The following is a 142,921-nucleotide window of genomic DNA, read 5'->3' as shown; positions in this document are numbered from 1 at the left end:
ACACAAGAAGGGTCAGAAAGGTCAAGTGACCTGCCCAGACCCACCGAGGTGAAGTGCCTCAGAATGAGGACTGGAATCTCAGCCAGGCTCTGTTGTCATTGGAAACCCGCCGTTCAGATACCATTACCCTAAAGCCACTCTGAGGTAACTGGTTCTCTCTTCCTTCCCTCTGGTCTCCCCATTGTGCAACTTCTCTGAGGACATTTGAAAATTGAACAGGACCTCAGAGTCAGCATCCCAGGTCTCTGCTATCACGGCTTTGGGAGGAATAGAGACCAGTTGATTACAGGGTTTGGAGTATCTTTTTCCAAAGCTTGCTCTCTCTGGGATCCTGGATTCCCGCAACTGGCTGTTGGAAAGAAGAAGATATTTATTCCCATTTTGTGGATGAAGAGCAAGAGCTAGGGAGTGTGGAGCCACCCAGTGAAAAAGGACAGAGAAGGACCAGAAACACCCCACCCTTGGCCCTCTGCTTCCCTGGGACCACTCCCTTACCTCCTGCTCGTGTGCAGTTGTCTGGAATTGCACTCAGTTGTGTGGAATTCTACACACAAAAAAGTGTGTGTGGAATTGGGCCTCAGAGTCCAAGAGAAAGCTCAGTCCCTAGGCTCCGGGGCAGCTTGCAAGACCTATCAGCAGGAGTCCAGGCAGATGAGGGAAAATGGAATAAGCATGTAAAACTCTCTCCCTCCACCCCACAACTTCAGGTTGGCTGCTCCAGCTCACAGCCATTTGGGCCTTTGCAACCTTCAGGTCTCTCCTGGCAGAAAGGGAGCTGAGCCCAAGCCAGACTATACTAGAAAGAAAGCGAGCAGGAGACAAATGCCTGTCTTCTTAGACAGATGTGGGTTGGAGAGGATACATTCCAAGAACAGTGGAATTCAAAGTTGCAAATGACATGTGGGGTGTAAGGGGGTGAGTGTGTGATGTGTATGTCTGGTGTGTGTGTTGGTATGGGTGCTTTGGGGGTGAGTGTGGTGTGTGTGTGTGGTGGTATGGGTGCTTTGGGGGGTGAGTGTGTGTGTGTGGTGGTATGGGTGCTTTGTGTGTGGGGGCATGTGAGTGTGTGTGAGTATATGTGAGTGGAAATGTGTGTGTATTGAGAGTGTGTAAAAAAGTGTGTGTGAGAGTGTGTGTCTGTGAGCATGTGTGTGTGAGTGTGCATGAGTGTGAGTGTGTGCATGAATGTGTGTTCGTGTGTGTTATTTACATATGTGCTTGCCCAGATGTGTGTGTATGGAGGCCAGAGGTTGACAACGGGATGACTTCCAATGTTACCATCTGCTTTGTTTTTTGAGGAACAGAAGTGATAGAAGGAAGTGTGTGTGTGTGTGTGTGTGTGTGTGTGTGTGTGTGTGTGTAAGGGAAATTCATTACAGAGGTTTATAGACTGTTGTGGTGGCTATTTTTGGTTGTCAACTTAACATCTGGAATTATCCAAAACCCAGAAGTGAAGGGGCACACCTGTGAGGGATTTCTGCTTACTTTGAAGTGGAAAGATCCAATTCTAATCCAGATGTTGAGGTATGAAGACATGCCTTTAATCCAGATGTTTTTAATGAGGAATCCCCAGTTCTAATCTGGGTCGTGCCTCCTGAAAGCCTATATAGGGATGTGGAAGAAAAAGGCTTTTGCTCTTTGCCTGCTTGCTCTTGCCCACGCTAGTAAGTCCATTCCTCCAATAGCATTAGAGCTATTATACTTTTTAGGGACTCCGGTGTATCCTGAAGACCAACTGAGACATCCAGCCTCATGAACTGAATGACTGCTAAATTCTTGGACCTTTGGTTCATAGGCAACCACCGTTGGACAGCCTGCATATCATTCTAAGAAATCTCCTATCTATATATAAAGAGATTCTTTCTATAAGTTGTGTTGCTCTTGAGAACCCTGACTAACACAGCTGTTTTCTGGTCCATCCAACAATCACTGCCTCCCAACAGAAAGGTCAAGAATCTAGTAGTTGTTCAGTCCATGAGGCTGGATATCTTGGGTGGTCTATGTATATGGAGAAGTAGGTCCTAACACCAGCGAAGGAATGCTCAGCAGCAGGGTAGATGACCTTGCCAGCGAGAGTGAGGGAAAACAGGCAAGAGGCAAAAAGCTTTCTTCCATGTCTTTTTTTTTTAAAGGTGCCATCTAAATGGAGGGGGGGTGCACATTTAGGGCAAGCCTTCTGGCCTCAGATGACCCAATCAAGTCCCTCAGAGCTGTACCCAGTTGTTTGGGTTTTAATCGATTCCAGATGTAGTCAAGTTGACTAACAAGATTAGCCATCACACTCACCTAACCAATAACTTGCTATTTCAGCCCCCAGTATCATAGGCAAAGGTCATGTTCCCAAGTGGAAGTGGTCTTCATATGTGTGTAGCATGCACTTTACTCACCGAGCTGCTCCCTAGCCCCTGTTGTGACTTCTCACGGTGAGTGAGGCTGTGTGGAGTCCACGTCATACTTAGACTGTTTCAGTAACTCACCCATCACTGGGTGACACCTGAACTACAGTGATAGACCCAGGAAGAAACAAATAAACAAGACCGACAGATCCATTCCAGACAAGAGAGGTGAGCAAAAGAACACAGAAACAATATTTCAGTTGCTAAGTCGCTAACGCCCTGTAAACCTGGGAGGGGGGATTTTTATCCTGCTGGTCCTCCACCACCAAATGCTACTGTAAAATCCCCTGCGTGTATCCCATTAAACCTACTCCATGGCAGACTCTGTGCTCCAGGAAAGGGGAGGCAGCAGGATGTTCTCTGTCCCACATCCTGGGAGAGCCGCTGCACTTAGGTGCCGGGTACCCAGGACTTACCAGCCGGCACAGAACTCAGCACCATTATTATCAACGCAGAGACACTGGCGACTCGATGCTCTACAGAAACCTCCTCCTGAGGCTTTCTGCAGGCCACCACTTCCTTTAATCTTCAACAGCAAAGGATGGAGCCGCTGGAGCCCCCTCTGGTCCAGCATAAACTTTTATTATTTTATTTTTGATTTAGAGAAAGAGCCTCATGTAGCCCAGTCTGGACGTGTAGCCCAGGATGGCCTTGAACTCTCTGGGCAGCTCAGCAGGAGGTGATTTCTCCACCTCTACCTCCTGAGTGCTGGGATTATAAGCACACACTGCACCAGTTTCCGTTAAGCTGGGGACAGAATGAAGGACTCTGTGCACTCCAACGACAGCCCCCGCCCAAAGCAGGAGTGTGTCAGCAAGGGGCGTGGTACAACCAATGCTCTATTAAAATGGGGGCTTCAACTTATGTGAACTCACCCGCTCACGCCCCTGTGGGTGGATGAATGGGGAGGAGGGTCGAGTTTCAGAAAAGTTAAATCTCGTCCACAAGACTACACAGCTGTGAGGGACAGAGCAGCATTTAATCCCAAGGTGACTCCTGCCTTAACTCTGCCAGTGTCGGAGAGGGACCTGGAGGTAACAAAAGGAGAGTGACTGCTAGGGGCACTTTGAGAACTTGGCCTCTGGCCTGGAATCCGGCCTCCAGACATTTTCCTGGCCTGAGCCCAGCAGGCTGCCCTCCGGCCCTCTCATAGCCCTGCCCTAGTGAATGGCACAGCCTGCTCTCTAAGTTTCCGCTCCAGAAGAGCCCCTCCCCGCTGTCTTCAGAGATGTCCTGATAATAAGGCTGTCCAGCCTGATACTGATGTCCCCACACAGGACCGTGGGGTACCCCAGCTGCTCCAGAAAGCTCAGCGCTGGCCTTCTGCTAAAGGGGAGGCCAAGCTCTGTGTCCTAGCCAGCCTGAGGTCACCTGCCACACCCGAACTGTGTGACTACTCTGTCACCGCTGCTTCTCCACCTTCCCAGTAGTCTTGGTTTTCCTCCCTGAGAGATGGGCAGGAAGCTGGGAGGTTAGGAGCCTCAGGGATTCCAAGAATGTAGAGAATGGGCATCTCCGCAGCCTGACTGAAGTGATCCTAGCTTTGAGAGACACCTTTGTGCTTGCAAGAATGAGTCAGGAAATAATGGGGAGCCCTGGCCCTAAGAACCTCCTAGGCCCTGGTTTCTCAAATCAGCTCTAGCAGGGAGGACTCAGAGCTCTCTCTCTGAAGCCCATTGGAGCCTGGTACCCATTTCATGCTGTGGGAACAATCCAAGGAAGAAAGTGGGGGCCGTTGTGTTTCATGCTGGGACTCTGCACTTGGGTAGGGACACTGGAGCCCCCAGAGGGAGCCCTACCCATACTCAGGAGCCTGCGTCACTCAAGGCTCCCTCCCACTCAGGCAGGATTCACTCTGGAAAGCTAGGTGGGGTCCAAGGCAAAGCCTGCATCTGATTTCTTCATTTCTCCAGGGACCGAGGTGACCTAGGTTCGCTGGCTCCCTGGCTCCCTCCTGGTGCCCAGGCAGGGTCTAGCATAGGCAGATAGATATGGAAAAAAAAAAGAAAGCATAGTTACAATTACAAACTGACTGGCTGGCTGTCACCAGATAGAGACAGGGCTGTGGACAAGTCATTTAAACTTTCTGTTCATTTCCTTGTGCATAAAAGTCTCCATCCAAGAGATTCGCTGTAAATGCCAGTGTTCAGAATGGCACCTACATGTGCAGGCTGTCTGTCAACTTTGCTTTGTTGTTAGAATTGTGTTTGATTCTTTATCCAACATCTTCCTAGGGTCTGGGCTGGAGTCTGCAGAGGGTTTAGTCTTTGCACTGTTTCCGCAAATGTGGCCAGTGAGCCTCCTTGTGGCAGCATTGTGGGGTATGGAACATAAGAGGAGCCCATTCTACTGTCCCTTCTAGTCCCGGCAGTGTGGTCAGGAGGCCAGGTCACAGCTACCCCTGACCTAGAGTGAAAAGGACCTGACCCCCTGGACCTCAGCTGTGTGTCTTATATAAAGGAGCTGGACCCCACTCCACAGCGAGTTCACCACCCAGATAGCCTCCAGCAAATAAGAGACTCGGAACCTCCAGTGACATGAGAGGATGAGGGAACTCAGAAAGGCAAGAAGTGAGGTTTTAGGAAGGGGCCCTGAGTTAGTGGGGAAACGGGGTCACTGAGAGTCTGGGGGTAACTGCACAGATAAGATGAAATTATCTGATGGGGAAGGGCAAGGGCACAGACTTGCCTAGAGTCCCAGCAAAAAAGTCAGGTCAGTATCACCAAGTGGTATCACGCGACTGGCTAAGCCATCCAGAACCTACCCTTGAGCCCCCACCAGTGTCCCTGGGTGTAACCGTCACTCAATGGGGTAGGGCACAATGACCATTCCTTCATGATGTTCACCTGTGGAAGATGATGGCCTCTGCAACCAGCATGGCATACTGCGGGGAGGCCACAGCTGGACTCCATGAGAGAGGAAGAACATGTGAGACACTGGTCCAGTGTCCGTGAGAAGTGAGGAGGCCGCTTCCCTCAAACTCCTTTGGCACCTGACTGTGTGTCTTCCCATCTCGGCACACACACCACACCTCTCTGAGGCAACCCGTCCACTTGGCTTAGATTGGGGTCTTGTACACTAGTTCCTACCTATAACATTGACAGATGCCACATCACAAAACACAAGAAAAAAAACAGGAAAGAAGGAAGAGGAGGAGGAAGACGAGAGCTTCAGAACAGACTCTTCTAGCTACGGTCTTATGTTCTCTGGCCCACATCATCTGCGTCCACATAGCAGATAGAGCTCCTACCTTCCACACTTGCTGGGCATGTCGTCTTGGTCCTTGGTCATGAAGCTTTTGGGACTGCCCGTGCCTGACAAAGACACATGATCCATCCACTTTTCTTCAAGCCAACTTCCCCAGCGTCCACACCATAGATCTGCCCTCACCCCCATCTCACAAGTCAGAACCCGGAAGTCAGGGCTCATCAACAAGAAGTGGCAGGGACAAAGCTGTACTGAGATCCTCCCCAGCAGGATGCGTCACCCAGGCCAGACACAATGCATTCCCACCTGAGGTCCTCCCTAGCACCTGCCCCCAGCGCAGAAGAGGAAACAGATCTAGCCTTGGGAGCTGACCTTCCTTGGAAATCAGGGGATATGGGGTCGAACACGCTCACAGGCTGGCTGAACTTAGACCTCAGCTTCCTTTCGTGTAAAGCAGAGATAAAAATACACATTTGGTATCGTCACATGTGAAAACCAGTATCGTGGATGCATTCCTCCCCTTTGGGTCTCGGTTCTCCATCTGGGAACTGGAAAGGGCAAGTGGGTTCACTCCCACGGCCCCCAACCCTGGTAGAAATGACAAACTCCAAGTACCCTGGAGGAGTGATGGGTACCTTTCTGGACCTTTCAGCTGGAGGCCACCAAGGACGGTCAGGATGTAAGCCTCTTGTTCAAAACTGACCAGAAATCTCAGACAGCAGTGGATAAGTCACATGGCCCCCACCCTGCCAAGTGGAAGAGCCCCTGCAACTGCCAGGGCCCATGCCCAGAAAGAAAGTTGATTTAATGCCAGCCAAAGAGACATTCATGTGTGGGAATCATACCCCCAGGCTAGCAAGTGACCATGACCCTGCAGACTCTGAACTTTGCCATTCATCCCAGCTCCTTCTGCTCAGTCTCTGGATCTGGCAGTCCCTAGATGTTTGTGTCCATGGTCTGAGCACATGGCTTCACGGTGAACAATCTGCCCACATTAAGTTTCAGCATGACCCTGGGCTGCAACTCCAGGAAAACAGATCAGAAATGATGGGGACGAAGGAGAACAGCTCCTGGCAGTCACTGAAAGAGTCATTTGAAAGCAGATGGTGACCTTAGGAAACAGGAAAACTGCACAGTTTTGTTGTCAAGCTTTCTCAGAGAGGTTTTTCTTCTCTTCTGTCCCTGGCCTTCTTCAAGCTGGGTTCAGAAGTTGAATGTCCAGGCCTGCTCCAAGCAGAAGTACAGGCTGGGCAGTGCACAAAGGCATCCAGTTGATGGATCGTGTACTGGTGGTGGGAATCCAGCTGCTCCCAGAGGCTTGTGCTCAGGTGATGGCTTTGGCTCCTGGAGGAAAGAATGCTGCCTTGTAATTCCTCAGTGCTGTCACACACAGCTTTGTGATGACCTCTTGAGACCAAAATTTCTGCTGGCTAGCCTTATGGATGACCCCAGTCCCAGTAAAAATGATTTTTTAAAGGGGGAGAAAAAAACTGAAGGAGGTAAAATGTTGCCCCTTCAGCTGACTGTTCCCCAGGAAGCCCCCTCTAGATGTCTCTAGTGTGTCTGCACAGGGAGAGGGGCATCCGCTAGGAAAGCAGACATTTGTGCTAAAATGATATGTGCAGAGCCCGTCCTGATGTGGGATCAGCCTGGAAGGGACCCACCCCACAGCAACTACCACTCTCCTGACTGCTAAAATTTTATAAAGAGACAGAATTGTCTCAATATATCCAATTATATCCAAACTACATTTTTTTATAATCTATTTATTATGTATACAACATTCCTTCCATGTATACCTGTATGCCAGAAAAGGGCACCAGATCTCACTACAGATGCCTGTGAGCCACCATGTGGTTGCTGGGAATTGAACTCAGGACCTCTGGAAGAGCAGTCAGTGCTCTTAACCTCTGAGCCATCTCTCTAGCCCTGGATAGGTATTCTTTAAGCTTTTCAAAGACTAATAGAATATGGCATTTAAAATGTTTTAAAAATTAAGACCTTTTCATGACAATGATACTCATCTATTCCTGGCAGCACTAACCTACTTCAAGAGGATGATGGGCATCAAAGAGACTCAACCCTTATGGAGTTGGTTAGCCATTTGGGCAAGAAACTGCCCTTGCCTGGACTGCTTGACGTTATGTTGTATAAACTGGATGAACATGCAGGACCTGCAGAGAAATGACTGCTGAACTTGCCTAAAGGTGAGATGGTCCTTTGGGGTTCCTGCTTCATGAAAGAATCTGCCAGACATTCTGCTGGACACACAAGAAAATGACTGACAAACTGCCAATATAGGTGGAACTGTCGCTGAAATTTCCTGCTCTATGGAAAAGTTTATCAGATACTATGGGACTGTAGGCTGAAAATGGATGCTCCAATGTTACAGAAGAACTTTGGGTGACTGTCCAGGTAGTGAGATGTCTCTGTCAATACTAGAGTTTTGGAACTGAGGGACAGAGAGAGGGAAGCTGAGAGGACTAGTTTCCCGTGACAGAACTCAAGAAGGGCAGGTTGACAGTCAAGTTCACAGACGATCCAGATTGAAGTCCAGGTTCCAGACTATATTGGTTACTGTGACAAAACCACTGACAAACAGCTTCAGGAGGAAAGTGTTTATTCTGGTGCATAATTGAGCATCCAGGTCCCTCGTGGTGGGGAAGTCCCAGCAGCAGGTACACGAGGCAGCCGGTCACATTGCACCTACAGTCAGGAAGCAGAGAGGGAAAGATGGATGCTGCTACTCCACTCCATTTCTCCTTTTTCCTTCATTCTGGGCCCCCATGCCACGGAATGACCTTCATTTAAGGTCAGACCTCTCACCTCAGTTAATCCCATATAGAAACTCCCTCTTGCCCAGAGATTTGACTCTTGGATGATTCTAAATCCTGTCACCTACTGAGTCCAGAGTACCACACCCTGGAGATAAGTCGCTGGGAAGAACCGAGTATAGAGCCCAGGAGGAGAGGAATCAACCCCAAAAACATCCTGATAGATCCTGGAGTGTAACATAGAAGACTGGGCATTGCTGGGCCCCAGAAGGAACAGGAACGAGACCCTGGTACCCTGGTATGTAGGTGTCAAAGACTGCCCAGTCAGGGGAGGAATCAGATTTCCAGATACCCAGCCTATAGTATGAGATCCTGCACCCTGACCCAGGAGTCAAAGAGCTTCTGGGTTCCCAGTTTCTCTTCAAGAGCCTGGTGGGCTCTTGTGGCCCAGCTTAGCTTCCTATCCCCATTCCTGATCAATTCAATTCTTTTTTTTTAACTTGGGTTAACTTTATCCCACCCCCTATAATAGCCACACATTGCCCACCTCTGAGTATGACCTAAGGTCCTGTAGTAGGGTGAAATTCTTTTTGGAATGTATAAGCAGACCCCTAGCCTCCACCAACCCAAAGATCTTGAGAATGTCAACAGATATGATCCAAAGCCTATAGTAGAGGATTCCCTGCTTGGGCTGTTACTCTTCTGCCTGATATTTCCAGTAATGTATCCAAAAATTTAAATGCCCTGATTTATGATTTTCTTTCTTCTGATGCTATATAAGTCCTTCATAAAACTGTTAGCACATTCAACCAACCCCACATTGGACAGAGATCTCCAAAATAAACAAAGAACTCAAGAAATTGGTCAGCAAAAAAACAAATACTACAATAAAAAGGTGGGATACAGACCTGAACAGAGAACTCTCAACAGATGAATCTACAATGCTGAAAGACACTTAAGGAAATGCTCAATATTCTTAGCCATCAGAGACATGCAAATCAAAACAACTCTGAGATTCCATCTTACACCTGTAAGAATGGCTAAGAACAAAAATACTAATGACAACTTATGCTGGAGAGGATGTGGGGTAAAGGGAACACTCCTCCATTACTGGTAGGAATGCAAACTGTTACAGCTGCTTTGGATATCAGTATGATGATTTCTCAGAAACAACCTGCCTCAAAACGCAGCAATACAACTTTTGGATATATACCCAAAGGATGCTCAATTGTACCACAAGGACATGTGCTCAACTATGTTCGTAGCAGCAATTTTTGTCATAGCCAGAACATGGGAACAACCTTGACCAAAAAGTGGATAAGGAAAATGTGGTACATTTACAGAGCAGAAAAAAAAAATGACATCTTGAAATTTGCAGGCAAATGGATGGAACTAGAAAACATCATATTGAATGAGGCAACCAGACCCAGAAAGACAAATATCATATGTACTCACACATAAGTGGCTAATAGAAATAGAGCAAAGAAAAACCAGCCTATAATTCACAATCCCAGAGAACCTAGGCAACAATGAGGACCCTAAGAGAGACATACATGGATCTAACCTACATGGGAAGTAGAAAAAGACAAGATCTCCTGAGTAAATTGGGAGCATGGGGACCATGGGAGAGGGTAGAGGGGTGGGAGAGAAAGGGAAGGGAGAAGACAAAAATATATAGCTCAATAAAAACAATTTTTAATAAGCTGTTAGCACATTCAAATGTGGTATTTAGGGTGACGTGAATCTGCACTCCCATGGCATGGTCACTCACGTTTAGCTATAGAATAAACCACATCGTACTTCCTTAGAGATAAGAGCTGTGTTTCTACACAATCCTGGGCAAGCACTCTATCAACTGAGCTACATCTCCAGCCCTTTTATGTGTGTGGTATTTTTGTTTGGTTTGGTCTATTAACTAAGACAGAGCTGAGAGAGAAAGATAAAAAAAATTAGAAATGAAAGATTACGAATGGAAATTCCTAGCCTAGACCAGTGAATGGCCTCTGAGTGAGTCCACCTGGGCCTCTTCTCTTTCCCTGAGTTTCCTTACCTCAGAGAGGAAGTGGGTAAAAGAGACCAATACGGCTGCTCAAGCTGTGGGTAAATCACACTTCCTCCATGGAAAATTTGTCTTAATTATTTTCCCTTGATTCATTTACCTTTTCTTCATCCCAAGCGCTCTACCCCATACCATGAAAAATATTTTCACCTATGATAAGTTACCCTGGGCAAGACAGTATCTCTCTTTGGGTTCCCCATCCCTCCTAGCTGCGGCTAGACAGTGGGTTAGAGCTTGTGGTGATTTGAATAGAAATGGTCCCCATAGGCTCATAGATTTGAATACTTGGTCATTAGGAAATGGCACTATTAGGAGGTATGTCCCTGTTTGGGTAGATGTGGCCTTGTTGGAGGAAGAGTGCCACATTAGGGTTTCAGAAGCTCAAGCCAAGCCCAGTGTCTCTCTCTCTCCCTTGCTGACTGCTGATGGAGGCATACAATTCTCAGCTCCTTCACCACCATATCTGCCTACACACCACCATGTTTCCTGCCAGGAGCGTAATGGACCAAACCTCTGAACTATAAGTGAGCCCCAATTAAATGTGTTCCTTTATATAAGCATTGCTATGGTCATGGTGTCTCTTCACAGCAAGAGAACATTGACTAAGACAGAGGAGAAGATAGGAGGATGGAAACAAACATTTCCTTAAGAACTAATCCTACCCAAGGTGCACAGAACATTCAACAGCCCCGTCCCCAGCAGGGGACTCCGATTCCTCCCACAGGCACGGAAGTCCAGGCCTCCCAGAAATGTGCACAGCCCAGCCAGGCTGTCCCTGCACTCTGACTCTGGGGTTTGCCCTTCTCATCCATAATACAAATATTTCAAAAAGACAAAATAAGAGAGCCTAGGGCTAGAGAGAGGCTTCAGTTAGTAAAGTGAGGGCCTGAGTTTTTGCCCCAGAATCCACATGAAAAGGCGGGACATGGGGTGTGCTTTGCTTTTTGTTTTTTGGGGTTTTTTTTGTTTGTTTTTTGTTTTGTTTTGTTTTTTTGATTTTTCGAGACAGGGTTTCTCTGTGGTTTTGGAGCCTGTCCTGGAACTAGCTCTTGTAGACCAGGCTGGTCTCGAACTCACAGAGATCCGCCTGCCTCTGCCTCCCAAGTGCTGGGGTGTGCTTTGCAACCCCAGTTGGGGACAGATTGCTCCCTGGGGCTTGCTGGCCAGCCAACCTAGCCAGTGAAAACCGCTCTCTCAAAAAATAAAGAAGAATGAACACCTGAGGTTGGCCTCTGACCTACACACACACACACACACACACACACATACACACTACACATATTTTTCTACTGTGCAAACATGTGTGTGCACGCGCATGCGCATACACACACACACACTCACACAGCGGGCGGGACTGTAATGCAAGAATGCCTTCTAATTACTGGACTAGTACAAAACCGTTCTGCATAACAAAGGAACCCAAGCTTCAGCAAACCCGAAGAACAGGCTCCGAGGAATTAAATTTACTGTTCAGAATCACACCACCAGTTCAGGACTGAAAGACTGAAACCTGGATGCAGGGGACCCCATAGCCCACATTTCCAATTTCCCAAGCATCAGGACTGAAGCTGTTCTAGGGCCAAAATAAGCCTTCACTTTGCCAGGGAAAGTAACAGCACCCCTGGGAGCCGCGGTGAATAGGGTCCTAAAGTTCAGAAGTATCACATTTCTTTCTGGGAAGTGGAACAGGAGGGGCCAACCCAAAGGGTAGCCTTCCCGCAGGCTGCGACCCAAATCACAGCTCCCTGGCTGGGCCAGGACCCGCTCTCAGGTGACAGGGAGTCTACTATACCGCCTGAATAAGTGGCCGCTTTGTTCAGGAAGAAATCAGATCGTAGAGCCTGGGGCCCAGGCAAGAACCAGGCCAGGAGCTTTCTCTTGCCATCTAATATCTTAGTGGATGACAGCGGCAGCCTGGGCAGTGGGATAAGCTTTGCTTGATCATCATGTTATCTTACTCCTAGGTAAGATAGGAAGAGGGCCTGAGGTGTATCAAGCGAATAGCACACCAGAACCTGCAAGGGCTGGGCCAGAATCGGAGCTGGCGTGGTGTCTATCATTCTGAAGCACACAGAAAGGTTTTCTCTATCTGCCAAGCCACTTAGAAATGCCTTGGATTTGCCGTGCAGTGGTGGCCCATGCCCTTAATCCCAGCACTTGGGAGGCAGAGGCAGGCAGACCTCTGTGAGTTCGAGGTCAGCCTGGTCTACAAGAGCTGGTAGGACAGGCTCCAAAGCTACAGAGAAACCCTGTCTCAAAAAAAAAAAAATGTGCCGGGCGGTGGTGGCACATGCCTTTAATCCCAGCACTAGGGAGGCAGAGGCAGGCGGATTTCTGGGAGTTCGAGGCCAGCCTGGTCTACAAGAGCTAGTTCCGGGGCAGGCACCAAAGCTATAGAGAAACCCTGTCTCGAAAAATCAAAAAAAAAAAAAAGGTGTATCAAACAAATGTCTTGGATTGTTTTGGGGTGCATGATGTGACACATATTGGTGGAGGTCCCTGTGGGCCTTCAAGCAACCAGCTCCTACAATGACCTGGTGGTGATGCTGTAATCCCAGTAGGCACGGGGTAGTGACACAATTATTCTCTCAGGCTGCAACCTCAGGTTCCAGATGCCACCAACATCTAGAAACAACAGCAGGACTTTTCTCTCCAGTTGTAGAGCAGAAGTCTAAGTATTGATTGTCAGGTCACCTCTCCAGAAGGCTGTAGGTATCGGTTCTACGCCTTCCCTGCCTCTTCTACATCCAGTTATAGAGTTCCTCAGCCAGTACGGGTGCAGCTCCACTCAGTCTCTGACCCCAGCTTTCCCCATCCGCAGGAGACGTGGGAGATGGTCCAACGAGCAAGGTGTCTGCCAAGCACGCTAGACCTAAGTCTGAATCCCAAATGCCCACATAGAATCCGGAGTCAGGACCACATATCTGTAACCCCAATGATGGGAGAGGCAAAGCAGAGATCCCTGGAGTCATTGACCAGCCAGCCAGCCAATCCACGAGCTTTAGCATCAGCGAGACACCTTGTCTCGAAACATAAACTAGAAAGAGGAAGACACTTGACAGGGACTTTTGTGATTTGTGTCACTGTTCTTCACAAGCACTGCGTACACACATATATCACAGATACAGATATATCACACACACACACACACACACACACACACACACACACGTGTCAGGCCAAGACCCACTCTGAAGATCAGACAGTAGACTTGAATGAATGGTGCAACTGTGGCTACCATAGAGGGAGCTCACCCATTCATTCTGAAAATACTTCCGAGGCATGAAGAAGACCCCAGCTCAGCCTCAGTGCCCCCTGGTGGTCATGATCTGCTCAAGACGACCCACAGTATAAGGATACAAGCATGCTTCCGCCTCAGCCTTCCCTGACGTTGCAGAACATCATAAATTCAAACTCTACCTGTTACCATGACAGTTGTTGGATGCCAGCATGGGCATGCCTCAAAGGACCAGCTGCCCCTTCTGGATGTCCGAGCTCAGTCTCCAGGCCCTCCACCCTCAATAACCATGGGGCAAAGGAGACAAAAAAAGATCTCATAGTGGTAGGGATGGGGGTCTCTGATACTTTCTGAAGATTTTAGTTGGAATTTAGGTTCTATGAGAAAGGAGATCAAGAAGAAACTGCAGACATTTCAGGGAGGCGTGTTCCAGGAGCTCACCCCTCTAGACTTATGTCACTAAACGGAGAAAATCTGGTCCATCGCTGGTTCCTTGGGTCCCAGAGTGAGCATGTCCCTCACCCTACCTTTAGAAGTCTTATTTTGAATTACTCATTGATCATCCTGAGGCCAAGGAAAGATTCCCTAAAAGCCCCAACTGCAGCTCTTCCTCTAGGAGATCAGTCATTTTCTTTTTGCTCAGAGCCCCATGTGAGGCCTTTACAGTAACTAGACACAAGTCTTCAGGGCTGACCAGAGGATGGGCAACACCCTGGTCCTTTAGATCTGTGTCTTTCTTCCTCAAAGATTATTTGTACTGAAGTAAAGTCTAAAATGTTTGATTATAACTGTGAAATTTTAAAATTGTTCCAATAATTAAGACGCTACAAAAGACTGGGAAAAGGCTATTTTCTGCACACAAAGTGCAGCAAAACATGAATCCAACCACCTGCTAAAGCACACAGCTGACTGTGGCCCGAAAAGATGCCTGTGCCCTGATGGCCTTTCCTCCCCATCCCTGCCAGGTATCATCAATCCCCTGGACATTGCCACGGGACCCCAGAGTTCTCATCTCTTACCAGTCCAGCTTAACCTGAATGTAACCAGTGCTGCTGCTTCCCACAAGGTGCTGTTCTTCACTTAACGTCATATTCCTGAGATTTTCAGTGTTGCACTGTGTGTCTGGGACAGATCTTCAAGTACTGCACTGGGTCACCTGCCTATACCATGGTCATCTGATATCTGGGTGTTCCCAGAATGTAAGGTGTCAACTTTCTTGCACGTGTTTGTGAGTCTCTTGTGTGAGAATCTAGAAGCCGGAGGGCACATTCTTTCTCACATGAAACCAAACTTGTTTTGACACATCCAAACCCACCATCCATAACCACATCCCCGGCAGCCCGTATCCTAACTCACTTAACTTCACGATCATAAAATAACTCTGGTATCAAAGCTCAACGAGGAAAAGGAGAACACAATGGGCCAATCATTCTTGAAGGTAAATTTAAAGGGAATAAACAGGCTGGGGAGGTAACCTAGTCAGTAAAAGCTTGCTTGCCTGGGCATGAGGACCTGAATCTGAGTTCTAGTTCACATGTAAAAAGTCAGACGTGTGTGCCTGTCAAAGCAGCACCAAAGACATAGAGACAGGAGTCTTCACTGGTCAGCCAGCCCAGGCAAATGTGCAGTGAGAGGCTCTGGAGAGAGAGAGAAAGAGAGAGAGAGAGAGAGAGAGAGAGAGAGAGAGAGAGAGAGAGAGAGAGAGAGAGAGAGAGAAAAGTGAATGGCCTCTAAGGATGACACCTGCAGTTGGCTTCTGGCCTAAACACACACACACACACACACACACACACACACACCAAAAAAAAAAAAACCACAATCAGTTTTCCCAAATTCCACTAAGAGCTAGTGGTACTATAATTGCTTCTAACCTAGGTACCTGTCTATAACACAGTTTCTCTGTCTGTACCAGTCAGCAAGCTCAGCATTGAAGTTCAGGGGTCTATGTGTCCAAAAGTCAGTGGTACTCTTTCCAGGGATGCCCTTTGGAGAGGGAAGAGAGAGGAAGGGAAGGGAGCAGAGAAAAATATATAGCTCAATAAAATCAATAAATTTTTAAAAAGAGAAAGGGTTTTCTGTGAGTTTAAATTTTTTTTTTCTTTCTCAGAAGACATGAATGCTCAGGGGAGTTGAACCACAACTGGGAAAACAGCCTTAACTCTAGCACCTGATCCTGTTGTTCTCTTGTAGGGTGAAGCCATGACTCCCCTTTCTGGAGGACCAAGCCCTGAAGGCGTACTCACTCTAACTTGACATCGGTGCCAGCTGCTCAGAGAACTCAGAGGCACGGGTCCCTGAAGATCTTGGGAATGCAGCCAGTGGAAAGAGGAGGTGCAGGCAACACCAGCCCTGTGCCAATGCCACAAACTCACTGCTTATTCATTAATAAAAGAATGCCCGGGCTATTTGGGGCACCTGTAATTTTCTACTTGCGTAGCCAGGGAAGTGGCTGTCTGCCCGCTCCTCCGCCTGCTCGTGGCGCCAGAATGGAGGAAACAGGATCTCGACTGATGTAACAGAATCTGAACAGAGCTTCGCGGATGATTTCCCTGCCTTTGCCCAGTTCTAGAGGTCCCATTGTCCCCCATATGCCCTCTGAGGGAGCTTTGAGTGATGGAGAAGCAGCCAAGTTTGTATGCTGAAGAAGAGACGGCTTCTTCCAGGCGCAGGAAACAAGTGCAGCTTGGCCATTTGCCAACTGTGAGCCTTTGGCAGGTAGCAGTCTCTGAGCCACAGGCTCTCCCTCTGGAAAACAAGAATTATCACTCCCCGAGGCAGGTTTGAATGCCAAGAGGTACCTGGTGCTTAGGATCACTAGCCTGTTGCTACTCCTCCTCATTTCAAGGATCAGAAAGGGGTCATTCTGGAACATTTAAGGCTAGTAGAGGTCATGTGACCCCAGTAAGACCTTGTAGCTGATAAATGGGGCAGAAAACAAACACAGGAGCAGGAGCTGGAGCTGGGAAGATGGCTCAGTTGCTAAATGCCTGCTCTGTTATCAGTTAAATCTCCAGACCAATGTTTTTTAAAGTAAAAAAAAATTGGCATGGAGGTATACATTTGAAATCCCAGAAGATGAAGACAGATGGATTCCTGGGGCTCACTGGCCAACAAGCCTTGCCTGCTTACTTGGTGAGCTCCAGGCCATGTCTCAAAAAATAACAAAAAGTAAATGGTGCCTGTGGAATGACACCTGAAGTAGTCCTCTGACCTTCACACCACACACACACACTCGCACACACACACACACACACACACACACACACACACGCACGCACATTAGTTACACAGACACAAAAGCAGGTGGTCCAAAGAATCTAGAGGGGACCCACAGGACCCACAGAGACTTGCCTAGGGCCCAAGTGAGCCCGACTGACTGAGATTCACCAGAGATAAGCAGTTCTGAGGGTGAAGGTGGCCTGAGATACTCAAAGTCGGGCAGGGGAGGCAGACTCGAGGACAGTTCTCACAGGCACCAAGTTGAGCCACCAGGAACAAGGGCATGCTGTAGTGAAAGACCAAATCAACACCAAATCCCTCAGGATCCTCAGAAGAGAAGGCTCACTGGGGAACCAGCCAAGTCTGAAAACTTGAGAAATAGCCAGTGCTTTGCAGAATCATTCCCTGAACAAAGGGCTGAAGCAGCTAGAGTCCCCCACGGATGAGTGGGAAAGCAGCCCGTGAAAGTCCAGAGGTATTGCCTAGAGATTTTACTGCCTGCTAAGACAATATTTAATTAACACTTTTCTCAGGACGATAACAGAATCCAGAATATAAACAATGTCCAGTATACCATCAGCCTTTCCTAGAAACAGAGAAGCTGAATGATATAAACTTTCATGAAGGAAAAAAAAAAAAAACATTAGGCACTGATGTCCAAATGACCCTAAGGCCAGTTTGCCTATGAAGATCCTACAGATATGACCCAGGGACTGTCTCAGCCATCAAAGGCCAGGCTCACAAACAAAAGACTCATCGCAGATTCCCAATAGATGTCCGCTGCTCATTTCCACACAGAGTAATTGTCTGTTCCTCTAACCACTTTGAAATACTTCACATACTAAGTTCCTGCTGGCTGTACAACAAAGCCACCGGGAGCCATCATGAGCAGTGATGAGAGAGACCGCCAGCCTCACGAGTCCCTCTGTCGTGCCTTGCTTTCCTCTTTTATGAAGTGGGACTCTATGGAGGAGTCTGAGTGTGTTAGCATATCCCAAGATAAACTCTGGGCTAGGAGCAGAAAGAATCTGTTAGAGAAGGGATTGGATCTGCTGCCAGTACCTTGTGGGGAACCTGTAATGGGATGTTCTCCTCTGGGTACAACAATGCTGAGCTATGGGTGGAGCCTCAGCTCCTTTTCCAAAGGAAACTTTCTGAGGAAATGTCTCCTAGCAACCAGATCCTTCAAGGAAGCTACTTGCAAGGACCTTACAGTAGCACAAAAGCCCTTCCTCCAAAGCCCTCCTGGCAACCTCTTATCAATGAGGTGCTGGTGCGAATACAGGACCAGTATAAGCACACTTGGTAGGGTGCAAACACGGGATGGAGGTGGGGGCAGGGGCGGGAGGATCCACCCATACCTGCCACCTCTTTTCCTTCCGTGAAATAATAAGAAATATAGCCTCGGGGAGGATAGCATGGCTTCAGATCTGAATTCAAAATTAGCTGGGTGACTTTGGGCAAGTTACTTCAATTTCTGTGGGCTATAAACTGAGCGGTCTCCCAGCCCCATTGTTCCTAAGCACAATGCTAGCTGGTGAACATCTTTGACCGTGTGTCTCTGCCCATAGCTCAGCTCTTTAAATCAGATTCTTAGAACTACAACAGCACAGGTATTGGGGTGCTGACTCGTGGGGCTTTCACCCCATTTCCAGCAGGGTGGTCACATGTCTGCCATTGCCTCCTGGAGAGGAGCAGGATGTCCACTCTGCATACCAACACCGGAAGTCGGTATGGTTTCACATTCGCCAGTCTGAGTGAGAGGAGGGAAAAAAATGTACTATTGTTGCTAGAGTGTGTATTTTCCCTTGGTTTCTGAGGAGGTCAAGCATCTCTTCTTACTTCTGTGGCCTGTTTTGGGTTTTGCCTGCTGAGAACTGCCCTTGTACTGCATTAACAAGGTCCCTCTGGGTATCTCCTCCCTTCCCTCCTCCCAGTCTATAGCAATGGGTTCAATAGCTCCCTGGGGTATTGTTTCATAACCCTGCAAAGCTCTGCTTCCTGCTGGATAGGTGCCCAAGGAGGCGGTTTTCACCTTAGCTCAGAGGCCCTCCCAAGCTAGGATTAGTGGGGATTCAATTGCTTGGCCTCCAAGCTCCTCCCACCAAGCACCGCACCCCATCCACATGCCTACGCCATAGGGATGGCAGAAACCAGACCTGTTAAAAGAAGAAAAACAATCTGTTTTCTCCCAAATTCCAAATCCACCCAACAAATACATTCCAGGAGTGATTATTATCATGACTTGAGGAAACTTTTCAGAACTTATCAGAACATTGCTTTTAAGTCTAGTGCTCCTAAGAGGTTTAAAATAAGCCTAGACTGAGGTCAAAATCTATCACAGTTGGAAAAAAAAAAACAAACCTGCAGCCATTGGCCCAGGAATTCCACTGGGTAACAGTCTTCCTCTGAGTGAGTACAATTGCCCATATGCAGAGAGGCATGTGTCAGGTTTATGACTAAAATATAAGCAAAAGGTCAGCCTCTTCTTCCCACTGAGTCAGATGGGGTGGGGCTATGAGCCCAGTCTCACCTGAGGGAGCTAGAGCCTGCCAGGGCAAACTTGGGATGCTGAAAGTCTGTCTACACAGGTGCAGCTTTAGTTCTCAGCAATATATGACCCTGCCTAGCAGTGAAATGAACCGACCTAACTCCAGGCCCATTCTAAGGCAGCTGGCGGGTCACTGGGCACAAGTCGGGCACAGGAGTCTGAATCAAGTGTTCCCTTATAGTGGGATCACTCCGTCAAATAGCTGCTTCTGGTAGCTTTTCAAAATCATTAAAAGAATTGCTGAGATCCGCAAAGTATTGGCCAGAAGTGGGGGGAGGGGTAGGAAACCTTGAAAGAACAAAAGCGTGTGACTGTTCTGCTTTTCCACTGTTAACTCTGTGCTTAAGAGACTAACACAGCACAGCAGGCAGCTCCATTGCAGCTCAAGAAGGGAAGTGGGGGGGGGGGAGGTGGTGGAAGAGGAGGAGGTGGGGGAGGAGGAGATGGAAGAGGAGAAGGTGCAGGAGGAAGTGGAAAAGGCGGAGGTGGAGAAGGAAGTGAAAGAGGAGGAGGAGAAAGTGGAGGAGGAAGAGGAGGAGGAAGAGGAAGAGAAGGAGAAGACAGGCAACATCTCCAAATGAAAAAGTGAACACAGCCGGGGGAAAAGTGTAAAGTGAGTTTCTCCACACCATCCAGAGGAGAGATTTCAACACTACTCTTTCATTCTGCCTGGAGTCACAGTTGAACCGGAAGGAAGGACAAGAGGGAGGGAAGGAGGGATCTAAATTCCATCAGAAAGGATCCACAAAGCAAATCACGAATGACTCTCCCCTCCACATGTGACATAAACTGTGAGCAGCGTGGGCTGAACTCTGTCCCATGCGCTAACTGCTCTGTCATCTGTCCTCTGGCCTTCAGCTTTTCTCCTGTGGTCTCACAACTCCCCAGAGCTGCACAGTCCAGTGTGATCCACTTTAATTAAAATGAATTCAAAGCAAGGTTGCCGCCCCTCTATTGCACTGGCCATGCTGTGAAAGATGGATAGAATCCTGTGGCCGGCAGTGTCATCCAGACAGCACTGAGGACCATGTGTGTAGGAAGGGGCACCTCTCGCAAGCAGACCACTTAATGAATTTGGGGAATCTGATGTCATATTAGGAAGCAGGAAATCACCAGCATCCTAGGAGCCTCCCTTGCACTACTGTGCCCCCCCCCAAGAAAAACTTTTACCCCAACTTCTAATGCCCCGAAGCCATAGAAGACAAATGATTGTGGGTATAACTCATGCTCCAGCCATTCTGGAGGGTAATTTGGTGACATCTGCTAAAATTTTAGATATTTCTTGGCTTACCATTTCCACTTTGTAGTATCTACCCTAGAGAAGCCAGCATGTGAGCAGAGAGGCAAGCGCGGGACACACGGAGCAAAATTATTTGAAATAGCCAAACACTGAAACAAACTAGATGTCCAACTAAAGGGAATTGTTTTTAAAAATCAAAAAGGCACAAAAGTCTAGGGCATCACATTGCATTGCACACAGCAGCGTGTCAAGGGAATAAATGGAACATAGACTGACATGGAAATATCCCCCAAGAAGGCAGCTGGGTTCGCAAAGTGTTCAGCCTGCAAGCATCAGGATCCGAGTGCCACCCCAGGACCTGTTTCTCAAAGCCAGGTGTAGTGGTGCACACTTGTGGGTCCCATTGCTGAGGAGGCAGAGGCTGGTGGATCCTTGTTCAGTCTGGCTGAATCAACAATAGTCCCCAGGCCAGTGAGAGACTATCAAAAAGCAAGGTGGACAACCTGAGAAACACCACCAAACGTGGTTCTACAGTCTTTACACAAGCATGGATACAAACACACAGAGAGACAGACAGACAGACAGATTCATAATGAGAATTAAGAAAGGAAGGAAGGAAAGAAGAAAGAAAGAGGAGGGAGGAAGGAAAGGAGGGAAGGAGGGAGGGATCTGTAGCGTACATTTTATGCCACAGGATCTTCCTCCCTCCCTCTTTCCCTCCCTCTCTCCTTCCCTCCTCTGCTGTGCACCTAGGCTATGAACCCAAAAGCAGCCCGATAAATCCCTGCATGGGAAGCGGCCCCAGAGCCAGGCCTTTAGTGGGGCTGCTGGGTTTAATTTCCTCATACTGGGAAGAGGCGCAAAAGACTGGCAGATGTCCTCAACAATAGGGCAGCTCCATGAAGGCAAGATGCTGAGGCAGAAGGCACAGGTGGATCCGGCAACTCACAGTGGCTCTGGCCTCAGTGAGTGGGTGGTTAGTGAAGTGGAACTCAGGGCTCTTGAGTTAAAAAAAACATTCAATCTTCAAGATTAGTATAGTGGGAAGAATGGCTCTATGGACCTTGTAGGAAAGGGTCCTTAATCTCTCCATGTCTCCGTTTTCTCCTCTGGAAAATGAAGTGAGAGCTAAGCATGAGGAGGAGTTCCTGTACTCCTGGTACCCAGGAAACTGAGGCAGTAAGATAGGGAGCGCCAGTCCAACATGAGAGTCTGTCCCCAGGTGGAGCTGATGAGATGGCCCGGTGGGTAAACGTGTTTGCCTCCTGAGCCTGGTAACTTGCGTGGTGGACACATGCTCAAGCGTAAAAACCGAAGACACAAACATTTATCTAGTGAGGATGCCAAAGCATGGTCCATAAAAGGCTACAGCTGCCCTTGGCAGTGTCTCACCTCCCTTAGAGGCCAGCAGCTCCACAGTCAGGCGTCTGCCTGACCAACCTGAGCACTCAGTTACCCACCATGGAAGGACAGCCACAAAGCAGGTACCAAATAAACCAGAAGCCACTCAGATTAATGTGACCATACCCACCTTTAATCTCAGAAGCAGAGGCCAGTGGAGCTCTGTGAGGTTCCAGCCAAGCCAGGGATAGTGAGGCCATGTTTCAAAAGAAACAAGACAAGACAAAGAATAAACTAAGAGATCCCTAAGTGTCAGTCTATGGAGACGTATTTCTGGTGTCTGTCTGATGTCTTTGACATTGTCATACTGAGACATTAACCTCTAGGTAAACACAATGTAGCAGAGTGGAAAAGGAGAGGCTTCGGTGGAAAGGACCATTAAGGTTACCAGCCACCAGCCCATAGAGATTTCCAGCAATCATGGCACAAGAAGCAAGCAGATGGTGGCCTCATAAGGTACAGGAGGCGTGCAAACATTCTTCTCCAGCCAAGACATAGCTGTGGTGAGCAGTGTTTGGATATTTTGCATGCCAGGCAAAAGCGCTGCCTCTGCCCCTCATAGACAGAACTGACACCCGCCAGTCTGGCAATGGTTAACAACCCAGTGAAGGAAAGTCAGCTGCATCAATCGGCACAGTCCTGGTAGAAGGCAATGAGTCACCCTGACTGCCTCAGCAAAGACCCAGGTGGCATTTCTGAGCCACCTCGTTTTATCGGTGCCTATGAGTGCAGAGCCCACTCAGTAAAGGGGCACCCCCAACTCTGGCAACATTGCCCCATGAGGCACAGGTTAGCCCCCATTTGAAAAGTTCGGCAGGTATGCCAAGGGCATTTTTTAAAACTCAAGTCTGGAAGTTGCATTGTCTTTGTAATGTTAAGGCTTTGTGTGAACCCCAGCCTACTTCCCTGCTCTGTGTGGGGAGACACTGGAGAAGGGCTTGGGTGTCCTCCCAACTCTCTGGAGTAGGTCCTTTTTCTATGTCCCAGAATCTCTTTCCACAAATGACGTCACTTGTGCCCTCAATCCTTTTGAGGAGGACAAAAAAGCAGCCTGACCATTCCCTAAACACTGCTCCCCTTCTCTGTCCTCTTTGGTGGCAATGCTCAAAATTGGAGGCCTCTGGGGACCCCAGTCCCTCCTATTTACCTGAGCAATGCCACACAAGGAGCAGGTGAGCCTCTCTTGATGTGTCTGCGGAATTACACAGCGTGTCATCACAGGAGAACACGGGTCTCCAGCAACTTTCCAAACTGTGAAGGCCACAGCCAAGGGGCATCTAGGAGACAAAACACAACAGGCTATGTGGTATCCTGGAGAGAATCCTGGGACTGAGAAGGGCATTCACTAAAAACTACAGAACAATGAATCAACTTCAGTCAGCAAATGTGTATCAAATCTGTTCATTCGTTTCAAGAAACCTACTATGGCACATGCACTCATCTAAACATGTCTGATTACACTTATTCACTTACTTATTCATCTGTGGAAGGGTATGAATACCATAGCAAGTTTGTAAGGATCAGATGGCAACCAGGATGACCCAGGTGGGCCCCAGGGATTGAACTCAGATCCTCAAGCTGAGCCTCAAGGCCTCAAGTGCCATTGCCTGCTGAGTCATCTCGTCTGTCCTAATATCCATTGTGATGTTAAGAATGGAAGATAGACGGTGTGAAACACGAAAAACTCTTTGTATTGTCTTCGTAACTTTCTTTTAAACCTAAGACTATTCTTTAAAAAAGAAAGAAGAAGCCGGGCGGTGGTGGCGCACGCCTTTAATCCCAGCACTCGGGAGGCAGAGGCAGGTGGATCGCTGTGAGTTCGAGGCCAGCCTGGTCTACAAGAGCTAGTTCCAGGACAGGAACCCAAAGCTACGGAGAAACCCTGTCTCAAAAAACAAAAAAAAAAAGAAAAAGAAAAAGAAGGAAGAAAAGAAAGGAAAAGGAAAGGAAAGGAAGGGGAGGGGAGGGGAAGAGAGGAGAGGAGAGGAGAGGAGAGGAGAGGAGAGGAGAGGAGAGGAGAGGAGAGGAGAGGAGAGGAGAGGAGAGGAGAGGGAAATTGTTCTGATTTGTATATGAAGCATCCCCTTGCACCTCTGCTAAAGCTCTGCAGCAGAAGCTTGATCACAATGGCAGCAGCATTCAGAGATAAAGCTTTGTGGAAGCGATTAAGCCATGAGGACTAGGCTTCAGGGGTGGGTTAATCTATTGGTAGATCCATAATTTGGTGACATTATTGGAAAGTGGAAGATGGACAGATTTGGAGGAAGTGGTTCATTGGGGGTGTACCCTTGGGTGTTATTACTCATCACTAGACTCTATTTTTTTTTACTTCCTGATGGCCATGAGGCCAAGCTTTGTTATGACACCTACATCCCCCTGAGATACTCCACCTGACCAAGCAAGAGAGCACCAAAGGACTATAGATTGTGCCTCTGTAATTGGGAGCCAAAATCAGTCCTCCCTCCATTAAATGGCTTGCCCTGGGTGCTTTGTCACAGAACGAAAAAGCTAATACATTTTTTAAGGAGCTTAGGGAGATAACTTGGGTCAAGAATACTTGTTGTTTGGCAGAGGACCAGTTTTCAGTTCCCATCACTCACACAGGATGGCTCACACTGACCTATAACTTCAGGGGATCTGACACCCTCTTCTGGCCAGATCCCATGGTGAAAATTGATACATATAAACTAAATGGACAAGATGAGTTAGACCTCCCTGCAATTTACCAGGGCTTACCCAAAGACACCTTTCCACGTATACACCAAGTACACATCCCTCAGCTACTCTTTTCCTCAGTCCCTCTCTGCTCAGGAGGGGGCTGGCTCTGTCCATGACAGCAAATTATAGGGCCATCTAGGTTCGGATCCCAGTCCTGCTACTAACCAGTGAAGTGACCAAAGGCAAGTCCATTGAACCTACGTTCCTGGTCCCCCAGAGGGACAGAAGCTTGATCAGAGAGCCACTGAGTGAGTCCAATGAGATGCACTGTAAGACGGCTGTCCTTCCATGCTCTGAAGGAAGGATGTGACAGGAAACATCCTGCGTGGTGCTGACAGCTAGTTGTTGGTGACAATCATGCTCAGCCAGGTCAATCAGTGAGGCTCCTGAAGGTCAGGGTCACCTTGAGATCCTTCAGGGTGTTTGGGGTGTGTCACGTGTACTCAGGGACACCGGATGGTGCAGAAAGAGCTGAGCACCAAGGACTTCTGGTACAAAAGCTGGGCCCAGGCAGTGATTGGGGGCTCACCAAAGACCAAGAAAACAGGATGGCAGGAAGCATGCGGAGGTGATGGGGGTTATGGTGGTGGGACCAAGGCCTTAACAGCTAGCTCATCATTTCTTGCCCCACCCAGGTACTGCCTTGGACCATCCAGTGCCCTAGACAGCTCCCATGTTTTCAGACACAAATTTCACGGATTCAGAACTGGCTGGATCTTAAGTGTGTAAGTATGGCCAAGTCACTTCACCTGCTGAGTCTCAGTGACTTCATCTCTATGCTGGAGGCAAGACTCACCTTAGGACTGCTCTGAAGAGAGACTTGTATAATAGAAGCAGTGGTCGGGTCAGACCATCAGAATTTGTGTCCTGGCTCCATGATGAGTGACCTCGGAGCAGTAGATTAGCCTCTCTGAGCTTTTGTTCCTCTCCTTTGTAAAATGAGAATGCTAAGAGGCCCGATTTAGAAGGATTATAAAGGTTAAAGGAACTAGACCACAAATAGTGCACACTTTATATTCTCTTGTTTTATTTAGATGCAGTGTAGCCCAGTGCAGGCAAAGCGGAACATTTTACATATTCCACCTCTGCCCAGTGAATGTTGTTCCATGAGTCTCCAGACTCTTCCGTTGGTCTTCTCTCCTGGCTGTTTACAGAACACCACAAAGCCAGAGAAATCAGTCATAAGGCATTCTACCGACTTCCCCCTTCAGCTTCCCCCTACCCCAGCAAAGACCCTACCTCTCAGTACCACTTAAATCTTTGGGGAATGTTCGTTTTCTTGCTTGTTTGTTGAAACACCTTTCACATAGCCCAGTCTGGTTTCAAACTAGCTACTGAGGGTGATCTTGAACTCCTGATCCTCCTATCTCCGCTTCTAAAACTCCAGGATTACAGGTGTGCACTACGATCCCCGGTTTTAAGCCGTGCTGGATCTCGAATCCAGGGCTTCGTTCAAGCAAGCACTCTGCGAACTCAGCAATATTCTCAGAGTCCAAAGTATTGGTGCATAGTGTTTGCTCTGAACCCAGCGGGTTCTAAACACTTCACCTATCCGCCTGCCAAGCCTCACCTTATAACCCTGTGGGCCAAGAGCTATGTATGGCTCTCCACGCATCTCAGATGAGGGTCCTGGTCTTTTTCTCTTCACCAGCCCACTGGAAACAAATGCCAGGAATGGCGCTTCCGAATCCCATTCCTGCTCACAGCCTTCATAGGGGCCAGAGACCAAGAACGGGGCGAAGTGGGCAAGAAGCCAGGCTGGAAGGAGGCCGGCCGCGCTCCATGTGATGCTGCAAAGGTGTCCAGAGACGCCCGCTGTGCCTTAGCTGCTCCGTGCAGAGACTCCCTGTGGCCCCGGCCCTCTAACACCACCGCAGTGTCTCAGGAGCCTACAGTAACCAGATCCCTGGGCGGGCGGGTGGAGCAGCCAGGCGCGTCACTATCACTGAGCCGCTGCTCAGGCCCTCAGTCCAGGCTCAGCGGTGGGGACACTCAGCTCGGGGCATGGCGCAGAAGCTGGGCGAGTGGTCCAAGGCGCCCGCCGAGGCTACCGGGCTGTACCGGGCGATGCTGCTCAGGTCGGGTAAGTGGGAACCAGCAGGACCGCCCCCTGCAGACTTCAGCGCCCCTAGTCCTTCCTTCCCTTGGTGCCCAGGTTTCTTCCTTCCCATCATCTCAGTTTTGACATTTCTCCATCACTCCTTTTCTTCTCTCTCGTTTTTTCTCCCATCGATTGCCTTCTTCTTGGGTGTGGAAACAGATGAGCGTACACAAAAGCAGACTCTTGCTTAGACACCAAGTCCTCCCTGCCGAGGTTCTGCTAGATCCCTGTCGGGATTCGTATCTGGCAGTGTCCTCAAGAGCATGCAGAGAACAGCCCAGAGCAAAGCGGGAATTCCGCGGAGGAAGAAAGCCCTGAGTATTGGCCCTGATATCCCTTAGGTGGTTGCCCATGACGAGGGGACAGCATGGTCCAGGCAGCTCAGAAAGCATTTGCTAAAGGTGGGCGCGCATAAATTGGGAAGGAGACATGAGGCGGCTTTTGAATTTTGAGGATGTTGTTGGATGACTTGTGTTCATCTCTAAATTTTTGGTTGGCTTATGTGCGGATAAGCACTGTACTTTCTGCCCGGGACACTTTAAACGCCTTTTATTCAAATAATAAAATAAATGACTATATGGTCAGCATAAAAAAATAATTTGGAAAAGGGTCGAGATATAGAAAAAAAAGGAGAAAATGCCCTTAGTGAGGACTTAGATGCTTCCGTCTGGAACTGAACTCTGGGAAAGAGTTTGGAGAAAGGTAAAAATTAGAAACCACTGGGACCCCTGCCCTCTTAAGGAAGTGATTCGAAAGTGTCAAAGGACTTGTCTTCCTGGCCAGTTGCCTTCTGCCCGGGGAAGGAGCGGGTCTCAGTCAGTGGCGGACTACGCCACCAGAAGTGCTAAGGCGGCGGATAGGTCAGAGCATTTCGCTGTAGTGGCGCCACCTGCGTCCGCCTAGAGCTCTGGGGGATCCGTGTTGCTGCGCCCCACCCCTACCGTCGCCCAGATATCGCCGCCCAGCTACCCGTTGTGAACTTTTGAACAAGGGTTCCCTTAAGCCCCCAGACAATAACTGGCCAAAGTTTCAGGACCAACAGCGCCTTCCTGGCGGAGGGTCTGAACCCCACCCGCGTAAAGCCAGCAACTCCCAATCAAAGAATCAGATTTCAAACCTCAAAGCTCGCCGTTGGGGCGTCAGTTTTCCTAAAGCTGGCGGCAAGATTCCCTAATCCGTAGACCTTGCGCTTTCTCTAGCTGGAAGAGCTGCTGTGAACTGCCGCTCTCAACTTTCAGCTCAGCACGGACAAGTCAGAGCTTCAGGGTCACAGGCTGGTCCCCTAACTATATCACCCAAGCCAGGACAGAGACAGAGGCCTCCCTGAGGACTGGGTGCTTACTAATTGAGCACTCACTAGAAACGTCAAGTGTTGTCTAGTTTCACTTTCTTGGTTCTGCCAGGACCCACTGATTATCCTCTCCATTTAGTGAGTAAGTAGACGGTTCCAGGGAGCAGCAACAGCAGCCCTTAGTCCACTACGGAATCTCCCACCTACCTCAGAGGCAGAAAACAGTTTCAAACTCAGGGCTACCTTTTCAAAGTTCCAAAGACCCTTTCACAGGAGTCGCATACAAGATATCTGGCATATCAGATATTTCCATTACGATTTATAACAGTAGCGAAATTACCGTTGTGAAGTACCAATGACTTAATTTTATGGTTGGGGGTCACCACAGCATGAGGAATTGTATTAAAGGGTCCCAGCATTAGGAAGGTTGAGAATCACTGATTTATACAAAGAGAGGACAATTGTTCCCATCTCTGCAACCTAGTGATGAATACATCTATGGATATTTGGATGAGAAACGAAAGGGCAGAGCTTACCCCATAATCCTCCTAACTACAAACAGCCTCTAGTCTATCCTATGCCTAGTTTACCTGTACATCTGTTTCCTAACGTATCCCCAGTGTTTTCACTTGAATGGGAACGTTAGTGCTGTTACATGAGGTGTTACGATAATAGTGTCACTTAGGCAGGTGATCCAACTCTGGGGCTGAGGTTTCCCTGTTCATCAGAACAACTGTCCAGTTTCAGAGATGAGGAAGGCATGTTCAAGGCCCTCTAGTGGTACAGCAGTGGATCCAAGGTTGGTGTCTGGGCTGACACATATACTCATAGCCCCCTGTCTGGAAGAACTCACTCTGTGATAGAACTCACACTCAGTCATACCTGGAAAGGTATTGTCCCTCCTTAAAGTCTACCTGGCATGTTTTACTTCCACCCTAGGGAGGAAGGCTTCTGTGTGGAGCCTGGATAGCAGGGTACCTCTTCAGGTGTCTGTACTCCTTGTTAGCCACCAGGGGGCGGAAAAGCCTCCATTCCACTATTACTCCCAGGGGACACTGCATGAAAGAGTTGAATCTTGGTACAATTTGAACCTCACATAAACAACGAAGAATAGTTTATTCCAAGTAGCTCCAAAGATAAAATGGATGTGCTTGTAAAACCCATTGCTTATCTGAATTAACTTCTTCCAGGAGCGCTGCTCTCCCCCACCGCCAGCTCCCAGGCATGCAACCATGAATTTCTGAAATTTTATGGTTTACTATGATCTGCCCATCACACAGACATACACATGGGGTGAGGGGAAACGTGAGAATATATCCTGATTTGTCTCCCTGCAAGGCAAATAAAATAGGATAAGGTCGCTCTTAGAGTCCAAATTCACTATGCCAAAGGCAGCGGGTTCAGAGCCAGCTTTCGGAAAAAGAACTCTTGGTTCTTGCGGCCCTGTCCCACTTCCCGTCTTCACGCTTGAAATCCCTTCCCCGGGGTAAATGTCTTCCAGTTCAAACTTGGAAAGGCGACTCTTCCCCAATTCACAATCACCCGCAAGCTTCTTCCCCTGCCCCCCGGGGATCCTTTCATTAGAATATGTTTGGAGTGGCCAGAGAGGTGGCCAGTTTGATCCTAGGACTACTTTGTGGGCTTCTTTGGAAATGGAGGCTCTAAAACACAGGGTCAAGGAAGAATATTCAAGTTGCTATGGAAACTTCTCTGATGTTTGTGGGCCCATCTGAATTGCCTTTGGAGCTGAAGAAAACTAAGCTGAAATAAAAGGAAAGCGTTTGGGGAGGTTTTTCCTGCACTACAGCAAGAACCGCCCCAGCTAGCTGCCTTCCCTGGGCTCAGGACCCTTCCCTCTCATACTTTGAGGAGATGGAGTGAACGCAGCAAAGCCTGACAGTATCCTTCAGTCTTCCCACTGTGGGGCTGCCCACGGACTTCTAAAGCCCTTTGTTTCAGAAGAGAGAAAAAGCAGGGGACAGAAAAGCAGTGACTCCACCTTGAACCCTGAAGATTTCTGGAACAATCTCCCTGCTAGATTCATTTGCTTAAGGGCCCCTGCTCTCCTATTCTCAAGTCAAACAAACATGACCCATACAGGATTCCAAACCGACTCTCAGGACAACTGCTTGGAAGAGGCGGCTTTCCCCCACACTTTTGCGTCCGTACTGTTTTTCTCTGACAAAAGCAATGTGTGGATGGGTTTGCTTGGTTTTTAAGCCACAAACATTACAGAACAGTAACAAAAGACAAGGGCTTACAAATGCATCATATCAAATAGTAGTTTTCAAACTTTAAAATACCAAAGATTCCCCTAGGGGAATATGCTAACTGGACCCGGTAAGAACCTCAGTGATAGATCACATATCTAGCATGCCCAAAGTCCTGCTGTTGAGCCACAGAACCCACACACATACACAAACTTCCTTATCTAGGTCCCATCAAAGGTTCTGATATAGCACTCTATGAGCATGTCCCAGTCCTTCTGTTTTTCGCATCCAGAGATACCTAGCAATGGTGGTTGAGATTTACTCCCCTAGAAGCGGCCTCGCTGACGGACTTGTGTACATAGAAGTGGGTTCTCTATGTATGAGCTTGTTTTTTTTCTTAAGGAAGGGGCATCATTGTGGGTGTGCTTGTCCCCTACAATGTGAGGGACGGTTTTTACAGGTTGGCATGGAGGTTGACTGCACCCACCATAAGGTGCTGCAATCTCTTTTATTGATGGCCATGGTTTTGCTTCTGCTTGCCCATCTCCTGTGCAATGTTACGAGTACTCACACACGACAGGAAGCTGCTTCTATTGCTTTTAAGACCATGACAATTTTGAGTGAGGTAACCCAGACCCAGAAAGACAAACATCATATGTACTTACTCAGAAGTGGTTTTTAAACATAAAGCAAAGAAAACCAGCCTACAAATCACAATCCTAGAGAACCTAGACAACAGTGAGGACACTAAGAGAGACATACATAGATCTAATCTACATGGGAAGTAGAAAAAGACACGATCACCTGAGTAAATTGGGAGCGTGGGGACCTTGGGAGAGGGTTGAAGGGGAGGGAAGAGGCAGGGAGGGGAGCAGAGAAAAAATGTAGAGCTCAATAAAAATTTATAAAAACAAAAACAAAAGATTATGACATGACAGAAACATGATGAAAGAATACTGCTTCCCTTATAATATCCAGGGGTAAGGAACAAGGATAAGATGAACCCAAAGTCACCCCATCGCAGAGACCTACTTCCTTCCCCTCACTAGCCCCCCACCTTCTGATAGCCTATTCAACTGTGAACCCATTGGTGCGTTGATCTATTGATGAAGGTAAGGCCATCACGACCTAGTTACTTCTGAGCGGCACATCTGGAGACTAAGGCTTCAGCACTTTAGCTTTTGTGGGGAACACTTCATGTCTAACCCATAGCCAGCATCAAAGTATTGAGACAGAAGCCACGACAAGAATTAGGTAAGGCTCCTCTTGCCGGGCTGCCACCCCCATGGGTGAGCCTGTTGGGTCTGCACCAAGTTGGGCTGTGCCAAAAGCCTTAGGTAGAACACCATAAAGAGTCCTGGCCACACTGTGGCACTAACACCTAGCACTGATGTTTCTTGGCCAACTATCCTTGGCCATTCATCAAGCAGGGCTTTTTAGAAGAGTGGGTGAATGGTAGGAATAGCGACCATGGCTGATGTGGGGACTCCAGACATAAACAGAAGCTGTCAGAGTCTTTCCCTAGGACCCTTAGAGCCTCAGTTTTCAGAAGGCACTAAGGGTGGTTTTGATGGGCTACTGAAATCCCCAAAAGAAGCACCCAGTTCCTTCTCTGTTGAATAAGATAAGAAGGAAAAGAGTAGCCACAGTAGTCAACAAGTCCTTTGTTTTATTTAAATGAGGTCTCCTGTGGCCCAGGCTGGCCTTGAACTGGCTGTGTAGCTGAGGGCGGTCTTGAACTGCTGATCTTCCTGCCTCTACCTCCCCAGTACTGGGATCACAGGTATCAGCCACCACACCCAGTTTTACGCTGTGCTGGAGACGGACTCTGAGCATCCTACAGCTGAACTACACCCCCAGCCCCTGCCAAGGCTTTAGTCCTCCTATTCTACTAGGAGAATTGTGAGAAACAAAGCCGCCAGGGTGGGAAGCTGGGGGAGGCTACCATTCCAGGAATTTCCAGAAAAGCAGAAGTTGGGAGCAATAAACACGGAGGACTATACATTCTTTCTAGAACATTGTCTTATGCCTGAGTGCCTGAGAATGCACAACTTTAGGCTTCTATAGCTTCAGAGTGCTTGAAGTACCCTCCCACAGGTCCGTTTTCCAGGTCCCTCCATCTCCCTCCTTCCTCACTGCAGCTTTCCTGGCCTTCTGCTACTATTCCCAGCTCATTCCCACTCTAGAGCCTTGACACTAGCCACCCTCAGGCTGGAAATCTCTCCCACATAAACAATAGCCAGTTTCTTATGAGTCAGCCTCTGCCATGCCCACCCTTCCCAAGCTCTAGATCACTGCCCTTCTCATTCAAACTTACCTTCGGCACAGCCATGCATCACGGATTGGTGTTTTCTTGTGTGCCTTCCTTATCTGCTCGCTCTCTCTGTCTCTCTGTCTCTGTGTCTCTCCCTCTGTTTCTCTCTTTGTGTCTCTCTGTCTGTCTCTCTCTCTCTGTTTCTCTCTCTGTGTCTCTCCCTCTGTTTCTCTCTTTGTGTCTCTCTGTCTCTCTCTCTCTCTGTTTCTTTGTCTCTCTCTGTTGTCTCTCTCTCTCTCTGTCTCTCCCTCTCCCTCTCTGAAAGTGGATTCCCCAAGGACAGGGGTACCATCTGTCTCCTTCCCATCATAAATCCACTTAGGTCATGACAGGAATACAGTATATATTCTGTAGATGTTAGCTAAATGAACAGATCCTGTGGCCAAAAAGAACCCCAAACTGCATGGGCAATGCATCTGCTTACCATGGTGTGTGCCCTGGTCCTAATAGTTCCTGGACAACTGAAGTTCATGAGAAAACGAACTGGGATAAAGGCCTAGTCTCACTGGCAGGCTCTGGTCTCCTCACTGAAGAGCACAGGATAAGGCCAAAAGCAGGAACACTCCCAATGCTCAAGCGGAAGCTAGTTCAGAGGTAAGGGAACTACCTTACCTCTACAAGCATGTGGATTTGCTTTGGGGTTCTGCCCATGACCTCAGCTTCATTTACACACAGTCTCATTGTGACCAAGAACAAGCTTGGATATTGGGGCCCTTAGCACATGACAGTTCTCTCTGTAGGGTATATTAGTGAACACCATCTCATTGAGGTTTTATTACCCAGCCACAGAAACCAAAGTACAGAAAGGGCTGGGATCAGGTCAGGTCTGGGTATAAACTCCATCAGCTACCCTCCTCCTGCCTACTACATCCTGCTGCTTCTTCTTTGAAGATCCAGGTATGAAGTTATATGTATTATATTATACAAGTTTTGTTCTTCGTTTTGTTTTTTTGGGGATAGAATTTCTCTGCTTAGCCTGGCTGTCCTGGGACTTGCTCTGTAGACTGGCTGACCTCAAACTCAGAGATCTCTCTGCCTCTGCCTCCCAACTGCTGGGATTAAAGGTGTGTTCCGCCACTACCCATGTATGCATAAATTCTTCAAACCACCAACAGGTGTGTTCAATGTAGTTCAACAGATTTGTAAATGACAGCTTCATGTCACAATGTTACTGACACCTGTGCCTGGAGGATGGCCAAGAACTGGCTCAAGGTATAGTTTTCTCCCTGCTAGCACCCCAAGAGACCCTTCTGAAGAATTCCTTGCTGCAGTAGGGAGCGTGGCTTCCCACTCCTTGAGGGAAGTGCTGGAATCCCCTCCCATACAAACAAGGGAAATTCCTCCACAGCAGCTAGAAGCCTTCTTGATGGGAACAAAGCTTGGCATGATTCATATTCCTCACCAATATGACAAAACAGGTATTTATTTGTGCCTCTCAATCAGGGTGGCTTGGACATGGTGCTCTGAGCCGAGGACATGGCCACTCACCAAGTGAAATAACAGTTTCTATAGCAACAGTTCCTTTTTATTGATATCAGAATAAACAGGAATGTAAGACTGCCTCCCATCTCGGGAGTTTAAGGCCCGCCCTTTGGGGGCGGCTGCCTCAGCCCTGGGACCTTCTTAGGGTTCCCTAAGTCTGCGAGCTGCAGAGGAGCTCACAGCTCAGACACTGCTCTGAGACTCCTGTCTGTTCTGTCCCAAGCTGTCAGGCTGTGTTCTGGGAGAAGGTGGAGGGACGGAGAGCGACCTGGGAGCACCAGAGCAAGCTGTCCTGGTAACTGAACCCTTCGAATTTAGGTACCTAAAGACTCTGCCTCACTGGGGTGAATGATAAGGGGTTAGGAAGTGGGGGTGGGGGACAGGGATTGAGTGAGCTCTCAATTACAGTTCTGGAGCCTGGTGGATCTTTTGCTTCTAAATACTGGGAGTAATTTAATGTCCGCTACAGCCTCTCCTAGATCCATTATTACACAATAGGGGTGTGTGGGGTTATTGAAGAGGGGGGTCAGTAAATAACCCACAGATAGACAAAAGCTCGGCTTTTATATGCAATGAGAACACAGAACCTGGGTTTGGGCACCAGAGTTCAGTTCGGATTCTTGTTCCTTTGACCCCTGGCAATGTGATCTGGAGAAATCAGATGGCATCTTTGAGGTTGGGTGACTTGCTCCTAAGAAGGGGTTGCCCACCTTCTCAGTTTATCGGCAGTTCAGTGGGTCCAGGGCTAGCGGTAGTGTCCACCTTGCTGATGAACTTGGCTTTAGCATCCCATGGTACAAGGCCAGTCCGAAACTAGAGAAAGTAGGCCCTAGGGAATTGCGCATCACTATAGGCTGCTCTAAGCAGGGTGGTTTCTAAGTTTGAGGCTGTCCCCATGCATAGGTTTCTGGGTGACTTGGATCCTGGTGGCTTTCTTAGCCTGAAGGATGGTCATCCCTGCAGTGATTTCCCTGAGCCAGTCTCAGATAAAATGGGCTGGCACCAGACCACATGGGTAGCAGGATGGGAGATCTGTTCATGCTGGTTCCTAACCTTGCAAAGGACCCTGTATGGCTAACCCTTCCAACCCAACTCCTCTTCTCACTGCCTAGAAAGTTCCAGTGAACCAAGACAGAGAGTTGAGGAATCCAGTCTGGAGTCCTCTTGTTCAGATGGACAGGCAGCTTCAAGGTTGGACTGAGGCTGCTGGGAGACCGGGAGGTGTTGCCAGATGTGTTCTTAGGCTACTGGCCAGTAAGCCACAAATGCATGCCACCCGCAGGGAGGAAAGGGCAGGCAGGACACGTGGTAGCCAGCTTGTCACTTTTCTGAATGTTTCTCCTTCCCCTGCCAGCTTTTCTCAAAGCCTCCCTTCTGAGGCTATTGATGCTGGACCAGGAAGGTTTGGGGGACGGGGGTGAAGGCTGCCAGGCCTGTGGTTTCAAGTGGCAAGGTAGCGCTAGCATTTCTCACAGGCTGTTTCTCTGGCTTCCGTGTTCTCAGCTGTCAAAGGGGCTCAGCTGCTTCTCCCATAGGTTTCTTGAGCACACAGAGAGAGCAAATGTAAAAAAGTAAAGTAAATCTGCTCTACTGAGTCAAAAATATGCCATTTGTGGGAGATAGTGTCATGGTAGAAAGAATACTAGGTTTGGAGTCCAAAGATCCTGGCTTTGCTAACTACCCAACATGTATCTTGGCATAAAGGGCTTTGACTTCCTCAACTATAAAATGAGTTGCCTTCAGGACAATCATGAGATTCAGACCAAGTCCCATGCTCACCCCAAAACGTGCAGGACAGGAGGCTTACAGTTTGCCTTGGGTGGGCCTTGCTAATTCAAGTACTGTGCAGAGTGCATTGGGCACACCGTATCCTTTTATATTCTAACGACCTTAGCATGGATGCCATGACTTCCGCTGGTCAGAGGTCAGAGAGCATGGCTTATTTGCCTGACTAGCTAGGCCTGCATGTTACCATCTATTGCCTTTGCTTTAACTGTTGGACATTTGACTAGACCCAGTGTCACTTGTTGTAACAGAAATACAATAAGAACATTGAAGATAGTCGGAAAGCAGACAGAAGGGACATTAAGACCGTAGGCAAAGCTAAGAATGTAGCTCAGTTGGTTAAGAACCTCCCTGGCATGCACAAAGCCCTGAGACTGATCACTGGCACCTCATTTATGGGGCATGGTGGCGACACTATAATCTTAGCACTTGAGGTAGCAGCAGGACAATCAGGAATTCCCTGTCATCCTTGGCTATATAGCATGTCTGAAGCATATATGACATATATGAACCCTGCCTCGAGGAGGGGTAGGAGGACCTTGGGTATCAGCCTTGGTCCCACAGCTGTTTTCAGTATGAATTTGACCTGAAGTAAGATTATCATTCTCCTCTGTCTCTGTCTTCACTGTCCAGGAAGGGACCAGGGTTTGTTGTGAAGGCTACTGTTCCAACCCAGCTGTGTATACCCAGAACCTGGCTCAGTCTCTAGGAAGCAGCTCTAGGACCTCTTGGGGAGAACCAGAGGTCTCAGTCTCTCTTCTTCACTCTTATCTCCCCGGATGCCCCCTGGAAGAGGTCAGCCTCACCAATTGCTCTCTTAGAGACACTCATTTAGCTGACACTTCTGGCTGCAGAGCTTCCTGCCCAGCAGATGCTCCTCAGTCTTCCAACACCAGGATTCTCCAGAGGAGGATGCCTGGGTTAAAAGCCTAAGTGTACCCTCAACCAGACCTGCATGCAGTGACTGGCCAACCATGGCCAACTAGAGTCACTTGGCTGGAGCAATGAGGCCTGAATGTCTCCCTCCCTCCCTCCTTCCTTCCTCTGGTTTTGCAAAGGCATCTGACTATTGAGTCACCCAGGAGTTTTCAAGCCTCTCAAACACTAAGATGTACCCCTAAGCTACTGAACTGGAATTAGGATGTGACTCCCCTGGGGACCCCAACATTCAGCAAAGGTTAAAATTTAATGACTTAATGATTATCCCCTCTTAAAAAAAAATAAGAGAACTCAGTCCTAAGGCTACGATCAGGATGTATTTAACAGGGATCTCAGCTAATAAGGTGGCCACACATCACTATTTCTGGTTTAACCTGCGGGAGTTGAGGCCTGAGAGTGCAACTCACAGGCTGCTTTGCCATCTCTGGCAGCCCTGGGAACCAGCACGGAGCCTTTGGACTCCAAGCTAGCCATTTGCCAAGAGCCTTGTGAGCATCCGCAGCTTCCTGTTCAGAAATCTTAATTGATTTGGGAACAGAGCTGAAATTCAACTCAAGGTGTGAACGGCAGATACTTCCATGTCTCCTTTAAGGGTATTGGCCACTTATCTCCTCCTTCACCAGCCCTTCCTCTTCCTGCCAGCTCATTTTCTTTCAGAGCTAGCCTGTCTAAAGCCCAGTTCTTGGCCTCATCATGGCCACATCCGGAATGGTGTTAGATTGCTCAGAACCGCAGCAGCTTTGGGAGTGACCCCAGATTTCTACCCAAGGTGCCCAACATGACCTCCAGGATAATTCAGATCTTCTTCTGCTTTGGAGTTATACAGTGCCCCATCAAATACCAGAATAGATGGCTCCTATCAGCAACCAGGGCTGCCACCCTAGTGAGGCAGGTTGTGACCACAAGGGTCCAAGGCCTCCGGTGAACAGCATCTTCCATGAGAGGACCTACACAGGGTTTTCCACTCGGAAGCCTCGTCTATCAAATTAAAAGGCTAGAAGACTCATATTGCAGCTCTTAAACCCTGAGGGTTCCCATGAGCCCTTCCTTCTTCATTCTGTATACACACACACACACACACACACACCTACTGAAGTTCAGCCTTTAGAGAGGTAAAGGCAGCTTTTCCAGCTGCAGCTGCCTTTTTAGAGATCCCTGCCTCATCATAGACCATAGATTTAAAAAGAGTGGACTCCCAGAGAGACCCTTAAGCCAGGAGTAACCACTGATAGACCTGATGTATGAGGTGATCCCATCTGCAGGGCCCAGTACAAAATGAAGAGCTCTACTCTTCCATGTGTATGAGGTATTTCAAGACAGTGACCACAGAAGGGTAAGCCAGACAAGGCTTGTCTTCCCAGAGGGACCCTGGAAATCAAGACTGAGGGGGTGGGCTGGGGGCGAAGATGGAGAGCCAGGCCAAGCCAACAAGGTTTCTCTGGAATGTAATGGGGATGGAAGGAGCAAACAGAAGCAGCCCACTGAAAGGGAAGGAAATAAAAATTCCTAAGGCCTGTTGGCCATTTCCCCTACATGGCAGCCAGCATGACCTTTCAGAAATCCAATCTGACTCGCCCTCTCCTGGACCTGAAGCCAGCTGTCCACCCTCATGGCGAACACTCCACCACCGGATGGCGCCTCTCTGGGCACACTGTGCCTTTGTGTTCCCAGAACAGACCAGGCTTGTTCAAGGTGCGGGAGCCAGACAGCTGCTCCCCAGGCCTGGAGCAGTTTCCCCTTCACTCTCAATGCTCACTGGAGCCCCACCTCCTCACAGGGGCCCTCCCCAGCACCTGGATGAACTTGGTCCCATTTGTAATCGTTAGAGCAGGGCCCCCCACGTGCTTAGCTCCCTGCTGGGTACCTAATGCTACCATAATACCTGGCAAATGAGAGGAATGCAAGCATCTGACGATTGTATGGCAAACATTATTTCATATATTCTCAATGTCCATTCCTATTGTGCAAGATTCTTAATTCTTTAATTCTGTGTAATTATTTTGTTCTGCCATACAACTTAATTTCTCTTCTATTGTTTTACTGGGGATATAGGTATGTCCTTTTGTTTTGTTTTGTTTTGTTTTGGATTTTTTGGTTTTTCTGTGTAACAGCTCTGACTGTTCTGGGGCTCGATTTGAAGACCAGGCTGGCCTTGAACTTACAGTTATCTGCCTGCCTCTGCCTCCTGAGTCCTGGGATTAAAAGCGTGTGCTGCCACAGCCCAGTTATGTCTTTTTAAAATATTATTAAATAATTATATTTTAAATAGTACTGTTACATAAATTTCCAAGAGTTATGCAACTTATTTCTGCTTACTGTCTTACCATGTTAGCAATATACAGCTAGTTCTTTGAAAGGTGACGGAGCCGACAAGAAGCGTTCTGCACTGGGAAGACTGGGGCCCGAAGAGGGTGAGGGCAGAGGAACTAGGGAGTCAGGGGAGACATTGAAGTGTGCTGTGATGGCAGTCTGGACAGGATGGGAGCTGGGGAAATGGCGAGTCTACAGAGAACTAAAGACTGGAGAACTCAGCAATGGAGTGGATAGCAAACAGGGATCTTAAAACTCCAATTTGAATCAAAGCATTCTGGTACATTGGCTGTCAGAAATACGAGCCCATCAACTAAAACAACTAACCCCCCTTGGTGGGCATGGTGGTAATTTTCTAATGTTCCCTCTTAAAGTGACTAAAGATGCCAAGGTGTAACTCGGACGGTAGAATACTTGTCTAGCATGCATGGAGCCCTGGGTTTGATTCCTAGCCTGCTTAAAACCAGGCATGGTGGCATAGGCTTGTACTAGTAGATAACAAGTCCAAGGTCATTCTTGGCTATTGCACAATTTTGAGGCCAGCCTGGGCTACATGAGCTCCTATCTCAAAAGCAAATAAATAACTAAGGTGCTTCGAGACCATTTTAAGAACCAAAAAAATTAGAATATAAGCTGAAAACAAATTGACTTATAAGAAAGATACAGAGAAAGAAAATAACGATTCTCATTTCAGAGATACTTCTGAGCAGGGTGTGGTGGTGCACGCCATTAATCCCAGCACTCAGGAGGCAGAGACAGGGGAATCTCTGTGAGTTCAAGGCCAGTCTGGTCTATAGACCAAGTTCCAGGACAGCCAGGGCTACACAGAGAAACCCTGTCTCAAAAATCAAAGAAAAAATTGCATCTGAGACTGCTAATCCAATCAAAAGCGCATGGCACAGGGCCTGAACAGGTCCAAGCCAGATGGGGGCCCAGTGATGAGAGGGAAGTGGACACAAGTTCTCATCCTTAATCAAAATGCTATCTCCAATTGATAACTGCTTGCAAAAGAAAAATTAGTGTAAAATATGGAGTCTCAATGGATTTATGAGCCACACTTAACAGAGGTGCCACCCCCAGCGGTGGAATGCCATCAGAAAGTGAACTCAGTAGTATTGCTGTAGACTTTTTGTCTCATATCAATTGCTTTGCTTGAACACCACATCTTACTGATCTTTTACTTGTATAGAGTGGCTTCTGATTTTGTGTTTTTATGAGTTTTGTTTTTTTCATGTAGGTGTATGTGTGTGTGCATATCTGTGAGTGTCTGTATTTCTTGGGCTGTTTTCTTTATTTTTATCCAGATTTCATTTAATTTATCCATTTGTTTTTCAAAGAGATGAGGGGTCTCTGAGGGTGTCAGGCAGGAAGCAAACCATGCAAGGAGATGGGAATGAAAACCTGTTGCAGACTGACTTATCAATCTGGATCAGACTTTGGGGTGTCTAATGCCAGGTGGTTCACTGTCAGCATATTTAAAACACAGTACAACTTGGGGAAAGGTTTCCAGGCAATAATCAGCCCTTCCAGGTGCACAAATAAAACTTAAGGTGTGACTACAGTGGGCCTCTTTTACAGAGTACATGTGGTCTTGAGGATGGGTTCTATAGCTAAAAGGCCTAGTGTCTAGTGTGGTCTCTGACCGACAGCACAGAAGTCAGCAACCATAAAGTCCTTGTGGCAAGCTTTCTAAGGATGGGAAATGGTGTAGGGGGAAGAGTCTGGAATATTCATTCTGGGGAATTAGGGTGAGATCTGCCTCCACAGATAGCAAAAAGGTCTCCGGGTTGTTAATAAATCCACTCTCAGCTCTCTGAATGCAATGCAGATATTCAATTTGCATCTCCTCCATGAGGAGACACCCCTGTGTAATTAACACGCCTAATTCTCTTAGTGTTTCTCTATGAGTACAAGGACCTCTGTGCCCCAACAAAAAGCTAGAGAAAGAAGGCCTGGAGCTGGGTGAATTGGGAGGTGGGAAGAAGATGTTGGAGGGAAAACTGTGATCGGAATATATTGTATGAAAAAATATTTTCAATTTAAAAAAGCAGATATTTCTACACACTTTACCTGGTTACCACCAGAACACCTTCGGGAGATTAATGCTTCTCCTTTGCTGGGGCTGAAGGTGGAAGCAGGAAAACCTCATATTTATTCAAGGTCATCTTCAACTATATAACAAGTTCAAGACTAATCTAAGCTGAGAGCCAGAGCCAGAGAGAGCCTGGGACAGACAAGAGGAGACCGAGAAGGTGGAGTCTCAGGGTGTGAGATAGGGCATGCTATCTCCATTGCCACATGGAAACCAACTTAGGGCTAAGGATTCCCCAAGACCAAAACCTTAAAAGTTTTAGCACCAGTTACTAACGAACATTAGTGCCTACTGCGTATTAGACCAGATGCTTGCTATGCTCACCACACAGAGCATGCTCAACCCCACCGGCTGAAGCATGCTGGCTGGTGCTGCTGGTGCTACAGGGGTGGAGGTGGGAGGGCTGCAAGGTCAGCACCAGCAGGGTGTCGCCGAAAGACCTGTCTCAGAGAAGGGGTGAGGGTGCTTTTCTGGAAGCTGGGCTGAGGGACTCAAACCTTTCACCTAATATTCGCTGTAATTACACAGAACCACGAACAGCCAGGCAGCAGCTATCCCCTGTGACTAGTGTGTTAAAAAAAACTTTGCTCTGCTCTCCCTTGCCCTCCCCTCCCTTCGTCTCCTCTCCTCTCGACTCTTCTCCTCTCTCTAAAGCATTTCAAGAACAGGGACCTGTCTGTGGCAGAGAAGCCTTTCTGCCTGAATCTGAAGTACACTGACAAAGGTCCACTACTCTGGCAGAAGAGGGACCAAGAGCAGTCACACATGAGACGAGATGACAGCCATCCCTTTGTAACAGGGATACGGCAGCCCTTGCATTTCACATACTACTCTCTGCTGTGGCAAAGGCGGAAAGTCTCAGCCCTCCCAGCAATTTGGGAACTATGGCTAGGGAATGGGACAATAAGGGGGGGATGTTTTGTTTTTACCATATCTAAATTGTCTTTAACAACTACAGATTACACATACACACATACACACACACACACACACACACACACACACACACACACCTTTTCTTTTTCTAGTACAAGCTTATTGAAAGCAGAAACACAAATATAATCCCTTTGGTTTTGGTTTGGCTAATTTTTTTTTCTTCTGCCAGTGTCCTATTCACTGCCAGGGTTACTATTTCTGTGATGAAATACCATAACCTAAAACAACTTGGGGAGGAAAGGGTTTATTCACCTAACACTTCCACATCGCTGCTTATCAACAAAGGAAGTCAAGACAGGAAATCAAACAGGGTAGGAACCTGGAGATAGGAGCTGATGCAGAGGCCGTAGAGGGGTGCTGCTTACTGGCTTGTTCCCCATGGCTCAGTCTGCTTTCTTATAGCACCCAGGACCACTTTCTTACAGCCAGTGGACTAGGACCTCCCACATCAATCATCAATTAAGCAAACGCCCTACAGGCTTGCCTACAACTCAGTCTTATGGAGACATTTTCTCAGTCGAGGTTCCCCCCTCTCAGATGACTCTAGCTTGTGTCAGGTTAACCTAAAACTATCCAGCACAGCCAGCGGCAACCCATTTGTATGCACTTTGGTATGTATGTATATTCAGATGTGCGTGTGTGCATATATGTGTAGAGGCCAGAGGTCATCTTCGGATGCTATTCTTTAGGCACTGTCTGCCTTGCATCTTGAAACAGGGTCTCTCACTGGGACACGGATTAGGAGTAATCTCACTGATTAGGCTGGCTAGGCTGGCCAGTGAGTTCCAGGGATCCACCTGTCTCTGCCTCACAGTACTGACATCCCAAGCACACAGCATCCTGCCAAGCTTTTTCTGTGAGTACTGGGGAATCTAACTCAGGTTCTTGCGCTTGCATGGCAAACACTTTCTGAAAAGAGCCATCTCTCCAGTCCCATAACAAAGTCATATCTTAAGCCTTGGTGACATTTTACTTCTGTGCCCCAAATGCTTTACAAACATCATCTTCAATAGTCACAACAACCTTTTAACCCAAGGGTAATGGCTGATTACCCACAACAGAGGGGCAGAAAGCAAGATCCAGATGGTCAGATAGCTTACCCAGGTTTCCCCACTAAGTTGCACCCCAAGGAGTGGGTAGGGCTGCAGACATCCTTGAAGTAACTTCACTGCCCATCACGACAGCTTCGATGTACTCGGAGATCCAGAGGGAGAGGGCAGACATTGGGGGACTCATGGCTCGGCCAGAGTATAGAGAGTCATGGAATCCAGAGCTCATCAAACCCAAGAAGCTGCTGAACCCTGTGAAGGCCTCTCGAAGCCACCAGGAGCTACACCGGGAGCTGCTCATGAATCACAGAAGGTAGGATGGCACCCAGCTGCCTGGCCTAGCAATATCCTGCACAGGCCTGCTGTGCTTAGAGAAATGTTACCTAAAGAGGTTGGCCTGATCATTATCTGGAGCCCCACGGGGTCACCAGAAGAAACGGTGAGAACCCCAAAGCCCCATCCTCTCTCCCAGCCACTTAATGCATGCTTGGATGCCACGGAAGCCACGTGAACTTATTAAACTCCTATTGCATGCAGAGCACCATTCCCAGACCTAGAATACAAAAATAGAGGCCTGGTTCCTTTCCTCCCAGAGGAGAATGAAAGAATATCAGGCAGAGAGTGTGTGCCTTGATGGAGGCTTTAAAAGAGTGTGGGACCCCAGAGGAGGTACTGGAAGTGTGGGGCTGTCTAAATGACTTCATGAAAGAGATGAAACGTGGAAGGCCTAAAGCAGGGAGAGGAGGCAGCCCTGGTGGGAGGTGGGTTGTGTCAGCAGAGAAAACTAGAGCGCACACAGATGTTGTTGGGGTATCAGGCAGCGATGGCTCCTTCACAGCCATGTTCCCATATTGGGCGAGAGGCTGGTAATGAAACAGAAGAGCCAAGGGGAAGTCTGGCACATCTGTAGTCCCCTGGCCCAGGCTGAAGGTGGAGGGTCTGTCTTCGTGGCGCCCTCTGCTGGCCAGTTGTATTGGAGCTGGTTGTAATTTCCATTCTGAGATACAGCCAAGATACAGCAGAGTGCCCCTTACACTCTGGACTGTTTGTGGGTTTGTTTTTCCTTGATATTGTAACATTGTCATGTTCCCGGTTGCTTTGTGTGGTGTTCATTCACTATAGTATCAAAAATACCACCACAATGAAAAACAGCTTCAAGCAAACCGAAATATGTGCTATATAATAAGTTAAATTGGAAACTACATATACAGTATAAAATATTAATATATTCATGTACCTTAGTCTACAAGGAAAAACCAAATAAGAAGAAATAATTTGCAAAAGGAGAAATGTAAATGCTGGAAACATTTTAAAGGTCATTGCATGTGATTGACAATCAAGGAAACATGAAAACCAGACGTTGTTTCTTGTCTCCTAGACTTTAAAAAAAAAATTGGCTTGGAGAATGGGGATAAATAGATATCCTTGTAAAGAAATTAACTCGCAGGAGATTTTGAGAGCGTTCAGCCCAGCATCTTCAGAAGCTCTCATAAAATACACAGCAACCACAGGGCACCTGGTCTCTGCTGCCTGGGCTGAAATTCTCCTGCTATAGTTCAAGCCTGCCTGGCAACTGGACATAGTGGCTCTTTGCCTTTCCCTATAGCATGGGACAGCAAGGGTACCCCCCTCTCCCTCCCCCATCCCCCCTCCCCGCCACCGGTGTTGCCCAAACATCATAGGAGATAATGGTGCGCTGGTGTCACCGAAAACTGCTGTCCCAGACTGGGAAGGCTGGGAAGGGAATCTCCTGATAGCTCCCCTCCTCCAGGGGCCTGGGTGTGGACAGCAAACCCGAACTGCAGCGGGTCCTGGAGCACCGTCGCTGGAATCAGTTGATCAAGAAGAAAGAGGAGGAGCTGGAGGCCAAGCGGCTTCAGTGCCCCTTCAGACAGGAGCTGCTGAGAAGGCAGCAGAGATTGAACCAGGTGGGTAGGAGGCCATCACTCCAGTCCAAGCTCCTCCAAGCCCCCAGGGAAGGTTGACATGATGCCAGGAATCTACCTCTGGCCTGCTGTGTGACTCTAGTACGGTGGCTTCACTTCTCTGGGCCTGTTTTCCTATAAGGACCATTAGATCTGATGATCATCTGCCTGAGAGCAGACGCCATTTGCATTTTCGAGGTTGGGAGTTCGATGCCAGAAGGATAAACAATTGAACCAGGCTTCCCAAGGAGCACCCGGTCTCTTACACTGCCCCCATGTTGGTACAGAGGGTACTCACTGAGATTCCCAGGTTCTTGTGTCCTGGAAGAATTGGCCTGGGACATGGATGGTGGTGGAGATAAAGTTTATTAAGAGGAAAGCACTTACAAATGGACCTGGGATAGAGAGCTAGAACATGTCCAAGGCTCAAAACACCAGTCCACAAGCAGCCTGACCCTTGAGAGGTCATTTACTCATCAACCCCCTGCCCATATCCAGAAATGGTGGGAGTACCTCATGCATACTGTTTTGATAGTGTTTCCTGAAATAAGGGTAGTTTTTTTTTCATGTTAATTATGAAGACTCTCTCTCAAGCATCTATTTTCCTGATACCCATCACCACCACCACCACAGCCGCCACTATTTTGGGACGGTTTGTAAAACCCACCTCAGGGTGCTTCTGCTTCCCCATGGACAGGACCTTTGGTTCAACACCATGGCTTTTGAGAAGAGGAGCCCTTCCCCCAGCCCTTCCAAAAGCACTCGTGTCTCTCTCTTCCAGCTGGAAAACCCACCACAGAGAGAAGAGGACCACGCCCCTGAGTTCATCAAAGTCCGGGAAAACCTGCGCAGAATCGCCACGGAGGAGCGAGCACTGTAGAGTTGCCTCTATTCAGTTCCTGCCTCTCCCTCTGACCCTCCTAATCCAGAAGGCCCTGGCATACCGTGATGCCAGGAAGGCAGACCTGAGAGGCTGGCGATCCCTGGGAAACTGGGGATCCCCGCACCCCATAGGGAAGTCTCTGTAGGGACTTTTCCTTCTGAGCACCTATCCTTCCTGTGCTAAGACGAAGCCACTGCCAGGAAAGACCTTCCCGAGGTGCCCTCCCCAGTCCCACTCACCAAGTGGGCTTCCCCAGCAGAAGTGGGAAGGAAGGCCAAATGTCCTTCCACTCTGCCTCGGCTTCCCCACAAGTCCCTGCTTTTGGGAGAAGCCCAGCTCCTACTGGCGGGAACATCTCAGTTCTGGCTTGACCCGAGGCCAAGGATGCCTTGGAAATCACAGAGCAAAGAAGGGGCCTTTCTGTGGCAAGGAAGTGGGCATGGGAGGTCACAGCAGGCTGTGACCAAGAGGGAAGAGTCCTAACCAAGGCAGCTTCGGGCCCTGCTGGCTTGCTGCACGCTGCTGCTTTTTCCTCCCGCACCTGTCCTCCCTGAATTGCTAACCGCATCTTACCTCAGTGCTCCGGCTTCCAGCATAGAACAGCACATTGCCAACTTCACTGTACATACCATACACACATGTATGTACATACCTGTACATGTCATACAAACTGGAGAGCCCTGGAAACAGTCCCTGGAAGGTGCGTGTCTAACACACTCCCAGGGAAAGCCCAGGACACTGGCTTGAGTAGATAGCTAGACTGAAGCATCCAATACCCTTGGTTCCCTGGCCTGGAGGGTCCCAGTGTTGGCTCTAAAGTCCGTATTCATTCGCTATCCATAGACGTCTCCCCCACCCATACACACAATACACACACAAGGACCTGTGGCCTGCGAAACTCTAGCCTAGCAAATACAAATGGTCTTGCGATTGTAACCGCCAATCTTCACTATTTACTGGTGTAACCGCAATGCAATTCTAGCCAAAAAGAAAAAAAAATCTTAGCTTTTCAACTTTGGAAATACAGATGGTAGTTTGAAGACCGCCGGCCATGGTGACGAAATAGCTTCTTAGAGTCAACAATGTCAGCCACTGTCACCTGAGACTCTCCCCTCAATACCCCCAATCTGATCATCCTCATCTCTTCTTCCTCCAAAGCCCCTGCTTGTGCTTCTTGTGCGAATCTTTTGCTCCTACACTGTCTTGAATACCTACAGGAAGGTCTGAATCCTTTCCCCTGAAGAATGAAGCCCATGCCTCTGTTTTGAAGCCCTTTGCTGGTGGGAATAGCACTGCCAGAGAAGCGCAGATTTCCCTGTGGGTGTGCTGGGTGCTCAGGCTCCAGAGAACAGCGGTGGGAGGGTAGCAGAGTGTGGGTGTGGCGGCAAATGGAGATTCTAACTCTTGCCCTCGTGTTCTCTCGTGCGTATTTTTCCAGCTCTCTCTCGCATGCATGTGTGCATGCGTGCATGCGTGTGTGCGTGCGTGCGTGCGTGTGTGCGTGTGCGTGCGTGTGTGTGTGTTCCAGCCGTAAAGGTCTAAATGAAGTGTACCTGTCTTGGGTATCTGCTGGTGAGATGTTATGCTGATGTGTGTTTCTTAAATAAAGACAATGCTGAGGGTTGTTGCTCTACAGGGATGTGCGCTGTTCTGACATATAAAGAGAAGCAAGACAGGGCACCAGGGATAGAGTAGGACCACCCAAGGGTCCTAGTGGTCCCTGGAGGAAATGGCAAGTCACAGAGATGACACCCAAAAGAATAAGGGCCCACAAGGCAGGTCATCCAGGAGAACCATGGCAGACACTTTGATGCTCTGTGACTCTGTTAGACCTAATCCATCTTTCTCATCACCTCCCCCTAGTGAGTATAAATATAGATTCTCACTCTCTCAGCCTACTCTGCTGGTTTGGGTGACCATGTGACCAGGTATGGCCAATGTAATTGAAGTGCAAGTCTACAGGATCGACTAGAAAACCCCATGCTTTGCTGAGAGACTCCCTCTGCCTCTTCCTTCTTCCTGCTTGATTGGGGATGTGATGCCCGGAACATTAGCAGTCATGTTTAACCTGAGGAAAAGGCCAAGAGATCCATAGCCCTGTGATCATTTGACCAAGCAAGTGCCAACAGTTCTCTGTCTCCAAACACCTTGTGAATAAAGATAAACTCCTGCTTCTTAAAGCCGCTGTGAGTCTGTTACTCACATTTCCTAACTGACTCTGTCTAGTTAGGCCGTCTATTGCTGTGAAGAGACACGATGATCATGGCATCTCTTACAAAGAAAGCATTTAATTGGGGTAGCTCTCTTACAGTCTCAGAGATCAGAGGTTCAGGACATCACCATCATGACAGCGAGCATGGCAGCGTGCAGGCAAATGTGGGCTGGAATAATAGCTGAAAGTCCTACATCTTACAGGCAACAAGAAGTCAAGTGAGACACTGGGCAGTATCCTGAGCATAGAAAACCTCAAAGCCCACCCGCACAGTGACACACTTCTTCCAACAAGGTCATATCCACTCCAAGAAAGACACACCTCCTAATGGTGCCACTCCTATGAGATTATGGGGGGCAATTACATTCAGACTACTACAAACACAAAAGGTCAGTCTTGCCTGCCTGTCCAGAAATCCCTGTAAGCAAGGCTAACAACTTAATCCCCTCTTTTCCAACAGAAACCTCTTGGGACTAGTTCTACTGCAGGGCCTGTATCCTTTTCTGCGGACACTCTGAGGCTGCCCACCTGATCCCAGTCTGTAACTGGAATTCTTCATCATTGATCCCACTCTCTGGTGCCATGTGTTGCCTTTCCCTGGATTAGTGCATAGACCTCATCCCTGTCGCTGCCTTTGCCCCCCCCCCCCCCGTGCCTCCTCAGTAAAGCAGCGAGGTCAGCCCTGTTACAGTTTTAAGCAGATCTTGCCACCCTTCACAGAGCCCTCTGCTGACTTTCAGGGGAGGTTTCAAGCAATCTGGAAGGTTCTATGTGCCCAGCTCCTTCTCTACCCTGACCTTCCACTGTGGCAGTCAGCCTGGTCTCCTGCACTGCCCAGAAGCTCCACCTCGCTGCCTGCTCCTCAGCTGCTACTGGCCAGGAATAGGCTTTCCTCAGGAGCCAGCAGCCAAGATTCATTTTCTTCAAGGTCCCACCCCCAAATCTTTCAAAAAAAAAATAGAGCTCCACCTGAAATATTGGCATCTACATCCTACAAAAGTAAGTAAGCATGGACCATCTCAAATGCATCAAAATGGTATACTGATCATTTGGAACCCCTGGAGCAACTATTCACGGGTGTCTACCCAAGCACACGCACTTCAGGACAGCTATGAAAGCAGCCCAACACAAAACCATAAACTTACTTAAAACATGAGATTTCCTTGGCTGTAATTTTTCTTCTAACTCCATTGTGTGGTTCTCCATCATGAACTGCAGATGGTAACATATCACAGTGTCCAAAGGTTGGACCTCCCTGACAGCCACAGAAAGGGCCATTTGACCCGTCTTTTTTAACAAGCAGGTTAAAGGTTCCATGGGGAAATAGTTTTCCCACAAAACACCAGCACCTGGGCTGTCCCGAGCCTGAATAATTAATTTCTCTTCTGCCACCGTATATGGTCTCCCGGATATCTTCCAGTGACATCTCTAGAGTTTACTGCCCCGAGTCCAGAGATCTGTGCCCCAGCAGACTTCACAGGCTAGTGTATTTTGTACAGAAAGGTGTAGAAGCATCATGCTTTAGTCATTTCTTCACACTTCCCTTTCTTGTGGAAATGCTCACGTGCGTGGAAAGGTAATAAATGGTGTGGGTTTTCTCTTCTGAGTCTTGTATTAACTCAGTTCCAACTTCTCCACTGTCACTGAAATTCCAATCAGCCAGCACTGTGTTATAGCCTCAGCCATCCAGGGACTTTCAAATCTGAGTGACTAAGACCCAGGAACACAGATTCCAGTTACCCCAAGCTCCATGTACCCCAGCTGTAACTCATTCTTGTAAGCAGAAGGAAGTAGCTCTGCCTTCATGGGCCTCGACAAAGCCTAGTACTACCACTTTTTAAAAAAAGATTAATTAATTTATTTATTATGTATACAGTGTTCTGTCTGCATGTATGTCTGCAGGCCAGATCAGAAGAGGGCACCAGATCTCATTTCGGATGGTTGTGAGCCACCGCGTGGCTTCTGGGAATTAAACTCAGAACCTCTGGAAGAACAATCAGTGCTCTTAACCGCTGAGATATCTCTCCAGTCTCACCTCCACCTTTTTCTATGGTAGTTTAAATCCTAAGGAGTGAATAGTAAAGTTGCCTTTCTGCTGTTATCGGGTTCACAGTAAATGAGATCCTTTCTCACTGGCCCCCGAAGCTGTTAATCCCCGTTTTCCAATTTCAAAAATCAAAACCTTAAGGAACCAGACAAGGAATAAAGGACTCCAAATATTTTGGGCATTTCTAGACTTCAGTCAAGACAGAGCAAAGGACATTTTTGGCTTTTGGCCAAGGATATGATCAAGGCCCCTATCTCTAAACATTCTGCGTCATTTCTATCTTTTTTATCATTCCCTACTGTCTTAGGGTTTCTATTGATATGACAAAACATCATGCCAATACACTGAACACATGGAGAGTCTGAGTTTGCAAACTTGGGTAAGAATAAAGGCTCTTTGCTTTAACATACAGGACTCAGTCTCCTACTTGGTTTTGGGGGGGACTCCGGATCTGGGCATAACAATCTACACAGTTAAATTCCAGGACAGCCAACCTTTCACAGAGACTCTACTTCAAAAATCAAAGAGACTGCTAGTTGCCATTTACAGGGGTATGAAGTAACTTGGGGGCAGGGAGCAATAGGGGCACAGAAATTAGGATTTAATGAGAAAGAATGAGGCAGAAATTAATGAGAAAGAATGAGAATGAAATTTATCAGGCAAGGTATTAACTCCATGGATAGACAGCCACATGGTGGGAGCTCTTCGGAAAGTTCAGGCCCACGAGGCAGAATGGAGGTCCCTTTCTATAGGTTCCAGAAAGAGGCAGAAAGTCCTATGTCGTGGAGCTATGAGTGAACCAGAGTTTGTGCTTGTCAGGTCAAGATGTCATATTCTCAGGAAACAGTGAAAGAACTGAGCTTTGACCCTTGGTTAATGTGACGTCACCTGCAGTCTTTGTTTGCTGGAGAGAGGACTCAGTGGTTGAAAGTATTGACTGCTGTTGTAATGGACCCAGCTTTAATTCCTGGCAGCTCACAACTCTCTGTAACTCCAGACCAGGAGTCCAACAGGTACCACATGCATGTGGTACACAGACATACATGCAGGTAAAACATCCACACATGTAAAAATAAATAATAATTTCTTAAAAGAACATCATCTAGGTTATTTTAATACAATTAGCTTCTCAGTCCGGGCAGCAGTGGCCCAGGCCTTTAATCCCAACACTCAGGAGGCAGAGGCAGGTAAATGAGCTTAAAGCCAACCTGGTCTATAGAGCGAGTTCCATGACAGCCAGGGCTACACAGAAAAACCCTATCTCAAAAAACAAAACAAACAAATAATTGAATGCAAGTAAACTTTTCAAAATTAGAAGCATAAGTAATGAATGCTCCAATTCCATTTAAATTTTGATTTTTCTGGGCCAGTGAAATGGCTCACGGGTAAAGGCACTTGCTATGAAGTCTGAGAACCAGAGTTCCACCCTTGGGATTCACGTGATGGAAGGAAAAAACCAATTCCCGAAAGTTATCCTCTGGCTCCAATATGTGTACCACGATATATCCACACCTTCACAAATAAATGCAGAAAAAGTTTTTTAAAAACAGTTAATTTTTCATTTCCAATCTCCATTAACTATGTCATCAATAGTTTAGAATCATGAGGATAAGGATAAGCTTCTTGACTCATATAAAAGGTAGAATAGATATACAACAAAAGTATTTGCTCAACTATGTTCATGGCAGCATTGTTTGTAATAGCCAGAACCTGGAAACAACCTAGATGCCCTTCAATGGAAGAATGGACGAAGAAAGTATGGAATATATACATATTAGAGTACTACTCAGCAGTAAAAAAACAAGGACTTCTTGAATTTTGCATACAAATGGACAGAAATAGAAAACACTATCCTGAGTGAGGTAAGCCAGACCCAAAAAGAGGAACATGGGATGTTCTCACTCATATTTAGTTTCTAGCCATAAATAAAGGACATTGACCCTATAATTGTGATGCTAGAGAAGCTAAATAAGAAGGTGAACCCAAAGAAAAACATATAGGCACACTCCTGAATATTGACCTTCATCAGGTGATGAAAGGAGATAGAGACAGAGACCCACATTGGAGCACCAGACTGAAATCTCAAGATCCAAATCAGGAGCAGATGGAGAGAGAGCATGAGCAAGGAACTCAGGACCGCGAGGGGTGCACCCACACACTGAGACAATGGGGATGTTCTATTGGGAATCCACTAAGGCCAGCTGGCCTGGGTCTGAAAAGGCATGGGATAAATCCGGACTAGCTGAACATAGAGGACAATGAGGACTACTGAGAACTCAAGAACAATGGCAATGGGTTTTTGATCCTACTGCACATACTGGCTTTGTGGGAGCCTAGGCAGTTTGGATGCTCAACTTACTAGACCTGGATGGAGGTCGGTGGTCCTTGGACTTCCCACAGGTCAGGGAACCCTGATTGCTCTTTGAGCTGACGAGGGAGGGGGACTTGATTGGGGGAGGGAGAGGGAAATGGGAGGCGGTGGCGGGGAGGAGGCAGAAATCTTTAATAATTAATAAAAATAATTAAAAATAAAAAATAAAAAAGGTAGAATAGATAAGTGTGAATAGTTATTTAAAAATAATTTGTTGAAACAGGCATGGTGGTACACACCTTTAATTCCAGCATTTGGGAGGCAGAAGCAGGCAGATCTCTGAGATCAGCCTGGTCTGCAGAGCTACCCCCATGACAGCCAAGGTTACATACACACATACACATACACATACACACACATATACACACTGTATCAAAAACCAAAATAATAATAATTTGTGTGCTTTGTATATTTTGTCTGTTGAAGACTTTGGAAAGTACACGTCAGTCCGCATCTGTAAATCTGTCCCTTGTCATCTCTGACATGCTGAAGTTACTGTTCTGCTCTTAGTAACATCCGAGGATTAGCTTAAAGGATAAGGTTTTGGGTTTTAAAACAAAAACAATCCTATTTTTAAATGATGTCTTACACATCTATGATTTTCAGAAGTATATATTGCTCTGTATCTGAACTTTATATGTGATACAAAAGTTTACAACGTTAGTAGTGTATTAGATTAATGCAAAAGCAACCAGGAAGTGTTTCTGCCCAGCACAAGTCCTCAGCAGCTGACTGGCTGAAGGAGAGACCATAACAGAAGCTACATCCAGAGCCAGCCTGCGCGATGGTCCAGCAGACCAGAGACTAGCCCTGATTGCTCTTGGCCTCGGGGCAAGTTGCTTAGCTTGAGCTAACCCGACTCAGAATGGAGAAATGCAACCATGGATGGGAAAGAGAAACAACTTGGGGAGGACCACAGTGGGCTGACAAGGGAATTCCTGTCTTAATTAGGTTACTATTGCTTCGACAAAGCATCATGACTAAAAGCAAACTGGGGAGAAAAGGGTTTATCTGTCTTACACTTCCACTTTGCTGTTCATCACTGGAGGAAGTCAGAACAGGAACTCAAACAGGGCAGGCACCAGAAGTCAGGAGCTGATGTAGAAGCCATGGAGGGATGCTTCTTACTGGCTTGCTCCTCATACTTGCTCAGTCTGCTTTCTCACAGAACCTAGGAAAAGCAGTCCAAGGATGACATGACACCAAATACAATGGACTGGCCCTACCCTCTGAATCACTAATTAAGAAAATGCCCAACAATCTTATCAAAAGCAATCTGCAGATTCAATGCAATGCCTATCAAAATCTCGTGAAAATTCTTCTCAGACATGAAAAGAACAATCATCAACTTCATAAGGAAAAACAAAAAACTCAGGATAGGCAAAACAATCCTGTACAATAAAGGAACTTCTGGAGGCATCACAGACCCTGACTTCAAACTCTACTACAGAGCTACAGTACTGAAAACAGTATGGTATTGGCATAAAAACAGACAGGAGGACCAATGGGACTGCATTGAAGACCCAAATATCAATCCACACACCTAAGAACACCTGATTTTTGACAAAGAAGCAAAAAATATAAAATGGAAAAGAGAAAGCATATTTAACCACTGGTGCTGGTATAACTGGATATCAACATGTAGAAGAATGAAAATAGATCCATATCTATCACCACGCACAAAACTCAAGTCCAAGTGGATCAAAGACCTCAACATAAAACCAACCACACTGAACCTCTTAGAAGAGAAAGTGGGAAGTACACTTGAATGCATTGGCACAAGAGATTGCTTCCTAAATATAACCCCAGTAGCACAGACACTGAGAGAAACAATTAATAAATAGGACCTCCTGAAACTGAGAAACTTCTGTAAAGCAAAGGACATGGTCAACAAGACAAAATGACAGCCTACAGAATGGAAAAAGATCTTCACCAACCCCACAGCAGGCAGAGGGCAGATCTCCAAAATATATAAAGAACTCAAGAAATTGGTCATCAAAAGAACAAATAATCCAATTTAAAACAAATGGGGTACAGACCTAAACAGAGAACTCCCAACAGAGAAATCTAAAATGGCTGAAATATACTTAAGGAACTGCTCAACATCCTTAGCCATCAGAGAAATGCAAATTAAAACAACTCTGATGAGGTAAGCCAGACCCAAAAAGAGGAACATGGGATGTACTCACTCATATTTGGTTTCTAGCCATAAATAAAGGACATTGGGCTTATAATGCATGTTCCTAGAGAAGCTAAGTAAGAAGGTGAACCCAAAGACAAACACATAGGCATCCTCATAAATATTAACCTTCATCAGGCGATGAAAGGAGACAGAGACAGAGGAGCACGGGACAGAAATCTCAAGGTCCAAATCAGGAGCAGAAGGAGACGGAGCACGAGCAAGGAACTCAGGACCGCGAGGGGTGCACCCACACACTGAGACAATGGGGATGTTCTATCGGGAACTCACCAAGGCCAGCTGGCCTGGGTCTGAAAAAGCATGGGACAAATCTGGACTAGCTGAACATAGAGGACAATGAGGAATACTGAGAACTCAAGAACAATCGCAGTGGGTTTTTGATCCTACTGCACGTACTGGCTTTGTGGGAGCCTAGGCAGTTTGGATGCTCACCTTAGGAGACCTGGATAGAGGTGGGCGGTCCTTGGGCTTCCCACAGGTCAGGGAACCCTTATTGCTCTTAGAGCAGATGAGGGAGGGTGACTTGATCGGGGGAGGGGGAGGGAAATGGGAGGCAGTGGCGGGGAGGAGGCAGAAATCCTTAATAAATAAATAAATTTTAAAAAAAAAAAGAACCAAGTCCTGTTAACCTCTCCAGGCCCCTGCCTCTGATGTAGTAACTTTAAAGAGACTCTTCTAGAAATATATATATATATATATGTGTGTGTGTGTGTGTGTGTGTGTGTGTGTATACTGTGTGTCTATGTATATATGTGTGTGCGTATATATGTGTGTGTGTAGTATGTATAAGTGTGTATTGAAATGCTAAAGAAATATGTTATAGAAATAAAATATAAGTTTATAAAAAAAAAGGAAAAAAAAACAACTCTGAGATTCCATCTGACACCTGCAAGAATGGCCAAGATCAAAAACACTGATGACAGCTTATGTTGGAGAGGTTGTGGGGAAAAGGGAACACTCCTTTATTGCTGGTGGGAGTGCAAACTAGTACAGCCCCTTTGGATGTCAGTGTGGTGATTTCTCAGAAAATTAGGAAACAACCTACCTCAAGATCCAGCAATACCACTTTTGGGTATATATCCAAAGGATGCTCAATCATGCAACAAGGACATGTGCTCAACTATGTTCATAGCAGCATTGTTTGTCATAGCCAGAACCTAGAAACAACCTAAATGCCCCTTAACTAAAGAATGGATAAGGTAAATGTGGTACATTTACACAATGGAGTACTATACAGCAGAAAAAAATAATGACATCTTGTAATTTGCAGGCAAATGGATGGAGCTAGAATACATTCTTCTCTCATACAATTCCAACTGCAGTTTCTCCTTCCTCCACTCTCCCCAGTTCCTCCCCTGACTTCTGTTCTCCCCCCAGGTCAACTTCTCTTCTGTTTTCCTTAAAATAAAAAAAAAGCAGACCTCCCAGGGATATTCACTGAATACAGCCAAATAAGATACAATAAAACTTGGCACAAACCCTCATATCACAGCTGGGCATGGCAACCCTGTAGGAGGAAAAGGGTACCAAGCACAGGCAAAGAGAGATACCCAACTCCCATTGTTGGGAGTCCCATAAGAGCAGTGAGCTACCGACCACAAGGTATATGAGCAGACCTAGCCAGCCCATGCAGGGCCTGTATTTGTCACTTCAGTTTCTCACAGCTGGGTCTTGTGGAGGCATTTTCTAAATTGAGGCTCCCTCCTCTCTGATAACTCTAGCTTGGGTCAAGTTGACATAAAACTAGCAGGACACTCCCATTCACACAGTCACACATAAATTTGTTCTTTTCAGAAAACAATGAAACCTTTTCATGCCCCATTAGAGATTGCTAACATTTTTCTTCAGTTCCCTTAGCTACTGATACCTGCTTACCATGAATGCTTATGGACCTCCAGAGCCCCTGCCCACCGTTGTAAAAAATCTCATTGCACATGTGTTATAAACCTTGTCTGACAGGCAATAATTTGCCATCTGGACAATCTTGCCACTTAAAACTTTGGTATTGCCGGGCGGGGGTGGCGCACGCCTTTAATCCCAACACTCGGGAGGCAGAGGCAGGTGGATCTCTGTGAGTTCGAGGCCAGCCTGAACTACAAGAGCTAGTTCCAGGACAGGAACCAAAAGCTATGGAGAAACCCTGTCTTAAAAAAAAAACCTTGGTATTAATTTGTGCACCGTGACAAAATAAGTATTCAATACATAATGTCTATAATAACTAACACTTACCCTAGACCTGTAAGAGATACAAAATTTAGGGTTTTGCCAATGCCACTGCCCTTTTACCCTTCTGAGTCAAAGATCCTAAATTGTACACCAGTAGGAAAGTTGACTTCACACACACACACACACACACACACACATACACACACACACACTTGTGTATAATTCTTCTGTTCAATAATGCTAGTTCTTACTGGCTCTTATATATGTATTACATAAGTCATCTGAGATATAAAGCTTTCCAAAACCACCTTATTGAAATGATGTAGCACTGTTCATAGAACTAACCTTTCCCACCTTCATGTTTGTGTAATCTTGATCACATTGTGACTACTCCCTTGAGCAAAGACGAAAGAGAACAACTCACCAGATGGTTCATCAGCCACATCTTCAGAAAATGTTGTTCAAAGAAAACACAGGGCAGGATGGGAGAGAGTCAGGAATGAAACAAAGTCACATCGATCATGATAGCATTTGCCTGTAATTCCAGCACTTAGGACATGGAAGATGGAGAATTTCAGGCTTGAGGCCAACCTAGTCTTCATGGCAAGACCCTATCTTAAACCAATAAAGTAGTCAGGTGGTGGTGGCGCATGAGGCCAGTCTGGAATGCAGAGTGAATTCCAGGACATCCAAGGTCACACAGAGAAACCTTGTCTAGAGAAACCAAAAACAACAACAAAGTAGAATCCTTTATGTCAACCTCCAAAGGTCACTAAAAGCTAAGTGGTTTCTGAAAACCAGCAGTAAGAGTTGGCGCAATGTATTCTACTTATATGTGTTTCAGACATAAACACTTTCTATCCACCTCAAGTGTTAGATGTCAAAGCAGAAATGTAATCACTCTGGGAGGAATGAAAACACACCCAAAATACTCTTGTGTCCCTTACTTCAGCTATCAGACTATTGAAACAATAGACTCAAGAAATTAGAATCCCCACCCACCCATAGAATCTTACAATGGAAGGAGAGAAACCGTAAAGTCTAGACTAGACCAAAGAGTAACTTGTCTCCCAGAAAGAGATGTACAGTTTCTTTGGCCATCTTGCAGGAGCACAGCCAAAACAGTGATGAGCAGAACATGCCAGAGGGGAAGTATTCATATGATCTGAGCTTTTAATTCTTTTTTGTAAATTTTATTTTAGAGGAATGAGAGAGTAAACAAAGTTTGATTAAATGGTTGTTATAAATCTCTTTAGTTAATCTCTTTAAGTAGTTTTGAGTTTTGTCACCAGTATCTTAAATTACATATATATGGATTAAATAGAAAAGGGCAGTTGGGGAAAGGTCAATCCAGCTCCTGGGCTGGAGTTTAGGGTAGGGATTGGTATGCCAGCCAGGAGGACCCTGTAACAGGTAGGGACTGAGGGATACAGAGAGAATCTGACAGCCAGGTCTGCTTTGATATATTAAATAGGCACCTGAGCCAATTGTCCCAGGTTTGAAGCCTAACAACATTCAGGTGGTCTTTCTTTGCCCTATAACCCATTCTGATACCCATGTGCACTCTCCACCCTTCTGAGAGCTTCTCTCTCACGGGGCACGGTGGCGCACGCCTTTAATCCCAGCACTTAGGAGGTAGAAGCAGGTGGATCTTTATGAGTTCGAGGCCAGCCTGATCTGCAGACTGAGTTTAAGGACAGTCAGGGCTCCACAGAGAAACCCCGTCCCAAAACAAAACAACAAAGAAACTACACATTTCTATCTGCTCCCTCCTCCTTCCTGCTAGCCCACCCCCCTCTGTGTGGGCACCTGGCCTGGTCCTGGGCTGCAAGCGGGAAGAATTAGCCTTTGCTTCTCCCACTGAAAAACTCCATGCCCACCCTAACTAAAGTTCCTCCAGGCCCGACCTCTAGATCAAAGTCAGGACCAAATTCTGGGCCCTGTCAAGTGCTGAGAGATTCATTGCTGACTTACAGCTATTTAAAACCAGGTTTAACTCCCCACAACAGTCAGACCAGGAGGCAAAGTCCCTCATTCCTTAGACCCCAGCCCCAGCCTGAGTTGCATTTTTAAAAACTAACCTATATGAAATTCTCAGATTTCTACAATGCTCCTCTAACATGCAAAACTCCTTCACCCCTGCCTCTTCGCCTCCTCTCCCTCCTCTCCCTACCTCCAAAGCTGAGTACCTGAGATGGAAACTCCAACATCGCCTTGTCTTCTCACCTGCAGTACAGCTCTTAGCCAGAGCACAAAAGGCTAAACTGAGCAGCGGGCTCCCAGCCACCCCCGCCTTTACAACAGAGCTCTGGCAAAGGTCCAGTCTGCCGCATGAAAAGTAGCAATCTGTCCTTCACCCTTCTCAGTGGCTCAATACATTCATATTATATGTTACTCCAAGGTACTGGCCAGCTGCCTTGTGTCTTCCTAAGGATTTCATGTAATCTCTGTCATTTTACAGTCAAAAAACTGAGAGGCCTATAGCCACTACACAAAGTGATTTGCATTCCTATTATTTTTAAGATGTATATAGGAGTATGTGTTTATATATAAACTTTAAGGTATTTTAATTCTTTATTTTTTTTATTTTATGCACATGAATATTTGTGTCTTATGCTTGCAGAGACCAGAAGAGGGTGTCAGATCCCATGGAACTGGAGTTCCATGTGGCTGCTAGAAATCGAACCCTGGTCCCCTCTAAGAGTAGGCAGTGTTTCTCACTCACTGACCCATCCCTCAGGTCCGTAATCTTAAAACTATAACCTGTTTAAAGATATACAGTTCTGCCGGGCGGTGGTGGGGCACGCCTGTAATCCCAGCACTTGGGAGGCAGAGGCAGGCGGATCTCTGTGAGTTCGAGACCAGCCTGGTCTACAAGAGCTAGCTCCAGGACAGGCTCCAAAACCACAGAGAAACCCTGTCTCGAAAAACCAAAAAAAAAAAAAAAAAAAAGAAAAGAAAAAAAGATACAGTTCTTTTCACAGAATATTTAAGTTGATTACCATGCCCTGGCTGTACTTAAAAATGTTAAGATATTTGGAATACAGTATTCATGTTTCCTATGTTTCGAATACAGTTTATTAAGTTATAATTCAAAATATTATTAGTTTCAAGACATATAAACAAAAATCAAACATAAAAGTCATTAAATCAAAAATAAAAAAGGAGTTATGAGTATAAAGTGCATAGGTACTTTAGAATATTTAATAGGGGCTGGAGAGATGGCTCAGCAGTTGAGAGCACTGGCTGCTCTTCCAGTGGATGTAGGTCCGATCCCCAGCCTCCCCATGGCAGCTTACAGTCCTTTGTAACTCCAGTTCCAGGGGGTTCAGCACCATTTTGCAGCCTCACCGGGCACCAGGCAGACAGGTGGCACACAGACACATGTACAAACAGAGCACCACACTTACGAAATAAAAGTAAACGTTTAAAAAAATGCAACTAAATAAATTCTACCTAAAATGTGTATATAGGGGCTGGAGAGATGAGTCAGCAGTTAAGGGCACTGGCTGCTCTTCCAGAGGACCTGGGTTCAATTCCCAGAACCCACATGGCAGCTCATACCTGTCCATAATTCCAGTTCCAGGGCTTCTGACCTCACACAGACAAACATGAAGGCAAAACACCAATGCATGTAAAATAGAAGTAGATTATAATGGGCTGGAGGGATGGCTCGGAGGTTAAGAGCACTGACTGCTCTTCTAGAGGTCCTGAGTTCAATTCCCAGCAACTACATGGTGGCTTATAACCATCAGTAATGAGGTCTGGTGCTCTGTTCTGGCCTGAAGGCATACATGCAGGAAGAACCCTCTATACATAATTAATAAATAAGTCTTTTAAAAACAGTAGATTATAAAATACTTATATAAAATTGATTAAACTATTACAAATAGTGATAACATATTATATACATTATATGATCAATATATTTTATATAACTTATATTATATAATTATAATTCCTAAAATCAATATTCTAATTGTAATTATAATTACATTGAGGGAAAACTGATGCCTGATTTATATTGACAATGGTAGGTTTTCTTGAATATTAACCTTGTTTGGATCACCGTACTAAATAAGATACTTAAAGTTTCACCAAAATATATATATATATATATATATGTTCCTCCCTCGAGTCATAAAAATTGTGCTACTCAGGACATGCCTGCTAAACTACAAAAGAACCAGAGAACTTACATTAGTGGACAAGACTCAGATCTGTTTCTAAGCGTGACACATTATCTACATTTTGCTGTACCCATGATCCTCAGTTCTCTAGATGAATAAATAAGCCACTATCACTAACTAAAAATATTTCATAGTAAGGTCCTAAAAAGTAAAGATCTACATTAATCAAAAAAGACTCCTTCCTGTTCATGGAGGAAGGTACCGCACTTTCTAAATCCTGTTAAATGTCAAAGATATTTGAACTTTTATTGAATTATTTTTCAGTATAAAAATAATGCTGATCTTGATTCTGATAAGACTCGAATAAAGACAATATTAGATGCTTCTGTAACAATGTTTTTTTTTACTCGGACTACCTGCCCCACTTAAGCCATTTTGGGGGTATGTATATTTAAACTATTCTAGACTAGAGTATCTATCTCCCTTATCTGTTATCTTTGCTTCTTTAAAACACACTGCATTTTTATTTTTTAAATACTAAATTTAGTTTGCGCAGGTCTAATGGAAAGATCCATCTACTGGCTTATAAAGGGGTCCCAACTTTGTTTTGTATGGGGAGAGGGCATGTTTATGTTTGCTCACAAAATATAATTAAAACTCAATTGGTATGGTATATAAAACAAAAAGATACTAATCCTGATGTTGCTGATGATAATCCAAAAAAGCCAGAGTTAAGACCAATTGGACCTATATTTCTGATCCACCTATTTTCCATTTTGCTGTTTGGAAAGGAAAGGAGATTGTGGTCACAGTCAACAATACGCGACTTTTAGATCGACCTGCCACACAAGACTTTTTCATTGCTCGAAATTTTCTTATGTTGGGTATGGTAAAAAAAAAAAAATCCTTTATGTTTTGCAAAGAATATTGCTTTGGAGGAATGTCTTGGAGTGTTTCCAAAATTAATTATGGGACATGATAAACAATGTACTTATTTGATGTGGGAGTGTCATATATCAATCTGTTGATTTCATTGGTTAAGTAATAAACAAACTGCTTGGGCTCATAGCTTAGAACATAGGTGGGTGGAGTAAACAGAACAGAATGCTGGGAGGAAGAGAAAGTGAGGTAAGACACCTCAGACAGAGACACCATGCTCCCTGCTCCTGGGCAAACACGGGATGAAGCTCCGACCCAGGATGGATGTAGGCAAGAATCTTCCCGGTAAGCGCACCTAGCTGTGCTACATAGAATATTAGACATGGGCTAGTCCAGGTGCGAGAGTTAGCCTAGAAGAGGCTAGATAGAAATGGGCCAAGCAGTGTTTAAATGAATACAGTTTGTGTGTTGTTATTTCGGGCATAAGCTAGCCAGGCGGCCGGAGTGCCGGAGACGCAGCCCCGCCACTCCTATTACTACACTTATTTTACAAAGTGATTGCTTCCTCAAGGTAATTGGGTAAATGATATTTCACCCCTTCAAAAATTTCCTCCATGCACAAAGGAATCAAGAGTCTAATAAAACTTTTTGTAGAGACAATACACTGATATTATCCCATAAAAGTATAACATCACATAGATATCATAGTATGCTCTTTACTGGTCTAAAAATCAAGAAGGTTATAGTGACTCTTATCCTTTGTCTACAGCATAATCTTGGGACCAAGGACTGTGAGCTGGAATTTGGTGATCCAGTACAAAATTTCCACAGACTTATGTTTGGAAATCTGCTGCAGCCACAGGAAAAGTCGCAGGACAATACGTTCTTCAAAACCTGTTTGCCCCCTGGAAGAAACTGTTTTGGCTTGCATCAAAATGCCTTATGTTCTTTTGGTAGAAGAGATAGAGTTCTCTATAAATGGTATTGTGTTTAATGTATCAGGCCCTGATTGTAATTTGACTAATTGTATTTCTCAAGTGGATGATCATACCCGTGTATTGGTGTTAAAATAACATTCTTTTGTAATGTTACCAGTGCATGTAAATGATGCGTGGTTTAATGACAAAGGGTTACAAATAATTTTTTAAAAATTTTAAAAGCTTGAGGTAGACAAAAACATGCTGTTGGATTAGCTGGAGCAAGGATTTCAGCTCTTGTTGGTATGCTTACTACTACTGCTAAAATTGCTTCAGTGGCTTTGTCTCAGTCTATTCAAAATGCAGGGTTTGTTAATCAATTATCTAAGAATGTTTCTATGATATTGGAGATACAAAAAGACAAAGATGTACAAACAAAACATAAATTAATTGCCATGTATGATGTGGTACAATCTTTAGGGGATAAGCTCCAAAGCTTAAAAACCAGAGTCCAGTTAAAATGTCACGCTAACCTAAATGGATTTGTTTACATCTTCTGCATATAATAAAAGTGTTATCCATTAAAAAGAGTTAAAGCACATCTTAAGGGAATCTGGAATGATTCTAATGAGTCCTTAGATTTGGCTAAATTACATCAAAAAATACTAGATTTTAAAAAGTTTAAAATGGATTTTAATACATCAAAAGCAGTCGAAGATATTTTAGAACAGTTTTAAAAGGCTGTCCCCTAATGGTCAGCATTTACTTCACTTCTTAGTAGTATTGCAATTGTTGGAGCTTGTGTTCTTTTGGGCATAATTTGTTGATGATCTCTAAAACAACAGTAATTTGCATTTCCAGAACTAATGCAACTTGTTTTCCTAGATTCTTTTCACCCACTGAGTCAACCCCTAGTAAAAGACAGGAGAGAAAGTTGGTGACCTGACATTCTTTACTCACTACCTTACCCCTGGTTACACCCAGCAGTCATCAATATCAAACTGAAGAGGAAACTTTCCAATCTCCTTTCCACCCCATTCCCCAACCTGCCCTTTAAGTATCTCAGACAGTAAGCAGAAAGCAGGCTCTGACTCTCCCAAAACAGACACACACAAGAGACACACACACACACATACACACAGACACACAGGTGACACCGACATACAGACACACACACAGACACATAGAAGGCATGCAGACAAACACACAGATGTACACACAGGCAACAGACACACATAGACATCTGCACATGTACACACATACAGACACACATAGACACACACATGCACAGACACAGGTAACACACATACCCTGCAGGTTTTTCTCCCATATAAAAGCCTATACTATTGTTCGTTCTCTTGCCCATCTTTCCTTCCCATTGAGCTCCTTCTTTCACATGTAGATATTCTGTTAAAATAGTGAAAGAAAGGAAGAAAGAAAGAAAGAAAGAAAGAAAGAAAGAAAGAAAGAAAGAAAGAAAGACCCACAGAAGGCCTGAATGCCCATGACCCTTGACAGAGAGTCATTCCAAAATTTGGGTCAGAGAACATAGCTCAGCTAGTAGAGCACTTGCCTAGCACACACAAAGCCCTAGGTTGAGGTCCATCATGGCATAAACACAATGGTGGAACATGCCTGTAAGCCTAGCACACAGGAGGAGGTAGCAGGATATTCAGAACTTCAGGGTCAGCTTCAGCTACACAGCGAGATTGAAGTTAGGTTGGAGTGCAAAAAAGAAGAAAGGAGAAGGAAGAGGAGGAGGAGGAGAGGAGGAGGAGGAAGAAGAGGAGGAGAAGGAAGAAGAAGAGGAGGAAGAAGAAGAGGAGGAGGAAGAAGAAGAGGAGGAAGAAGAGGGAGAGGGAGGAGGAGGGAGAGGGAGAAGGAGAAGGAGAAGGAGAAGGAGAAGGAGAAGGAGAAGGAGAAGGAGAAGAAGAAGAAGAAGAAGAAGAAGAAGAAGAAGAAGAAGAAGAAGAAGAAGAAGAAGAAGAAGAAGAAGAAGAAGAAGAAGAAGAAGAGGCATACCACTGGAGATGGAGAAATGACTAAATGACTCAGGGGTTAAGAGCACTTGATAGTGCTGAAGACCACCCTCGATGAAATTCATACATTCCAGGGTAGGAGTGTGAGGATTAGAATTATTAAGCAAAGGGAGCAGAGATATAAGAGAAATAAGAGATAGAATACAAAACAGCATCGGGAGGAACAGTCAGTGAATACTGAATCTGCCTTGCTAATTTTCCACATACTTATATACTTCACTCCAAAAGGGGCAGAGAGAGAGGCAACAGACTTCATTAACATGATATAAAGCATGATATAAAGAACAGACTTGAGTTCTCCGACCTTTGGTCCAGGGGGAGCAGATCCACCTCGATATCCAAAACACTAACTAACCAAACCCTAAGTCAGAATCCCTTTTTTGTAGCCACATCTGTTGTCAACAACTCTGAAAGAACAAAAATAAGCTCAAACTCTGTGACCTCCAGTCAAGGCAGAACAGGCTCACATCTGCGGGCCCCCTCAATTCCTCCCTTTTTATTTTATTGAATAAAGGACCCCGGCTTTGGGGGTCTTTTTTCCATTTTCCAGACTGACCTGCCTTTTGTACATACATTTCATCATGTCCATTCTGTCTTAGATTGCCTGAGGGGAGGAAGATTTTACTGTCTCTGACTGTCAACCTCTGTGAATAAAGGATTAAGAGAGAATGCATCTCTAGGCCCTGTGTACCTTGGAGCTAATTTTCTGTCAAGTGAACTAATTATATGCAAACAGATAATATTTTGGGAGACATATACTCCTATAGCTACAATTTCTCCTAAGAAAGGAGTGGAGTGTGAACAGAGGTGGAACTGCCTTTTGTTAAATGGTCTAGGATATCTTTAACAGTTTTCAGATACAATCTAAATATAATTTGTCTGATTAAACATATCAGACCTAAGGACTTATGATGTCAAAATTGTCTCAGACAAGCTCTAATCTTTTTCTAATCAGTAACATCTTCATAATGAACTAAAGCACTCACAAACATTAACAGATCAATACCATAATTTCAGCATAGAAATTAACAATAAATATAAAAAATTGTGATTTTTCAAATCACAATTCTCTTAAATCTATTCTTATCAAAAGACAAGAAAAGGTTTCTGTGATAGGTGAACTATGAGTCTTTTTTCTTTCCTATAGTCCAATTGTATTGCTGCTTCTAAGTTTTAAAGATAAGTTTGAACCGTCCCAGTCTCTGAGCAGCAATACATTGTGCCCCCTCCTCCTCATCTCTGAAGACAGGCTTCAGATGCTCTTGTAATGAGTCCTTTTTCCCCAGAGGGGAAACTTTCTGAGGTCTCAGTTCTCAGGCCCTTTATTTCAACAATAGATTGAACATCATACTGGCAAAAAATGAGTTCTGTGTCTCAAGATATAGTGTGGATAAACTGTCAACCATTCAGTCAGTGTTCTTGGGCCAGTTCCAAAGTAAACAGGACTCACTAAGGTCTGGAAGTTTGTGCAGTCGGTCCACCAAGAAATGGGAATCACCAACCATCACCATGATCTTCCTTCCCTTCTCAGACTGTAGCATTGATGTGGGAGTCCCCCCTGTGTGCTATCATTGTCATTGATGAATAAAGAAACTGCCTTGGCCTGTTGATAGGGCAGAACTTAGATAGGCGGGGAGGACAGAAGTGAATGCTGGGAGAAAGAAGGGTGGAGCCAGAGAGACACCAGGGATCTGCCGAGACAGACCCTAGGAAGTTTACCTGGTAAGCCACTGCCATGTGGCGATACACAGATTAATAGACACGGGTTAAATTGAGATGTAAGAGTTATCCAGTGAGAAATTAGAGCTAATGGGCCAAGCAGTGATTTAATTAATACAGTTTCTGTGTGGTTATTTTGGTTCTGGGTGGCCAGGAACAAACGAGTGGCTCTCCTCCTACGGATGTTACACAGTCAGAAACCTCCCTCCAACTCTCCTGTGGGGGCATCGGTGGTTACCATGTCATCAGGCCTGGATCCTTCTGCTGTGCACATCAGACTAGACATTCTGGAAGTCATTGTGCTTCACCCTCCTCCTGTGGAAAAAAAACAGACACGTCCTTGACCCCATATTAAGACAAGGTCATGTCCTTTCCATAATCAGTGCTAAGGTCTTTCCAACTTCACCAAGGTGAAGATGACCTTGGTGTTATCATGCCAAAATCTGCCCACGGCAGAGTGCTCACAGGCATCCATATTCAAGAAATTTAGATTAAAAGGGGTGGACTTAAGACATTATGTGGTGACTGGGGGTATATTTCCCCCACTTTTATCTTTTGAAGTTGTGATTTCAAGGAGCCATAGGCACGCTCCAAAATTCATTGTCCTTGAGGATTATAAGAAGTATCAGTTTCGTGTTCAATATTCCATTGGGAACAAAATTGCTGAAATGCTTTACTAATATATCTGAACCTGTTGTCTCTGTAATTTTAGAGGTTCCCATATATGAAAAGCACTTTAAGCATACCTAGTGGCTTGTCCAGTTTGTGTAGAAGCCATTAAGAAACCTGACTATGTATAGATTATCACATACACATATCTTAATTTGCTAAATTCTGCAATATGAGTAACATTCGTTTGCCATAAATGATTAGGAAAGAAGCCTCAAGGATATACTACCAAATAAGGTACAGGTAAATATTACGGTTTTATATCACATTGCTTAACAATCTGGCAAGCAATTTCTCTTGCTAATCTAAATTGCTTCCTTAAACTATTACTATTCTGATGATATAAAGCATGTGATCCTTGAGCAAGCTCAACTCGAGAAGAAGTCATCAACTTTGTAAACTTATCAGCTAAAGCATTACCTTCAGCCAATGGACCAGGAAAATTTGAAAGTGCTCTGATGTGACCCACAAAGCATGGCAATTTCCCTGATGAATGGCATCTTGACTGTGTTGGAAGAGCATTTTAACTTGCTTATTAATAGTCCCTGTGCATGGAACAGTTTCCAATATCTGAAGAGCTTTAAAAATATACTGACAGTCAGTATATAAATTAAGTGCCTTATTTGCAAAAAGCTGAAATACTATAGCAACAGCTCACAGCTCAACTACCTGAGCTGAGGCCAGTTCTGTTTGCACTACATGTCCCTTACCATTAATAACATATGCTGCTCTTCCATGAAAAGAACCACAGCATCCTTTAAGGAATCTTTCACTACAACTTCAGGGAATATAAAGGAATATAGTTGTATGAATTGCAACAATCAATCATCTGGGACAAGGTTATTAATCTGGCCTTTAAACTGAGTAAACACAATTGCCCAAGATTCACTATTTTGAAATAACAAATCAATCTGTTGCTTAATATAAGGAACATTAATCACAGCAGGTTCCCTGCCAAAATATTACCTAACTTTCATCCAGCTTTTCCGTATTAAACAAACTACTACTTCAAAATACGGATTTAATACCTTGACTGGCAAAACAAGAAGATATATCCACATAAGTGGACCATTTTGCCATGATACTGCTGTAGGAGTAAGTTTTGTAAGTAATATACATGCTTGCCAAAGTTGATCACAATTAATATAATATACCTATTGTTTATGTATTGCATATTCCACCTGTACAGTACTTTTCTGGAAGCTGTCTTATGAAATTCTGGTCATGCTCCCCTTACAAACTTCACTTAGTGGCTCAAGGTCTCCTGTAGGGAATTTTAAATGAGGTTTCAGCTGCTGAATATTTTGTAACAAGGTCTGAAAATCATTCAGAGTCTGCAAGCTATCCTTCCCAATTTCCAATTTCTGGGGCTTAATTTCCTTAGGATATAACATATGATTTAAATATTGGAAAAGTGGGTGCCTTTGCACTTTCTCTGGAACAACACTAACCCTGCATAGGTAAGACTCTGTTGAAGCTGTCCATATGTCTCAAATAAAACTCCTTCATGTTTATGGGTAAGTAAGATATCATCCGTATAAGCTTCTGGAAACTGGTCTCTAACATTTTGTATAGCCTGAGCCACAAATTTCTGGCATGATGTAACACTGTTTGCCATACCCTGAGGTAAGATGCTTCATTGATATCTTCTCATTGGCTCTTTGAAATTAACTAATGGAATACTAAATGCAAATCTTTGACAATCTTGTGGTGCCAGAGGAATGGTATAAAAACAATCCTTTAAATCTAAAATAATTTTATAGGTGTCTTTTGGTATAGCTATAGGAGAAGACAACCCAGGCTGCAAAACTCCCATCGGCTGCATGGTCCCATTAACCTCTCTTAAATCTTGTATTGATCGCCACTTGCCTGGTTTCTTTTTAATCACAAAAATAGGAGAATTCCAGGGGGAATTGGAGGGTGTAATGTGACCATTGTCCAGCTGTTCCTGTACTAACCACTGGCCAGCTTGTAATTTTTCTTCTGTTAGAGGCCTCTGATTTACCCATACAGGCTTGTCACTTTTTCATATAATTAGGTCTGTATGAAATGCAGGCTTTTCAGTGACCTCTCCTAAAAATACCCTAATCCTACCCTGGGAGGCCTTTTGCAAGATGTGATAGGATCAATTCTTCCTTCATTCTCCTTGTCCTTGATTGGGTAACAACATTTGCTGAAACGTTTGATTAGCAACAGCTGTGTTGGGGGCACATAAATATACTCCCATTTGGGTCATACTGTCACAGCCCCACAAATTTACAGGTAAATAAGAAGAAGGTATGGCCGAAAAGTTCCTTCATGACCCTCTCCACCTTTTCCATCCAGGAAAGATCATTACTACTTTGTTCAGGATTTTGAGTTTGAGCAATCCCTTGTAATTGTGTAATAGTCTCCATTTTAGGCCACCTAGAAGGCCATTGACTGGGAGTTATAACAGAAATATCCACACCAGTATCCAGAAGACCAGAAAAGCTTTTTTTGTTTATAAACAAAGTAAATTCTGGTTGCTATGGACCTATGACTTATAAACAATAGGTATCAGATGAATCAAATCCAGTCTTTCCTCTCTTATCTCCCTCAACTTGGTTTCTAGTTTCCACCACTCGTAGTAAAATTAATTGCGCAAGCCTCTGTCCTGTCTTTGCCACAGAAACTCCATTAGGAAAGTGAGTCGTAACCTTGATTTCTCCTTCAAAATCAGCATCAATTACTCCAGGAGCAGCAAGGATTCTTTGCATGGTGCTGCTACTTCTCCCCAGTAATAATCCTACAGTGCCTTCTGGTAAAGACCCATAAACCCCAATGGAGACCCTGAATCCCCACTTCAGGAGATAAAACTGTGTAGATGCAAGAGTTGAGATCAAGCCCTGCACTGCCTGGGGCTGCTCTGCAAAGATCCTGAATGATTTCCTTGTGAGGGAACAGGATGCTGGATCAGACCTGAGGTGTGCCCTTCCTCTCATTTCCTGCCAGGGTATTCCCTTGATCATCTCTCTTTGATCTGCACTTGCTGGTCCAATGTTTTCCTCTCCTACATCTCCAGCACATTTGGTTCTTCGCTTGTCCCTGGGCTTACTCTCCTATTGGGACACTGCCTGATCTGATATACCATGAGGCCACATCCGGAGCCTCCAGGAGGCCCTGTAACCCTCCTTATTGTATCTCTGTATAGCAGCAGTTATAGCCAGTCCCTGTGTGTATGAGAGGCCAATAGCTGAACAGATCCAAATATAATCAGAGATGTTAACTTTCTTTCTAAAAGACCTTAAAGCAGCTTTACATATAGCATTAGCATTCTCAAAGGCTAGCTGTTTAACTATCAAAATTCCTGCTTCTGTATCTCCAATCAACCTGCTTGCTGTCTGCATCAGCCTGGAAACAAAGTCCTGAAACAAGTCATCAGGTCCCTGACTTATATTAAGGCAATTCCTCAATCTGCTCTTTAGAGATGGAAATTTATTCCAGGCATTTTTGGTAACTGTGATAATTTGGGCATAGGCTGCTATATCAAAGTTTAACTGCTGATCTGGCCCTGCTCACGGTTCCTCACCTAGAAGCATTTCACAAAAAATTAGGAACTTGTTGAGCCCTATTTCTCTCAGTTGTGGTCTGACATCGTTCTACCAACACAGTATTCCACAACAGATAGTCTCCTCCTGGCCAAGCAAGCTTTGGCCAACTGCTTCCCAACCCCTGGGGACAGAGACGTGTTTTCCCAGAGCATCTGAGTAAAGGGAGCCATGGGACCTTATTGCGCACAGGCTGCTTTTAATTCTTTGAGTTGTTTGAATGATATTGGAGCATGCGTTGCGACCAGATTTCTCTGAGCATTTCTTCACTGCATTACAGAAAACATTTGAAATCCTTGCATGTCCTCTCCTCTGTGAGCAGCCTTTCTGATGCTAGCTTGCAAGGGAGACACACGATTAGTGCTGAGCGTCTGCCTTGCTCCTGGAGCTCTCTGCACCACCATAGGTGGATCTAAACCAGTTATTACGATAGGAAGAGAAGTACTCTTCTGAGAAGAGGGGATTTTCAGAGTCTCTAGTTTCCATGAAAGCAACGTTACCAACTCTTTCAAGCCTTAGTTTTTGCTAAATTTTACCATCATGTCCCTGCCTGTCAGCATTGCTGGTCAGATGCGAGGGAGGTAGCAAGTCCTTATTACTATACTTAATGGCTTCTTTCTTAAATTATCAGCTTAGGATTGATCATAATCACCTAGTCCTGTAAATGCTTCCTCCAGTGGTGCCAAGGGTTCTGTCTCATTTCTAACCAATTCAGGGGGAAGGAACAGCAGGAACCTCCTAATGCTCAGGATTTAAATCCAAACTCTCCTGTATATGCACCCAGAAACAAAGAGTAACTGTAGAGACCCTTTCAGGCCCATATTCATAATAATGTCATTGGATTTTTACCCCAATTTCTTTCCATATTGCAGTGTCCAAGATCCCAGACTTGGACAACAAAGTGCATAGCTGTTCTATAAATTCTAAAAGTTTCTGTACTTGCTGCTATTGCACCTGAACTTCCCTGTCCTTTAAAATATCTCTAAGAAATTGTACAGACAGTTGGTTGCTTTTTCCCATCCCATATTTACAGTTATATACAGATATTTTACTCCTGATATATTATCCCATGCCTTTCTTCCTTTAATATCTATTATTGTCTATTACTGAGCTCTCGGTTCTCACCTCCACACCTGCATTGTGATATTCACTTCACGTGGTCCTTCATGCTTTCTCCTGTATCGCTGGCCACATGTTTATGTGTTATCTGTTGTGCATCCTAAGCCAAACGTTGTGGCACCATCTGTCAAAGACCAGCCTCGATGAAACCCATACATTTCAGAGTAGGAGCATGAGGATTAGAAGAATTAAACACAAGGAACAGAGATATAAGAGAAATAAGAGACAGAAACACAAAACAGCATTGGGAGGGACATTCAATAAATACTGATCTGCCTTGTTTATTTTCCACACACTTACATACTTCACTCCAAAAGAGGAAGAGAGAGGCAACAGACTTCATTAACATGTTATAAAGAATAGACTTGAGGCCTGGAGGGATGGCTCAGCCGTTAAAGGCTAGGCTCACAACCAAAAATATAAGAGTTCGGTTCCCAGCACCCACGGCTGTCCCTCCAGGTACCTAAAAAAAAAAAAAAAAAGAATAGACTAGAATTCTCCAACCTTTGGTCCAGGGGAAGCAGATCCACCTCTATACCTGAAATACTATTAATCAAACCCTAAGTCAGAATCTCTTGTGTGTCGTCACATCCGTTGTCAACAACTCTGAAAGAGCACAAATAAGCTCAAACTCTGTGACCTCCAATCAAGGTGGAACAGGTTCACACCTGTGGGTACCCACGAAGGGTAGATAAAATATTAGTCATTAAGAGACATCAGGTACAATTTTAAAAACTGAAAAACTGTAGGCATAATGAAATTGAAAAAGAAAAAGACATCATCATTCTCTAGGTGGACTTGTTGCAACAAGAGACCAAAAAGACACCAGTGAGGAAATACAGAAAAGAAAACATGCCGTGCTGGTGAGTATGGGTTAGTAGTGGCTTTGGAGAACAGTACAAAACAGCCTCAGAATCTCAAAAGAAATCCTGAGATAACTGGCCTACTGTCTTAACTGCATCTTTCATCTTTTATGTAGTTTTACTATTAATTTTCTTGATTTTTTTTTAAAAAATGAAACTCTAGATTGAAAAAAATAGCCATGAACATGCATGCCTCTAATCCTAGCCCTCGAGAGGCTGAAGCAAGGGAACCATGAATTTAAAGGCCCCTGAGTGACATAGTAAGACCCTGAAAACACATTCACACACACTCACACACTCACACACACTCACACACTCACACACACTCACACACTCACACACTCACACACACTCATACACACAATCACACACTCACACACACTCACACACTCACACACACTCATACACACAATCACACACTCACACACAAGCATATTCACACCAACTCTCAATAAATTGAGGTTTGAGACTGTAACAGATATCTTTTCTTGGACACAATGAAACTAGACATAAATAACAGGGAATTCTCAAAAAATTTGTCAGAGTATGATATTTAAGCAACATGATTCTGAACAACCAGTGAATCAAAGAAAAAAATTAAAAAAGGAATTTCAAATATATTTTGAGATAAATGAAAACAGACATACAAAAATACAAGAAAAAAATAAGAGAGGCAACAAAAACAGTTCTAAGAGCAAAACATTTAGCGATAAGCACGTAAGTCAGAAAAGAAGAAAAAGACCTCAAATATGTAACCTGACTGCTCAGGGAATAAGGAAAAGAATAACAAATTCAGACCAAATTTGTAAAAGAAGGAAATAAAAAATTGAGAATAAAAATAAATAAAATCTAGAAAAATAGAAAAGATTGGCAAAACTAAAAGTTGTTTCTTTGAAAGAGAACTGATAATGTTGGGCTAGATGGAGAAAAAAAGAAACCAGAAATAGAAAAAGGGGTCACGACAACCGAGCTCACAGAAGCAGGAGGGGTCACAGGAGACAACAACAGACATAGACACTCTAACAAGTTGGATAACCTAGGAGGAATAAAGATGTTTCTACAAACAACACACAGAGGCTGGGTCATGAAGAAACAGAAAACCTAAACAGACTGGTAACAAGGTAAGGACCCTGAATCAAAAATCCGCAGTTGGTAACTCACACCTGTAATCCCAACAGCTGGGACAGCTGGGCGGTGGTGGCACATGCCTTTAATCTCAGCACTTGAGAGGCAGAGGCAGGTGGATCTCTGTGAATTCGAGGCCAGCCTGGTCTACAGAGCGAGTTCCAAGACAGAGGAAACCCTGTCTTGCAAAAAAAAAAAAAAGAAAAAGAAAAGAAAAAAAAGGAAAAAAAAGCCAACAGCTGGGAGGGTAAGCTATAAAGTAGACGAAAAGCATCTTAGGGTCTGTTGTTCACCTGTGCATTCTGACAATACTGAAGAACTAACATCAGACTGTGAAGGTGGTATTAATTGTTAACTCAGAAGACCACGAGTCACCTAGGAGACCAGCCTCCTGGGACATGTGTGAGTGATGACTGCATTAGGCTAGCCCCTGGAAACACCTCTGGAGGAGTAGCTGGAAAACCTCCCCTCAAGGAGGGTGGCACCAGCCCTTGGACTTTAAGTTCCAGGCCGCAAAAAAAGGAGACAGTCAACTGGGCACAAACTTTGTCCTTCCCTGCTTCCCAACCACGGATGTGTGGACCAGCGACCTCGGGCTCCTGCCACCAAGCTTTCCAGCTCACTGAACTGTAGCCCCTGTCAGCTAAATTGTACAGGTTTTTTGGGGGGATGAGACATGTGACTGATACTGTTATCAGAAGTGAACTGCCTGTTCACAATCAGGTGAATGAAACAAGGCCCTATGTCACACTTTACACAAAAGTCAAGTCAGAATAAATTAAGCATTATTTATGCATAAATCCAGAAGTTGCTAGAAGAACACATGAAGAAGGTCTGTAGCCCAGGTCTGGACGACTAAGGGCAGGGTGGAGTGTGTAGTGACTATAAGCACAAACCAAAAAATTAAAATAAAAAGCAAAAAAACAGAGCAGAATGCTAATAGCACAGGCACCGAGAACAATTAACAAGTGGGACCACATGAAACTGCAAAGCTGCGGGCGATGGTGGTGCACGCCTTTAATCCCAGCACTCGGGAGGCAGAGGCAGGCGGATCTCTGTGAGTTCGAGACCAGCCTGGTCTACAGAGCTAGTTCCAGGACAGGCTCCAAAGCCACAGAGAAACCCTGTCTCGAAAAACCAAAAAAAAAAAAAAACAAAAACAAAACAGAAACTGCAAAGCTTCTGTATGGCAAAGGACGCCATCATTCAGACAAAGCTGCAGAATGGGAGAGACTTTTTCCGAATACACATAAAATGATAAATAATAAAATTAGTTAATGCTAGTATCCAAAAGACATAAAGAACTCAAAAGCGACATCAAGAAAACAAATAACCCAAGTAAAAAAAAATGGGGTACAGAACTAACCAGAGAGTTCTCAGAATATGAAAGAGAAATGACTGAGAAACACTCAAATGTTTAACATCCTTAGTCATCGGGGAAAAGCAAATTAAAACCACTTTGAGATGTCATCTTACACCAATCAGAATGGTCAAGATCAATAAAAACAAATGACAGGCAAGGCAGGCAAGGAGGTGAAGCAGAGAGAGAACTCTCCTCCACTGCTGGTGGGAATGCAGTTTTGTATCACTCACTGTGGAAATCAGTGTGGCTGTTCCTCAGAAAGATGGGAATCAATCCATCTCAAGATCCAGCTAGACTGCTTGTGGTGGTTTCAATGAAAATGGCCCCCTTAGACTCATTATTGTTCAGCCTTGTTGGAGGAAGTATCACTGGAGGGTGAACTCTGAGGTTTCAGAAGCGAAAGCCAGTCCTAGCGGTTCACTTTCTCTTTTTACCGCCTGCCAATCTGTATGCAGAACTGTGAGCTACCTCTCCAGCACGTCTGCCAGCATGCCACTGTGTTTCCCCGCCTTCACGACAATGCACTAAACCTCTGAAGTATAAGACAGCCCCAATTAAATGCTTTTCTTTATAAGAGTTGCTGGGGTCATGGTGTCTCTTCACAGCAATAGAAACCCTAAGTAAAACAGCATTCTTGGGCAACTTACACAAAGGCTGCTTCATCCTACTACAGAAACTCTGCTTAAACATGTTCACTGATGCTCTATTCATAATAGCCAGAAATTGGAAACAACCTAGATATCCACTAACAGATGAATGAGTCAAGAAAAGATGGTAGATTTACACAATGGAGTATTAGTTGGCTGTTTAAAAAAATGAAATAATGTAATTCACATGCAATGGATGGGACTAGGAAAAAAAAATTATCCTGAGTGAGGTAACTCATGTTGGATCCGGAGTCGCGCAATGATGGGGCACAGACCACCAAAAGTCTATAAAACCAGAAGAAAACTTTATTCCAGAAAAAAAAAATTATCACTGCCAGGCACAAAAAGCTTATCAGTTAGCAGAGACCGCAGCCAGAGTTCAGGCTTTGAAACTGTGGCGATGGGGTTGGGCTCTGACCTCCTTTTTACAGCAAGAAGTATGCATTAGGGGCTGGAGAGATGGCTCAGTGGTTAAGAGCATTGCCTGCTCTTCCAAAGGTCCAGAATTCAATTCCCAACAACCACATGGTGGCTCACAACCATCTGTAATAAGGTCTAGTGCCCTCTACTGGCCTGTAGACATACAGACAGAATATTGAATACATAATAAATAAATATTTTTTAAAAAAGGAAGTAAGCATTAAACATAGGCAAAGGAATTTTTATGACTTCGAGGTAAAGTTTAGAGACATTTTGCATTTTAAGATTTACGATTTTTGTTAAAAAGATTTCAGTTAAAATGGTGTTTACAGAGGCCTGCAGATTTTCTTCACAGCCAATAGTATTTGTAAAGAACTTCACAAGTTTTCTGGCACAACAGGTTTCCCATAGCAAGGAAGGATACAAAAAAAAAATAAATGTGAAGCCGAAAGTCACATAGGAATATATGGCTAAAATTTATGGGATGGGGTCTCGCACAAACCTTTATTAAAAGTTAACTTTGGTCGACAGCAGTTGTCAGTTATAAGTGGCAGGGGGTTATGTTAAAAGTTAACCCCTGGCTGTTGACAGAGGTGCTAGCTGTAAGGGTTTTAAAGCCATGGTTAAAAGTTAACCCCTTGCTGCTGACAAAGATGATGATGGTCTGTTGCCATTTCTTTTCGGTTTATATTTTTATGTTCCTGTTCCTGGACCCGTCACTCAGACCCAGAAAGACAAACACAGTATATATTCACTTATATGTGGATGTTAGTTGTTAGGTCATTGATTGATAAGCAAACTACAATCTGTAGAAGCATAGAGGTTAGGTAGAGAGTAAGGAAGTATGAGCTCTCTGATCTCTCTAGGAAAGGGAACTAGAACAAATAGTTATGGTTGGATGGGGTGGGGAAGTCTGAAATGGAAGGATCAAATAGTGAGAGGGAGGGAAGGGAGCCAGGGAGGGGCTACAGGAAGGAGCTGTTAAAACGAAGGGCTATTTGAAGGGCTGTATGGAAATCTAACACAGTACAAGCTTCCTGTAATATATACATGTATGAAGGTGGTCTAAATGAAATCGACAAATAATGGGGGAGACAGAGCTCCAACTAGACATCTCTCATCACCAAATGAAACTTCTAGTACCAGGAGCGGGTTATATCCAATCAAATTGTTGACCAAAGGGTCCCATGGAAATCTCCAAGCAAACCAGACTATTTCCAAGGCTCTCCACAAATTGACAGTAAAGTCCTATTGCTGAAGAAAGCACCTACACAGCTCACTGAACATGGAGAAGCTGAGCTAGTGCCTACCTAGAGCCTGCACAGGTCTGTACCAGATGGGGTCCTATGTTAAGAGAAGTGAACGAATACCCTCACCCCTGTGGTCTAGTATTCAAGGTACTAGAAGGCACTTTGTGTTCTACAAAGGAGAAAGATAAACACCAACCCAGCTACCAACCCTTAAATCTACAAGAGTGACCTGCCAGCAAAATACGCTGGTGCAAAGCTTGTGGGAGTAACCCACCAAGATCCCATTTAAGTGAAGGCCTGCAGCATGAAATCGAACACATACCTGGCACCGCTTGAGTGACCAAGACTAGATAGGCCAGGGACCGAGGAGAAAACCAAGAATGGAGCAATAAAATGACTCCTAAAGACATTCTGCTGTCCTCAAAAATCCATATCTTGTTCAGCCTCTGTGCTCACTGGTTTTACATTAACTTGACACAAGCGAAAGCCGTCTGAAAAGAGGGAACCTTAAGAAAATGCTTCCAGCCAAGCGGTGGTGGCACATGCCTTTAATGCCAATACTCAGAAGGCAGAGGTGGGTGAATCTCTGTGAGTTCAAGGCCAGCCTGGTCTATGAAACAAGTTGCAGAACAGCCAGGACTACAAGAAAAAAAAACCTGTCTGGGGGGTTGAGGGGGACAACGACACACCTTCCATAAGATCAGGCTGTACACAAACCTGTAGGGCATTTCTTCTTTTTTCCGTTTATTTATTTATTAAAGATTTCTGTCTCTTCCCAGTCACTGCCTTCCATTTCCCTCCCCCTCCCTCAATCAAGTTCCCCTCCCTTGTCAGCCCATAGAGCTATCAGGGTTCCCTGCCCTGTGGGAAGTCCCAGGACCACCCACCTCCATCCAGGTCTAGTAAGGTGAGCATCCAAACTGCCTAGGCTCCCACAAAGCCAGTATGTGCAGTACAATCAAAAACCTATTGCCATTGTTTTTGAGTTCTCAGTAGTCCTCATTGTCCGCTATGTTCAGCGAGTCCAGTTTTATCCCAGGCTTTTTCAGACCCGGGCCAGCTGGCCTTGGTGAGTTCCCGATAGAACATCCCCATTGTCTCAGTGTGTGGGTGCACCCCTCGCGGTCCTGAGTTCCATGCTCGTACTCTCTCTCCTTCTGCTCCTGATTTGGACCTTGAGATTTCTGTCCGGTGCTCCAAAGTGGGTTTCTGTCTCTGTCTCCTTTCATCGCCTGATGAAGGTTAATATTCAGGAGGGTGTCTATATGTTTTTCTTTGGGTTCTCCTTATTTAGCTTCTCTAGGATCACTAATTATAGGCTGAATGTCCTTTGTTTATGGCTAGATCAAATATAAGTGAGTACATCCCATGTTCCTCTTTTTGGGTCTGGCTTACCTCACTCAGGATAGTGTTTTCTATTTCCATCCATTTGTATGCAAAATTCAAGAAGTCCTTGTTTTTTACTGCTGAGTAGTACTCTAATATGTATACATTCCATACTTCATCCATTCTTCCATTGAATGCATCTAGGTTGTTTCCAGGTTCTGGCTATTACAAACAATGCTGCTATGAATATAGTAGAGCATATACTTTTGTTGTATGATAAGGCCTCTCTTGGGTATATTCCCAGGAGTGGTATTGCTGGGTCCATGGGTAAGTTGATCCCGAATTTCCTGAGAAACCGCCACACTGCTTTCCAAAGTGGTTGCACAAGTTTGCATTCCCACCAGCAATGGATGAGTGTACCCCTTTCTCCACAACCTCTCCAGCAAAGGCTATCATTGGTGTTTTTTATTTTAGCCATTCTGACAGGTGTAAGATGGTATCTTAAAGTTGTCTTGATTTGCATTTCCCTGATCGCTAAGGAAGTTGAGCATGACCTTAAGTGTCTTTTGGCCATTTGAACTTCTTCTGTTGAGAATTCTCTGTTCAGCTCCGTGCCCCATTTTATAATTGGGTTGATTAGATTTTTACGGTTTAGTTTCTTGAGTTCTTTATATATTTTGGAGATCAGACCTTTGTCAGTTGTGGGGTTGGTGAAGATCTTCTCCCAGTCAGTAGGTTGCCTTTGTGTCTTAGTGACAGTATCCTTTGCTTTACAGAAGCTTCTCAGTCTCAGGAGGTCCCATTTATTCAATGAGGCACTTAATGTCTGTGCTACTGGGGTTATACGTAGGAAGTGGTCTCCTGTGCCCATGTGTTGTAGAGTACTTCCCACTTTCTCTTCTATCAGGTTCAGTGTGTTCGGACTGATATTGAGGTCTTTAATCCATTTGGACTTGCGTTTTGTGCATGGCGATAGATATGGATCTATTTTCATTCTTCTACAGGTTGACATCCAGTTTTGCCAGCACAATTTGTTGAAGATGCTCTCTTTTTTCCATTGTATACTTTTAGCTCCTTTATCGAAAATCAGGTGTTCATATGTTTGTGGGTTAATGTCAGGGTCTTCTATTCGATTCCATTGGTCGACTTCTCTGTTTTTATGTGTAGAGCATTTTTTTTTGTTTTTTTGTTTTTTTTTTTGTTTTTCGAGACAGGGTTTCTCTGTAGCTTTGGTGCCTGTCCCGGAACTAGCTCTTGTAGACCAGGCTGGCCTCGAACTCCCAGAGATCCGCCTGCCTCTGCCTCCCGAGTGCTGGGATTAAAGGTGTGCGCCACCACCACCCGGCTTAGGGCATTTCTTTCTTTCTTTTTTTTTTTTTTTTGTTTTTCGAGACAGGGTTTCTCTGTAGCTTTGGTGCCTGTCCCGGAACTAGCTCTTGTAGACCAGGCTGGCCTCGAACTCCCAGAGATCCGCCTGCCTCTGCCTCCCGAGTGCTGGGATTAAAGGTGTGCGCCACCACCACCCGGCTTAGGGCATTTCTTTCTTTCTTTTTTTTTTTTTTTTGGTTTTTCGAGACAGGGTTTCTCTGTAGCTTTGGAGCCCGTCCTGGAACTCCCTTGGTAGACCAGGCTGGCCTCGAACTCACAGAGATCCGCCTGTCTCTGCCTCCCAAGTGCTGGGATTACAGGCGTGCACCACCACCGCCCGGCTCTTAATGATTGAGATTGATGCGGAGGGCCCCGCCCATTGCGAGTGGTGTCATACCTGAGCTGGTTCTACAGGAAAGCAGGCTGAGCAATGAACAAGTCATGGGGAGCAAGCCAGTAAGTGATGCTCCTCCATGGCCTCTGCATCAGTTCCTGCATCCAGGTTTCTGTCCTGCTTGAGTTCCTGCCCTGACTTCCTCCAGTGACAAACAGCAATGTGGAAGCATAAGCTCAATAAACCCTTTCCTCCCCAACTTGCTTTTTGGTCATGGTGTTTCATCCCAGCAACAGAAATCCTAACTTAGATTAGTGACTACCCTAATTGTCATCATAGAACCTACATGCAGTTAACTGATGGAGGCAGATGCAGTGACCCACGGCCAAGCACTGGGCTGAGCTCCTGGAGTTCAGCTGAAGAGAGGGAGGAGAAATAATATTAACAAGAGGGGTCAAGAAGATGATGGGGAAACCACAGAGACAGCTGACCCCAGCTAGCATGAGCTCACGGACAATGGACTGACAGCTGGGGAACCTGCATGGGTCCGAACTAGACCCTCTGAACTTGGGTGACAGTTATGTGGATTGATCTGTTGGAGGGGTGGGACCTGGCAGTGGCACCAGGACCTAACCTAGGTGCATGGAACTAGCCTTTTGGATCCCATTCCCTATAGTGGGATACCTTGCTCAGCCTTGATACGGGTGTGAGGGAGGGTGTTGGTCTTGTCTCAAGTTGGTATGCCAGACCTTGTTGACTCCCCAAGGAAGGCCTTACCCCCTCTGAGGAGTTGATGGGGAATGAGAAGAGGTGAATGAGGGGGGGGAGGGGAGATCTGGGCCTGATATGTAAAATGAAAAGTAAATTTTTTTTCCGAGACAGGGTTTCTCTGTGTTTTTGGAGCCTGTCCTGGAACTAGCTCTTGTAGACCAGGCTGGTCTCGAACTCACCGAGATCTGCCTGCCTCTGCCTCCCAAGTGCTGGGATTAAAGGCATGCGCCACCACCGCCCTAAAAGTAAATTTTTTTTAAGGAAGAAGAAAAAAGAAATCCTAATTAATACAGACTTTATCAGAGAAGCTTCCTCCTGCAGCAGACAGCAACAAATACAGACCTTGAGCAGAGAGTAAGAGACCTTGAAACACTCATCCCTGAAAAGCTCATCTCAAATGTGCCCCCTCAGGGCTCAGGGAAAACTGCTGAAGAGGAGACAGAAGCGTGTGAGAAACAGAGGGGTGGAGGACAAGGAATGACCACCTTCTAGCCACACAATAGGGCTGGCACACTATGAAGTCAAAGGCACTGCAGAGGCCTGAACAGGTCTGTACCAGACGGGGTCCCGGAACTGAGAGAAGCAGACTCATGCCCTCATCCCTAACTCAGAAGCTATCTCCAGCTGATAACCACTTGCAAAAGAGAAATTAGTTTTCTCCAAGGGCCCCCATCCCTAACTCGGAAGCTATCTCCAGCTGATAGCCACTTGCAAAAGAGAAATTAGTTTTCTCCAAGGGCGTCTCATTAGGAAAACAAACTACTCTTAACAGTAGGCTTAACCCAGCAGTAGGACGACCAACACAAAAATAACTCCAAGGCATCTCCGGAGGCTCTCTGTGTCACACTGCTAAGTCGGAGCACTATTCTGTTTTTGTCTGTGTTTTTGTTTGTTTTTACTTTAACTTACAGATCCTTTGGATCTATATTATGGCTTCTGGTTTGAGGGTTTTATGAGATTTCTGTGTGTGTGAATGTGTCTCTATGTCTACACATGCTCCTTGTACTTTTTCTTTGGATCTTTTTCTTGTTTGATTGTTTTGTTATATTCCAATATGTATATTTTTATTTATTTATTTATCCTATTTTATTCGTTTTTTTTATTTATTCCTATTTTATTTGTTTTCTAAGGAGAGACAGAAAGGATGTGGATTCATATGGGAGGCGAGTTGGAGAGGAACTAGGAGGAACAGGGGGAAGGGAACTATAATCAGAAGATACTGTATGGGAAAAAAAATCTATTTCCAATAAAAGGGGAAAAAAGCAAATAGGATTACATCACACCAAAAAGCTCCTGAAGAGCAGAAGGAACAATAACAGAATGAGAGACCATATTTGTGAATCAAATATCTAATAAGCAGTTAATATATAAAATATATTTAAAAAAACAGTACAATTCAGTAGCAAAAAAAAAACCAAATTACTCATTTTCAAATGGGAAAAGAAACTGAAAAAAATTAAAAGGAGACATAGAAATGGTTAATATTTGAAAAATGCTTGACACTACTGATCATCAGGAAAATGAAAATTAAAACTATAATGAAGTACAATTTTATCTTTTAGAATATTTATTATCAAAATAAATAATTAAAAACCAAACATACTTGTTCAACAGAGAGTACCATTCCTGTGTTCACTGCAGCAATATTTAACAACTAACATACAGAATCAACCTGAATACCCCGTTGATTGATAAATAAATATAAATATATAGCGAGAGGAATATCGCTCAGTTCTTTTATATTATTTTATTCTTATGTGTATGGGCATTTTTTAGCATGCATATCTGTACACCATAAGCACATAGTACATATAGAGTCCAGGAAAGGGTGCTGGATCTGAAAGAGGCTTTTGGATACTGTAGGATTGAAGTTACAGATGATTGGGAACAATTGGGTGCTGGGAATTGAGCATAGAACCTCTGGGAAAACAGCCTGTTGAACCATCCCACTAGCCTTGGTCAAAACTATCTAACCTGAAACCACCACCTGTATGTAGCTACCACCAACAGCCAGGGGTCCAGGCCACACAGTCCCAGTATGACAGGTTAGGGGACCCTGGGTCACAGGGAACTTCATCTTCCTGTAGAACAAAGTGGACGCTATCTTGGGGATACACTGGGGAGCTGTACAGTCCCTTAGTGTGAGAGTATACATGCATATGAACACACTCATGCTTATACACACATGCACATGTGTGACCACAGAGAGTGAGAATGGACAAGGTCCCAGATAGGAAGACACCTACCCAGAATCATCAAAGCTTCAGAAGTCCCACCAGGAGACCTGGCTCTTGTGCCTTCTTTCCCAATAATATACAAACGAAGCCAAGAGTTCGTCTTTGCCACCCGACATTCGGTTCAAATTTCAGGCTGGTAATTTACTTATTGCACAACCTGGGCACGCGGCTTTACCTAGTTCTTCACCCAGAGCAGGAAGACTCCACCCTACCTCCCCGGGCAAAGGGTGGAGGTATAGGGCAATCTCACTTTGTGGAGAACGGTTTTCCTAGGTACCAGAAATAACGTAACTGCAGTAGTCCTCAAACACTGAGCCAGGGGAGGTGTCCACACGTGTACACCAACGGTGAGCAGGACACAGACAAGGCCACATTTAGAGCGAAGCCATTTATTTGACAGAGCAGTCTTTTCCCGTAAGAACCACCTGGAAGCCTGCTCAGCTCACGTGACTAACTCACCTCCCTGCAGACAGGACAGTAGGGACCACTAGGACGGGTCCGGGATTTTCCTGTGGGAACACCACCGGGAAACACAGTTTTAGGTCTTAGCACCTCTAAGGGAGCCCTAGCCCTGAGACTGCAGCCTGAATCTTGCCAAGGCCGCCTAGCACCTGACGCTGCACACCCCACTGGCCCTGGGTCGCTAGCAGGAAAGGGCAGGACTTCGAGCTGTACTCTGACTCGGCCTGTAAATCCCCAGCCCTTGGGGGAGGAGAAAGGGGTGGAGCCAACAGTCTAAAGATTGGGCTTGTAGCAGAGCCGCCAGGCCGGGCCTACAGAGCTGCCCCAGGACAGAAGTGAGACAAGGTGAGTCCCAGAGGACTGACAGATCCTAGCAAGGGTTCAGGAGGAGCTTAGGCGTCCTTAAAGGCTCTGAGCGCTGCCTTCTTCCCTTCAGTCTTATCTACAAGCACCTCCTATTGGCAGCCAGTTTACACTGGCAGGGGGAAACCGGCAATGGCAATAAAAATGCAATGAGTTATTTGTCCTACCTGATAGACTGTTAGGGAAAGGAGGGGGTATTAGCAATGCAGGCAAGAGTTTGGGCTGCTAAAGGGGGTACAGGGAGCCTCACTGAGGCCTGAAACCGAGGTGAGACAGAGGAAGCCACAGTGACATCTGAGGAAAGGGTGTCCAGGCAGAGGCAGAGAGCCCTGGCGAAGGCTGGCCATGGCAGAAGGCTGGACAGTTGGGGAAGAGCAAGAACATCTGACATAGAAAAATAAAAATAAAAATAAGCTAGAGGCAAGAAGAGGCAGCTAGGAAGCCTCACAGGAAGGCAGGCAGACAAAGAGCTCCCTGTACTTGCCGGATCCGTCAGTACCCCACAGCCCCACTTCAGAAGCTTGCCTGAGCTGCGGCCTGACCTCGCTAAGAAATGACTAGGCCCTTACTGTATTCTCAGGCTCAAGAGAGGAAGGAAAGGAAAGCAGATGAGAGCCAGCAGGGATGGTGGACAGCCACACTCTGGGATCAGGGAGACACAATGTCACCTTCCTAGCCCTCACTGCTTTGGGCGAGAGTGTACCAGAGGGATGCCCAGTTCTGACAGGAATGCTCAGTTGGGAGGGTTGAGGTATTGTACAGTCACAAGAGGCTGGAGCTCACACTAGGGCACTGAGAAGCTGAGCCTTGACCAGAGGGAATAGCAGGGCAAAGGTCAGGAAAAGAGGACGTTGGGATTAAGGTGGCAGAGCAGGCGGGCTAGTTAGCTGGTGGGAAGTGTGTGGTCATGCAAGGACTCCTTTCTACAAACTGGACACTGAGGACCCATTTACAAGCAAGAAAAGAAAACACGATAAGAGAGACTGAGGCCAGGCGAGACGTGGAGGTGGCTGAGCAGTGGCCAAGGAAATGGCAAGGAACACATGGGAGTTAGGGTGCTCAAAGAAAGTAAAGGGATGAGTCTAAGTGTTGACTCGCTGTGGGAGAATGGGGATTTCTAAAAGGCCAAGGGTTTGGTGTGAAGGAGGCAGAGGTCACCTTAGCTGTGGGGGTTACAGGGCCTCCAAGGGAACACTTCACAGGAAGAGAGCAAGCTCTATCCCTCTCTTTCCTCCTTCTACAAGCTTTCCTTCTTCCTCCTCTTCCCCTCCACCCCTTTCGTCTACAGTAATGGGAACTGAATCTGGGGCCTTGTGTAGGCTAGGCAAACACCCTCCCACTATTCCGTTACTACTTTGAGGCATGGTCTCACTAAATTACCCAGACCATCCTAGAAACATGTTCTGAACTCCAGGTAGGTCTTCTGATCTCCTCTGCCTCCCAAGTAGATGCCAGCAGACCCCATTCCACAGTGCTCACTGGGTATTACAGAAATAAAGATAAGAGGTGAGTGGGACCACAGAGTCCCTGCAGTGAGCCTCCCAGTACAGTAAAGTATGAACAGGGTATGTGCTTCATGTCTGACCCCAGCCAGCTCTCAGCCACCTCTAGTGGTAGCCACACGCTCAACCTTCCTAGGACTGTTCTCTTCCTCTTGGTTCCCACTGACTTTTCATGAAGACTGTCCCAGGCATTGCAGAGACACAAGCCGCAGAGAACAGAATAGGATCTTTGTGGTCAAATCATCCTGACCTTGGCTACTGCAGACAGAGCAACGTGAACTGCATTCACTCGTGAGCAACGTGTAGACCACAGTCAGCAGCCATGAGGACAGAGTGCGAGCGTGGTGACCGGGTAATCAAGTCAGCCTCTGGCTGACCCAAGCCCTGGGCAATGCCTTTTGCACGCAGGTTCTTGGCCCCTCCTAGTGCTCAGAACAGAGACTCAAGGCAGACGCCAGGCAGATCCAGGATGGGGAGCCGGGTGCACCGAGTATCACTGGGGGACACCTGGAGCAGGCAAGTGCACCCTGACATAGACAGCGAAAGGCGCACACCATCTTTCAGCGTGGATCGGCTCACCAACATCCTTGACGGAGGCGTCCAAAACACTATGCTGAGGAGGAAAGTTGGTAAGCAGAGGCAGGAGGTCAAGAGCTGGCTTTGAACCCACGTGTTTTTTTCTAGAACAGCCCGTTAACGAATTCTGTACTCCTTTAACTAATGCTGTTGCTGTTGTTGCTTGCTGTTTTGAGACAGGACCACGTGTAGCCCAGGCTGGCCTCACACTGCTGTGTAGCTAAGGATGATCTAGAACTTCCAGTCTTCCTGCCTCCACCTCCCAAATGCTGGGATTGAAGGTGTAGGCCATCGTGCCCGGTTTCTGTGGTACTGGGGAACTGGTGGTGTGGATCAAACCCGGGGCTCTATGCATTCTGGGTAGCCATTCTACCAAATGAGCTCCATCGATAAGCTTAGTCTCTCTTTCAAGTAGCAAACTGGTCCTTGACACCAGACACCAGAAGATTCACATCCTGGTTGAGGTTCCACCAGAGCATAGTGGGCAAAGCACATTTCTCTCCTCAGGGGTCTCACCTGTTTCAGCTGTTAAATGTCAGTGACAGCTGACTTCCTTCCCAAATCCATGAGGCAAGTGGGTGGGGAAAATCGGAAGGTGTCAGGAACCTTATCCAAGCCACTCAAGTCCTCTGTTCTCTCTGTTGCAGAGAGCATCCTCCAAAGTGACCCGGTGTTCAGCTTGAAGGACCATTACTTCCTGAGCCACGACCAGCTCTATGAGGCTGCAGTTCAAAAGACATTCCACCTTGAGATGCTAGCCCGGCATCTGGGCTGGTCAGAAGATGGTCTTGAACGCAGATATGCTATCAGGTGCTCATCCAGGGTAGCCCCATCCACCAGAGAGGCTTGCCTGCAACCTCCAAGCCCAAAAGGCATTTCCCTCAGCAAAGGAGGACTTACTGGAACCCTAGGGTGCCAGATGCCCCTTCCCTCCTACACCCCAGCCAGTTTGAAGGTTTATGCACCCATCTTCCAACAGGCTACTCATCTATAGCATCTCTTCCCCCACAGAGAACTTGCTGGATATACCAACTTAAACTTGCATGGTGTTGCCATGAACACTCTCAGAAGTCTGGGTTCAGATGAGCAGATTGCTAAATGGGTCCAACTCGGCAAAAACTTCCAAATCATCGCAGCATATGCCCAGACAGAGCTGGGACATGGTGAGCCAGAGCTGCTGCATGCAGTGTTTAGACTGCGCAACTCCGGGGGGGGGGGGGGGCATTCATAGCTCATAGACATACATGTTAATTTGGAAACACCCCAGCAGATGGCAGTCACGGGTCTCGAGGAAGGAGTTCCTTTTTCTAATGTGTACACATACATTGCATGAGCTACCAAAGGAGCAAGACATTCCTTTTGGAAGCATCAGTATGCAGTCCTGGGTCCTCACACAGTCCACAGATAAAAGGGAGAAAGGGCTGCAGTCCAGAGCTCACCTTGTCCCACACTGAACCCAGGCCTACCTAGGAGCTACTCCGCAGTGAGTACCCCACTTTGGCCCAAGTGTCTAACTCTCCCCCTTGATCCCAAGGGTCATACCTGAAGGGCCTGGAGACTGAAGCCACCTATGATGCTGCCACCCAGGAGTTTGTGATACACAGCCCTACAATGACTGCCACCAAGTGGTGGCCTGGGGACTGTGAGTATCCTCCTTCCTACTTCCCTGTCTCTCTACCATGAAGACAAAGCTGGGGCTGAATAGCACTAACATTGGTGCCCAACAGGCATCAGGTTGATTTTCTGTTCTAGGCTGGTCACCTCGAAACTGACTGAACTAGGTAGGATATGAAGAGTTTACTTAGTAGGTGTCCGGAAGGTCCCAAGGGAACTTTGAGTAGATAAGGAAATGCACTCAGCCTGTGGGTGATGAGGGCCAAGAACATATCACATATGCACTGCCCCACACAACACGTGTGAGGCGCACAGCACACACACTATCCCACAGAGAGCTATGCAAGCAGACAACATACACAAACACACACTGCCCCCTACAGTCACAGATAAACACAGCACACACTGCCCCACAACACAAACTTTGCCCTTACCATCATGTACACCATTGCTCATACAGAGACACCATGTAGATGCAAACTTACACATACTGCCCCTCCGCATACATGCATGTACATAAGACACACTGTCCTCATGCAGACACACCTGTGCATATACATGCCACACACACAAACCCCTGAATGTGTATGTACATAACACACTGACAGCCATTTGTGGGTACACAGCATAAAAACACATCTGTACACGTACACAACACACAGACACTGCCTTTATTAGAAAAATGTACACAAAAATATGCACACTCACCCATGCATAGAACATATATATTGCCCTCCCAAGACAACACGTGTGCATATACACAATATACTGATAGTCATATACACACCACCTAGTCTTGTCCCAAGAGCTCCCCACACATCCTATGTTCTAGCCCCCCAAGTTAACAATAAGCTTGTCACCTACAAAATCACATGCCCTAGTACTAGTTAGTGGCTAAACATCCTCCCTGCCCCTGGCACTCCATACTCGGGCAAGCTCCAATCACTTGGATATCAGGTAGCAGCCACACAAACGTCTGTGAACTCAAAGACAGGGTTCTGCCAAAGGCCCCTTTGAGAAATAGTTTCTAATGACTTCACTGTAGCCCCTGGAGACCCAGTGAGAGAATGCCTGGTATGGGCATTGAATAAACAAATTATTTGAATTCAACTAAAGCAGGGCAGGGAGCAGAATGGCGAAAGCAAGGCAAGAAAGAGGAGGGAACCAGGGAAACAAAGATGACTGGGTGATCAAAATCAAATTTGCAGGTGAAAGAAATCCTTCTTAGATCAGGCTGATGCGGTTTGAATTCCAGCTCTCCTCCTCCAGGCCAGTGACAGTTTCCCTATCTGGAAAATAAGACCTGCCCTCCAAGAACTAGGAGACCTCAGCCAAGAGCTGGGCCCTAGCCGGGTTTTGATAGGGGATGGCTGTACTCAGAATGGGGCTGACTGACAGCAAGCAGACTGATTCATTAGCTGTTGTGGTAGGAAGGGTACAAAAATTCTTTTAAAAGTTTGTTCATTTCGAACTCCCTTGACAAGTCACTGTTTTACTCTAGCTGAGTTTTTTGGTGGCAATTCTTTCTGTCATCAGTGACTTTCTAAGAACTCAAAGGTGTCTATCAGCAACCCCAAGCCCAGGAAGCAGAGGCAAGACAAGGTACATAAGCTTCCTGTGATGGGCCTCTCATCTTTCTGCTCAGTGGGACGGTCAGTCACCCATGCGATAGTCTTTGCCCAGTTGATCTGCTCAGGAGCCCAGCATGGTATGCATGCCTTCATTGTGCCCATCCGGAGCCTACAGGATCACACCCCACTGCCAGGTAAGCGCTACTGCTTCCTCAAGAACCCCTCTTACGATGCTCCTAACAACCTTCCCTGTCCCTGAATCCCCCAAGAGAGATGCACAGAAGCTGGGACATATCTCCCTTGGCTAGAAGGAATCCAATTGACAGAGCTAATATAGTATGAGCTGGCTGTTTGACTAGTACAAGATTTAGCATCTGCCTGACTTTGGCTTCCTTACCTGAAGCCTGAATACCATGGTGTGTGCCTGTGTGCCTGTGTGCCTGTGTGCCTGTGTGTCTGTGTGTATGCCTTTGTGTCTCTGAGTGTGTGACTATATGTGTCTCTATGCATGCCTGTATGTGCACCTTAGTGTGTGTCTGTGTATACTCTGTGTGCATGTGTGTGCTTCTGTGTGTATGTACCTGTGAGTCTCTCTCTCTCTCTCTCTCTCTCTCTCTCTCTCTCTCTCTCTCTCTCTCTGTGTGTGTGTGTGTGTGTGTGTGTGTGTGTGTGTGAATGCCTGTGTCTGTGTGTCTGGCATACTGCATACACTCAACTGACAGGCCTTCTCATCTCTACCCTCTTCTAGGAATCACAGTTGGGGACATAGGGCCCAAGATGGGCATGGAACACATAGACAATGGCTTCCTGAGACTGAACCACGTGAGGGTTCCCAGAGAGAACATGCTGAGTCGCTTTGCAGAGGTTAGATCCTGGGAAGGTTATGGCCCCAGACCACCTAGGCGCTTACCCTTTGCCTAGCTGCCACAGGCTCTGGTTTGCCTCAGCAAAGCTGCGTTTGGACCCCAAGCCCTTTCCCCCAGAAAGAGGCTTAGGGGTCGTAGAGATAAGGATAAGACCCAGCTTAGGAGCACAACAGTGTTGGGGAAATCTTGTCACTTTAAGCCTCAGACTCCCGATACTTAAATATGGTTTTAAATACTTCCCACGTGGTTTTCAGAGCAGATCCCCAGAAGGGGAGGAGCTGAGGGTGAACATGCTATTTCCCTACAATCCATCGCAGAACAGGTATGGCCCAGGTGTTGGCAGAAGTCCCCAGTTAGCCAGCCTGTACCTTTTGAGGTATAAAAGGTGGGGGTTTCTGGGGGTGTTGGCAATCATGCTGCACAAGGGGTCTGCTTTCGGTGAGCAGAAGAGGGATGCCTGCAGGGATGGAGGCTCATGGAAATGCAGCCTGGTAGCCTCGGCTCCAACCCAGCACCTGTCTCTGTTACACACAGGTCTTGCCAGATGGTTCCTACCGGAGGTTCGGGACACCACAGAGCAATTATCTAGCCATGTTGGTGACACGGGTGTGGCTGCTGTTAAAAGGAATCCTACCCTGCCTCCAGAAGTCGTGTGTTATTGCTGTGCGCTACTCGGTCATACGCCGCCAGTCCCCTCTTCGGCCTAGGCAAGGAGCACCCGAAGGCTGATGCTGACAGAGATGGCTGACATTCAGTCCCCCGGTGTCTACACGGACACCACCTCTGCCAGCGCCCTGGTGCTGGAGCAGATCACACACATGTGCACACACACACATGCATGCAGTCCAGGGGGAGTCTTTAGTTCTCTCTACTCCATCACTAGACTGGCTGGTCTAACCTGTTAGTCTCTTATCAGTGTGTGGCCCCATCAGGCTCTGGGTGACCATGTCTTCTACCCTGTGCCACCTGCTGTGACTCAGGCCTTTTGCTGAGTTCCAGTTTGTCCTGCATGGCTGTGACTTAGCTAGTGAGTGGGTGTCTGCCAATTGTCGAGGCTGGTTGGTTGTTGTCAAGTTGTGTCTGGTAAAAGCCAATTGCCCTAGTCTGCACGTGACTAAACTTGTGTTGCCTGGCTCAAACTCGGTGCCTAGTTGTGAGAAGGCTAAGTCTAGACCCCTTCTTTTCATTGTCTGTTGCATCTGGTTCCCATCCTCTCCATTCTATGACACAGAACGGCAAGGGCTGCTATATGACATCTGAGAGAATACGTGTGTATTTCCAGAAAGAATTTAAATCCAGGGAGACAAGTCTTTTGGGATAAGTCCCAAATGGACACACACTCTCAAGATGCAGCCAACTGCACTAAGAACAAGAAGCAGCGGCAGGGCACGTCATAGCCTAATGGGGCTAAGGGGAGTTTCCATTCCGGCCCTTCTGACTGGCCCTGGGCTTGAGGAGGCCCTCCCAGGTTCATGTCGGACCTGTGCATAGTGAAGTCACCAGGTCTGAGTATACTTGACGTGAAGGGCCCCAACCTGCCATAAACACGCTGAGGACTATATGCCAGGCAGACCTGAGCATCACACACTTCTTTCTCCTTTAGCTTCCATGTCTGCAAAATAGAGGTAACAGGGGCAGAGTTTCAGGGTGGCAGTAAGGGTGGAATGTGAGAAGGGTAGCAAACTTGAATCTCAGAGGCCCTTTAAAACTCGCAACAGCCTCAGAATGAGGCCTGGGCTTTTGAATTCCAGGCGGGGCACATCTTCCCTGGAGGACTGAATACTGGAGGCAAGAGTTGATAGTGCCTCTGTCCGGGCAGCAGAAGGGTCCCGAGGCTGGCTACGAGTGCACGCTGTGTGAGGAGGAGATCCCAGGTTCCCACCAACTTCAGCCGACTTTCCATGCACACACCCTCTCCCAATCCCAAGACTCGGGTCTCCACATGCTGGAGGTAGCCCCAGGTGCTGAAGACGCAGCAACGGACAGGGAAGACACAGTTCCTTTCTTACATATCTGTGGGCCCAAGTTCATACCCTAAGAGTTCTTTTTTTTTTTTTTTTTTTTTTTTTGGTTTTTCGAGACAGGGTTTCTCTGTGGTTTTGGAGCCTGTCCTGGAACTAGCTCTTGTAGACCAGGCTGGCCTCGAACTCACAGAGATCCGCCTGCCTCTGCCTCCCGAGTGCTGGGATTAAAGGCGTGCGCCACCACCGCCCAGCACCCTAAGAGTTCTTAAGCTCAATGCATTTCTCGTCACGCAGCAAGCACCTGGTCATGGGCAGTGAAAGGTTCCCAACTCTAGTCATCAGTGGGGCAGGGCCACACCCCTTCACCTGGCCTTTGCGTCCAGACAACTTGGAGTTCAGAACCTCTCGGATTTTCAGATAAGATATTGGATGTATACGCTGAGGGTATTTTTAGAGGAAATTGAGTGAATGTTGGTGATGGGTGGGGCTTAAAACATAGTAACCTCATGTTGGCCTTTCAATGGTCCAATGTTCCTTTCAGCTTTGACAGTATTAGGAATATGGAAAGCTGGCTTGGAGTGAAATTCTAAACCTTTTGCTTCTTTTCCCCTCAGTGAGCCAGAGGCAAAAATCCTGGACTACCAGACACAGCAGCAGAAACTCTTTCCCCCGCTTGCCATGAGTTATGCCTTTTATTTCATGGCCACCAGCCTCTTAGAATTCTTCCACGGTGCCTACAGTGCCATTCTGAAAAGAGACTTCAGCCTCCTGCCTGAGGTATTCTGTGTGCTGAGAGCTGCTCCTGGCGGGTGGCTAATGTTGTTCCAGTTGTTGGGAAGTGGCTACAGCCCGGCTCCTATAGGCCCTCTGTCTCCCGATGCCCCAGGACATCAGGATGAAATATACCATGAGGTGTAGCTCCACAGACACCCGGCCCCTAAAGCGCTCCAAGAAGGTTAGCAGAATTGTGAGTGTAGGGGGCACCGAGCCACAATCCCCAGTGAGAGAAACCAAAACAACCCCAGACAAAGCCAACTGAATTCATTTGATGGCACAGTTTGACCTGGACTAACCTGATTTATCCTACCGGCCACAAAATAACAGAACCATCCATGTGTTCAATCAGGAAAGATAACACACGTCAGAGGCTCTGCTTTGCCTTTCAAAAGCCCAAAATCATATCAGGTCCAGAGAGGGCACCATGGTCCAAGCTATGTGTTGATTCAATACTCCCAGAATCTAGGATGAGGCTGTGACTCACACGCCTTCCATCTGTGTAGGTGCTGGGCTCTTAAAGCATTGTTTCATTAACCCTCTCCATAGTATACACCATTTACATTCTTATTTGGCAAGGAAACTGTGATGGAAAGGGAAAAGGAGGCCTTCCTCCCATAGATGTGAAGGTCCGAAAGACGGATGGGGGCTTTCAAGAACCAAAACCTTAAACTAAGCCACTGCCTGACAACTTCTGCTCAGTTGTTCTGTCAAACGTCTATGAAGTCAGCGGCTTGTGCACAACAGAAACTGATTTCTCACTCTTCTGGTGATATCCAGCCTCTGTCGTGGTGTTACTGTTTGGTAAGGGCCTTCTTGCTGTGTGGTAGCATGGTATACGAAAAGAGACAGAGCAGGAAGGCACTGAGAAAGGGGACTCGGGTTTATAGCAAAGCAGCTTCCACAATAAGGAACTCAGTCCTACAAGGGCACGAACTCATCCGTAACACAGGAACCCTCATGGCCCAGTCACCTCTTAAAACAGCTAAGGTGGCAACTGTAGGACCAGCAACATGGCTCATGGATAAAGGCGCTTGCTGCCAAGCCTGATGACCTGATGTCAATCCCTAGAACTCCCATGCTAGAAAGGGCAAGTTGGCTGCTGCTAGCTGTCCTCTGACATCCATAATGCGCTGTGCCCCCCCCCAACATACACACAGATGGGGAGGGGGATGAAAGCTTTCAGAGGGAGCAATTGTTCAATTGTACTTCAACAGAAGTTTTGGAGAAGACATCCCAGCCATTGCAGCCACTAACATGCCTCATGAAGATTTCACCTTATGACCCCATCCATGCCAAAGGTCTGCCTCCTGACACCATTGCTCTGGGATTCAGATTTCAACATAGGAGTTTGGATAGACAGTTGAAACATGGCACCCTCCTACAACCTGGGAAGATATATGCCTTCTTTGGCCACCTTTCCAAACTTCTGCCTGCTGGCTAGCTCCCATGGCTCTTGTAGGATGGTGGACCCAATCCAGGAAGGCCCCTCTTCTGGAGATCCTGGAGACATTGGCTAGGACAGGTTTTCCTTCATTCTTACAGTCACACAGTCACTCTATGTGACTTTGCATAAGCCATAACCTCTGATTATTTGCTTTGTCCGATACCCTGAGATGCAGTGGGCTAAGCACAGCATCAGCCGTGGCCAGCATGCAGCAGGTACCAGGTGACAAGTCTGGACAGTCCTATAGGACCCTTACACTGCTTTGTTCTTGCAGCTCCATGCGCTGAGCACTGGCATGAAGGCCATCGTTTCAGACCTCAGTACCCAGGGGACAGAGATATGTCGCAGGGCCTGCGGTGGTCACGGCTACTCGAAGCTGAGCGGTCTGCCAACACTGGTCACTGAAGTGACAGCTTCTTGCACCTATGAGGGCGAGAACACAGTGCTCTACCTGCAAGTGGCCAGGTAAAGTCCAGAGTTGTCCAGACCTCTGCCCCTACCCTGGGGGTACCCTAAGCTTCTGCTTTAACAGAGGCTTCTATTTGATGCCATGGAAGAAGTAAGCTTTGGAAAAGTACCATTTGAGGGCTGCCCAAATCTCAGTGTGTGTCTAATCTGCCCACTTTCCCCAAATTCCCCGCTATCCCCAGCAAGGCCATCCCTCTGTCTTACCCAGAAAATAGCATCAGGTTACTGCCTGGGATCTTGCTTCTCTCCTGTCCCCACTTCTCCATAGGCACAGGGGGCTCTCTTCAAAGCCTAGAGAAAAATTACATCTTTGTCCTGTTTAAAATGGTTTATTAGCTTCTCTCTACTTGAAGGAAAATGCTACAGTATATACTATGTTCTTTCAGCCCTTATAACCCAGATGCTGCCTGACCAACCTGCTCTCAGGTCCTCCTGCCTCCGTTGATCATACTCTTCATTCCTTGGCCCCCTGCCACTCAAAACCACATGTTTCCTTTGGAAGCTATCACAATCCATAATTGTCCACAAATTTTTGCTTAGCTTTCTTTTTTTCTCTCAGTTTTTCAAGACCGGGTTAGACAGGCTTTCTCTATGTAGCTTTGGAGCCTGGCCTGGAACTCCCTCTGTAGACCAGGCTGGCCTCAAACTCACAGAGATCCACCTGCCTCTGCCTCCAGAGTGCTGGGATTAAAGGTGTGCGCCACCACCGCCTGGCTTTTTGGCTCTGCTTCCTAGTTAAACCAGGATTTCCCTGAGGGCAGACACTTTTCCACCTTGCTCATTGAGGAAACACAGAACAGGCTGTACCCTGAGGGACAGTTAGGCCTCACCAGCCTCCTCCAAATAGGCTGCTTCTTGCCAGTTGCCTCTGATGACTGACATTTTCATATTCATTTATTCTCTGGCAACTGAACAGAGTAGATGCTTCAGCATCCAAGAAAAAAGGACCTCCCTGGCAAATATGACACACAGCGTTTACCAGGGTTGCTTTTTAAAGTTATAAAAATGATACAATAGCATGCATTAGGTAACCTGCACCCGGCATTTGGCAACCAATTTGCAAGTATTTCATTCAGTTCTACCCACCCACCCTGCTAGACAGGAAACATCATTCCCATTGTCATGAAGAAACGGAAGCCTAGGGAAGCGCATACAATTGTAGAGCATCCCACAGTGGTGTCAGAAGAGCTAATGGGAGCCCAGGATTGTCCGCGCACAGAATTTGTAACCCCTGGATTGTCGCACATAGAAGCAACCTGGAGTCACTTTCCTTTTTCCTTATGTCAGTACTCTTTCATGTATCTGACTGTTTTGGATGGCAACAGACACTATACTTACATCCTAAGTCCCCACTCAATCCTAATAGTACAGCGTCTGTTGGCACAAACCTCAAAAGGACTTGTGTTTAGGATCTAAGGGAGTCTAGCCCAGCTTTGCATGCTCCCGTCACCTGCTAAAGAAACTAGTATTTTGGGTACATCACACCGAGGATCCTACAGAAGACGTGCGGGGTGGGTGAAGAGTGACTGTCGGGCAGAGGCCTGGAGCCCCTGGTTCTCCCCCACTGGAGCACAACGTGAATGTGTGTGACCCTGGTAGTGAGGGAGCTGGGCTGAGGGTCCCACAGAGTCACACACTGCCTCATCTGTGTCTACCTTCACCTCCCAGGTTTCTGATGAAGAACTACCTGCAGGCTCAGGTGTCCGCAGGCTCCACACCACAGAAGCCTCTCCCTCCATCTGTTATGTATCTTGCCATACCAGGGCCAGCCAGGTGTGCAGCCCAGACAGCAGCTGACTTCCTTTGCTCCGATCTCTATACCACAGCCTGGGCACATGTATCTACCAGGTAAGCCAGTAGGAGAAGTCAGCATCCCACCCATGGTGGGCTCCTTCCCACGCAAGGACAGCTGGACGGTCCCTAGCAGACAGTGCTTTACCAACCACTGCCCTCCCCTGCCTCTCCAGACCTCCAGCTCCTATGATTGTGGGTGTAGAAGAAGGAACACCTTACCCTTCAGCCATTAACCACCACCATTTCTTTATCCCAGTCACAGTGGTAGAAATGTATCCCCTCTCTGGCTAGTGAGAGGAAGCCTTTAAACCTTTAGGTGCCTATGGTGAGTTCCAATCTAACAAATGCACTCATACATAAATCACTGTCCATGAACGGATGTACAAATCAGTGCCATCAAGCAAAGTAGTGTTTTAAGTCTGAACTATCCCACAATCTACTAGTAATTTTCAGAGTCAAGTTGCTATCTGCACCCCTGTAAAACAGGCAGGCACAAGTTGTAAGTACTAGTAATGCCCACGCTGTGTGGGACAGAGACAGGCTGATCCCTGGGGCTTGCTGGCTGCCAGCCTGGATCCAAGTACACTGAGAGACCCTATCTCAGGGGAATAGGGCACAGATTGATAGAGGAAGATTTCTGACATCCTCTGGACTCTATGCAAGCACATGTACCTGCTAACATTGCATACACACACGTACATATATGACACACACATATATATATATCATACACATTAAATAAACAAAGAAAGCATAAAGGCAATTTTCAGAAGTGTAGTTATACCTTAGAATAGAACTGGTTTGTAGTCAGGGTCTAGTCAAGTCCAAGGCACATGATCAAAACTAAGGACTCAGAGCTAGAGAGATGGCACAACCATTAAGAGAGAGCTTACTGTTCTTGCAGAGGACTCAGGTTTGGTTACCAGGGAAACTGACATATTCTTCTAGCTTCCATGGGTACCTGCACATGCATGGTACACATAAACACACACAAGTACAAAATACATGAAAATACATGTTTTTTTTTAGAAAGAATATATATTATACTTTGGTTGTGAGCCTAGCCTTTCATGGCTAAGCCATCTCTCCAGCCCAAGAACATATATTATTTGTTGTTCCTTTCTTAAGTAAGGGTCTCACTATGTAGTCATGGCTGGCCTGGAACTCACTGGGTAGACTGGGCTGTCCTCAAACTCATAGAGATCTACGTTCCTCTGCCTCTTGCCTCCTCAGTGCTAGAATTAAACATGTGCATTGCCATGCCTAGCTTAAAACATTAATATTTTATTATTGATTTTAATTTTATGTGTTTGACTGCTTATCTGTATATCTGTGCACCATAGACAAGAGGTGCCCATGGATGCCAGAAGTGGGCATTGAATCTCCTGGAACTAGAGTTACAGACAGTTGTTAGCTACCGTGCAGATGATGGGACTTGAACCTGGGTCCTCAAAAAGAGCAGCCAGTGCTCTTAATTGTTGAGCCATCTCTCCAACCCATAACATGAATTCTGTGAAAAAATAGCTAGGCAGTGGTGGTGCACGCCTTTAATTCCAGCACTCAAGAAGCACTCAAGAGGCAGAGGCAGGCAGGTCTCTGTGAGTTCCAGGCCAGCCTGGTCTATAAAGCAAGTTCTGGGACAGTCAGAGCTGTTAAATAGAGAAACCTTGTCTTGGAAAACTAAAAAACAAACAAATCACCCAAGAATGTGCACATTCTGCTGGGCAGTGGTGGTGCATGCCTTTAATCCCAGCACTCGGGAGGCAGAGACAGGCGGATCTCTGTGAGTTTGAGGCCAGCCTGATCTACAGAGGGAGTTCCAGAACAGTCTCCAAAGCTACAGAGAAACCCCGTCTCAAACTTCCTTCCCCTCCAAAAAGAATATGCCCGTTCTGTCATTTAACAAATATCACCAAATACTATGTGTCAGAAATGACTAAGTATTCCAGAGACTGGAAAAAGAAACACACCCTAACCAACCAAATACAAACACCATCACTGAAGAGATTTAACTAGCTAGAAGGGAACTTTCTGAACTCTGTCCCAAAATGGAAAGCCAGAACCTGGAGAAAACATTTCCAGCATTTACCAAGAAAGCTTACATTCCAACTTGTGTCCCGAGGAGGGTAGCAGCTTCCTTAGGATCAAAGGCAACTTGAGACATTTGCTTATTCATTCCACAGTACTTTTAAATGCCTGTAATATGCCAGGTAGTATGTTTAGAAACGGGGATCTATCTGTAAGCTAGCCTGATAAACATACAGGACACACAGGGCTGGGAAGGTTGAGGAAGGGAAAACAGGCTGCTGGGGAATTAAAAGGCCATTCTGCATCTCCTACCTTGGAACTCAATGTACCATCTGCTTATCAAGTCCATGACAAAGCAAACTCGGTGTTACTTAATAAACAGTTTGTTTTATGCCAAAATTCCAAGGGCCAGATAAACACTGTAGAAAACAGACTAAAGGTTATTATAACGGCAAACGGCTAAGTTAATGCTCAGAGGTCAGAAGGTGGGTCTCTGTTTTTTTTTGTTTGTTTGTTTTTGTTTTTTTTTGTTTTATTCCCTGTGGTTTTGGAGCCTGTTCTGGAACTAGCTCTTGTAGACCAGGCTGGTCTCGAACTCACTGAGATCCGCCTGCCTCTGCCTCCCGAGTGCCACCACCGCCCAGCTCTGTTTTTGTATCTAGGTACGTCAGGTAGGAATTTGCAGCATGATTAGCCTTAGAAGAATAAACATTCTCCTTGCTCTGGCCATAAGAAGTCAATCAACAGTGGCCTGAAGTAGATCCAAAGGCTTAAGAACTCCCAGAGGCTAAAGCAGGAGGATGTAAAGTTCTGGGTTACTCTAGGCTATACAGCAATACTGTCTCAATGGAGAAAAAAAAAACTTAGCCCTATTCCTTATTAGCTGTGTGATCCTGGGCAAGTTAATGAACCTTTCTGGGACTCAGTTTTTCCCACTGTAAATTGGGAATGCCCGCCCTTAAAGAGATGCTTCTGAGTCTATAGCTTTATGGCATATAAGACATCAGTTGGATCATTTCCATTTTTGAGAGACCCCAGCAGCCCATCAGTTCTCTTTCCTGCTCATTCAGGATACTGAGCCTCTTTTCTTTGGTTCCCAGGCTCATAAAGGATGCAGCACACCACACACAGACCCTCATGAGATCTGGGGTTGACCAGCATGACGCCTGGAACCAGACTGCTACCATACACGTCCAGGCTGCTAAGGTGAGATGTCTGTCAGCTGTGAGGGGCTTGTTCTGTTTCCCAGGTAGGCCACCGTGCTATGAAAACTCAAGTTCACATCCTTACCCACGCCTGCTCCTCAGAGACTGCCATCATCTTGCATCCAAGGCTGTAGTCCAGAGAATTTTAATTAAAGGACTTAACTCCAAAGCATCTTGCTGGCAGCCTGTAGGAAAATCTAATGAGGCATTGCTACTGGATTTGATTCAGGTCATTCAAATAGCTCCTCCCAGAGAGAAAAGCAGCTCAAGTCTTCCCTTAGCCCCACGGGCAATCCTAGGATGTCTGATCCAATTTACATTCTCTTTTGTGTTTGTGCGTATTTCACCACCAGTCGATAAATATTTGACTCTTCACCAGCACTGGATACTAAACAGCAGAGACGTCACCGACAAACAGCTATAATCGGGGAAGCACGAGGATGGGATGGGAAATGGCTGCTGGTTACACTCCCTGCAGAGCCCAAACGGTTCTCCAGAAGAAAGGGGTACATGGGCTAAGATTTCAAGCAGCAGTTGGCGGTCTGAGGGTTGTGGCAGCTTGGGAGAGGTTTCCCAGCAAAGAGCGCAGGTATCGTCAAAGCAGGTAGGAAAGGCTAGTTGGCTGGGAAGCCAAAGCAAGAGAACTGAACTAAGGTGAGGCAGAGAGAGCAGGGAGAGCAGGAGGAGGGGGTGAGGCTGAGGCCTTGGGCCTTCTGGAGCTTGGTAGGGTGGCTGGTTCTTCCTTCCCTTGCAGGGGGAGAGTGCCACGCTTGGAAGGAGTAATCAGAGTTTCTAGAAGAATCATGCATGCAGCAGGGGAAAGGAAGGGCCGGAAAGCCAATCAGAAGAAAGCAGAGACAGTCTGGTCCGTCCTGAGGATGGCTCTACCATGAGCGTGGTGGAGACAGAATAAAACCGGAGAGATGCAGAGATACAGGACATAAGTTACAGGACTCAAGGTCACGGGGTGGGGAGCAGTAAGAATGCCTCCTAAGCCGAGGCAACTGAGACGTCTCGCTTACCAACAACTGGAAGACGGGAAGAGTTCATTCCCATTGTCAAAGTCCAGGCCTGAAAAGGGCTCTCTCAGGAGTCCCGAAAAGTACCTGCAGAGAGGCACGCCCAGGTCAGGCTGACAGGCAGACTGAGCACGAGCGCCACCTGGCGACCCAGCATTCAATCACACGCAACCGGGGCTGGCATGGACCCTGCAGATCTCCGCTTCTGGGCATCGGAGTTCCACTTAGTCTTCAACCCGCTGTGCTGAGACCCCTACCAACCACAGGGTTAGCCAGATCACAGGAAAGGAGACACACTTGCCCAGTGTCCATTTGTCTGTCTTTAAACCTTAGTGCCCTGACTTTAAACACACCAGCCAGGACTCCATCAGTTAGCATAAGGGAGGCTAACCGAATCCTTTGGAAGGTGAAGGAGTGAAATAATGGAGCCAAGACACCTTCATTTCCCATGCGCCACGGAGGCACAGATATGCCCATCCTCAGGAAGTTTCCAGGAAGAGACCTGCCGCTGGCCTCTCACTCCCTGGTAGAACTCCCTGGAAGAAAGCACTAGGAGAACTTTGCCATCCTCCCCCCGGGTACCCCAGGCTAGCCTTCAATCCTCCTATGGTCTTTCTACTGTCTTTTGTTGTTGGTTTCTGTAGTAAACAACAATTCTTTTTTTTAATATCAAAAGGGAATACAATCACTTCAATGCATTTTTCAAGATTAAGCCATGAATAAACCCATTTTGGGTACTCTTTGTTGTAGAGTTAGTGATTCTGACATAATCACACACTTGACATCAGTGATGGAACTCTTACAGGTATCAGGAGCGTAGCTGGTTTGATCTTGACACTGGGGACATTTCCTAGCATTGCTGCACTTTATATTTATTTGAATTTTCTCAGACTTAATACCATTACAGTTTGTAATATAATTAAGCACCTTCCTGACACACTTTCTTACATTTCCAAGAGCTTTGAGAAGAGGAATCTAACTAAATATCCAAATTTATTCCTTCTCAGCTTCCTGCTTTTCATTTATTTCTTTATTCTGTTTTCCACATCATATATCTTGATCCCATTCATTCCCCATGTTTGCATCCCCCCTCAACCCCTGCATACCGTACCCCAATAAAATGAAATTCAAGAGAAAAAAAGGAAGAAAATAAAATGAGAAAAATAAAAATACGGAAGAAATTAAAAATCTCGTCACCGAAGCTGCAGTGCAGTTGTGATCCAACAAGTCATGACGTATACCCCTTTGTTCATACATCTCTGCTTGCAAGTGTTCATTGCAAAGAGTCATTGGTATGGTTTGAGGCCCCTGGGTTCACTACGTGTTTGATGCCGGGCCCCCACCAGGATGCTTCCTGGACACCCGTTAGTGCTCCGTGTTGTGGAGAGCCTGCAGCTTTGGGTCTGCGGATCAGATCTTTCATATGTTCCAGCAGATCATAGATGGGGTGGATGTTGGGGCGGGCCAACTCATAACCCTGGGTCTGGGCCTGGGCAGCTGGAAGGTTGGTTCCCCATAAGGGAGCGAGGGACAGCTCTCCTGGCCTTATGACCACGGGGCCAGCTCTCCCACCTGCCCCAGGCGTTTCTTTCTATTTTCTAATGCTCTTAAAGATATCTCATGGAAATGAGGAATCCAAAGGCCCAGTTTCACAGTCCACCTCGTCCCCAGTACACATATACAGATATGCATATTCACACCACCAAAAAGCTTCCATCAGACAAGAAATAACCACCAGTCCTCAAGAAGGCACACTTACTCCAAACATCTTGAATCCAAGCCTCCAGAATGACCTGTGGAGCTGGGAATGAGAGTTGGTGGCCTATGCATCTTTGTGTCTTCATAGGCCCACTGCTACTACATCACTGTGAGGAATTTTAAGGAAGCCGTGGAGAAACTAGGCAACGAACCAGAGATTCAGCGGGTGCTCCAACGCCTCTGTGACCTCTATGCGCTACATGGTATTCTGACTAACTCAGGTGACTTTCTTCATGATGGCTTCCTGTCTGGAGCCCAGGTGGACATGGCTAGAACAGCCTTTCTCGACCTGCTTCCCTTGATCCGGTGAGTGACTGGGACTTGAAATCATGTTAGACCCTGGTGTTCAGGTTGCTTCCCATTCTAAGCTTGTAAACTTGGGGTCTAGATAGGCTAGCACCCAGCACAATTATACCAACAGAAAGCACTGGGCTTAATGAAAGAATCAATAGGGGAATTAGAAAATTAGAATCAAAGTGCTAAAGAATAAATTAGCTACCTCAGTTGAACTCTCCAACACTGGCAAGGATCAGTGTCTAAGAAATGTGACTAAAATCAAGGTTCCTATATATGGGCATGTTAATAATAACAATTTTAATCATAAGCAGTGTTTAATGAGGATGTGTGTGCTAGGAGCTTTTATATGCATCATCTCATTTAATTCATTCAGCCTTTGAATTGGATTTAATCTTCCTGTGCTACTGAGCAAGCTTAGGTGTATGAGAGTGAGCTCTTGTACCTTTGCGTGATTAGGCAGAGGAGGAGCTGGGGACATTCAGAGCTTCTGGCCACTGAGCATGCTCTCTTCACCTGTGTGGTAAGGTGCCTGGGGAGTTTATTATCATGTGTGTGGTATGCATATCCAGGTCTTTGTTGACTTTGCCTTGAGCAAATTCTCACCAAGTTTCAAAAATGTATTTTATTACTCCTTTACATCACTTAAAGATGCTTTTTTAGACTCAACAATTTATGTACTGTTTTATAAAGCAATACATGATACTTTTTAAATGTAGAGCTGATCCTGACATCTAGAGTCATGAATACTAGTGACATTCATCCTGCTATTTTATATATAAAGTAAATATTGCTTTAAGAACACATCAAAACTAGTCTGTCCTGACCAGATAACTAGAAGAAGCAGGTATTAAAACACTATGAATTATTTATTAGTGTCAAATATATATATATATATATGTATATTTTTAAGGTAACTTGAGAACACAATATTTTTTAAACCTTTCTGGGCAAGCCGGGCGGTGGTGGCGCACGCCTTTAATCCCAGCACTCGGGAGGCAGAGGCAGGCGGATCTCTGTGAGTTCGAGTCCAGCCTGGTCTACAAGAGCTAGTTCCAGGACAGGCTCCAAAAACCACAGAGAAACCCTGTCTCGAAAAACCAAAAAAAAAAAAAAAAAAAAAAAACCTTTCTGGGCAAAAAATATGATGCCTTTATGTGTGGAGGGAAGTGACTTTTCTCCTGGGACCTTCAGTAGTTCTCATTATTAGTAAAAAGATTTTAAGTTGGTGCAGGGTTTCATAAGAGGCTAAAAAAAATTCAATCAAATGCTTTTTTTTGTTTCTAATATGCAGTATTAACATGCCCCTGTGGCTATATATCAGCACGTGACAGATAGCTAGTCGCTAGTAAATGTTTGTTCAATTAAACCATCAAATATGGGGCCAGAGAGATGGCCTGTGGATCAAAGTGTCCCCCACCAAACCTGACAATCTGAGTTTGATCCCAATCAGCAGAAGGCTAGTACCAGCTTCTATAAAGACATCCTCTGACCTCCAAACACAAACCATAGCATCCCCACCAAAGTAAACGAGTAATAATACCAACAAAAATGGTCAGGATGATCCAGTATGGGACCTCTAAGAGTATAATTAGTGCTACAGAGGGCAAGTTGCCTGACTTTCTGAAATGATTAGCATTTTTAAAACACATGAAAAAAGCAAAACAAAACACTTGGGCCTGGCTGGTGATAATCAGACATAAAAGAGAACCATAACAATCATAACACCTCATAAGCATGGTATGTGCGTGCGTGCGTGCATGCACGCATACGTGCCTTGGCTCCACAGACATAAACTCCCAACACACACCTCGAAACCACAAACTGATTTATTTACATTGGGTCCTAAGTTTCCTTTCCTTCTGCAGTAATTATTTATGAAACAGACCCACGCTCTCATCAGTTCAGAGTCACGGTTCTCTGCCTAGATTAGCCACTATCGCCCTCAGCTTTCGGGGATGACAAATCAGGACAGGACAATTCTGAGAGGCACCAAAACTAGCTCTCAGTGTGCGGCCAATGAACTGCCTGGCTCAGTCGGAGTACCTTAAGTGGTGCTAAAAACCTCCACTAGGGACTTCTGAGTAAAAGTGGCAGATTCAACACACACATTCATTTCTGAAGCCCCACTAAAACACCAGGATTAACATCAAATATATACCTGATTTGAGACTACATCTCATGTAGCACTGGCTTTGAACTTGCTATACAGCCAAGGATAGCCTTGAACCTCTGGTGGTCCTGCCCCTATATTCCCAGTGCTGGGATTACCAGCATTAGCCAACACACCCAGCTTTTATGGAGTGCTCCAGTTTGAATCCAGGATTTTGCTTCACACATGCTGGGCAAGCACTCTACCAACTGAGCTAAGGGCTACACCCTTAGCCCTGAAAACACTCAAAAACTTAAAGGTATCCACCCACAAAGAGGAAGACAGAAGAAACAGGAAAGTCGGAGGACATGTGGACACGGACTGGCAGACAGGTTCAGCAGAGAACTTGGAAGTGTGTTTCTGGCAGTGGGATAAAGGTGAAATGACAGAACGCACTGGATTCCCAGTTTCCTCCTTCCTCTTGACTCAGTTCTGCGAAAAGGGTAAACAGCAAGGCAGTGTTGACTGGAGAGCACTGTGCACAGCCGAGGATGAGACCATCCTACAAAATCACTTTACACGCCCTTCCCAGCACGTTTCCCTTTGGCTCCTTGAAGGCTGGCAGCCTGTATGTATGAAGATGACAAGACAGTTCCTCCAGCAGCCAAAGAGAAGGAGCTAAGATGCAAACTACTTATAATCCATCCAGCTCACCCCACAGTGACCCCACTAAAAAGTAATCCCAGGCTTCTCCTGAAAAAGAATAGTGGCTAGTTAACACCCCCACTATCAGCTAAGATCGGACATCGAGGATCACCATGCAAGGAGACCCAAATACACAAGAACAAGACAAGTTAAAGGATACAAATAAACCTGCAGGGGAAAAAATCAAACTTAAAAACGGAAAAGAAACATTTTTTTTTAAAAATCACCAATATCTTCAAAGAGCTAAGAAGGTCAAGATACTGCGATCAGCAGTCAGAGGGCAGAAGAAAAAGGTTCTGAAATTTTAAAATGATAATAGAAATGAAACATCAGTGGATGGATTGGAAGATAGAGTTGTGGCGACCTTAGAGAATGTCAGAGACAAAAATAAAATAAAATGATTTTTAAAAAGAGGACCAAGCAATAAAAAATTTTAAAATATATTTTAAAGAAAACCCATATTCTCACTGGCCTGGAACTCACAAGCAAGCTAGATAGATTGGCCATTGAGCCCAGCAGTGATCTGCCTGTCCCCACCTGCCCAGTCTAGGATTACAAACATCCATGCTAAATGGTGCTGCATATCTTTAAATCCAGGACTCAGAAGCAGGTGGATCTCTGTGATTTCTAGGCCAATTTAATCTATAGAAAGAGTTCCAGGACAGCAGAGCTGTTACACAGTGAAACCCTATCTCAGAAACAAAATAAAATTAAAACAAAACAAAACTCAACATAACACTCAGTACTACACACACACACACACACACACACACAAATAAATTCTAGGAATCAAACTTAGGTCCTCAAGCAGTTTATCAACCGAGCCACCGCCATATATATATATATATATATATATATATATATATATGAATAAGATAAAGCAGGGGCTGGGAGTACAGCTCTGAGGTAGAACACTTGCTAAGTGTGCAGGATGCCATTGGTTTAACCTGCGTCCCCAAAATGAATCATTATAAATAAATTAATAAATAGTAGCAAGGAGATAGATCTAGAAGCTAATGCAATAATCCAGGTGAGAGATGACCACAGATTGGACCAGAGTGCAGCACTAACTGCTGTGGTGGGAAAGAGGCAAATGTGGACATGCTTTGAAAACAGAACAGTGTTTGCTGACAATTAGATATGGTACAAGACAGAAAGAAAAAGTCAGGCCATTTATCATAAAGGGGAAATCTATAGGAGGGCCAGGTTTGTATAAGACAGACAAGATCAGGAGTTTGTTTTAGGAATTCAGTGCAGTTAAAAAGCCTGTTAACAATCTAATACAGAAGCCAGCAAGCAGGTGACATAAAGGAGGGATAAATTTGGAATTTAGTGGCATGTGGCTGGTATTTAAAGCCATGAGAAAGATGATGTCATCTAGGAGTGAGTGAATGAGAAGGGTTAGGACCCTCCAAAAACAGTAAGGAGACATAGACAAGAGTTATTTCAGGGAAGTGCTTGAGGTAAGAGCAAAACTAATCCAGTCCTCCAGAAAGAGCAGAAGAACTGGAGATAAACAAACAAAATACTCCCAAATTCAGTCAAAAAAGAAGCCAAGATCTAGGGTAGGTGAGGGAAATGAGGGGAGCCAAATGCCTGTTTGCTTTTAAATATTTTTAAGTTTTACAAACATGCCTCCATATATGTAAGTGTGCAATGCCTGGGGAGTTAGAGACAGCTGTGAGCCACCCAATGTTGTCAGCTAAACCACGATCCTCTAAGAGCAGCAAGTGTTATTAACGCTGAGCCATCTATCCAGCAACCCCTACCAGCTTGTCTTAAGAGAGATGATAGCAACACCGATGGAATGACCCCAAAGGGTTTCTGACACCGGACAGGAAAGAAAATGTATCCTTCTCCTGTAGGTAAGGGATAGAAGAATCTAGCGGACCAAGGACTGGGTAGACAAGAAGCAGGAGATGGAGCTGATGGGTGTAATGGAGGGCTGTGCACAATGCTCAGAGGTGACAGACAGCCTATGGGAAACCCGTATGACTTGCACCTGATCAGTGAACTAAAATGCAAAGTCACTCTGGGGAGGAAGGGGAGGTGGGTGCTGTAGACTTGAAGATGGAAGAGACTGAAAAATCACTCGGTGAGCGAGTCGGTGAAGCAAAGCAATGGAGCACAATTGCTAGGCCGTGTGGCTCAGCTGCCTGAACTCTTAGGACAGCAGCATAGGCTGGTTTTTTCCAGCCACACATAGTCACACAGGTGGTGGCAGAAGATCCTTGCAAACAAGGAGTGAGCTGGGCTCTACATCAGCATGGCAAAAGAAGAAAAACTGCTGAATGTATTTTCAGGGGGGAGAATAAAATGGCCCATGGAATTTCAGCTGACTACAGAGAAAACTGAGACCATCAGGGTCATTAACAGACATGAAACAAGAAGTACAGCTCATTAGCTCTTGTCAAAACAGGTTTGCTGGGCAGTGGTGGTGCACGCCTTTAATCCCAGCACTCTGGAGGCAGAAGCAGGTGGATCTCTGTGAATTCGAGGCCAGCGTGATCTACGAGTGAGTCCCAGGACAGGCTCCAAAGCTACAAAGAGAAAACCTGTCTTGAAAAACAAACAAACCAAACAAACAAACAAAAAAAACCCAGAAGGCTCATTGTTGTCAAAACAGGATTAAAGGCCAACAAGATGGGCAAAGGTACTTGAAGCCAATACTGACAACGGGAGTTCAGTCCCTAGGATGATGATGGGAGCTTGATCCAGAGACCCACAAGTGGAAGGACTGACTCTGGCATCTTGTCCTCTGACCTCCATAAGGACTGCACAGTTCTAGACCAGCCGGAACTACACAGTGACACAACCAAGGCCAAGCTGATCTACATAGACCTTCAGATCAAACAGACTTGACACAAGACCTTACCTCAAAACAAAACAAAAATTTAAAATACAAAATATAATTAGGTTTATTATCCTAGCCACCTCAAATGTTTTGATGTCACACAGTCATCATAATGTCAACACTGAACATTAACTAATCTTGTCAAAATTACAACCTGGCTAGAAAGCCAAGGGGAAGAAACCTGGGGATGAGGAGACAGCGCGAAGAGAAAACTATTCAGTCCAGCCAAGTGTGTGGAATATTCCTGTAATCCCAGCATCAGGAGTCTGGGGGTGGGGCACTGAGGGGAGTTGTTGCATGCCAGCCTGGGATGCAAAGAGTTCCAGGCCAACCTGGACTGCATGGTAAGATTTGTCCCTTTTACCTGCCCAAAAGGAAATTCTCATTTTTATTACAGTGAGTAATATCTAAAACCAAAGCACCAAGAAGTTATTGGTATTAACTAAATAAATAAACAAAAAAATAGGAGAATATCAGCTAAAAGACCATGTCTCTAAGGAGAAGACAGGAATGGAGAAACAAGGTGCATTCTATTGTAATGAAACACTGAGCAAAACCAGCTTGGTGAGGAAAGGGTTTATTTGGTTCTCAGGTCATAGTCAACCATTGAAGGAGGCCAAGGCAGAAGGCAGCGTCTGGAGGCAGGAACTGAAGCAGAGACCATGGAGGAATGCTCTTTACTGGCTTGCTCCAGTTGCTTTTTTATACAACCCGAGACCACCTGCCCAGAGATGGCACCGCCCACAGTGGGCTGTGCTCCCCACATCAATCATTAATCAGGAAAATGCTCCAACATGTCTACCCGTCAATCTGATGGAGACAGTTCCTCAATTGGCGCTCCCTCTTCCCAGGTGGCTAGAGTTTGTGTCAGCTGACAAAAATCAACTAGTACACTGGGAGAAATAGCTTTTTTTTTTCATTTATTTTTTTTAATCCAGTGTTGGGAATTGGATACTGGACTTTACACCCAGTAGACAAGGCCTAATTTTTTAAATAACAAGTCTTAAAGAACTTAATGATTCTTTATCCTGTGCATACATCACTTATAAAAAAACAAAACCCAGAGGGCTGAAGAGGAGGCTCAGCAGTTAAGAGCACTGACTGCGCTTCCAGAGAAGACAGATTCAAACCCAGTACCCACATGGCAGCTCAGATATCTTTGACTCTTTTTTCAGGGGATCCGACACCCTCACACAGACATACAGGTGGGCAAAACACAACATAAAATATAAGTAAAGTTTAAAAAAAAGAATGGTTTAAAAAAATAAAACCCAAATAATAAAGGTGAATTGTTCAAACAGCAGATAATGATGCAACCTATAGTTACTTCCTGTGGATCAATTCGATTCTTAAGACTAAGGTGAAATGCTCACGATTTTTCTCCTCTCTCAGGAAGGATGCAGTCTTGTTAACTGATGCTTTTGACTTCACGGATAGTTGTTTAAATTCGGCACTGGGCTGTTATGATGGACATGTCTACGAACGTCTGTTTGAGTGGGCTCAGAAGTTACCAGCCAATAATCAGGTAGTTGAGTGGAATTCATTATAAATTATGTAAAAGGGCAGAGAACAAGCAGTAAATACATCTCCATGTTTTCCCATTTTAATCAGTTCTGCTTACGTTGAAAATTACTTGGCATAGAGCATCTGTTTAAAACACTTCTAGAGAGCACATAAAAGAAACCAGGGGTGCAGTTTGGCAGGAACTGAAATCAGCAAAATACACAGTTCAGAATGTGGAAAGGGCATTAAGAGAAAGGCTTGACATACCCGAAGGCACACACATACAGTAGCAAGCAAATCTAAGATAAATCATAGCAGTGGTAAACCATCTTACTTTTGGCTTTTTAGCTCCATCCTATGTAGACCCAGAGGTGGTTTGAGGTACTGTCTTAGGTGGGCAGGAAGGCACATATATTATAAGGGGGATGATAGCAAGACTGTCCTCAGAGGGAAGACGAGAATTCCAGTTATCCCAGCCTCACTGGGCAAAGTTAAGAATTCAAAGTACTGTACTTTGAATTTAAAGAGCCTGTAGTAAAGAGCAGATTTGACAAGGACAACCCCAACAAAGGACGCATCTATCTATAGGCACACACAAGGCATATCACAGTGTTGGGTATATTAGACTTTATAAACATGTTTTTCAGATGGTGAAACTTTCTCTTTAGTCCACGTTCAGGAAGGCATCTTATAATGCAGTGACCGACACTTGGGCTTGCTCACACTTTACAGGTGTTATTAGACTTGCTCTTGGCAGTATGTATCCTGTCACACATCAGAGCTGAGCTTCCCACGATCATCTAAAGTCATAACCTCCAGAATGGCTGCCAGACAGGTCAGCCCACTTCAGTCAAGAGCCATCCACAAGATGACCTGGTTTTAGCTCAAGGAAATATAAACAATTTTCCTAGTCACTGCTCCTATGGTTAACCTGCTTCTAATATGTTACTTATCTAATGATCATTTCTCTGTCCTTGCTCATGTTTAAATCCTGGCATAAAAGCAAAGCAGTCCTTCCCAATCCAGCCTGCTTCCATGGTCTCGAGAGAGACCTGAGTCCTTTGGTGCTCCATAGAGCTGCCGCACCTCTCCCTGTGCACCTGTCGGCAAATGCCAAGACACAGAAAATATTCCACTCCCCTAGATTCCTCAGGGTCACTGAAGACTGTAGTGGGCCATCTTGTCTTTCTTCATTCTTAAACACTTTAATCTGGAAACCATAGCAGGTTTGTAGAAACGAGACGTGACTGACCCCTCATCTCACTGATTCTGTAAAATGCTGACATACTTCAAACTGTTCTTCTGTCTCTACTTCCTTCTACTTGACCAAGGATAGAGCTTCTTATGACCTACATAACGAAACGAAAGCAGTCACGACAGATACTCATCAACCGGCCTTATGTGACCTTGTTAAGTCACAGGTGTGGTCTTTTCACACAGGGAAGTTTAGGAAAGGGGGTCAAAACGATAGTTGGTGGACCGGTAACATACAGCCACGTGATCTTATACTTTCAGCTCCTTTGAAAAGCTTCAACATTTTTTAAAGTCTCTCTTTTTTTGATCTGTAATAGTTCTGAAGTGCAGCAGACATTTTAATAGAAAAAGGCACATTGTGGGTATTTTAAATAAGTTAAAACAGCAGCTATACTGAAACATGCCCTGCGGACACAAAAGTACAAATGAGAATATATGTACAGTGTTCTCATGCCAGAAGTAAAGTGTTATGTGCTAGGCTGCACCTCTTAGCTCCACAGGAGTCTCTCCTGTCTGCAGCAGGTTGTGCTGAGATTTCTCCTATCAGGATGACACGCTACCCTGGTGTACTCTGTGATGTCTGCTTTGGGCTGATGTAGAAAACTGCCACAGAAGATCCCCCCAGCCCCATGAAATCACATCCAAGCCATTCCCAATGGAAGCAAGAAGGAATCATCACGGGTTAATTTAGACCAGGAACCCCCCTTTTTAGTGCTTGTCTCAGGGTCTTCAACTCCGACCTCCCAAATGCCAGGATTACATGTGTACATCATCGCACCCCGTTCTATTCTCTCAATAACTATATTGTAAAGATATGCCCAAGGAATAGTTCATTCATTCAAAGAACAATTACTGTGCAATGGCGGTGTGCTGGGATTGGAGAAACAGTGAAGAACAGGGTGTAAACCTGTTAGGACCTTATAGGCTTTTTTTGCTTAAGATTTATTTATTATGTATACAGTATTCTGCATGTAGGACTGCATGACAAAAGAAGGCACCAGATCTCATTATAGATAGTTATGAGCTCCCATGTGGTTGCTGGAAATTAAACTTAGCATCTCTGGAAGAACAGCCAGTGCTCTTGACCTCTAAGCCATCTCTCCGGTCCCTAGAACTTTATAGTTTTACTGTAAAAGAAATTAAAATAGTATGGAAGACTAGAGTTTAGCTATGAAGAAAAGAACTCAGACATGGCACTAGAGAATGATAGAAAAGCTGATTTGGACACAGAATATTGCCTACCTGATTCTACTTTCTGGTTGCTTGCTTTGTGGTTTGTGTTCAAAATTTCAAAGAGTCTCAAAAAGTGAAGGATTTCATTTGTATTAAATTCTGAAAAAAATAAATAAGCTGTACACTTTTCTCTTAATCAGCCACCTGCATGCAGTTTAAAATCTGCCTAAGACAGGAGGCTTGTTGGAAAAGTGTTTACCATATGTTCACACAAAATGAACTTTAAAAGTAATTTTAAAAATTAAGAATCTTAGGTAACTGAAAGGTGGTGGTGGCACATGCCTGTAATCCCACCACTTGGGAGGCAGAAACAAGCAGATTTCTGTAAATTCAAGGCCATCTTGGTTTACAAATTACAAAGAGTTCCAGGACAGCCAAAGCTGTTCTACAGGGAAACCCTGTCTCGAAAAACAAAACAGGATCTTAGGTAATGCTACTCTTTTAAAGTGAAGAATAATTCTAGAAGTATTCTAATAATGTGATTCCTATAAACACAGAAAAACCCTGCCTATGAGAAATATATTCGACCACTGCTACAAAGCTGGAGACCCAAGCTGTGAAAAGCCAACAGTACTCAGGATCAAGAAGCATCATGGTGGCACAGCATATACAGACCAAGAATTAAAGTCAAAGCAAAGGGTGGAGTGACTAGTTCTTCAAATTGCTTAGTAAGTTGGTACGTGAATGAAATGCTCATCACTTTATTCTGCTTTTGAGTATGTTTGGAGTTTCCCTTTGTCCGTTTACAGCATATATTTGGTTAAATGCTGGAACTTTGCTTTAAGTGTAGCAAAAGCCAATAAACACATTAGCTGCTACTTGTGTGGTGTATTTATCTAGGGTATACCAGGATCGACCAGTCTGTGGGATGTCAGCAGGCATTCTACCACGGAACTACCTCGTGGTCCACAACTTACATTTGTAAATGCTAAACTTTAGCATTTACCCTCAGGTTTACAAAGACACACATGCAGCCCTTCAAAGGTACCTGGATGTGCTATAAGCTAAATAAAATATAAAGGCTCAGAATGTAACATATCATTTTTTAAAAGTAAAAATGATTTAAAATTTTATAAAGAGACAGAATTGTCTCAGTATATCCAAATATAACCACACTACATTTTTCTTTTTTTTTGAATGATTTATTTATTATGTATACAAATTCTGTCCATATGTATGCTTGCAGGCCAGAAGAGAGCACCAGATCTCATTATAGATGGTTGTGAGCCGCCATGTGGTTGCTGGGAATTGAACCCATAACCTCTGGAAGAGCAGCCAGTGCTCTTAACCTCTGAGCCATCTCTCTGGCCCCCCAAATGATGTTTTTCATTTCATTTCAACTCCACAAAAACATAAAACAGTTACAGCATGGACTGCAGCTAGGTGACAAGCACTTACCTAACATGAATAATACCCAGGTCAATCCCCAGGAGTGAGGGAAAAAAACAAACAAGCCTTAAAAATCCTGCTGGCTGCTTTTACTTAAATAAGCAATCATTTACCTACTAATAATTAGTAAACCAGAGAAAATTTGCCAAAAGCAATCTTCCCTTTAGGGAGAATGGGGACAAGGAAGAAAATTCAGAAGTTTTCCTTTTTCCTAAACTTAAAACTAGTATTACTCCAACTTCCACAACTTTTATGTATATATATATATATATGTATATGTATATGTATATATATATAAAATTATATATATAATTTTATATATTATATATATATTTTTTTAAGTGTAAGTGTATGTGTGTGTGTGTGTGTGTGTAAGCCAGTGGTGTCAGATCTGCCTAGAGCTGGTGTTACAGGCAGTTGTGAGCTGGTGATATAGGTGTTGGGCACCAAATTCCTATACAAGAGCAACAAGTGCTCTTAATTAAGAGTTCTGAACCCAAATCATCTTACTTCATGTTGGCTTCAGCTAGCTCCAAAGCACAGGACTGATCTGGGTCTTTATTAGGAAACTACAGATCAATTTAGAACAGAAGCCAATGTTTCTAACAGTAGCCTCTTCTCACCTGTCCATCAATACAATGAAACTACAGCAACCTGTCAATAATATTGAAGAATCCTTGTTTGAAGATGAGATAATTATGGGTTTCGTGTGTGGTGTGTGTGTGTGTGTGTGTGTGTGTGTGTGTGTAATTTGTCAAATCTTAAATTTTCAAAGAGATATATAAGTAAATATTTTAATCTTCCTTTCAAAGGGAGAATCTTGGAATAGTCTCAGAGAAGAGGAAAAGAGTGTTTCGTCTGCCATAGGGCCAACACCACAGAAGTCCACTGTTCCCTTAAAGCAGGGATGTTTTTATCCGATGTTCACAAACTAGAAAGTCTCACTGTAATTAACACACTCCTTCCTATGAGAAACTTTCAAGCAACAGAATCCTATCAACTCTGAAATAAGCAAATGTCCATACATTTTCTCTTATTTCCGGATGATCCTTCACTGCAACTTATTCTTCTCAGAGTTGAACTTACATCTGACAAAAACATACATTTGTGGCTACCACAATACGTAAGAATAAGATGGCCAGAGTCATTTTGTCCCCCACACGCAGCAGAAGCTGGAGTCATAGTCATAGCTGTGGCAGTTGAAAACCCTGTAATATTCCCTGAAAATCCTATCTGAACATGGCTTTGCACTCTTTAGACAAAACCGCTTATCTCTGATGGCACGGTTGGCTTTATGAACTAAAATCTAAGGTTCCACTGAGTTCTGGCAACTCCATTACAAATGTGCTATAAGCAGTTTGAGACACAAGCAATGCATACTTCTGACAGAGAATATGACTTTCCCCTTATATAGCAATAAATACAACCCTTAATGTTCATACTCCATTTTTTATTAGATTTTTCTTTCCTGGTCGACAGTACACTTGGGAATGAAACTGTACCAGGCATAAGGTTTCTACCACAGGGATATTTTGTATTGATAATCCAATATAAATATTTCTAGTCAGACATTTCAATGGCTACAGATATTTGGTTGCTTGATTTATATGCATAGAAAGAAACAGTCCTTACAAGGATCGGCAGGTGATTGGCCAGTCTTCCTTTAATACACTACTGCCTATTGGTCTGGAATCGAGGTCACCCTACATGATATTCTGATTTTCCTCAAAGACATGAATACTCTGCTTAATCTTTCATTACTGTATTTTTAGCCTTCCAGTTGAGTTAGGGACCACGTTACCAGAAATCATTTTAGCACTGTTAAGGGTAGATTATATATCATAATGATTTTCAAGCTCTCTTTTTATAAAAAAGGTTTCTGGAGACTCTGAACAGGCACATGCATATTTGGAACAAAACAAGAAGGCTGCTCACACACGGAACTTCCTTCTGGTCCTTGAGGCCTTCAAATAAATACAAATATTAAAAAGGGGGTACACTATGATTTAGAAAACAAGAACAGTCTCTTCCACGTCCCCAGACAAACGTGAGCTTACAGGAAGTCCTCCCCAGCACTGGCAATCAGTCGTCTGTTTTCCGGGCCAGTCTACAGAAAGTCCAGTTGTGCTCTACCGTGTTCTCGTTGGCCCGCTCGCTCATGTGATGCACCCGAGTATTGCGGATTGTGAAACCTTGCTTTGTAATGTATTCCATCAGGTGGACCCGGAGAGAAACTTCCTGGTGATAATCGCATGGTCCAAAGGTGAAGGAAACCTGGCAGTCTCTGGTGTCCATCATGTGCTTATTCCACTTGGTGAAATAATTTGAGATGCCTTCTAGTAGGGAATGGACCTTGGTGGTGATGGTTAACTGGGTTATGATGACGGCCACAGGATTGGAATATTTAGAAAGCTTCCGAGTACTAGACAGCTCTACAACTTCTTCAAAAGTATCCATAGGATACAAAGGCTTAGGGTCATTGAGACACTGAATCAAGGGTTCAATCTGGTAAAAGTCAGCTTCTTTCCGAAGAAGATCAAATTCCTTAAAATCCAGGGGGAGGGTCAATTCTGAAGTTCGTAAGAAGTTGAGGACATAGCGGAAAAGAGGTCCATCTCGATCGATGAAGTAATTGCCTTGCGGGTCTCGGGCTGTGGGGAAGTCCCCCCCAAACATAGCTCCAAGCATGGAATCCGGGTAACGTGTCAGTGTGGTAAGGGATGTCGTGTACAAGTGTCCGCCTACATTCAACGTGACTGGGTCAGTCATCTGAAATCAAAGAAACAGTCACCTGAAACCATAAAATCACAACTTTGACAAATTAACAAGATCAATACCGATCAGCCAGTATAAGACCCCTTTCCGCTGTAATGTATTTGGCAGTTCTAGAGAGGAAATGGTCTTACTTTCAATAATAACTCACCAGGAGAAGGCCTTCAACATTTTCTTTCAAATCAAATAAATCCAATCTTTTAAGAGTTACTCTACTCCTGCTGGGAGTGACCTTTAGTGTCATACAGTCAAGTCCAGAATCTGAAGAGATTCTGAGTCAGGTCTGCCTGCCTCTACCTCCCCTAGTGGGATTAAAGGTGTGTGCTACCTCACTTGACAAGACCTTCAGCTTTTTTAAATTTAACAGAAACTAGAATAAAAGTAATCTGAGAGTGTAGCAATAATGAACTTTGGGATTTTGTCCTCAAAGGAGTCGTGAGGTGTAATTTTTTTTTTTTGAGACTAAGTTTCACATAACTTCGACTGGCTTCATATTCACTGTGTAGCTATGAATGGTCTAGAATTCCTGATCCTCCTGCATCTCCCCAGTGCTAAGATCTCAGGAGTACATCATCACACCCAGTTGTGAAATGTATGTATGTACTTATGTGAGTGCTTTGACTGCATGTATGTATGTGTGCCTCATGTAAGCCAAGAGTATGGATTGCCTAGGGATTGGAGTTACAGTGACTGTGACTCTTAGGCTGGATGCTAGGAACCAAACCCAGATCCTCTGCACAAGCAGAAGTGCTCTTAACTGCTGAGCCATCTCTCCAACTCCAAAATGTATCCTCCCTCTGCCCCCGCCCCCGAGAAAGGATTTCTCTGTGTAACAGTCCTGGTTGTCCTTGAACTCAGTCACAGAGCGGCCTTTGCCTCCCAAGTGGTGGGACTAAAGGTGTGTGCCACCATCCCCCAGTCCCAACATGTATCTTAAAGACAAAAATTTATTTAGAATTAATCTTAGTAATTTTTTTTTATGGAAGCAACAATTCCCTTTTCTTTTCTGGTTTTTCTTTTTATTGTTGTTGAGACAGCATCTTACTACATAGACAAAGCAAGTCAAAAATGCACAAACCTTCTGCATCTACCTCCCAAGTGTTGTTGACATTACAGGCCTGCACGACCATGCCCAGGAAATAAGTTCCTAACACTAAACTAAGAAATAGAAGGTTTGTGGACACAATCTAGCCTATGTTCTAGCCCCAAACTACCACATACCTAAAGGCTAATAGCAGCTTCAAATGTCATAGTCTGATTGTATATTCACTTTAGTAACATTAATGCTGCAATCTGACCTTTAATTCTGAAAAGGAAGTTTCTCAAAATAACACACCCCAGCCTTAGAAATCCTATTTAAGAAAAAAAAAAAATCAAAGACGGTCTTCAGGTTCTAAGAAAGCAAAGTATTTCTTACCTGATGAGGAAGAAAACAGGCAGACATGGACACATGTGAAAACTGCATGTGAGAAGAAAATCCTTCTACCTATTAATTCCTTTACTACAACAAAGCATCCTCCACTCCATTCTCCCCGGGCCCTTTGGACATTCCATTCTATGAACAGAGAATTTAAACATACGCCATAGACCAAAACATCATGGTCTACCTGACGTTCTTGGTTATAAATAGCTACTAGGTGGGCAGAGAGATGTCAGGAGTTAAAAGCAGTGTATGACTGTAGTGGAACTGAGTTCCACTTCCAGTAACCATGTCTGGGTGGCCCACAGCATCTCCAGGGACCATATGCCCACCCTCTTCTGGCCTCCAAGAACACTGCACTCACCGCTTCACCCACACATAATTAAAATAAATAATATGAAATAAAAATGTTAAGTTATTTGGAGAATATGCACTGAGTCTTCCACTAAAACGTCAAACCAAATAAAGATCCACACTCCAAATACATCCACACAAAGTAGATGGAGCTGCACAAATCCATAGTTTCATCCTTGTAAGATAAGCCTATGACCGTGCAGAGAAAGACGTCCAAATGGCTTGCCAGCCTTCCAAGCGCAGCAAGGACCACTCACCATATATCCCCAGTCTCCATTATCCATCTGCTCCAGCACGGGTCCGTCAGGAGCCCAGGAACCAGGAAGGCTCTGGAGGAAGAAAACAAGCAGGTAACCATGACAATGGAGAATAAGAGCTATTTTGCCCAGTGCAGTAGCTCAGACCTCACAAGGACCGCTCGCTCACACATGGCCCGTTGGAACCTACATCAGGGCGAAACTGTGAGGAAGAAAGCCATGCCATGCTTGACCTTAACTCTGGAGCCCACTGGGCACAAAGGACTAGCCTACCTGGAGAAGGAGGAAAGAGTCTGTCACTCTGGGCTGGCAAGACAACACAGTAGGTAAAGCAGCTTACCTGAAAACCTGACTTTGATCTCATGGTGGAAAGAGAAAAAAACTTTCTTCCACAAGTTGCCCTCTGGCCTTTGTCCTCTGACCTCCATATACACAGTCACAACTACAAGTAATAAAAAAAACCTGACCAATTCTGCCACTATTTTCTAAAAATGTAATATGTAGATTTTCAGAGAACATTATGATTAGGTCTACAACCTTACATTGATTCTGACCTATAAGATGCTCTACATCAAAAAGGTCACTTGAGGGGGAAAGGGGAAATTCCTTTGGAACAGCATACCAGCTGTATAAACTAAGCATCTGAGAAAGCATTTAAAATCATGGGCTTCAAAAGTAATGGTCAGTTTCCAAGAGAAAAAAAGAGTATTATTACCTTATAGTGTAAAAAACCAATCAGGTTTAATAATGAAGTATTTCTCTTTGTACATTAATCAAAACAAACAGAAGCAATTCAAATGTCAAACTGGTAAGGCACAATTTGGTACAAAAAGAGCCTCACAGACCTGGCTGAGGTCACTCAGGCAGCACCATGGAGAGCCAGTCTTAGGTCACTGGCAAAGGCCCATGTACTAATGAAGCCAGCTTCAATCTGCTTTTTCCTCCTATTCAAGAGCATGCCACAGTTCTCCAGCGACTTAACTGCCTTCCTCAGTTCCCTCTCACTCACTCTGTTCTCCAAATCAACCTGCAAAGCAAACTGCAGAGCCAATTTCAAAATCACTAGCAGAGATGCTAAGAAACACGGACATACCTACGGGTCCTTTCCCCGGGAAAAGCACCAGCTTTGTATGTGGCCTTTGAAGGCCCTTTTTTCCACTTTTAGAGGAATCTGTTCCCCATTTCCAGGACAAGAACAAGCCCTGGCTACAAAAGATCACAAAGGCTCTTTCTCAAAAGGTCACTCAGGCAAGTCGAAAGCATTTGCATAGCACAGCAGGGGCTGAAATCAGAGCCAGCAGCAGCTATTTCTCTACCTTTACAAATTCTTCAAAGCAAACAAGCTAAAATGTGGACCCGAGGAGACACAGGCGGCTGTCATTCTTTACTCTCAGCCATAGGGTACAGACGGTCAGCCTTCAGCGTACTATAGAGAGGCGGAACAAAAGTAACACCAGAGGCCTTTTACCTTTTCTCTCTGACTCACTCCACAAACCCCATCTGATGTAAACGGAAGACATGAGCTTTAGCAATTTTTGGCTTCATTACTGATAACAACAAATCCATGATGCAGTGAGTTAAAGGGCATTTCCCAAAACTCAAAGTACTCTTTCCCCACGGCCTCAATAATCACTCAACCAAACTTATTTTAGGTCCAGTATCACAGGGCAGGGGAGCCCACGTGAAATATGGATACACAGGAATACGATAGTGAACCCTGACCTCGTGGAGCTTTCAGTCCACAAAGGGAGGCAACGCGCAACAGCTGAAGTCACAATATAATCCCAGCCTGCCATTAACAGAACAGACTGGGGGAGACCTCAGGAGGAAGAGACCTAGACTCCAACTGGGAAAATGTGGGGCTTCAGAGAAGGGCTCCTCGGTGAACACCGGAAGACAATGTGCCCAACCTGAGCAGGGATTCCGGAATCAAGCCAATGTAGCAGTCTTTCTGCTAGTGAGCACACCCCTGTTCAGTTATACAATAAAGAGGCAGGGACGCCTAGACAAGAACTTGTGTTTTCTGACTCCTGGTCAAGATTTTTCCAAAAGCACCTCCTAGAGTAGAAATTCAAAGAACAAAATCCAAACAACAAACTGAAAAGCATCAACTTTATACTCCCCATAGCCAGCTATTAACCCCATCCAACTGGCGCTTTATTCACAACCTCACAAAAACTTAGGCTAATTAACTAGTCATAATGAGTCATAAAAAAATTTCTACCACTAAATAAAAATGGCAAGACCCTGCTCATTGGTGACTAATGGCTGCTGTCCCATCTCAGGCGACAGGAAGAATTCCAGTTCGTGAACATTCAAATGGCTAATGAGGAATGGAAACCCAAAGCCGGAAGAAAATCATCAGACAGCAACGCCACCGCTATATGCCAGGACTAACCTTGCATATTTATGTCTTCACTTCTACATCAAAACAAGATAACTTCTTGTGCAAACATTAAAACAAACAAGCAAAAAAAATGAGACGTTTCGAATCTCTTCCACTGCAAAAGTCAAGTTCTGGCTACAAACATATAACGAACCTCAAGTTTAATAATTTAGAGAAGCAGTCATGGGAACCTATGTTCGTTCGTTCCTTCCTTCCTTCCTTCTTTCCTTCCTTCCTCCCTCCCTCCATCCCTTCCTTCTTTCCTCTCTCCCTCCCTCCCTTCCTCCCTCCCTTTGTGTGTGGGAGTTAGAGGCTGGGCCCCTCATGCCATGATGTGTGCCTTTACTAAGGAGCTAGCTCCGTGATCTAAGCCCAGGTCTCTTAAAAAGCACCTCAAGGCCTTATACTGGTATGTAAGATACACGAAAATAAAATGAGACAGTCACTACTAGTCACTTCCAATATAACTAAGCTACCTAAAAAACAGTAATAATAAATTGTTCACTAATAAACTCAAAGAGCAATAAAAGGCAATCTTGATTCACCTAAAGTTGATCTCCACACCTTGCTTGTAAACACCTGCTACAGCCTAGCATCTCTACAAAAATCTAGAGAAACAGGGAGGGGCAAGATTCTTGCTTCTCCAACAGTCGCGTCCTGAACTGATGACTATCAGGGACATCTCAGACGTGGACGCAATAAAACACAACCCAAGACCTCACAGAACAGCTTCGGTCTCTTCCAATGAACCCTTTCCCAGGGGTGCTAACAATTCATTTCCTTTTCATCTTCTCTCCCATCCGGCACCATCCAGTGGAGGACTTAATGAGAAGTTTAAATAACCACAAGCCAGGCAACAGAAGGCCTTCAAGTGGGGCATCAAACAGGCCTGTTTTCCTTGAGGGGTAAATAAAGAAATACTTTTTCATAAAATCTGTGAGACATTTCTCATAAAATTCCTTTAAAGGTATTTCCCTCGCTAAAGATCATTTTTAGGGCAGTGACCACAACCAAACAATAACCATAAAGTTCAAAGAAAGGCTTTCTGACTTTGCAAAATCAGTTCACCTGAAAATATCTGACCTTTAATACAAATAAATCCACGTCCCAAAGACTCTAAGGCAACGCTGAGGTCCCATGCTTAGGCTTCAAAGGTTATAACTGGTGTGGAACTCTGACGGCAGGCTAGCAGGGAGTTGCGAAAAACAAATCCTGAAGAATTCCTAGAAGCCTGAAAGAAATTATGAACTTACTGACCTAGCGAATCCGAAGAATGCACAATTCGGTAAGCTAACAACTTAAAAGCACGTGAGAACCCTCAGTGGTATCCTTCTTATCATAGCGAAGCTGCTTTAGGGGCTACAATACATTAACACAATATTCTAGACTTACTGCTGCTGTGGACTGAGACGCCCCCAGAGCAAAAGTCCTTCTCCCATGCAACAGTCTATATACTGTAATGGAAACCTCCAAATTTGAAGGAGTAATGAATGAGACAACTGCAATCACTTCCTTCCCAGGGGTTCTGGGTAGCCTTTTTTTTTTTCTACTGAGACCCTTGTGCCTGCTATCCCAAAAAGAAGACTCAGTGAATTTTCTCCACCTATACTTACCTTCCAAATTGCCTTTGTACTCACTTTCTCTGTTCTGGGAAACGTGGGAGTTTGAAAGTGAAATACTTTTTATAGCACTTGGTTCAGTGGCATCTAAAGGAGACGTCTGAGTTAAAGTCCACATGCAGGCCAGCACAAGCCGCCAGGCACACAAGGGTAATGGGATTATAAAGCTAAATTACCGACAACTAAACCAGAGATGGATTTTTTTTTCTCTTCCTCCCCCTCTCTCAACCATGTGGGCTAGAAGAAAGGAGATGAAGGAAGAAAAGTAGAAAGACTTTTACAAGAAGTTAGGAAATTTCTAAAGCATCAAATCAGAAGCATACACACTCTCCAGCGAAATTGTTGTCAGAGTCAAATTAAAAACAAACAAACAAACATGAAATTCCACTTCCCCTCAGTTTCCACTAAAATGGCCTTCGCAAAAGTAAACACAGCATAGGTAAAACGGGCTGACGGGCAGTGAAAAGGAACGGAGTTCTGAAGTCACTGTGCGGCCTTCCAGCAGAGAGTAAGTAAGAACCTGATAAATGGCTCTTTACTCCTGGAAGCATCAACAAAATTTGAGCGGTAAAGTCGGGCACAGTGGGCAAACATGGAGGTGAAAGGCAGCCTGTGCTCTTCCCAGGAGTTCCCACAGCGACTAAAATAGGAAGTGCTAAACGTAAAGATGTCCCAGCACTGACAGACAGAACAGACACGTGAGCTCTCGGAACTTCTAGAAAGCATGACTCAGGGTTGTCTCCAAGATAAAGCAGAACACAAATATATGTGTTCCATTTAAAATAGACCCCAGCTATAAAAATCCAAGACACATCAAAAGATACATACGAATGACCATAAGATTGCTTTATGTGATAGTGTTTCCGCTCAAATATGCTTTAAGAGAATTCGAACCACAAACCTTATTGATGCCATCATCTAAGGCTTTCTTTCAATCTAAGGCATCACAACTAAAAAACCATGCGGGCACCTGGTTTTCAAGGGCTATTCTCCCAGCCTACCTACCTGCCCACCTGGACCTGTGCTCTTTTGAAAACACTTATCGGTATCAGGCCTGTGATACAGCAACATTATTCCCATACTAGAATAGAGAAAAAGATGAGCCAGCCAAGGAGATACGCTGGAGACAGATGCTTGGGATATCCCAAACATTCTCAGCCAAGCCACATCACCCCAGGTCTACTTGTGAGGCAAACACCTTGCATCACCGAATACTACAACTGGGTTTATCAACTTGCTGTGTGAACTGCTGTACTGGACAGAAACGTGACAACTTCAGCAGAATATCCAAACAGGATCTCAGTCACGTTTCGTTTCTCCGTCCCACCCCAGACACAGCCTCCTCTGCCACAGCCCAGCAGGTGCTGCAGGGGCTCCTCACGACCACACCATGGGTCACCTTTGACACCCAGCACTAAAACGCCCTGACATCCCAAAACCCCAGCAGAAAGCTGCAATCTGTGCAGAAAACCCCAAAGGCAAGGCTTTAAAACTAGGACAGTGGCGGCCAATAAGCGCCACTCCCCAAAGAACAATCCTTTCCCCGCAGAACCCGCGGGTCCCGGACCGGGCCGCACTCCTCGGTCGCCCGCAAGCCAAGCCCGGCCGGCCACGCGCACCGAGCCCCGAACCCGAGCCGGAGCCCGCGGGGCCGGGCCGCGCGTCCCCGGAGTCCCCCGCCCAGGCCCGGCCGCGGGCTCGTGCCAGCCCCGGGACGCGCGCCCGCCACCCGCCGTCAGCCTCAGCCCGACTTCCCCGCAGCCCCGGCCCCACAGGCCCGGCTCCCGCCCCACTCACTGCGCGAGCGCAACGGCGACCCGGCCGGGAGACGCCGGCGGCCCGAGAGCGCGAGCGCGGGGACGAGCGAGCCTGCGCCCGGCGGCCGCGGCGGCAGCAGCAGCAGCAACAGCAGCAGCAGCGGCGGGGACGACTGAGCCGGCGCCCGGAGTTGCGGCTCCAGCTGCCCGGCGCGGGCGGCGCCTTCTCAGCCGAGCCGCGGCGCCGAGAGCGTGGACGCCCCCTATCGGCGGCGCTGGGCGGAGGCCGGGCGGGCGCGGGCGGGCGCTCGCTCTGGGCGCTGCCGGGTCGGCGTGGTCAGGCGGGCTCTGCAGCAGTCCCGAAGTCCCGCCTCTGGCCCGCCCAAGCCCCGCCCTTCCGAGGAGCTCCGCCCAGATCACGCCCTAACTCCGCCCCCGCCCCAGGCTGTGCTCCTCCCGGCCGCCGGCGGTTCCTTCCGCGCGGGCCACAGCCATCGTAGGTCTCTAATGCTGTTTCTCCTCCGCTGTTTCCCCTGAGTTGATAGAACTCATCGAATGCCGGGTTTGGGGAGGACAGCAGCCTCCCAGACTCAATCAAGAAAGCAGCCAATAGACAACATAAGACAAGTTCGAATCCTGTTGGAAGGGGCCCGATTAGAAGGCTGCGGTGAAGAATTAGGGAAGAGGGGCTCCTGCTTTTCAGTTGTGAGGCTCGAAATGGCCAGAGCCCCTCCTGGCCTTAAAAGGTAGGCAGACCATTCTGTAAATTAATGGCTGTGAAGGACCACCTATTCGGTCTTTAGGGATGGAAGCGAAGAACTGCCAGGTATAAGGGCAGAGCTAACATCATCCTGTGCAAAGCCTCTGAGGAGATTTGACCTGGATGGTGCTGGCAAGGATACTGTCCTCCACTTCAAGAGGGAGGCCAAGGCCGGGCGATGGTGGCGCACGCCTTTAATCCCAGCACTCGGGAGGCAGAGGCAGGCGGATCTCTGTGAGTTCGAGACCAGCCTGGTCTACAGAGCTAGTTCCAGGATAGGCTCCAAAGCCACAGAGAAACCCTGTCTCGAAAAACCAAAAAAAAAAAAAAAGAAAAAAAAAAAGAAAAAAAAAAAGAAAGAGGGAGGCCAAGTCTGCAGAACTAATTGGACTTCGTGCAAAGACGAGTTCCAAAAGCCATTCACTTCTAGCTAGCCGGATCGGATCGCAGTCCACTTCTACACGGGTGAAAAACCACTGGTCTTAGAAACTCCTTTAATCCCAGCACTCAAAGGCAGAGGCAAGCAGGTCTCTTGTGAGTTCTAAATTAGCCTGGCCTACATAGAAAACTCCAGGCCAGCCAGCCTACATAATGAGACTTTGACTAAAAAAAAAAAAAATGAGACTCACCTGGTTTACACATCCACATGTTGGTTAGATGGTTCTGGAATCTAATTTTTATGAATATGATCATCAGGGTCATATCTAATATTTGATTTTTCTTCAAAAATCTAGTTGATAGGTATAAGTAACATGGGCTTCAACCTAATGAAGGGCTATGCTGACATGTTCACTAAGGGAAAATAGAAACAAAGTAAGGACACAGGGAAATGCTTCTGCAAATACACAAAATACTGTATGCAGCATCCTAATGTTGATTTTTATTATTTGTTTCGGGGGGTTGGTTTGGTTTGGTTTTGATTTTCTCGAGACAAGGTTTCTCTGTGTAGCCCTGGCTATCCTAGAATGCACTCTGTAATGACTGACTTCAAGAGATCCGCTTGCCTCTACCTCGAGAGTGCTGGGATTAAAGGTCTGCACTACCAACACCTGGGGAATGTTAATTTTTTTTAATGACAAAATTTTGAAGGATAAACCATTGAACATAATGTTCCAAGGTAATAGACTAAGAATGTCAGTGATCAGTGACTTACTCTTTTCTTTTTAAAGATTTTCTCAAAAATTTTATGTGTGCAGGTGTTTTGCTTGCCTCCGAAGCTTTATACAAGATGATGTTAGCTCTACCCTTCTAATTGGCTGTTCTTCACTTCCCGAAGGGCCGGAGAGGTGGTCCCTCAAAGTCATTAATTTACAGAATGGCCTGCCTAACGTATAAGGCCAGAAGGGGCTCTGACTATAGATAGATCCTCATATAGAGGGATTGCTACCTGTGTGCACTGCTCATGGAGGCCAGAAAAGGGAGTTGCATCCCTTGAGATTAGCCTTACAGATTGTGGTTAGCTACTATGTGTGTGTTAGGAATAGAACCCTGGACCTCTGGAAGGGCAGCCAGTGCTCTTAACTGTTGAGCCACCTCCCCAGTCCCTGTTTATTACTTCTTAATGTTCTTCTGAATTTTATTTATTTTCTAGAATATGTAGATATTGTATTTATAGTCAGAAAAAAAAATACAAGGAGTATGGATGCTTGTCTTTGAGGTACTAAGGATTGAAGTCGGACCAGACAAACTAAACAAACCTCTATGTGCTAAACTACACCACCAGTCCAACAATATACGAAAGAAAGAAAGAAAGAAAGAAAGAAAGAAAGAAAGAAAGAAAGAAAAAAAGGAAGAAAGAAAAAAGAAAGAAAGAAAGAAAGAAAAAGCTGGGCAGTGCTTCCACACGCCTTTAATCTCAGCACTTGGGAGGCAGAGGCAAGTGGATCTCAGTGAGTTTGAGGCCATCCTGGTCTACAAAGTAAATTCAGGACAGCCAGAATTGTTACACAGAGAAACCCCATCTCTAAAAAAAAAAATAAAATAAAATAACCATAGAGTCCAAAAGCAGTGACAATTCACAGCCCCTGTGTGGCCTTTATCTAATTGTTTCCTTTTTCTGATTAAATTCACGAACATTGAGCTGAGTACCACTGGTGATAACAGGCATCATTATGTTGTTCTTTTGCTTCTAATGTGTCACTAAGTTTGGGGTTGGCTATCAATTCTAACAGAGAAATCTTCGTAGAGTTAGGAAGCGTCTGCTTTATTGTGAATGGGTGCCAAGAGAATGAATTCCAGTCTTGAATTGTTAAACCATCCATGCATTCTTGACGACATATTATTTTTTCACTATACTGCTGGATTTTGTTGGGTAATGTTTTGGTAGGACTTTCTTTTTTTGGATCTGGATGGCCTCTAACTCACCTGCCTCTGCATCCCAAGTGCTGGGATTAAAGGGGTGAACCACTACCGCTTGGCTAACCTGAGACTCTTAAACTAAGAAATGGCTATGTGTATCTGAACAACTTCTCTAGGACTAGGGGTTTCTGTAGTTTAGTTCTCCTGTAAGTCCCATCCAGAGTGCTTGGTTAGGGGCTGAAAATGGATGGTTACCCCCGGAACTAGTGTGGACAGTTCAGGGTTGCCAGCCTATAGGGGAACACCCACTCCTGGCTGGCACATCCCCACCCATACGCTCACACTCTCTCCAATGATTCCTAGGACTCTACTTTCCCGGTAACCTCTAGGTTATGCTGAAGAGAGTCTGGATGGTCTTGTCTGCACCATGGCTGGGCTAGCCTGGAAGAGGCCACTACTGTGGCAGCTACAAATGCTACAGGAGGGAACCAGACCAACAGGCTGTGAGAAGATATGTGGGGAAAGAAAGTCACAGCTGACAAACCTGACTAATGGGATTCAGGCTCCCGTTCTGAGCTATCCCTTACCCCACTGTGGCTTGCTTGACCTCAGGTCCCACATGTCAAAGAATGTTGCATCTTCAGTGGAGCACTCAGGATCCCTCCTCTACCTGCTCTGGATTGATTTGTCTGCCTTTCACTGTCCTGTCTAGCTAGGGTAGCTAAGAGAGTCTCTTTCCTAGCCAGGTGATGCCCACCTAGGGTCCATCCCTGTTTCTAGCCCTTTACTCTCCCTAGAATGAGCTCTTCCACTCTGCCTCTGCCGACTTTCTCCAGACAAACAGCCACAGAACTCTATCTGATGCTGACCAACAGACCTCTCCTTTGACCTAGGGACCCCTCCCCTTATTCTTTTGTGATACATCTTCCTGTTATGAATCCATGACCCACAATATTCAATCTGGTCCTAGGGACCACCTCTTACTTAAACGAGTCTTGCTAAAACTAGTAGGACCTTCCTTGGTATTGAATAAGCATGACCCAAGCGTCCACAGAGGTGTAAGTATACAGTGCTTCAGGTGCCATGCTCTCTTTTTCTTCCCTTTGTATCTCCTCCTCTCAAGATAGAGAGGCTACCCCCGCTTTTTCCATCCTTTACACCCGCATTTCAATGGCAACCTCCCCTCTCTCCCCATCATTCTCCCCGGACTGGATCAGCCATTTCTATGACATTCATGGATGTTTCTAAGCTAAACATTCCCAGGTCCATACCTCCAGCCAAGCTCCTTCTGACCTCTAGAGTGGAAGACCCTGCATGTATGACAGCCCCAACATGTGCCAAGCCCTATGGCAGTGCTTTCATCCCCTGCAACAGTTAGTCATCTCTCATTTGATAACAAATCATCTCAAAATGTAGGGTGCTGTGGGACAGTGGTCTTGTACCCTGTCACTTATATTGTATTGCTTTAATAAAACGCTGATTGGCCAGTAGCCAGGCAGGAAGTATAGGCAGAGTGACCAAGCAGGAAATAGAGGCTGGGCGACGAGAACAGGAGAATTCTGGGAAGAGGAAAGGTTGAGTCTGCAGTCGTCACCCAGACCAAGAGAAAGCAAGATGAAAATGCCTCGCTGGTAAAAGGTACCAAGCTACATGGCGAACACAGGCAAGAATTATGGCTTAAGATGTAAAATATGAGTTAATTAGAAGCCTGAGCTAATAGGCCAACCAGTTTATAATTAATGTAGCTCTCTGTGTGTTTCTTTGGGACTGAATGGCTGCAGGACCAGGCGGGACAAAAAGCTCTGTCAACAATAGGGGTTGACAGCAACTATTTATCGCTCATGGTTTCTGGGCTGAGAGCTTACAGTCCAACTGTCCTCAGGGGTTACAGTCATCAGAAGACTAGAGAATCCACCCCTTCACTCATGTGACTTTTAGCACAAAGCATTCGTTCTTTGTCACATGAACTGCCCCCGACAAAGGGTGACCAGCATCCTCAGCATAAGTGACCTGCCAGACAGTAGCCCTGTAAGCCAGCCTCAAAAGTGACATGCCCATACTATTTTGGTCTCACAGATCAAACCTTTTGCAATATGGGAGGTGTGAATAGCAGGAAGCGAAGGTCCTTAGGGCCCACTCTGCAGGCTGCCACACCTGCTCTGAGGATCGACTGGCCTCCACTTCCCACCCTACACATTAGAAAACTACACGGGAGGCGTGAAAACATGGATGATGCCACTGTACAGGGTGCATGAAGGGAGGTTCACACGTGTCACTGCCTAGCTCCCCGTGGTTCCTCCTTGCTCACAGCCCACCATTTGCCAATCCACCCCCAGCTTCATCCTTGATAACTTCAAACCGCACTCTCCCACTACCCTCCAACCTCCTCAGCCCCAACTCAGCTCAGCAAATGGCACCACTGTCCTACCATCTGCCCAAACCAACAGCTTTGAGTCATGCCTGCTCCTCCTTCCCCCTCACTCCCCAGTGCCAGGAAGCACAGGCTTGCCAAGTCTCCCCATAAGCACAGCCAGGATCCATCTCTCCTCCTCCCCCGCCTATGCACCACCAATTGCGCCAGGCCATGCCACCAACAGTTCCATTACGGACATCTGCGGAAGCGTTCTCACTGGTCTCTCTGCCTCACACCTCCATCTGTCCTTCTCTCTTCGGTGTGAGTCATTCAGAGCTGGCTGTGTCTTCCTGCTTGCTTCATACCCTGCAGTGGTTCCCAGACCCGGCCCCCTGGTATATAGTGTGGTCACTTGTCCAGCCTCCTCTCCCCTGATCCTCTTCCTTCTGGTTGGGCCCTCGCCTCTCTCATAGTTCAGTTCGGAGACCTACTGCCCAGATGTCCATGCCAGGGACATCATGGACTAATCTGCAGTCCCCTGTCTCCAGAACACTGTGTCCCAGCATTTGAATTTGTTTCCTCCTTCTCCCTTGAGCATGCTGTCACTTGCTGACCTTCCCCAAGAGGCTCGGGTCCTCCAGTTTTAAGTTACAATGAGCCTGCCTTCCCTCTCTTTGCCTCCCTGCTTTTCGGTTGGACTGTGAACTCCCTAAGGGAAAGGCAGCATCTGTGTGACTTAGGACAGCACCACACAAACAGATTAAGCCACACAAGTGCCGAGTACTTAGCACATACCCGGCAGTGACCCGACCATTTGAGGAGTTTTTAGCATTGCTCTTTTCTGCCAGGTGCCTCACACCCCAGCAGAGTAGACAGCGCCCTTTCGTTAGATGTGTCCTGGGCCACCCCCACCACTCCCACTTCGGGTCTTTGCAGATGTACCCTTCCCTCTGTTCATTCGGGTGACTCCTGTTCGTTCATCAGCAGTGTGGGCCACCAGATTTAGCAAATGAAGACAGGACACTCAGTTCAATTTGGAGTTGAGCTAAACAACCTTTGTAACACAGGTATGCCCAACTTCTGTACTAAATACATCCTGTCTTCCGTCTGGCAGCCGCCTCAGGAATCAGCAACTCTTTAGTCCTCCAAACCAGCAGCTTGGCTAATATAATGGCAGTAGAGGTAAAGAGGAAGAAGGAAAATGGATCCTCTACTCCCCCTCTACTAACCCCCTGGCTTGCCCCTGCCAAGCCCAAACTCTGCCTATGGAGCTGACATCATCTGTTCCCAGTGAGATCCAATAGCCTGGATTCCGTGTTAAGTCTCCCTCGGAGCTTCTTTCATCCAGGACAACCTGGTCCATAGGGGGGAAGCATAAACAAGCAACACGAAGCAAATTAAACAAGCAAACAAAAGAAAAGATAAACAAAAGCAAAAAGGACGAAGTTAAGGAGATGGGAAAGAACCCACAAATGAAATGCTGCCAAGAAGACACAAAGCAGGCAGAATGTTCTGGACAGCTGCCTGTAGTGGAGAGCTCCTCTCCTGGCTTTGTCTGTTTCTGAGTCCCACCACCCTCCACCTCAGAGCATCAAGGTACCTGTGAAGCAGAAATGACACAAAAAGAATGTGTCTAGGTCCCTTCCGTTTTCAGAGTCAGCCACATGAGCCTCAGGACGCTCCAAAAGGAACAGGTCTTAAGGATGCAGGGAGGCTCTCTCAGAGGTGAGCATGTGGGGGCCAAGCTGCTCTGGAAACCCAAGACAGTAACCTGAGGGCTGAAGCCACACTACTCGTGGCGACTCGCATTACCTCCCACAGTCCCTCAGAGTTGAAGGTGTCCCTACGGACCCCGGTGATAGGCGCTCCACTAAGGCAGCTGATGGTGTGGATTCTCTGGACTCAGATTTGGCTGAATAGCTCTGTTTCCCCGTCAGCCAAGCACGAAAATCAGGTTCACTCTGCAGCTCTTCTGCTTGCTCTCTCTCTCTCTCTCTCTCTCTCTCTCTCTCTCTCTCTCTCACACACACACACACACACACACACACACACACACACACACACAATGATCCCACCTGCACCCCTTTCTCCCCAATCTCTTTGTTCCTTGTTTCTCCAGGCAAGGTTGATAAGTGTTCCCTTTTAGCTGCTCCAACTTGGAAATAAATTTCTTAAGCAGACCCCTCCTCGTCTTCGTACCCAGTTGCTGGTCCCAGGCCCTTCCTACACGTGTCCCAGCCTGCAGGGAACCCCTTTGGCAGAAGGGACCTGGTAACAGCAGTTTCCAACACCTCCCCCACTTCCAGCCACAGAGCCACTTAGGGAAGTTTGACAAGAGTGTTTTTCCTTTTTATACGATTTCTAATTACCTGCTGTTCCTGGCCTTCTCTTTTAATCAGCTTCCAGAACTCAGCTGGGAGCAACAGAACCAGAGACAGGAATCTGGTTCTCACCGGTATGAGAGCGGGGCTTGTGGGTGTCCTCAGACGTCATCAGCCTCTTCACCATTATGACTTTCCATAATTACAGAGACTGCCCAGGACTCAGAAGATCCGGCTTCTGTCTCGAACCCCGTGACTGTCTCCACATGTCAGCTTTGAAAAGATTCCTGGTCCTGCCAGGCCTTCTGTGTCACCGAAACTGCCTGGTCACGGCATCACCAGCTGGCCTGCAGAAGGCTTGTGAAAACTGCGGATTCTGAGTGTCCTCCCTGGCTGCTCTAGAACCCACACACGTCAGTCCTACATTCTCAGTCTTGTTTTGCCTTCTTGCCGCTTCCCCAACCCAAATGCTTCTGCACATGTCTGATAGTTTAGAAAGAATAAGTTCTCTTGAAAAGCCCTGCTTTTGCCTATTCTTTCCAGCCCCTTCAGGCTGCATCTTTCTAGGCCTGAAAAACCCCCTTTTCATGCTTCTTCCTGCCTGTGTGTCTAAGTCCTCCCTCAGCCAGCAAAGGCCACCCATACGTGCCCCCCACCTCCTTCGTAGGAGTTCTTCATGACAGAGCCAAACACGGTTGTTATAGTGGAGTTCAGGACACAGCACTTTAGCTGAAGGGATTCATTTTGTTTTGTTTTTGAGATAAGGTCTCATTGTAGTCCAGCTGACTTCAAACTCTCTGTGTGATCGAGACTGGTCTCCGTAGGTACCAGGAAAGCACATGGTGCACAAACATACACGCAGGCAAACACTTATGTCTTAGCTACAGTTTATTGCTATGATGAGACACCATGACCAAATCTTATGAAGGAAAACATTTTGTTTGTTTGTTTTGGTTTTTGGTTTCTGGAGACAGGGTTTCACTGTGCAGCCCTGATTGACCTGGGACTCACTCTCTCTATGACCAGATTGCCCTTGAACTCAGAGATCGGCCTGTCTCTGTCTCCTGAATGCTAAAATTAAAGGCGTGTGCCACCACTGCCAATCTGAAGGAAAACATGTAATTGGGGATATCTTATGGTTTAGAAATTTAGTGCATTATTAGTAGTATTTTTGTTTTGAGGCAGGTTTCTCTGTGTAACAGATCCGTCTGTCCTGAAACTTACTTTGTAACCTGGCTGGCCTTGAACTCATTGAGATCCGTCTACCTCTGCCTCTGGGATTAAAGGCGTGCAGTTTAGCCCATTGTTGTCATGGCAGGAAGCACAGTGACATATAGACAGATATAGTTCTGGAGAGGTAGCTGAGAGTTCTACATCTGGATCCACAGATAACAGGAAGAGAGTGAGATACTAGGCCTGCCTTGAGCATCTAAAACCTCAAAGCTTGCCCCAGTGACACACTTCCTCCAACAAGGCTATACTTCCTAATAGTGCCACTCCCCATGAGCCTATGAGGGCCATTTTCATTCAAACCACCACAACTCATACACATAAAATTAAAAAGTCTTTTAAAAAAGAAAATGCAAACAGCTAATAAACATTTTCTTTAAGGGTTCAACTTCACTAGCTTTCAATAAAACGCAAATTAAAACTACTTTAAGATACCATCTTACTGAAGTCCAAATGACCATCACCAGGAAAACAAATTCTGACAAAGATATGAAAAGGAAAAAACCCTTACCCACTGATGATGGGATCAACTTGATACAGCCACTGTAAAAATCAGTGTGGATGTTTCTCAAAGAATTAAAAACAGAACCATTCTATGACCTAGGCATACCATTTCTGAGAGCATGTATACCTGAATGACTCCGTGTCCTGCTACAGAGATACTTGCCCATCTACCTTTACTTTACTTGGTTCATAATACCGAGAAAAAGAAATCAGCCTAGCTGTCTGTTTAGTTAGGGTTTTATCGCTGTGAAGAGACACCATGACCACAGCAACTCTTATAAAGAAACACATTTAATTGGAGCTGGTTTACAGTTCAGAGGTTTAGTTCATTGTCATCATGGTGGGAAGCATGGCAGCGTGCACACAGACATGGTGCTGGAAAAAGAGCTGAGTGTTCTCATCTTGATCCACAGGCAGCAGAAGCAGAGACTGTGGCCCACACAAGGCATAGCTTGAGTGTATAAGACCGCAAAGCCCATCTCCACAGAGACACACTTCCTCCAACAAGGCCACACCTACTCCAACAAGGCTACACCTCCTAATAGTGTCACTCAATCTGGGACAAGCATTCAAACACACGTATCTATGGGAGCCATTCTTATTCAAACCACCACAGTGCCCATCAGCTGATAAATAGATATACAATGGAATTTTAACTCAGATGCAAAGAAAAGTTAAATCATTAAATTCATAGGAAATTAGACGGAACTGGAAAAGACTGTCCTAACTGAGGCTGTCCGTAGAAGTCAAGAAACTAGGAAAGGCCCAGAAGAGTGGGAAGGGAACGAGGCCATAAGAGGGAAGGAAGAGAAAACAAGTAATACGTAAGTAGAAAGGGAATCTGAGGATAGGGTGGGAGTGGGGTAGTGGGGACAGGTCGGAGCTGGGGAAAATACTGAGGTTTGAAAGATTTAATCAGGATGAGATGGAACAGGAAGAAGAAGGGGTAGAGGAAGGATTAACCAAGCTAAGGCTGTATGAGAAATCCTAAGGAAACCCACTACCTTGTAAGCTAATTTTTAAAAACTTTAGAGGAATTGAAATGGAGTCAGTCATCATGGGTAGATAATATCCTCCCACATTTTTAAAAAAGTAAAACCAAAAAATTCCAGGCATGGGACACTTCAGTATGAGTTACTGGTCAGGGAGGCCCCCTAAACAATATAGGTTTTTATCATTTTGGTTGCCTACCGGAAATTAATGGTAAGAGAAATCGATGTGGAACTAACCTAGAAACTATCCTATTGGCTAGACTTCACAGTTCTGGAAAATCCTATGAAGACCACTAGCGGGGAAAGTCATCAGTGGTTTTACTGAGACATGGACCCAGCATTTTACAACACAGGCCTGCCAACAAGGTGTATCAGTTGGGGAAAAATAGCTTGAAAGGTATAGGGTTAGCCAACCATCTTTTGATTGGATGTTAGGGCCCCTCTGCAAGAGGGAAGTCATGCTTGGTACTATAAACCAGATCAAAACCCCACAGCTAGAGAGGTCATAGGCCATAGCAGGAAATCTACTACTGTTTTGAAAGTTGCTGCAGAACTGCCTTCCAAAGTTCATGTTAATACCCATTGATCACAGCTCAGTGCTCTTCTTACTCTTGGTCCAGAAGCTGGTTTCCGCAGTGGGCAGGGGTTGGTGCAGAGACTCAAAACCAGTGAAAGCACTGAGAATTATGATGGTTGAGTTCTCAGCTCTAAACAGGACATCGATGCAAACCCTCCCCCTCAAGGCTCTGGGAATACCAGGGAAAGGAAGCAAGACTGAGTTCCCGGCTCTAAACAGGACATCGATGCAAACCCTCCCCTCAAGGCTCTGGAAATACCAGGGAAATGAACAAAAAGAATTTAAGAGTTGCAGGATGGGGAGCTACTGTGAAATGTTGTGCTCTGGCCACTACAGGGCTTTTTTGCCCATGAACCCATAGCAGCTGTGGTTAGTCACAGGTGATCAAACCAGTGAAATTTCCAGTATGGTTTGGGGTGGGGCACATGAGGGTCTACCCCTAGCTGAGGGGCTATTGGTAGTTAATGGTGGCTTGCAGAGGAAGAACCATTTTTCTTTAAGAAAAGTTGCCCATGGGCCAATAAATAAACTTACACCCATGTATATATGTAGTGATAAGGCCAGCAGGCCTGCTTTCCGTCCTGCCCGGCACCCCACAGCCAGCAAGCCCCAAAGAAAATCACACAGAGAGTCTGCATTAATTATAAACTGATTGGCCCATTAGTTCATTCTTCTTATTAGCTCTTGTAGCTTATACTAACCCATTATTCTTATCTATATTAGCCACATGGCTCAGTACCTTTCTCAGCAGGGCAGGTCACATGTTGCCTCTTCGGGGGTCTGAGCTGGACTGGGAGGAATGGGCTTCCTCCTTCCTACCATTCTCCAGTTCTTATTGCTCTGCCTCTACTTCCTGTCTGGGTTGACCTGCCTATACTTTCTGCCTGGCCAATCAGCGTTTTATTAAAATACATGATTGACAGAATACAGACAATTCTCCTGCATCATATATAAGCAACAGTAATTAAACTTGGTGGGTTGCTTTGTTTTATTTTTTTTAAAGGCATGAAAATAGAAAGGGGATGTATTGGGAAGAATTCCAGAGCTAACCGAAGGGGGAATAAGAAACCAGATGCTCTAATTTTAATCAAAATACATTGTATGTACATGCATAAAATTGTCAAAGAATAAATTTTAAAAAATATTAAAAACAAAAAAGGTAGGAAAACAAAAGGTCTTTCAGAAAGACATTCAACATCAGCCTCTTGCCTACACACACACACACACACACACACAATCAATACACGCATAAAACAACACAGAAATTCAGCTTTAACCGTTCCTTCAGGTCTTCATTTCTCAGTGACTCCCTCCACCAAAGAAAGCTTATATGAAATAAATTTGTGTTTCGGGTTGTTTTTTTCTGTCAGTATGTCTTTTGCTACAAAGGGCAGAAGAAAAAGGAGCTTTCCTCCCCTACAGTCACCTATGTTTTCCACAATGTGTAACAGATAATGTTTGTGAAGCTGTCATAGCATAGACTGTCAGTGTTCTAGGAGCTCCTGAAAGAAAAAGTACAATGGCAAGGCAAGAAGGCTATTTTACACCTATTAAAATGTCCCTGATGATTCTTGAGAGTGATGGGGGTTGAGCGCCTCAATGGCTAACAGTGGATCCATTGTCATCTCCGCAGGCAATGAGAACATCATGAGGTACAGTAACTATAGTAACCGTGCGAAGAAGGATGTTTTAGGTTTCCGAGTCATCTCACACATGTCCCTTTTTCCCTGTTATTGACATCAAACCTGAGATGAATAGGTGCGATCCCAGCTTGTCCTCTGCCTCTGTCCTCAGCACTTCAGATTGGACCCACTTCTAAGCCTTATCAGACTCAGTTTCCTCAACTGGGGAACAGAATAAACAATTCCTTTCCAGGATGGCTTTGACAGCCAAATAGGACAATTGAGGTATGGAAAACTTTGGTGATGCAGCTCCTGGCACGAAGTCGGTGCACAGTAAATTGGTAGCTCTATTATAATAACTAATTGCTGTGCTGTTGATTTGAGAAGATAAATATAGAATTGAAGTTTTGGCAGGCAGCAGGGGGACTAGGCTGAGAGGTACTGATGACTTGCCTCTTCCAACCAGACCTCTTGAAACATCCATTTATTTTGGTTGCATACTGACTGTTATGTTGTCCGTGTTGGTAATTGCTATGAATAATTAAGGGACAATGGCTTCCACTGACATTCTTGAGGTCCTTCTGTGATTAGAGAAATGTATCTTTTTATAACTCTCTCTGAAGTAAGCCACACAAAACCTGAACTCTTACCATCATAAAACTATGTTGTCAGAGAGACGGAATTACACAAAATAGTAAGAAGGAAAGTAATAACTCAACTTCATTAACTACTTTAAGAAGTAACTGGGAGAATGACATCCTTGTTTGGCTGAATATTTTTTAGTACATTTTGTTATGGGGATAGACTCGAGAAAGAAATATGCACAAAACACAAACAAATACATTAATAACATTTCACAAAGTGAGCATCCCCTTATAATCACAGTCATGAAATAAAACATCACTGGTGGTTCAGAAGCCCCATCATGTCCTTCCCTTTTTCATTTCTTTTTGTATTGTCACCAGACAAGGTCTCCTGCAGCCCAGCTGGCCTACAACTCTATATTTAGCCAAAAGCTCCTCATCCCCTTGCCTCCATCTCTAGAATGCTAGGATTACAGACATTTATGTCCACATTCAGCTTCCCTTTCCCTTCTTTTCCTACCCTTCTCCTCCTTCTTCAATTCAGAAGCCGTGAGTTATACCCACTGAAAATGCACACACCATAGTTTAGATAGGAAACATACCCCCAGAGTTATGTTAAAGGCATGGTCCTGAGCTTGTCGGAGGTGCCGGAATCTAAGAAGTATGGCCTGACAGGAGGCCTTTCCATCAGGAGCTGTGCCCTGCCTCCCCCAGGAACTCCCTCCAACAAGTCCTTCTTCTTTCTCTCTTTTGTGACCTGGCCACTAGACAGCAGTTTTGCCCCACCAATCATCCTCACCACAATATGTTGCCTCATCATAGGTCCAAAAGCAACACAGTCAAACCATCAGACTAAAACCTTCAAAGCCATGAGCTTTGAATTTCCTCTAGAAATTGGCAATGCTGGACATTTATTCCAGTGATAGGAAGCTAGTTAACACTGTATGGTTCAGTTTCATTCTAAACGTCTGCTGTTTGCCATCATCGCTACTAGCCAGTTTTAGAGTCTTCCCACCATTCTAAACAGTTCCCTGGGTCACAGTTATCTATTCTGTGCACAGGCTGGCCCCACCCTCAGCCGCAGGCTAACGCTGATGCTCTTTCCCTCTCTGTAGGGTTTCAATAGGAGAGCATAGGCACAGTCTTCTGTATTATAATTGGCTTTTTAATCACAAACTCCGTCAATTAGCATTTCCCAAGCACAGGCATACAGACAATTGTATGATAGTCTGATGTGTGCTTTTAGGGAAAATTTTTATAACGTCTAAAGGGAAGCTAGTTGATTATTTTTAACAAGATACATGAACTAACTAGTAGATCAAGTCCACGATGCCACACATAGTACTGTTCAATCTAGAGTGTGTTTAAATGTTAATCCACATAAAGCAACATGATGCATAATAACACAGATAGAAAATGAGATATAAATTTCTCTGCAAGTGATTGGTGCCCGTAAAACAGTAGGCTTACATTCAGTAAGACAAAATGGTTCCCGTGAGACCTGAAATTGTGTATTCATCAATACATAGACTTGAAAACATAATCCAGGGGACTGGAGAGATGGCTTAGCAGTTAAGAGCACTGACTGCTCTTCCAGAGGTCCTGAGTTCAATTCCCAGCAACCACATGTGGCTCACAACCATCTGTAATGAGATCTGGTGCCATCTTCTGGCAGGCAGGCATGTATGCAGGTAGAACCCTGTATACATAGTAAATAAATAAATCTTTAAAATAAAAAATAATCCAGACTTTATGTTCACTTAGGTATTTTGACATTTTTCATAAAGTACTTTCTATGTGTTAGATAAATGTTCACTTAGAAAGTCTACTTAAACTTCTTTTTATGTTTACATTTTAAATAGTTCTTAAATTAATGATGCAAATCAACTATGAAGCTTGGCATAATAGCACACGTCTATACTCCTAGTACTCGGGAGATCGAAGCAGGAGGACTGTCAAGAATTTGAGGCCAGTTTAGACTATATAATAACCTTTTGTTTGGTTTTGGTTTTCTGAGACAAGGTTTCTCTGTGTAGCCCTGGCTATCCCTCACTCTATAGACCAGGCTGGCCTCGAATTCAGACATCCACCTGCCTCTGCCTCCCAAGTGCTGGGTTTAAAGGCATACACCCACAACACTTAGGCATCACTGTAAGATCTTGTTTCAAAAAAGTGTGTGTGTGTGTGTGTGTGTGTGTGTGTGTGTGTGTGTGTGTGTTGGGGGCAGCTAGGAAGATAGCATTTGCCACACATGTGTGAAGACTAGAATTCAGATCCCCCAAACCCACATAAATGCCAGTTGTAAGTGTATAGACCCACCTGTAATTTCAATTTCAGTAGGCAAAAACCTGGTGTTCAAATCCAAGCTCTCACCATTTGCTGTATGACCTTGAATGGGTTCCTTATCCTACTCAGCATCAATTTTTCTGTTCTATAAAATGGAAATAATATTTCATCCAAAAGCCTACAGCTCCAAGTCCAGTTTAAATTCAACAGATAGTATAAAACATTACGTTTTATTTTGTGCCCATCTAGAAACACAGAGCTGGCATCAAAGCAAGAGCTGTCATCAGACTGGGAACATGGTGGAAGGTGTTGATCCACACTGCTGGCTCTTTCTGTGTTTGCCTTCCTCACTCCCTTGCAGAAGAAGAAATATGTGCCAGTCATGGTGGTTCACACCTAAATTTCTATAGCACTTGGAAAGCTGAGGAAGAAGAATCAAGGACAAGTTAAGGTCAGCACCTAGTACACACTGAGTTAAAGACTATCCTTGGCTACATAGCAAAACCGAGGGAGGAAAGAGAGAGAAAGAAGAGAGAAAGAGAAGCAACGAAAGGAGCTGGCTCTAGGACACTGTCTAGAGTTGGAAGCCTGTAAAAGGTTTTGCAAGCACTATCTGGGCAGCTTCAATATGTCAGCAATGTAGCAGGGGACCCTAAAACCAAGAGGCTCACTGAATGATCAAAAGATTCTTCAACCGGCTACATGGACTGATGACCAAAAAGGACACTTTCTTCTCCCTTTCCTTGCCCTCGCCTCAGTCCCAGGACTATGGGAAACCTACCTGTGCGCATGTTCACAGGAAAGCCTTCGGTGAGAGTTCTCACCTCAGCAAGCATGATGGAGGCCTGCTCAGAGTTTAGCATTAGAAAAGCAAGCTTTGTTTCTTACCCACTGGAGTTGGGGATTGGGCTTCAGACCATTTTCAGCCAGTATGAAGAATTCTGAGTTACTCGCTCTAGGAAACAGGAAGAGTAACGATCCCAACAAGAGGTATCAGAGAAGGTAAAGTTACTGCTTGGTCTCTCGGAGACCACACCGTCTGAGAGACCTCTCTCTAGTTGTGGGTTTGAGTGCAAACAAAGGAAACAAGTGTGGGCGTGAGAGAACAAAGAAGCCTACTGCTGTTTGCCTCTGTTCACACTCAACCTCATTAAATGCAGAAATTCGGGTTAGCAGCTCAGGCTTAGCAATTAAAACTGTGAGGCTGCTACCTCTTCTCTGCTTAAAGCGAGGAAAGCATATGTATGGCCTGTGAAGCTGTGGATTTGACACCACAGCCCTCTGTACAAACATCTGACTCCATCTGGGCACGCAGGGCGGCCCGCTCAGGTTTCACCATTAAACCCCAACCCTGCTGTGAATGTCAGTTCCTCCCCAGAAGCACAGGGAATAAAGCAAATCTCTTTAAAGCAGTACCAACAGCCGTTAAGCCCCAGTTTATGAAGGTTCAAGCCCCAGAGGAGGCCCTGGGCTCTGGCGGTGCACTGAGGTTGAGCAGCTAGAACCTAGACATCAGTGTGTTCATCACCATGACATTTACACTCTGAGAGCCCAGGGAAATGGGTCTTTGAGATGACAGACATTTTTGTAGAGCAAAGCCTGGGATATCCTCAAATGCCGGAAAGAAAATGGTAGGTACCTTTATCTTCAGCCTCATTGCAAATCTATCTGAAAGGTCAAAGGTCAGCGTGCGGGGGGGGGGGGGGGGCTCCAACTGTCAGGGGCCACTGTGGCATTTTATGCATCAGTGAACTCAGGCTGAGGGGAGTTAGGGGACTGTAACCAAAGAAGTTGCATTGCAGAGTGCTGGCCGGTGAGTTGTGACTGCAGCCCTGCCTCAGGTCTGTTCATTCACTAAAAACCGTCTCTTTCTATTTACCTCTGTGGTCCTGTGGGTCATGATGTGGCAAACCTGCTCCAAGTTACTTCTTACCACACACCGTCTGGAAGCAGGGATGTATTGCACTCTGAGTCAGTGGGACATGCCCATTAAGCCCTATGGTAAGTAATATTTGTGGGAGATCAGGATATGTCGCCCCAAACATGGCCACCCTATCCTCAGGGGCCCAAAATGACCGAATGGCCCAGTTAGGGAGTTGCTGTTATCCATCTCTTGAATGTTCAGGTGAGAAAGAGACATAGGAGTCCCCTGACCATGAACACCAGAAAAGGCAACATGGCCTAGAGTCCAGAATCCTAATGCAGTAAGCATGACCACAAGCCTATGCTCTCA

General features: G+C 45.6%; 3 protein-coding genes and 1 long non-coding RNA gene across 12 annotated transcripts; 2 read left to right on the top strand and 2 right to left on the bottom strand.

The window, feature by feature from the left end:
- Positions 1-22,215: 22,215 nt before the first annotated feature.
- LOC142858299 (uncharacterized) lies at positions 22,216-67,106 on the bottom strand. Its single transcript, XR_012912001.1, has 3 exons — positions 67,039-67,106; positions 23,233-23,362; positions 22,216-22,247 (listed from the first exon to the last, which is right to left on the bottom strand). It is a non-coding gene; the product is annotated as an uncharacterized LOC142858299 (long non-coding RNA).
- On the top strand, positions 26,611-48,300 carry Fam107a (family with sequence similarity 107 member A). 3 transcript variants are annotated; one of them, XM_075988558.1, is made up of 4 exons: positions 26,611-26,886; positions 43,448-43,625; positions 45,084-45,240; positions 46,019-48,300. In XM_075988558.1, the coding sequence occupies exons 1-4, from the start codon at positions 26,808-26,810 to the stop codon at positions 46,115-46,117; spliced, it is 513 nt and encodes a 170-aa protein (XP_075844673.1). In that variant the 5' UTR covers positions 26,611-26,807; the 3' UTR covers positions 46,118-48,300. The 3 variants fall into 3 exon arrangements, with proteins under 3 accessions (XP_075844673.1, XP_075844674.1, XP_075844675.1); XM_075988559.1 differs by lacking the exon at positions 26,611-26,886 and adding an exon at positions 34,291-34,519; XM_075988560.1 differs by lacking the exon at positions 26,611-26,886 and adding an exon at positions 34,356-34,496.
- Positions 67,107-84,587: 17,481 nt separating the features above from the next.
- Acox2 (acyl-CoA oxidase 2) lies at positions 84,588-114,025 on the top strand. 2 transcript variants are annotated; one of them, XM_075988556.1, is made up of 15 exons: positions 84,588-84,668; positions 86,597-86,817; positions 87,412-87,574; positions 87,776-87,927; positions 88,299-88,406; positions 90,024-90,143; positions 90,698-90,813; positions 91,350-91,522; positions 93,394-93,556; positions 95,275-95,465; positions 97,137-97,316; positions 100,391-100,496; positions 103,361-103,578; positions 110,610-110,742; positions 113,705-114,025. In XM_075988556.1, exons 2-15 carry the CDS (start codon positions 86,658-86,660, stop codon positions 113,765-113,767), a joined length of 2,046 nt encoding a protein of 681 aa, XP_075844671.1. In that variant the 5' UTR covers positions 84,588-84,668; positions 86,597-86,657; the 3' UTR covers positions 113,768-114,025. The 2 variants fall into 2 exon arrangements, with proteins under 2 accessions (XP_075844671.1, XP_075844672.1); XM_075988557.1 differs by lacking the exon at positions 110,610-110,742.
- Positions 114,026-116,025: 2,000 nt separating this feature from the next.
- On the bottom strand, positions 116,026-141,724 carry Kctd6 (potassium channel tetramerization domain containing 6). 6 transcript variants are annotated; one of them, XM_075988562.1, is made up of 4 exons: positions 125,202-125,376; positions 123,581-123,641; positions 119,400-119,471; positions 116,026-117,365 (listed from the first exon to the last, which is right to left on the bottom strand). In XM_075988562.1, exons 3-4 carry the CDS (start codon positions 119,424-119,426, stop codon positions 116,679-116,681), a joined length of 714 nt encoding a protein of 237 aa, XP_075844677.1. In that variant the 5' UTR covers positions 119,427-119,471; positions 123,581-123,641; positions 125,202-125,376; the 3' UTR covers positions 116,026-116,678. The 6 variants fall into 6 exon arrangements, with proteins under 6 accessions (XP_075844677.1, XP_075844681.1, XP_075844678.1 ...); XM_075988566.1 differs by lacking the exons at positions 123,581-123,641; positions 125,202-125,376 and adding an exon at positions 141,577-141,724; XM_075988563.1 differs by lacking the exons at positions 123,581-123,641; positions 125,202-125,376 and adding an exon at positions 140,722-140,858.
- Positions 141,725-142,921: the final 1,197 nt, after the last annotated feature.

The sequence above is a fragment of the Microtus pennsylvanicus genome, chromosome 10, assembly GCF_037038515.1.
Source record: "Microtus pennsylvanicus isolate mMicPen1 chromosome 10, mMicPen1.hap1, whole genome shotgun sequence".
NCBI classification, from domain to species: domain Eukaryota; kingdom Metazoa; phylum Chordata; class Mammalia; order Rodentia; family Cricetidae; genus Microtus; species Microtus pennsylvanicus.
This window is presented reverse-complemented; position numbering and strand designations above follow the sequence as displayed.

Bases quoted from the DNA above. Each gene is read 5' to 3' on its own strand.
- Fam107a (XM_075988558.1), top strand. From the start codon at position 26,808: ATGGCGCAGAAGCTGGGCGAGTGGTCCAAGGCGCCCGCCGAGGCTACC. The intron at 26,887-43,447 runs GTAAGTGGGAAC...CCATCACGACAG, and splicing joins GGCGATGCTGCTCAGGTCGG to CTTCGATGTACTCGGAGATC. The intron at 45,241-46,018 runs GTGGGTAGGAGG...TCTCTCTTCCAG, and splicing joins GGCAGCAGAGATTGAACCAG to CTGGAAAACCCACCACAGAG.
- Acox2 (XM_075988556.1), top strand. From the start codon at position 86,658: ATGGGGAGCCGGGTGCACCGAGTATCACTGGGGGACACCTGGAGCAGG. The intron at 100,497-103,360 runs GTGAGATGTCTG...GTGTCTTCATAG, and splicing joins TACACGTCCAGGCTGCTAAG to GCCCACTGCTACTACATCAC. The intron at 110,743-113,704 runs GTAGTTGAGTGG...CTATAAACACAG, and splicing joins AGTTACCAGCCAATAATCAG to AAAAACCCTGCCTATGAGAA.
- Kctd6 (XM_075988566.1), bottom strand. From the start codon at position 119,426: ATGGATAATGGAGACTGGGGATATATG. The intron at 117,366-119,399 runs GTGAGTGGTCCT...CTTTGATTTCAG, and splicing joins ATGGAGACTGGGGATATATG to ATGACTGACCCAGTCACGTT.